General features: G+C 48.3%; 1 protein-coding gene across 1 annotated transcript; it reads left to right on the top strand.

The window, feature by feature from the left end:
* Positions 1 to 26635: 26635 nt before the first annotated feature.
* On the top strand, positions 26636 to 130591 carry LOC132583623 (trafficking kinesin-binding protein 1-like). The gene is given in 20 exon segments (XM_060255242.1): positions 26636 to 26713; positions 36989 to 37215; positions 38852 to 38877; positions 46886 to 47023; positions 60802 to 60996; positions 98049 to 98108; positions 98111 to 98124; positions 99139 to 99255; positions 101713 to 101813; positions 106806 to 106914; positions 108733 to 108811; positions 111133 to 111263; positions 114689 to 114763; positions 116022 to 116159; positions 116449 to 116519; positions 118383 to 118610; positions 120629 to 120930; positions 122372 to 122590; positions 124704 to 124806; positions 130088 to 130591. Coding segments are annotated over 20 exon segments (2898 nt in total). The 3' UTR covers positions 130575 to 130591.
* The last annotated feature ends 5345 nt before the right edge of the window (positions 130592 to 135936 follow it).

Here is a 135936-nt window from a genome sequence, read left to right as displayed (position 1 = left end):
GGGCCTGTGGGGGCACTGCCCCCTGACTTCCAGGCAGGACCCCCGAATCCCAGGGGCCCTTGGGTACAGCCTGCTTTTTTTCTTTTTGCCAAGACTGACCCAGTGAAGTGTCATCACCAGCAGCCAGGGCTGGGAGAGCTCAACAGGGCACAGGGCACTGCATTAGCAAAAGCAGCAGGCGGAGAGGAGAGGAGAGAGACAAAGGCGTGGGAGCAGAGGAGGCCATGTGGAATGGGCTGGGGAGGGGGGGTGGATGGACCTGGTGGCTGCAAAGTGCTGGGGTGTGGGAGAGGGAGGTGGAAGGAACCCGCCCACTGCTTGTATATAAGGTGCAGTCCCTTCTTGACTCCAAATTTTTAGGGTTGGCTGCCTCGACTTGGCCACTTTCAGAGCCTCCAGCTTTTTCCCCCACCCCAGAAAGCTTTTGAGAAGCGGTAAGCCCCACAGTGGAAGGGTGCCCCCTCACTTTTTAAAAAGCCCCCCCACCACCACTTTTAGAATCCTGGCTACGGCCCTGTTGTGGGAAGGGGAAGGAGATTGGGAACTGTTCTGAGTCTCCGATTGAAGAACGGGGTATAAATCCAGTTTCTTTTCCCAAAGGAAGCTTGGAAGGTCAGCACGGAAGATGGGACTGTTTTCCCCTGGCTTTGCTGCAGGATCCATTAAAGAAGAAAACAGTAGGGGCCTCAACATCTATAGAAGTGCAGAAAAAATTGAATCTCATTGTGCCCCCTCCCCTCTGCCCATTCTGTTGCCACAACTGATTTCATCCTATGGTTTGAATTGTGAATTAATGTGTGTGTGTGTGTTATAAATGACCTTGCCAGCTCTTATGACACAAAGGCCACAAGTATTTACAATATTTAGTCTCCTTTTTTTAATAGGGGGGAAATCTGCATGGAATGAAGTCTAAGGGTCTGTCCCTCCCCCCCTCCCCCAAGGCTTCATCGGGGTTTGGAGGAGAAAGAATTTTTAAAAATTAAAATATTTCTCCCTCACCTTTCCTCTTGGCAAGCGATTGCCCTTTTCCTTCAGTATTTAACGGGGGAACCCAAACTGAGGTATACGTATTGCAGACGTGTATTTTAATTGGAATCAATTGCTTGGTTTAAAAAGCAGGTTGACTGGTTCTTTCAATCAGCCAAGCCATCAGTTCGTCAGCCAGCAAAGCCCCAGAACCTGAGGTAGCAGTGATTAGCATTTTTTCCCTTGTAGTTACAACTTGTTAGCAATACTTTTGCTGGGGAAAGGACAGTAGTGCTTGATAGGGATGGGCTGGCCATTTTCACCTACAGGGATGTTTCTTGGAGGGCTGATGCCCTAGAGGGCTGGTGGTGGCAAAGAATAAGCCGAGTGGTGTCTCAGAGCCCATAGCTCAAGTTCTTCAGTGACCACGATGACCGGTGTCAGTTACTCAATTGTCCCCTCCTGCACTGTTGCCAGTGCGCATTAAGAACAAAAGAGCCCTTCTTTAAAAAAAATTATTTCAATAGAAAAACATACAATCAAACTATAAAACAATAGCCAAGAACACTCTGTTACAAACCCTGTGTTCACAGTTACCAACCATCTAGCTTTAGTTGCATTGAAGGAATTATATCCTTATTGCTCAATAACTCTAAAACTGGTTTCTATGTTTCCTCATACTCTGATAAGGGAACTACCGCACGAGAGTCCTCCCCAAAATGGATTATGCATAATCCTGCCCATCAAAAATTGTTTCTGGTACCATTGTCTAAGTAAAGAATTTGTGGGGGACTTCCAATTCCTGGCAATAACCAAGCGAGCGGAAGCAACCAACGTTGGGACAAAAGTTTTGATGGTTTTATCTATCACTGAATCAGCCCAAAGATCCAATAATAAGAGTTCCGGGGAATAAGGCAAGAAGAGCCCTTCTTGATCAGACCAACTGTCTGCCTAGTCCAGCATCCTGTCTCTCACACAGTGGCCAACCAGTTCCTCTGGACAGCCAGCAACAGGGCATAGAGGCCAAGGCTTCCCCCTGATGTTGTTTCCTGGTTCTGGGATCCAGAGGATTAGTCCCTCTGAATGTGGAGGTTCCCCTCAGTCACCATGGCTAGTAGCTGCTGATAGACTTATCCTCCATGAATCTCTAGTCCCCTTTTAAAGCTGTCTATTTCTGTAGCCATCACCACATCCTCTGGAAGCGAATTCTGCATTTGAATCACTCTTTGCATCAAGTAGTATTTCCTTTTGTCCGTCCTCAACCTGCGGCCCTTCAGCTTCATTGGAGGCCCTCAGGTTCTAATATTTGGGAAGAGGGAGAGAAATGCCCCTTTGTCAACTCTTTTCACCCCACCCCATGCATAATTTTATAAATCTCTATCATGCCCCCCCTTAGTTGTCTCTTTTCTAAAGTGCAAAGTCCCAGACTCCTTTGGCCTTCCCTCATAGGGAAGGTGCTCCAACCCCCACAATCATCTCGGTTGCTGCTCCTCCGTCAATTGTTGTGACCTGCATCGCTAGCTTTGCCACACAGTAAAGAGCTTGGCTAGCTGCAGGGCCAATTTTAACTTCCGTCAGTCCACAGGAAAGGCTGTGGCTCAGTGGTAGAGCATCTGCTTGGCATGCAGAAGGTCTCGGGTTCAATCCCCGGTATCTCCAGTTAAAATATCTGGCAGTAGGTGATGTAAAAGACCTGAGCCACTGCCAGTCTGAGTAGAGAATACTGACTTTGATGTACCAAAGGTCGGATTCAACATAAGGAAGTTACATGCGTTCACCTCTGGGGCTCTTGTTGATTCTATCTACCATGTTACAACTATTTACATAGAACAGGCATGTTAACTTTACACTCGAGCAGTGTCATAATTCTACATGAAGATAACCCTAATTGAGTGCCACAAACACAGATAACAAGTGAAAACTGGATTCTTCGGGAGTGTCTCTGTTACATAAAGTACATAGAAGAATTCAACTCTGGAAACTGCGTCATTCTGCTAGTTGTAAAAAAGAGGGAAAAGGCTACACAGGATATGGAAACCTTGTTTCTTGAGTATTCTTAATTCCCATTAGAACCCCGTGTTTTAGCTTCTGAAATATCACTAGGCAAGGCTTTTTTTGAGCAGGAATGCAGTTCCGGCTGGCTTGGTGTCAGGGGGTGTGCAAATGAGTTCCTGCTGAACTTTTTCTACAAAAAGCCGTGTGTGAAACAATGGTGACATCGGGGTGTGTGGCCTAAGATGCAAATGAGTTCCTGTTGGGCTTTTCCTACCAAAACCCTGTCACAAGGCATTGCTCACCCAAGCTAATGCGATGGATCCTATCCCTTTCCTGCCACTCCACTGAGCAAAGTCAATTGTTTATTCAAAATTTTTATCCCCCACCTTCTGGCTCACGCTTGAAGCATTCCTTCAGTCTCAGGAGGTTTTTTTCCAACTTAAGTGGCTCTCCCATTGGAGCACATGAGTTTTGTTTATCTTAGTTATTTTGTATCTAGCCCGCCTTTCTCACTGAGACTCAGGGCGGAGATTATACAGTCCCTGAGAATGTGATCAAATAGCATGAGCCACACAACAAACATTAGGGTCACAAAAAAATAGAGATAGCATCAGAAGTATGTTGTCATGCAAGGGTGTCAAACATGCGGTCCAGGGGCCAAATCAGGCCCCCAGAGGTCTCCTATCAGCCCCCCAAGGAACTGGTTGTCATCTGCTTCCTTCTCCCTATATCTTGCTTCCTTTTGCATAACTTCTTGCTTTGCAAGGTTTGCTCAATCACACAGGAGCGACAGAGCAAAACCTCTATTTTCTCCATTGGCTGAGGGAGGAGGGGGGGAAGGCAGAGCTTGTTTTTCCAGGCTCTCTCAATCACACAGCAGAGCGACTGAGCCAATTTTCTCTTCCTTCTATTGGCTGAGGCTCCTCCCCCCTAGCCCCCTGAGGAAGGAAGGAAAGAGCCAGAGCTCCCTTTGTCCAGTTCCCTAGACCCCATGGGAGAAATACAAAGAAAGCACTTTTGAGACCAACGAGTGTTAACGTTTTAAGTATGTTTTAAGTTTAAAATACATATATATTTAATTGTGTTTGTGTCCTTTACGAAGTTTATATCTCTGCTACCTAATCTTAAATAGGTACACACACGGCCCGGCCCAGCAAGGTCTCACTTATATCAGATCCGGTCTTCGTAACAAACGAGTTCAACACCCCTGTCGTAATGCAACAAATGGAACAAAGTTTGAGTCCAGGGGCACCTTGAAGATCAACGAAGTTTAATGCTGTGGAGAAGATTTCATGCGCAGGCACACTTCCTTAAAAACATCTGTGGAAGTCTGTGTGCGCAAAAAAAAAAGCTTACGCCCAGAATTAAACTTTGTCTTAATGGTGCCACCAAACTCAAACTTTGCTCTGTTGCTTCAGGCCAACATGGCTGCCCAGCTGAATCAATGCAAAAAAATGTTGTTACAGAAGTGGGGAAAGTACTACTGTTTCAAGATGATGTATAGGTGTATATGACTCCGAAAAAGCTGGCTAGGATAAGAAGATGTCGGATAGATGCTGGAAATGTAGAAAACACGAAGGTTCTTTCTTTCACGTGTGCTGGACTTGTGAAAAAGCGAAAGAGTACTGGAAGATGATACAACAAGAAATCTCCAAAATTTTGGGTTATGACTTCAAGAAAACTGCAGAGACTTTTTTTGCTTGGATTACAATTAGAAAAATTTCCAAAGGAAGACAGGACTTTAATTTGGTACTTGCTCTCAGCTGCTAGGACATTGTATGCGCAGCTGTGGAAACAGGGAAAAATACCAGAGAAATGGGACTGGATTGTGAAAGTTTTATCGTGGAGTGAGATGGACACATTAACTAAAACTTTAAAAGACTATGATTTAGATATATTCAAAAAGGAGTGGAAGAAATTTAAAAGATATATGGGAAAAGAATGGAATATAAAAAGTCATTGGACAATTTTTAGTAGTAATGAGAGAAGAAAAATATTGAACTTTTATTTATTTATTTAACTTTGATTGGTTAGCGGTACCTTTATAATTGAATTTAAATTTACAACTTCGGGGAAGTCAAATATTGCAGGGAGGGGTGTTGAAATATCATATGGGTTAGTATAGAAAAGAGACAATTAATTACTGTAACCATATGTTATTAATAAATTGTTAAAACACAGAAGTGGGGAAAGTACTGAAGGCCCATTTGGAGAATGCTTGGTATCTAGAATCGTACTTTTTAAGTAGTGCATAGTGGCTCTGTGCTTTTCACAGCAATCCAGTTTGGCACGATTACACTGTTTCACCCAGCAAACAATGTCGTGTGTGAGTGATGAGTGTGTCTTTAAGTCCTCTATGTACACACTTAGGGGAGCCACACGCACACAGGCATAGAAGGATGCAGCCTGTCACCACATTTACAATATTTGCTGTAGGAGAAAATCCCTTCCCATGCCAATTACTCACAGCAAGCATACTTCGGAAACTATGGAACTTAAGCGATGCCCACGAGAAGCACTCTCACTTTCGAGAAAATTTTGTCATCCTCTTGATGCCTCTTGGGATCCAGAACCAAAGCAGATTTATCCACAAAACGGTTCTGGGCAGGATCATCCACCAATGGTTCGTCTCAGCCCCTTCTCATAAGAACATAAGCGAAGCCATGTTGGATCAGACCAATGGCCCACCCAGTCCAACACAGTGGCAAAAAAACCCCCAAGTGCCATTGGAAGGTCCACAAGTGGGGCTAGTAGCCCTTCCACTGTGCCCCGCCCCCAACCACAAGAATACAGAGCATCGCTGCCCCAGACAGAGTTCCAACAATAAGCTGTGGCTAATAGCCACTGATGGAACCTCTGCTCTATATGCTTATCCATTCCTCTCTTGAAGCCGTCTGTGCTTGTAGCTGCCTCCACCTCCTGTGGCAATGAATTCCATGTGTTAAATCACCCTTTGGGTGAAGAAGGATTTCCTTTTATCAGTTCTAACCCAACTGCTCTCCATTTCCTGGGACGCTCAGGAGCCAAGCAAGATACAACAAGAATGTCAACACGTGAAATTTTCAGCAATTGGGTAAGGTTTTGCCGCTACTCAGATGACTTGGTGGCTTGATTCTTGGGAAGGTGGAAACAGACTTTTTATCCTGTTGGGCTCCTCTGATCTCTTATCCTCTGTATATTAACCCTTAATTCCCCAGGTCTGCTGGCACAGATTTCTTTGCAGACTGTAAGCAGCTAATCCTGGCAGCATGGCGAAAGGCTAGAGCTGGGATCAAAGGAAGGGGGGCTAAGCTGCCTTACCTTTCACAGCATCAAGGCCCCCCTCTCTGTCCTGCTGTCTTTTTGACGTAAATGGAATTCGATGGGCTAAAGCTGTTGATAATTAAACAAGAGGTGGGGGGGAGGGCTGGCACAGTGGATAATTTAAGGAGAAAGCAGGCAGGTGAGGGTTACGAGCTTCCTATTCAACAAACAAAACACTGCAGACAGCTGTGGTTATGATGCCCATCACAATTGATTGCTTCTGAAGTTATGATCCTCTAACGTGTCATGTGGTGGGAAGTGAAAGAGTGGCACAATTCTTTTAGAGTATGTAATCCAATAAAATGCAAGATTCCACTGGACTGGATTCGGAGGTTTCCTGTTGAAAAGAGCAAGTTTCCTACAGCTGTGGAGGTGTGTGGGAAATCAGATCATGCAAACCAGAGGGGCGGCTTTAAAAGGCTTCAGTGTCCCACCAAGATCCTCGTCTGAAAATCCTAAGGCATTTCTCTCCTCCTCTCCCCCTTGGTTCTTAATCTGTTCTCGATTGCAGAAAGCCAATGAGAGTCAAGCATTAGTTGCACATTAAAATACAATGAATTGGTCAGGATGTCAGCTCATTAAAACTCTGAAACTGTGCCTTTTTAAAAACTCTGGAACTTTGTACCTTTAAAAAAAAAAAGGTGGGAAAGAATTAATTCCCCTTGCAGTTTATATCCTGAGCTAACATATGTTACTTTACTTTGAACTGCACACACAATCTGTCCTTCCAGCATTAAGACCCATAATCGACTGGCTAAACTTCAGCATCAGCATAGTTTTAAAGCTTGTATATTGTGTAACACTGTGTGTTTGTGGGGAGGGGTTAATTTGTAAGTGTTTACTGGAGAGGGGAAGAATATGGAATGTATTTCACTATGGCTTCTCAAGCACCCATGGAAAAGAGCTGATGGAAGGAAGTACAAGCCATTTTCTTTGTGCCAAAACACTCCATGCTATTAACTGGAAAATGGGCAAAAGGCAATGTTACAAATGAATTAAGGGGTGGTGGTATGTGTTCACATGTTCTCACAAGTCTATATAAAATAAATGATTCAATAAATGAACTCTTGGAGTAGGGGAAGTGGCAATAATTGGGTGACTTTGGCTCAAAATAACTTTATTGGAATGAGAATGTTTTGCATTAACCCTGCTTTTTGCTATAAAATTGTTTCAAATGGTCTGTGACTAATATTAACAACTTATAATCAATGGTTCTCTTGGTCTCTTCCCCTTCTCATGCTTTCAAGCCTCTTCTTGTCAACACAATCCTTCTTCTTTTAGTACCTGTTAGAATACGGATCAACTCCCACATGTGGGCAGTAGTACAATGATGGCAGTTCAGTTTTTCAGAATTCCATCATTCGAATGCCTGAAAACTATGGTGCTTTGTGTTGGTTATGGTGTTACAATTATTGTATGGCAGTGTGTGTAGTATAGCCAGGAGATCCTAAGATTGTCTGGCAGACCGTTCTTGTTATGCACTGGAGAGCCAGTTTGGTTTAGTGGTTAAGTGTGCAGACTCTTATCTGGGAGAACCGGGTTTGATTCCCCACTCCTCCGCTTGCACCTGCTAGCATGGCCTTGGGTCAGCCATAGCTCTGGCAGAGGTTGTCCTTGAAAGGGCAGCTGCTGTGAGAGCCCTCTCCAGCCCCACCCACCTCACAGGGTGTCTGTCGTGGGGGAGGAAAATAAAGGAGATTGTGAGCCGCTCTGAGACTCTTTGGAGTGGAGGGCGGGATATAAATCCAATATCTTCTTCTTCTTCTTCTACCACTAGGTGGCGAGCTAGACCTGTTTTTAAGGCAAGAGATATTTTGGAGGTGGTTTGCCATTGCCTGCCTCCGTATTCCATGGAGGTCATCATTCAAATATCATCTGGGGTCAACCCAGCTTAGCTTCCAAGATCTGATGAGACCAAGCTAGTCTAGGCTATTCAAGCCAGGGCAATTATGGTACGAAGTATCTTCATGGTGAGGGGTGTAATGCGGCCAAACACTAGGACAAAATTATGAAGAATGGTTGCTCTATGGCAATTAAAAAAAATCCTTTATACCCCATATTTCTTCTTCGTAATGGAAACCTAAATCAGCTCTCCTGTCCTCCATTTTTGCCTTCACAACAACCCTGTGGGGTAGGTTAGGCTGTCATTATGTGACTGGCCTAAGGTCAGCCAGCAAACTTCCAAGGCAGAGTAGATTCAAATCTGGGTCTCTTCAAAGTGGAAGGTTCCTGTATTTGCAATCACTTTTGCACAGACTTCCCATTTTTCTGTGTCAGTTTGTCAAAAGTGCAAAGATCCAGCCCAAATCTGCACTTTACCGGCTTGGTAGAAAATAGCGTTTTCCTAATAACTGAGCTTTAATTTTTAAATTTTAACTGGCAAGTTTCCCGAAGCATGTCTGGTAGGAGTTCTCATGACAGAATGGTTAGAGAGAAGCGCTGGCAAAGGTGGAGCTTAGAATCCTAGAATCACAGAGTTGGAAGTGCAATAGAGACCATCTAGTCCAACCCCCTGCTCATTGCAAGATCAGCCTACAGCAAGGGTGGCCAAACTTGCTTAACATAAGAGCCACATAGAATAAATGACAGATGCTTGAGAGCCACAAGACATGAATGTCAGATGTCTGAGAGCTGCAAGACAAAAAGGCAGATAGGCAAATAGATGGGGGAGGGAGACAGAAGTAGAAAGAAAGCAACTTTAAATGCCAGCTGGTTTGGCTTGGAGAAGTGATTTAAAGAGAGAAATGCCTTCTGCAAGCTGGCTGCCAGGGTGGTGGGGGCTTCAAGACCCACACAATATGTGTGAAAGAGCCACATGTGGCTCCCGAGCCACAGTTTGGCCACCCCTGGCTTACAGCATCCCTGAAGCGTTCATCCAGCCACTGCTTAAAGACGGCCAGGGAGGGGGAGCTCACCACCTCCCTTCATCCCAAATGAAAAAAGGACCTTGCTGAACTAAGTAGCTTTCCAGAAGCTGGTAGACAAGAAAAAGAAGAGCCTGTTTTTAGTTTGTTTGGACAGGAAGAAGAATATGGAGTGTGTAGGTGTGGAGTCTATTAATTTGTGGCTTGGTGGGAGTAAACTTTCGAACTATCGGAAAATCTGAAAATAAAGAAGGGATAACAAAATGGCTTTCACAGGTGTGATATGAAGATTACTGAAATATTTGTTTACTTCATTTGCACTTCACTTTTCTCCCCAATGCAAACCCAAAGCAGCTTACGTCATTCTCTCCTACATTCTGTCTTCACAACAACTCTGTGAGGTAAGTTAGGCTGAGAGACTGTTACTGACCCAAGATCACCCAGTGAGTTTTCATGACAACAGTGGGAATTTGAACCCAGGGGTGGCCAAACTGTGGCTTGGGAGCCACATGCAGCTCTTTCACACTTGAAGCCCCCGCCCCCCTGTTGACCAGCTTGGAGAAGACATTTGTCTCTTTAAACCCTTCGCCAAGTCAAGCTAGTCTCTCTCTCTCTCTCTTTTTCCATGTCTCTCTTATTTGTTTCCAATTGAAGGAGCTAGAGAATGGCTTGCCAAAATATGTAACTTTTAAGAAAAATTAGGAAACAAACAGTTCTAGTTAACTAGTAGTTCAGTTGTTTACCATCAAAGATCAGTTAAAAATTGAAATAAATAAGATGTTGTGCCAGATTTCTGCATACTAGAGAAAAAGCAAATGACGGGGGTTTACAATTTACAAGTTAGCAACTAGCTGCTCGTATTTTCCTGTGGTCTTTCAACCCCAGCGTTCTTCCGCTACACATTGGGAGCAAAGCTGAAGCTGGAGGTCATATTTGTTTGTTTTTCATGAGAGCAGTTCTTTTAAATCCTGTTTTGTCCTGATAACCAACCAAGCTTTTCTCAAGCTGCTGAGCAACCATCCGTTGCATGTTTAACCAGGAGCGAAAACCAGAGAAGTAACTTGCTTGTGAACCCTGTGTGCTAAATTCATTTAGAACAGTGGACCCCAACCTTTTTGGCACCAGGGACCGGTTTTGTGGAAGACAATTTTTCCAGGGACCGAGAGTGGGTGGGTGGGGGATCGTTTTGGGATGATACCATTGTCCACTTTATTTCTATTAGCTTGGTGTGGTGGTTAAATGTGCAGACTCTTATCCAGGAGAACCAGGTTTGATTCCCCACTCCTCCACTTGCAGCTGCTGGAATGGCCTTGGGTCAGCCATAGCTCTGGTAGAGCTGTCCTTGAAAGGGCAGCTTCTGTCAGAGCTCTCTCACCCCCACCTACCTCACAGGGTGTCTGTTGTGGGGGAGGAAGGTAAAGGAGATTGTAAGCTGCTCTGAGACTCTGAAATTCAGAGTGGAAGGCAGGATATAAATCCAATGTTGTCCACCTCCTCTTTATTATTACTATATTGTAATATATAATGAAATAATTATACAACTCACGGCCCGGTTGCTAACAGGCCATGGACCAGTACCGGTCCACGGACCGGGGGTTGGGGACCCCTGATTTAGAATACACCCCCATGTATTGCAAAGGCTAATTTCTATGCTTGTTCAGCTCATATGTGGGACTTGCCATCCAGCTGGGTGTGTGTATGTTATGCGTGCATCTGAGGATTGGATTGGGACTGCACTGGAGTAGGGTTGCCAGACCCATGCTGGGAAATACTTGAGAGACTGGGGAGACGGGGGGTGGAGCCCGAAGGGGATGGGGTTTGGGGAGGGGAGAGACTCCAGCAGAGTATAATTAATGCCAGAGAGTCCACCATCAAAAATGACCATTTTCTCAAGGTGAACTGATCTCTGTCACTTGGAGATAAACTGTAATCCCAGGAGATCTCCAGCCACCATCTGGAGACTGGCAACACTAATTGCAGGGACAGGAGGGTGCTGAGTGCAAATCCACACAGGGCAGAGCTGGCTGCTGTTTGCCTCGTAGGAAAAACACACCCCTGACCTTTGGCTGTGAGTCAGTAATCACTTCTGAGGTTGAGATGATTTGCACGATGTTGTGGGAGAAAAGGACACCCCCCTACACACACACAGGGCTCTTATTACCGGGCCTACTGTAAACTCTTTGAGGATTGGCTACATCAGGGGTGTGTGGCCTATTATGCAAAGGAGCTCCTGCTACAAAAAAAAAAGCCCTACATTAACGTTCTTACAGTATTTCCCCGATGCTCACCCACCCACTTCCACTGCCCATTGTTCATTAGCACTGGGACAGTATATAGGGACATAATGTATGGCCTCTGCCATCTGGCAGTAAAGGTAATGACCAGTTGCTTGTGGGCTGGATAAGAACCTGGATGGGCTGGTTCTGGCCTGCAGGCCATATGTTTGACATCCATCTGCAAGGCAAGAGATATTCAGAGGTGGTTTGCCATTGCCTGCCTCTGTGTTGCAACCCAGAACTTCCTTGGTGGTTTCCCATCATAATGCCAGCCTGGGCCAGCCCTGCTTAGCTTCTGAGATGTGATGAGATCAGGCCAGCCTGGGCCATCCAGGTCAGGGAAAGCTGCTGAGGCAGGAAAGAAGTTGCATATGACTTGAACCTTCGCTAAAGTGGAAGGGTTTTAAACTTGTTGGTATTAATGGATATGCTTCTATTGAAAAGTGTTAGTCTAAAACAGCAGTGGCCAAACTTGCTTGGCGTAAGAGCTGCATAAAATAAACATCAGATGCTTGAGAGCTGCAAGATACGAACATCTGTTTGAGAGAAGGAAGGAAGGGAGGGAGGGAGGGAGGCAGGGAGGAAGGAAGGGAGGGAGGGAGGGAGGGAGGAAGGAAGGGAGGGAGGAAGGAAGGAAGGAAGGAAGGGAGGGAGGGAGGGAGGGAGGGAGGAAGAGAGGAAGGAAGGGAGGAAGGAAGGGAGGAAGGAAGGGAGGGAGGGAGGAAGGGAGGGAGGGAGGAAGGGAGGGAGGAAGGGAGGGAGGGAGGAAGGGAGGGAGGGAGGAAGGGAGGGAGGAAGGAAGGAAGGAAGGGAGGAAGGAAGGAAGGGAGGGAGGGAGGAAGGGAGGAAGGGAGGGAGGGAGGAAGGAAGGGAGGGAGGGAGGGAGGAAGGAAGGAAGGAAGGAAGGAAGGAAGGAAGGAAGGAAGGAAGGAAGGAAGGAAGGAAGGAAGGAAATAGATGGGGAGGTCGAGGTGGAAAGAAAGCAACTTTAACTTTAAATGCATTCTCCATAGGGTTGCCAAGTCTTCCTCAAGCCCCGGCGGGGGACATTCACCATAGAGTTTTCCCAGAAACGCCTAGAGCGGCCCTGTGTGCGCACCGCCATTTTGATGACATCACTTCCGGGTGACGTCATCGCGCCGGCGACGCAGGGGGTGGTTCCTCCCGCCAGCCCAATGTGGGCTGGCGGATTGGGAACCTCCGGGGCGGGGGATTCCCCTCCCTGATCGGGGGCTCAGCAGCCCTAATTCTCCAAGCTGCTGGTTGGCTTGGAAAAGTGATTTAAAGAAAGAAATGCCTTCTCCAAGTCTGCTGATGTGGCAGTGGAGGCTTAGAGAGCCACACAATATGCGTGAAAGAGCCACAGTCTAGCCACGCCTACTCTAAAATGATGCTAATGCATCTGTGGTGTGCAATCAGCCAGTTCATATACCCACATCCTCTCTTGATGTTGCTGTGACCTTAAAGACCATGCCTGCCTGAACCAGCGCAACTGAGAATTTGCACGCTGATGCATCATTTACTGCATTCTCGCGGAAGTTTTATTGGGGGGGGGGGGGGGGATGAACATTAACCTTCCTGCCACTGTCCTTGGTCCTGCAGTCGTGCAAGGTGACAGCTGTGTGCCTCCACACACGCAACCGTGCAAGGCTGTCCCTCCCTCTGCTGCTTCTGATCTGCACCGACCTGCCAGTTCATACTCTCTCTTCCACACCTGGCTGACAAGCCCTGTCAGTTTCTGTTAATCACGCTCGAGCAGCAGGGAAAGAGAGAGCTGTTCTTGGCAGGCTGAACAATACGTCTCTTGCTGGAGTCAAGGTGGTAACGGGCCTTCGGCAGAAAGATTAAAATGGCATGCATGCGCACATGTGCACCCGCCTACTCGGTAAGCCTGGAGTTCCTGGGGCCAGAAGCATCTTTGCATCCCTTTTCATGGCCACCTGAAAATGAAGTTGGTGGGAGATTGCCCGGGGCTCCAAAATATGCCTCTTCTCCCACTTGGCCAGGTGCATCTCCTGCAGATCAGGTACCACCTTCCCTCAGCAAACATAAATATTTTTTTGTAGCAGAAACTCCCTGCCTTATTAGGCCGCACACCCCTGATGTAGCCAGTCCTCCTGGAGTTTAAAGTAAGCCTTGGACTAAGAGCCCTGTAAGCTCTTGGAGGATTGGCTACATTGGGGGACTGTGGCCTAATAGGCAAAGGAGTTCCTGCTACAAAAAAAGCCCTGAATTTTTGCAATACTCCTATGCAGTGTTCCCTCTAAGCTGATTTAGTGTGAGCTAGCTCACAGTTTTTTAGCCTCCAGCTCACACATTTCTGTCTTCGCTCAGGAAAAATGGCCCCAGAACCAACTAATTTATGCAGCAGCTCACAACTTTCATGCTAGTAGTAACTCACAAAGTAGAATTTTTGCTCGCCAGGCTCCACAGCATTGCTCCCATGTTTTTCCTCTCTACTCTTGGAAAGTGGAAGAGCCTCTGCTTTGCATGTAGATGGTCCACTGCTGGCTGTTGATGTGAAATACCTCAATCTGAGACCCTGGAGAGTTGCTGCCAGTCTCAAGGGACAATACTAATGTTGATGGACCAAGGACCTGATTCAGTAAAAGGCAGCTTCATCTGTATACAAAGGAAAAGGAGCCATTGTTTCCATTTTGCATTTCAAAAAGTTTGGGCTGCTGCTCAGTTTTGGAACCTGAACTTCAGAGTCCTGTTAAACTCCCCAACCTCATTCCAGGATCAATAGAATTATGCAAATAAAGTATGTTTGCTGCAACTAGCATATTGTGAGGCAGTTTCTTGAATTCCAGGACCCTGACTTAGATTTTGACTGTCTTTTGACAGTTTAATATTCAGTTTTATGTTTTTCAAGGAAGTTAGTTTGGTTTTCATTTTTAAAAAGTTGTATCTAGAATTTCTCATTTCACAAGAAGTTATTCCAGATATAGTTAATGACCTTTCCTTGTGGTAGTGTTTACATTTTGGCTAACAAAGCAATTAGAGGTCAAAAATACAGGGATTTTCAGTACTATTTTATTTTGATTTCTTATTTCTAAATCGGATTGTATTTGCGGTTCAGTTGTCTCGTGTTATTATTTGTAAATGTTTTTGGGTAGGCTTCCCAACCCTCCCGCCCTGGCGGGGGACCCCAGGATTTCCACCCTCTTCCCCCTCTCCCCAAAAAAATGGAAGCGGGGGGGAGGGGGGAAACGGCGAGCCGCCCGATCCTGGAGCGGGCGAGGCCGCCGCGCCGCACCGCTGCCGCCCCCTCCCCGCCCACCGCAGTTGTTCCTCCAAGATGGGCCCAGGCTAAGCCCATGTCGGAGGAGCAGCCAAGAGGCGGCAGCAGCGCAGGGGAGGGCGAGGCAGGCCAGGAGCATGGCGAGCCGCAAATCTGGGCCCTTCTAGGACCCGGACTTGTGGCTCGCCACGCCCCCAGCCCGCCTCCACCCCCCGCCTCTGCTTCTACCCCAGAGGCCGAGCAGGCGAGGCAGCAGTAATGCATCATTTTTTAGGATTACTGTCTTTGGAATCTTTCCCACCAGACATTGGGACAGAACCCAGGGAAGACCTATTCTTTTATCTTTCTCCCCTCCTCTTTAGGATTGCCAGGTCCCCCCTGGCCACAGGTGGGGGATCGGTTGCCAGATCAAGGTTCAGAAACTGCAGGAGATTTGGGGGATGGGGGTGGAGCTTGGGAAGGACAGGGACCTCAGTGGGGTACAATGCCCCAAAGTCCACCCTCCAAAGCTTCCATTTTCTCCAGGGGAACTGATCTGTGTAGTCTGGAGATGAGCTGTAATGCCAAGGGATCCCCAGATTCCACCGAGAGGCTGGCATCCCTACTCCATGTGCCTTTCCAGGAAGATGATGATGAAGAGTTGGTTTTATACCCCACCCTTCACTACCTGAAGGAGGAGTGACTCACAATCACCTTCCCTTCCTCTCTCCACAACAGACACTCTGTGAGGTAATGGGGCTGAGAGAGCTCTGAGAGTACTGTGAGTGACCCAAGGTCACTCAGTTGGCTTCATGGGAAGGAGTGGGGAATCAAACCCAGTTCTCCAGATTTGAGTCCGCCACTCTTAACCACTGGCTCTCTGGAAACACAGTGCCTGACTATGAGTCCTTTTCAGACATGGCAGCCACATGTACCAGAAGATGATATTGAATTTATATCCTGCCCTATACTCTTAATCTCAGAGTGGTCACAATCTCCTTTACCTTCCCCCCACACACATACAACAGACACCCTGTGAGGTAGATGTGGCTGAGAGAGCTCTTATAGCAGCTGCCCTTTTAAGGGCAACTCCTATGAGAGCTATGGTTGACGCAAGGCCATTCCAGCAGCTACAAGTGGAGGAGTGGGGAATCAAACCCGGTTCTCCCAGATAAGAGTCTGCACACTTAACCACGACACCAAACTGGCTCTCTGTCAAGCACGCATAATGGGAATGCACTGTTATTCATTGTCCTAGTGATAAATGCAATCGCCCTTTTGCGTGTAGAGGGGTAGCATGTGTATTTTACCTCTCATCTCAGTATGCAATGTGCACCTGAAAAACCCAGTACTTCACATGTGCTAAAACTCTACCATATGTACACAGTAAATAAGTGCCTTGCCCTCTTCTCACAATTGCACTATCAGCAGTATAGGTCTGAGCATCCCTATATGAAATTCCCACCCATCCTGACCTTAAAGAATAGTACCTTTGTGAATGTGGAGAGACTTCTTTATTGAGACAACCCAAATTCTGTCCCAGGGACCTTGCTTGGGTGCTATGAAAGTGGAAACAGATTTGAGAATCCATGGTTTAAAATTTGTGGTATATAAACCACTTGCTGAAATAACTCTGGTGATAACAGTTATCACTGGCAAGCCCTTTGAAGTACAAGCAAAAACGGGATGGCATTTTCTTCCAGCGTTATGGTTGAGACTAGCTTTCTGCCGCCACACAGTGGTGTTTAAGCAGCATGGCAGTTAAGATGCAGAATCAAGGCGTCAATTCTCTGTTTGAGATTTAGGGGAAATTACAAAGGGTTCTTTCTCTCCCTCTTTCCCTTCCTCCTAGAGTTGCCTGTCAAAACAAAGGACCATGGCGTGGAGACTACAAATAGAAAATATCCTGCTCCAGGCACAAGACGAGAGAATTTAGTAATAGCCATTTAGAACAAAGTAGGAGTCCAGTAGCACCTTTAAGACCAACAAAGCTTTATTCACAATGTCAGCTTTTGTATGGAATGAGCACGGCCGGCGCTTGGGAGCAGGCAAGGTAGGCAGCTGCCTAGGGCGCCACCTTGGCTATGGGGGTGCCACCAGGTGCTCCCTCACCACTGCTCTCAGCTGCCTGGATCTACAACCCAGGAATCCGAGAGCAGCAGGACAGCATGTTGGCATGTGCTCTCCTCCAAGCCTGGCTTCTCTTGCAAAGGAAGGCAGGCTCAGAGGAGAATGCACCCCACCCAGCTGCTCTGGCCTTGAAGGCAAAAGCAGCTGGGCGGGGCAATGGCATGGCTTCTCTGAGCCCGGTTTCCCTTGCAAGAGAAGCTGGGCTCAGAAAAGAACATGCCCCACCCAGCTGCTCTCACCTTGAAGCTCAGCCTTCTCAGGTCTGCCCAAGAAAGCTGAACACAGGCTGCAAGTGAGCTGTGCCTGTGCAGTGTGCTCTCAGAGAGCGCACTGCGCAGGCGTGGCTCACCCGGAGCCCACCCAGCCCTTCCCTGCTGCACCACCACACCTGCCTTCCTCGTGTGTCGGGGTGTGGCAGTGGGGCACGATTAGGTGCGTGGGGGGGGGTGCGGGGCAGGTGCTGTCCTGTGGCACCAGATGCCCTGGCTGGGCTTGGGAATGGGGTACAGTGAGCAGAGCTACATATAGCTGTTGGGCAGTGGTTAAGAATGCAAAGTTGTACAAGTTAGAATCCAATGGCAGAATAGTGAAATTAACAAATTGAAAGAACATTTGGTCTGGATAGCATTGGTGTGGGAAACCAATGAAACAGTAGCATGTCAGAATGGGAGAATTATGGTGAGACTGTCCTAAGGCAATAAATGCTGTCTGTTAATCGCTCTATTACTTGCAAGTCTGGGTTAAACTGAGAACATGCCTTTCCCAGAGGTGTTCCTGTCCACCTAATTTACTTTTGAACATGTAACATACATCATTCTAGTTTACCATTAGAAAAAAATAATACATTAAAACATAGTGGAAGATGGGTTTAGTATATGTAATGTGATAAACAGCCAATATCCCTTATTTGAGTAGGCCAATACAAAAAACATTATTCTGATACAATATTCTAAAAGAGAAATACAATAATAATAATAATAATAATAATTTTTATTTATATCCCGCCCTCCCGCCAAGGCAGGCTCAGGGTGGCTCACAACACATAAATACAATATACAGTAAAACCATAATACACAGTAATTACAATTAGATAAAACCATCATTTAAATCGACATATTAAATTAACATTATGGTGCTATAACATTGGAATACTGTGGATATATAGCTATACTTGGTGAGAATGAGTTTAGCATATGTAGTGAGATTTAAAAAAACAATATCCCTGTTCAATCCTGGGGAGGTGTTTGTTCCAAGTTTCATAATAATTTGCAATTCAGCAATTTCCCTCAACATTTTGTTCTTGAAGTTCCTTTGCAGTAAAACAGCTAATTTGAGGTCATCCATTGAATGTTCTGGAAGGTTAAAGTGTTTTCCTACAGGTTTCTCAGTTTTGTGATTCTGATGTCAGATTTGTATCCACTTATCCTTTGGCGTATGGTTTGTCCCGTTTGCCCCTATGTAGAGAACTGAAGGGCGCTGTTGGCATTTAATGGCATATATCAGGGATGGCCAACGGTAGCTCTCCAGATGTTTTTTGCCTACAATTCCCATCAGCCCCAGTCATCAGCCATGCTAGCTGGGGCTGATGGGAGTTGTAGGCAAAAAACATCTGGAGAGCTACCGTTGGCCACCCCTGGCATATATGATGATGGAAGATGAACAAGTGAATGAGCCTGAGGTGGTATAGTTAATGCTGTTAGGTTCAGTGATTGTGTTGTCTGTGTATATGTGGCAGCAAAGTTGGCACTTGGGTTTATTGCAAGCTCTGGTACCAGTGTCCATGCACAAATGAGATGTTGTATTGTTGTGGGTGAGGAGCTGTTTGAGATTAGGTGGTTGTCTGTGCGCAAGAAAAGGTTTACCCCCCAGTACTTTTGAAAGAGAACTGTCACTGTCCAATAGAGGTTGTAAGTCGTCGATGATATGTTGAACTGTTTTCAGTAGTGCTCTGTCATTGTCTTTTTGGGGTCTGTCTTGGAACAAGTTTTCTCTGGGCATCGTTCTGGCTTTGTTAATCTGTTTCCTGACTTCATCAGGTTGGTACTTTGGTTCCAAAAAGGTTTGTTGTAGAACCCTCAAGTGAGAATCTCTGTCAGTAGGATTGGAGCAAATGCGGCTGTAGCGCAGAGCCTGGCTGTATACAATGGATTGTTTGGTAAGTTTGAGATGGTAGCTTGAGGCACGCAGGTATGGTTGTTAGTCAGTAGGTTTCCGGTATAAGGTAGCGTCTATGGGTCTATTGTATATTTTTACAGTGGTGTCTGGAAAATGTATTCTTGCATAGACTGGTTCATTGTCAGATTGATGGTAGGGTAAAAGTCATTGAATGCCTGGTGGAATGCATCGAGGGCTTTTTTACCATGTGTCCAGACAATAAAAATGTCATCTATGTAAGGCAGGTATAAGAGAGGTATGAGTGGGTGGGAGTCTAGGAAGCGTTGCTCCAGGTCAGCCATAAAGATGTTAGCATATTGTGGGGCCATGCAGGTGCCCACGGCTGTACTATTGATCTGCAGGAACAGTCCATTGCCAAATCTGAAGTAGTTATGGGTGAGAACAAAAATGGCACAGTTTGGTGGCAAAGTCAGCTGTGTTTTTGTCAGAGATTATATTACTTATGGCTTGTCAAAGCCAGTCATTTGTTTACAAATGTACAACATACAAATCCCAGATATAAAGTATGGACCATGGTGGGTCGAACCAGTACAGTTTCAAATCTTCCTCAGGTCCAGGGCTTTTCTGGTAGAGTAAATCCAGCAGGAACTCATTTGCATATCAGGTCACACCTCCTGATGTCACCAGATATATATGTCACACATAGATATATGTGTGCATGCAAAACAGGGCCGGAGGACTTGGTTGTCCCTGGGTTAAAAGAGGCTAGGCTTAATTCTACCAGAGCAAGAGCCTTCTCAGTTGTAGCCCCAGTACTTTGGAACACCCTCCCAGAAGCCATCAGGCCCCTGCAGGACTTATCACAGTTCCGCAGGGCCTGCAAGACTGAACTGTTTCGGATGGCATATGACATTTAACAGCAGAGGACTGTCACCACATCTGGATTTATCGTGCTTTAGTACTAACTGCCTAGGATCTGTATGCGTTGAGAAAGGAAAATATATGATCCGCTTGAAGTAGCACCATTGCAATTTTTTTATTGTTTTAATATTGTTTATTTTAGGCTGTAAGCCACCCTGAGTCTGCATAGAATGGGCAGGATATAAATATAACGTAAAAAAAATAAATAAACGGCGCCGAAAGAGCAGGTCACCTCTCCCTCCCTATCCCCCCTTCCTCCCGTTTTGGAAGTGCTGAAAATTTTGCAGGGCTCCCGGCACGATGCTGTTCTTAGACATTCAGGCACAAGCCATGCCCCCCTCCCCTTTCCCCTCTAGAGTTGAACAGGAGCACCTCTGGATTCTGGGCTTGAAGATAGCTGATGGAAATTCAGGCGCGTCAAGCCACGGCGCACTCCCCTCTAGACTTGGAGAGGGGCCCCTTTGGATTCCAGGAAGACCGCGGACAGTTCGGCCGTTGGCGGAGGGGCGGGGGCGTGGCCACGGGGAGGCAGGAACGCAATCAGAACTGCCAGGGGGGGGGGGGAGGCTCCTCGTCCTCTACCAAGGTAAGTCCGTTCACTGCGCAGGTACCGGGAATGCTGTTTCACTTTTGGCGGGGTTTCAAACACCCCCCCCCCTTTTAGGGTTTTTTTTTTTTTAAGTTTTCTGATTTTTTTCTGCACACCTGGAGTGTTCCCCAAATGTGCGGACAAATATGAGAAATATGAGCGTTGCTGGCTGGCAACCAGTGGCGGACTGTGTCATGGGTGCTGGGGACCCTGCAGAAGAAACTGTGCCCCTGCCACCTGCACCAGTGCCCCTGCCTCCTGCTGGAGAAGATCCAAGCCCCCCTGCCTCGCCCTCTCGGGTGGCTTGTGTGCGTGACCGCCTTCGTCAGGACCTCAGGGATCGGAGGAGGGCGGCACGCTCATGAGCAAGATGCTCCCTGAGCCCTGAGTTTTGAAAGGATTCTGGCCCTTCTAGGAGTGAGGGTGCTTGAGTCTCAGCAGGATCCTGGCCGCCCTCTGAGCCAGCAATTAGTCCAAATGGGCAACAGACAGCAGAGGGCTATATAGCTGTGGGCTTTGGGAGAAGGCTTTGTGGAAGCAACTAGTCACGTACCTGACGTTCTAGCATCCACTTCGGCCTCTGACTTTGGCTTCTGGACCCCCTGACTTTGGCTTCTGAACCTCTGACCTGCAATACCTGGACTGTGATTCGGTTTTGGCGCTTTGAACCCTCTTTGCTCACCAGCTACAGACCTTGGACTGCCCCTGGACTTCGCCTGGCCTGGCCCTAGCTCGTGACAGACTGGGTCTAAAAATATGTTGGTTGCCAGGTAGGGTTGCCAAGTCCAATTAAAGAAAAATCTGGGGACTTTGGGGGTGGAGCCAGGAGACTTTGGGGGTGGAGCCAAGAACAAGGATGTGACAAGCATAATTGAACTCCAAGGGAGTTCTGGCCATCCCATTTAAAAGAGACAGCACACCTTTTAAAATACCTTTCTTCCATAGGAAATAATTAAGGATAGGGGCACCATCTTTTGGGGCTCATAGAATTGGACCCTCTGGTCCAATCGTTTTGAAACTTGGGGGGTATTTTGGGGAGAGGCACTAGATGCTATAATAAAAATTTGGTGCCTCTACCTCAAAAAATAGCCCCCCCCAGAGCCCCCAATACCCACGGATCAATTTCCTATTATTCCGTATGGGAATCGTTCTCCATAGGGAATAATAGAGTGCCAAGTAGACATTTCCCTCCCCCCCCACGCTTTCTAAAGGGGGGGAGGGCCTCCAAACCAGGGAATCCCCTGCCCCCTCCCTCTCTCACATACACACACACTTACCAAATCTTCTTCCGGAGAACTCTTGCTGTGAAAAGGAAAGCAAAAGAAAGGGCGGGGCCGTTCTCCCAAGCCCTTCCTGCTTCCTGCCCAGCCTTAAAGGGGCAGCAGACATTTTGCAAAGGGCTCAGGAGCTCTACAACATGAAGCCTACAGGTATGTTCTCCCCCCCTCCCCCCCCACCCCCGCTTCCAGAGTTTTGAAGAGCGGGATCCCAGAACTCTCCCGCCAGAGCGGGAGGGTTGGGAAGCCTATTGCCAGGAGACATAGAGGACCCACCCACAGCTCTAAGGCTATTGTTTAATTTTTGTAAGAAATAAATGATTTATATATATATATATATATATATATATATATATATATATATATATATAAATTAAGTATGGAGCGCCAAATTAAGTATGGAGTCCATTCTATTCTATGGGCCCCTTAAGGTAGAACAGGCACATAAGGGGGCACCATTTTTTAATTTTGCCCCCCCTCAAAAAGCATATAGATCCATTCCTGCCTATAGAGCAGCTGATTTTGTTTGAGTGGGGGGCAGGATTTTGATAATCTCTTTATTCTGAAGTCTCTTCTTTCCCATTTTTCTTGGCCAAGCCTTCCATCAGTTGTAGTTTTTCATACCAAAGCAAACAAAGTTGAAAATAAGATTTCACCCTCTCTTTAGATCAAATCAAGCCTGAACTCTCCCTAAAAGCCAAAATGGCTAAACTGAGGCTATTGCATTTTGGTCATACTATGAGAAGAAGACCGTAGATTTATACCCTGCCCTTCTCTCTGAATCAGAGTCTCAGAGTGGCTTACAATCTCCTTTATCTTCTCCCCCCACAAAACACACTCTGTGAGATGGGTGGGACTGAGAGAGCTCTTACAGCAGCTGCCTTTTCAAGGACAACTCCTACAAGAGCTGTGACTGACCCAAGGCCATTCCAGCAGCTGCAAGTGGAGGAGTGGGGAATCAAACCCGGCTCTCAGATAAGAGTCTGCGCACATAACCACTGCACTGAACTGACTCTCCTTGTCTTGAGAAGACAAGAGTTACTGGAAAAGCCAATAATGTTCGGAAAAGCTGAAGGCCGAGCAAATGTGTTTCGATTCATAGCCTAAACATTTGGGGGGGGGGCGAGGAGGGGTTGATTTAAATACCCAATACCAAGAAGAATACATACTCCACTTAACTCAGAACTGTTTATATTAAATTTAAGGATCTCAATACCACCCCCACCTGCTGTTTGCTTTATATCGCTGTAGATACATTCCAGTGTTTAAGAAAGCCTGAAGAACCAGTCATGGATAGCACACATAAATTGGCCATCAGGTACTTCATTGTATGTGGCGCTGGCTGTTCCTTGTATTTGACTTGGCCCTTGGAGACCTGGGCGTATTAGAAACCTGGTGGGCTAGCAAATAACAGTTGGACACAGTTATTTCCGGATAGCAAATCAATACAAAGGTCAGAATAGGTCATAGCACAGGAAACATTCACTGCCTGCCAGAAGAAACATAGATTCTAGAAAACTGAAAATCTTAGAAAAAATTTATGTGAGAAGAAATTGCCAGGCTCCTGAGTGGAAAAACGATAATATAGTGGTAGAGAAATGATCTCATTTCCCAGTCTTGGTGTCCTGGATCTTCATCCTCCCAAGATTCTCCTCATTGCTTTCTTAAATCTCAAAATCTTACTGATCCACAGTGACAAATTAATGGTACAGCTCCGTTAACATTTGAAAATCAGGAGTTGGTAGAGAGCAGCTGCTATCGTATTGCAGGAAGGCATCTGAGTGAGCCCTAAGTGCGTCAAATAGCACAGTTCTATGAGCTTTCCTATGAGGAGTCTGGGCCTTTTTTAGTTTAGGAAAAAGGCAGCTAACAAGGGGACACGAAAGAGCTTTGTGAAACTTTATATGGGGAGGAGAAAGTAGATAAAGAGAGAGTTTTTTCCCTCCATGTTCAACAGAGCCGGATTAAAAATTAGGCCAAGTAGACACTGGCCTATGGGCCCCCACACCTTCAGGACCCTGGGCCAGCTACGCCCCCACACACCCCACCCTTCTGCTTGCAGCCCTCCCAGTCTGCACACTCAGCCAGCAACTGAGCTGCTCTTTGCCTGACTTGCCTGGTGTGGCTGCTGCTGGCATTGTTGCCAAGTTTGCCTCTCCCCTGCAGTTAAGTAAAAGGGGCTTTTCAGAAAATGCCTGCAGGCTGCAGTGGGGGGGGCATGAGCAGCAGGGCAGGTGCTCAGAATCTGAGGTAATTTGCAAGTGGGCCTCCAAGATTTTGACTGCCTAGGGGCCTCCACAGGGTTTAATCCGGCACTGCTGTTCAGGGGCACCCAAGGAAGTTGACAGGCAGTAGGTGCAAGGACTGACAAAAGTAAATGCTTTTTTTACTCAGTTTAATTGTGGGATTCACTTCCAGTGGAGCCAGTGATAGGCCACAAGCCTAAATGGCTTTGAAAGGAGGTTAGACAGCGTCATGGGTCGGTCAAGGGCTACTAATCATGGTGAGTTAAGGGAACCTCCACAGTCAGTTGCACCGAACCTCTGAAAACCCAGTGTGAGAAGGCAATACCAAATACTTCGGTTTCTATGCCCTGTTTGGTGGCCCTCCAAAGCAACTGGTTGGCTTGGCCCCTCATGAAACAGGATGCTGAACCAACCAGCTGGACCATTAATCTGATCTAGCAGGGCTCTTCTTTTTCTTAGCGAATCCCCCTAGAAACGATAGTTCCACAGATCCCAGAGTCAGCAAATTGTAGTTGTTTTTTATATTTCCTCCAGCTCTGTGAGTTAGGGAAAAGTTAGACTCCGGTAGCATCCTCGAAGTCCAACCAAGTTTTTCTCAAGATATGAGCTTTTGTGTGCGCGCACTTTCCTCAGAGCGAGTTAGGAAAGTTAAATTGAGCTGTATACAATTTAAACAGAATACCAAAAATGAAGGACAGAAAGATTTAAACAGGATTTATTTTTGTACAAACTTTAAAGTATTGCTGGAGGGACTGAGAACAGGGATGCAACTCAGAAAAGATTTCAGGGATAGATTCCAGCTAGGAAACATGAAGAACGTTGGCTCCAATCTGGACTACAATTCCCAGCATCCAATGTGGCCAGCCCTCTCTGCCTTCGCACCTGCTGGAGGGAGAGGCTTTGTTCCCCAGTGTGGGAAAAACCAGAAATGAGAAAGAAAAGTTTTCAGCAGTTCATTCTCTGTGGTAGCTGCCGGTTGGTGCTGGGAGGAGGCGGAGACCAATGCGCTGAGGCAGAAGTCACAGTAAGTTAGCTTTGTCTTTTTGGAGTTGCTTTCCATGAAAAGCCACATGTTAAAAGCAAGTAACTGGATGATCCTTTTCCAGAATTCCATAAGAAGAGGGATGCTTTCTTGTAGTAGTGAGAAATGGCATGCTTGTTTCTTGTCCACAAGGGGGGTTGCAAACATTCTGTGAAGTTTGCACAAAGTTTAGACTGGAGATGCCTGCATTTATGTTTTTGACCTTTAAAGTTCTGAAATTTCTTGTAGTGTCCATCAGAACTGAAAAAGCTGTTGCCACCATTCGCTCCACCCCTGGCAGGGACTTCCTGGGACTTCAGGAGCAGAAATTCAACAAGTGAAGTCGCACAGCACCTGTTGGATTTCTGCCTGGCTGCGAAAGGCCCTGGATGCCTACCTGAAGGAAACCATTTTCACTTATTTAATCTAGGATCTCATCTTGACCAAAAGCTTCTAGCTTGGTTAACCTTTAACTCGTGCTGATGTGCAGGCTTGAAGCCGGGGAATGCGGTTGGGTGGGGGGGGGGGGACATAGACTGTATATGCCTAGAGGTATATTTGGCTTAGCAAATGCTACATTTCCCCGATCCAAAAAGGACCTCACATTCCCTTTATCCAAAGGTGCAGCAGAGGAAACGGCAAAGCAACCAAGCCCTTGGTTATCTTTTTCCTGAAAACTAAACTGCAATTGCTCCTTTTGTTTAATCTGACTTTTTGAAAGGGAGAGAGGGGGGGAAAAGAGTGAGGTTCATTCCTCTTCTCTCTTGGTGAAAACTGATTAGCCCGGACATGGTTAATGCGTTTTCATGGTTCATTAGTAGCATTCATAATCAGGCCCTTGGTGAAATAAGAACAGACTGACTTGCTTGCGTGCCGGAGGCTGTTTCTCCAATGGCGGTCAGGGGAGGGGGAGATTTCACAGTGGATAACTTCAGTGGGCCCCTGAGTCTTGGCCAGCAAACGTTTTGAACTGCGCGCTGGGCAGTGCAGAACTCTGTACTCAGACCTCTCCGGGTATTGGGGGCTCAGCATCTGCAGTGCACCACTCAGCATCCTGAAGATCTCTGCTTCTTGATGCTATTTATCTAGGGCAGTTGTGTATCATTTCACCAGGATAAAAACTGCTCATTTAAAAGGAGAATGTGTCCCGGCTTAGACACGGCAGCAGAGCGCCAGATGCGGCCTCTGAAATCAGAGTGGGGCTAAGTAGGATTTCAAAGGGTCAGTAATGGGGCAACCAGGGATAGGGGGATAGGGTTGCCAACTTCAGGTTGGGAAAACCTCTGGAGATTTGGGGGTGGAGCTTTGAGGTACAATGGGGTATAATGCCTCCAAAGCATCCGTTTTCTCCAGGGCAACTGATCTGTGTAATCTGGAGACGAGCTGTAATTCTGGGGGATCCCCGGGTACCACCTGGAGGCTGGCATCCTTAGGATCCAAATCTAAACAATTTTTAGTTATTGCTCTCTTGCAGCACTTGCACAACTACATCAAACTGCTCTACTGGGGGGGCAGAATTATTTCCTTTTCTCTTTTTTTGCTTGCTTTCTCTCCTACTTCCTGTCTTTCAGACAACAGCTCCTGTTCAGACAACAGCCAGGCGTTTTGTTCTGGGTGTGGTCAGTTAATTGCTACCAGTTAGCAATGGTGATGTGGTTTGCCAGCAAAAAGTGCAACGCTGGCCAAGTCCTCCTATAACTGTTGTCGCCATGGCGTCGCGCCTTCTCAAGATCAGGAAAATGAAACAGGCGGCTTATATCGACCCGCTTTTGCTGACGAAGAGACAGGCAAGCTTCAGAGTAGCACAACACTCTTCAGCCAGCCAGAATAGAAAGGCAGCTCATTCTTGCCACAAGACCAGATCTTCAAATTGTTTCAGTTATGTAATTGTCAAAGGAAAAAATTGAAGACGTGTGCAAAATGGCAGAAGGTTGCAGTGGGTGAAAGTCGCTTCTCAGGTACACGATTAAAACACAGCAGCAGAAACCACTTGCCTCTCAGCCCCGGTAATCCAGCCTGTTCAGTAATCTGTCACAGAGAAGATTGCCAGCTTTGGGTTGGGACATATGTGGAGGTTTTGGGGGTGGGGCCTGAAGAGCATGGGGTTTGGGGAGGGGAGCGACTGCATCAGGGTACAATGCCCTACAGTCTGCCTTTCAAAGTGGCCATTTTCTCCGAGTTAACTGATCTCTTTTAGCCTGGAGATCAGTTGTAATCCCAGGTGATCTGCAGACACCACCTTGAGGTTGGCAGCCTTAGTCACAGACCTTAGGCAAAACCACCTACTCTCGCTTATTGGAGTTAAAGTGCTTCCTTATTGGTTTGACTGGGCCTCCTTTCCTTTGACGGGGACTTGGTGGAGGTGCACTAATTAAATTGCCTGCTGACATCCGTGAGACACCAGTTTCAGGGCTCCCTGTGACCTTGAGGGCTGAGGCAAGTTTGTTTTGCCAAAAAGCAATTGCACAAAAAGGCCTTTAAAATGCAAGAGAACATCCACAGTACAGTTTTCGTAGCATTTAATCCAGGGGTCCTCAAACTTTTTAAATAGGGGGCCAGTTCACTGTCCCTCAGACTGTTGGAGGGCCGGACTGCCGTTACTGTACAAGGCCGCGGGCCGTCAGTTCTCCGTCTTCTGCATCTCTCTCCCTTCCCCACACCACACACCCTGGCCTGGGAACTCACCTCACCTCGGTATCACCTCACACTCTGTCTCTGCCGCCTCAGCCCAGTGCCGGAAGTGTGCGTTGCTAACGCGAGTTTAGGTCGAACGTCACTTCCGGTCTGATTTTGCCATAACCCGGCGGGCCGCATAAACGTCCTCAGCGGGCCGCATCTGGCCCGCGGGCCGTAGTTTGCGGACCCCTGATTTAATCCATCCATCCTCCCCTCCCCTCCCCTCTTCCCTTCCCTTCCCTCCACCTTTCTCACAGGGACTCAAGGCAGATTACACATAGCAAGCCAGTGCAATTATGAAAATGGGATATAGATAACGCAGGGCTTTTCTGGAGCAGGAACACAGTTCTGGCTGTCTTGACATCAGGGGTGTGTGGCTTAATATGCAAATGAGTCCCTGCTGGGCTTTTTCTACCCAAAAAGCCCTGCAATAACCGATGCACTAGGACGGCAGAAGTCTGCAACCACCAGAAAGAATTGAAGAATATCATAAGGATTCGGATGACACATTAAGTGGTACATAAATTACATAAACAGGGTCCTATATGCAATAAACGACACACGCGGCAGTACAGACCGCAGTCCCTAATCCTTTCTCCAAGCAGGTTTGTAAAACAGTGCAACCCCATTGCCTGCACAGAAGAGCCCTTTCGAATAGTTCACTTTTGCATAGCTTGTGGGAAGCCAGGAGAGTGGGAGCCGTCCTGAATTCCTCGGGCAAACTGTTCCACAAGGCAGGAGCCAGAACAGAGAAAGTACACATAGAAAGCAGGGCTTTTTGGGGTTATTGGGGAGGGACGGTGGCTCAGTGGTACAGCAACTGCTTAGTAAGCAGAAGGTCCCAAGTTCAATCCCCGGCATCTCCAACTAAAAAGGGTCCAGGCAAGTAGGCATGAAAAGCCTCAGCTTGAGACCCTGGAGAGCCGCTGCCAGTCTGAGTAGACAATACTGACTTCGATGGACTGAGGGTCTGATTCAGTATAAGGCAGCTTCATATGTTCAAATGTAATGCTGATTTTAAATTTTGGGGAGGGACGGTGGCTCAGTGTTAGAGCATCTGCTTGGGAAGCAGAAGGTCCCAGGTTCAATCCCTGGCATCTCCAAAAAAGGGCCCAGGCAAATAGGTGTGAAAAAAACCTCAGCTTGAGACCCTGGAGAGCCGCTGCCAGTCTGAGAAGACAATACTGACTTTGATGGACCGAGGGTCTGATTCAGTTTAAGGCAGCTTCATATGTTCACATGTACAGGCAGTTGTTGGTTTTGCAGGTTGGCACCTGCAGGAGCCCCTGCTGACTTGAGTGAAGCTGTTGTGGCAGAGCACAGGGAAAGAGATGGTCCTGAAAAAAGAGGGGCCAAGGCCATAAAGTGCTTTACAGAGTTGCCAGCCCAAAGGGCTGGGCGGGAGATCTCCTAGTTCAGGGGATTTTCCCCGCCACAGACCAGCTGACCAGTGAAGGAAATCCTGCCTCTAACCAGGGACATCACTGCACGACATCCCCGATGTGATGATGTCACCTGAAGCAACATCATCGCATTGGGGATGTCATGCAGGGATGCTCTGGTTCTGGGCAAAACTCTATGGTTGGAGGGCAAATTTACCAAAGAATTTCACCCCAAACCCAGACCTTCATCCTCAGCATTTCCGATGTGATGACATCACTTCTGTGTGATGTCATTGCATTGCGTGATGTCGTGTGAAATCCCCGCGCTCCCCCCCCTCAAACACCTTCCCAATCCCCCCACTGGAGCGACAAGGGGATTTGCCAGTGCCTTAAACTGAGCCTAGTAACAGATGAGCAGCCAATGGAGCATCTGCAGAATGGGAGTAATATGCATGCTCCCTCTGGCTCCTGTTAAAAGCTGAGCTGCGGCATTCTGGACCACCTGGAGTTTCTGGGTTTTCCTTGTTGTCTCCGAATCTTATTTCCAAGTGAGGCGAACCCAAACTGTTTTGATTCCAGAGACACAGGGCAAAATCCATTCCCAAATTTCTCCTGCACAAACTTCATGAAAACGACCAGGTACTGCCCAAGAGGTCCTGTGCATTTCCATGAGGCTTGTGCAGGAGAACTTCCCTGGTGGACTGTTTCCTGCTACCGGTAATGGTACCCACCTTGACCTGGATAACTTAGGCTAGCTAGGTTTGTGGCTGTGGCTCAGTGGTAGAGCATCTGCGTGGAATGCAGAAGGTTGCAGGTTCAATCCTTGGCATCTCCGGTTAAAAGATCTGGCAGTAGGTGATGTGAAAGGCTTCTGCCCAAGACCTTGGAGAGCCAATGCCAGTCTGAATAGACAATACTGACTTTGATGGACGTAAGAATATAAGAGAAGCCATGTTGGATCATGCCAGTGGCCCATCCAGTCCAACACTGTGCGTCACAGAAGAACATAAGAGAAGCCATGTTGGATCAGGCCAATGGCCCCTCCAGTCCAACATTCTGTGTCACAGAAGAACATAAGAGAAGCCATGTTGGATCAGGCCAATGGCCCATCCAGTCCAACACTCTGTGTCACAGAAGAATATAAGAGAAGCCATGTTGGATCAGGCCAATGGCCCATCCAGTCCAACACTCTGTGTCACAGAAGAACATAAGAGAAGCCATGTTGGATCATGCCAATGGCCCATCCGGTCCAACACTCTGTGTCACAGAAGAACATAAGAGAAGCCATGTTGGATCAGGCCAATGGCCCATCCAGTCCAACACTCTGTGTCACAGAAGAACATAAGAGAAGCCATGTTGGATCATGCCAATGGCCCATCCAGTCCAACACTCTGTGTCACAGAAGAACATAAGAGAAGCCATGTTGGATCAGGCCAATGGTCCATCCAGTCCAACATTCTGTGTCACAGAAGAACATAAGAGAAGCCATGTTGGATCAGGCCAATGGCCCATCCAGTCCAACACTCTGTGTCACAGAAGAACATAAGAGAAGCCATTTGGATCAGGCCAATGGCCCATCCAGTCCAACACTGTCACACAGTGGCCAAAAAACCCAAGTGCCATCAGGAGGTCCACCAATGGGGCTAGAAGCCCTCCCACTGTGCCCTCCCTCCCAAGCACCGAGAACACAGAGCATCACTGCCCCAGACGGAGAGTTCCAACAATACGCTGTGCCTAATAGCCAGTGATGGACCTCTGCTCCATATGTTTATCCCAGGGTCTGATTCAGTATAAGGCAGCTTCGTGTGTTCATGCAGCTGGATCGCCTCAGATCTTGGAAGCTAAGCAGCGTTGGCCCTGGTCAGTATTTGGATTGGAGATTATCAAGGAATGCTATGCAGAGGCAGGCAATTGCAAACCACCTCTTAACATCTCTTGCCATGATTCAACTGTGGCTTGACAACAAAATAGCAACCACGGCACCAGTCGTCTGCGTCCTCACCTGACTCCATGCTAAGGCCGGCTCTGTTTCCAGGCAGAGTTTCAATATGCCAGCAAGAGCCGGGCCAACCGAAGCTGCAGAGCTGCATGACACCAGGAGCCAAAAGAAACCGCCAGCTGACTCACCAAGATGCAGCTGCGTTCCCTGAGGAGGAAGGCAGAAGACCTTGGGGGAAGCAGCGAGAGGAACACGGTTTGTGTCCTTCTTTCTTGAATGATGGAGAAGGGGGAAAGGGAGAAAGCGGAGGATGGGTGGAGGAATGAGAACGAGGGGCAGGAGAAGCAAATGCAGGGAAGAGAGAGAAGGAGCTTTTCCTCTTCCCCCCTCCCTCATTGTGCCTGGCAGCAAAAGTGACCCCACAAAGCGGCAGAGACTGCGACCCAGAGGGAAGACTGAATTGATTTGCCGGGGTGGGGGGAGGCTTTCTAATTTGGCACATCCGCTGTGGAGTTCTGGATTGTCCTGTGTGACAGTAAATAAGTGTGCCTTAGTTTGGCTGGCAAGTTGTCTACACCAAGGTTGTTCACTTGGCTCAGTTTCAAGATGGCTGCCCCGTTGCGCCTCTCCACTGCCACGGTGGAAGCACATAAATGCTGTTACCGGCTTGCTGCGTTGTGGAGGAGTTTTGTCATGGAGTGTATGGATCACGAGGTGGTTCTCTGTTCTGGAACGTCGGTGGGCAGGGATGGGTCAGAGAGCAGGTCCAGATACATAGCAGGTCGGGCTTTAGAGGTTTAGTCAGTCTGTGTTTGTGTAACTCATTGCATGCAAAACCCAGGATATAGAGCAGAATTTGGATTCATATTTCATTTTGGCATTCACTTTTTAAAAGACAAGACAAGCTTCTAGTCCTTTACGGAGGCAGGCAGATCTTGAAAAAGCGTACAGAAATAAGGCCTGAATCTTTTAGGATACAGTTTCTCATGGTCTCCTATGCCTCGTTGCCCAGACTTGTAGTCTTGTGTCTCTGTCTTTCGTTTCCCCCGTCTCCCTGCCCCTCAACTCAGCTACCAAATTAGTGCTTACAAAGATTTCCAGTTCTGCAAATAAACAAACAAATAAATAAAAAAATAACATCAAGATACTGAGGCCTTTGTAAAACATGCAAACGGAGCAGGTTCTTCTCCAGGGAAAGAAGCCATAGGTGTCAAATGTTCCAGTTTGCAAAATGTGTTTTAAGAGTGTGGAATTTCAGTTTTCTCTAGTGGAGCTTCTGTTTGTTTCACTGTTAGGCTTACACTAGAGAACTTCCCCGGAGATTTCCCTTTGGCTTACCTCCTGGCAGCCTCTCCCTTGTCCGGGCTTCAATACGGAAAGAGAGAAAAATGCCTGAAAGAAAAGTAAGCGATAGGTGTGGGAAGGGGTCTGTTTTCCTTACCTCTGTGCCCAGCTGCCCCCGTCCCCTACCGATGGCTAGGAGAGATCTGGCCACCACGGCTGGCCCAGCCACCAGGCAAACGAGGCAATTGTCTAGAGCGCCAGCCTTCTGGGGGTTTTGAATGGGGTGCCCCCATATGAATCAGGGACACTGCTCCTGTTATTATTTATTTATTTATTATTTTATTTTCGTCAATTTCTATTCCGCCCATTCCCCTTAGAGCTCGGGGCGGAGTACAACATATAATAAAACAATAAAATACAATAAAAAAAAACATTTTAAAACAGACGACTCAACAGCACTAAGAGTACCATGACGTCACATATTGCCCAGCCTAGCCATCCTAGGCTTCTCAATCCCCAGGTCCCAGCAGGAAATCGCCCGGTTTTACAGGCTTCCCCCTGCCCCCAGCCAGCTGGCCGGCGGGGGAAGCCCCTCCCGCACAGCCACCACGTACTTCTAGAGCTCCAGCAGGGGCTCTGGGGGGGGGGCTGTTTTTTGAGTTAGAGGCACCAAATTTGCAGCATAGTATCCAGTACCTCTCCCCAAAATACCCCCCAAGTTTCAAAAAGATTGGACCAGGGGGTCCAATCCTATGAACCCCAAAAGAAGGTGCCCCTATCCTTCATTATTTTTTATGGAGGGAAGGGATTTAAAAGATGTGCGGTCCTTTAAATGTGCTGGCCAGAACTCCCTTGAAGTTCAATTATGCTTGTCACACCCTTGCTCCTGGCTCGCCCCCAATGCCCCCTGGCTCCACCCCCAAAGTCTCCTGGCTCCACCCCCAAAGTCTCCTGGCTCCACCCCCAAAGTCCCCAGGTATTTCTTGAATTGGACTTGGCAACCCTATTGGGGGAGTTGAGGGGCCTCAGCGGGGTCTACTGGGCTAGTCCACCCTCTGAAGTAGCCAATTTCTCCAAGGGAGTTGATCTGGATTGTCTAGAGAGCAGTTGTAAAAGCAGGAAGTCTCCAGGCCTTGGAGTTTGGCGACTCTCCTGAAGGGACTGCCCCAGATTACAGATTTTTTTTAAAAAATCAATAAATTTTATGCCAGGTACAATAGCATTAAAGTTCAACATTGGACATATAAGGAAGGAAAATACAGACGCCGCATGAAGTACAATAGTGAGCGATACAACATAAAACAGTATGGCTGGATATAAACCAAAATAACATCGCCCCTAAAGGAAAGGAGGTACAAAATACGAGCCAGACACACACTACACGTACATAATAGTGTATATCAATAGAAAATAATATTGAGTTAAATAATCAGGAAGAGAAGAAAGTAGGAGCAGCGACCCAAAGAAATCAGTCAGTGATTGGCTGCCAAGTCCCTGGGCCGGGGAGGGGCTCTCCCGCCCTGGAGGTTCCTATGGTACAATAGGTACCATAGAGCTTTTCCCTCCCAAATCACTAGAGCGTCTGGGAAAACCTTAGAGTTTTCCTGGAAACGCCTAGAGTGGCTGGTGCGCGTGAGGTATTCCTCTTGTGGGAGAGCAGAGGTTATGGAAGAGGAACCTAGATTCCACCGTAAAAAGGGTTCCCATCTACGAAGGAGAGAGGAATCAAACCTCGACAGATTACAGATTTCAAGTACCACTAAAACTGCATTCGTACGCACTCTGGACTAGGGAATAAATAGGGTTGCCAAGTCCAATTCAAGAAATATCTGGGGACTTTGGGGGTGGAGCCAGGAGACTTTGAGGGTGGAGCCAGGAGACATTAGGGGTGGAGCCAGGAGCAAGGTTGTGACAAGCATAATTGAACTCCAAAGGGAGTTCTGGCCATCACATTTCAAGGGACCGTACATGTTTTAAATGCCTTCCTTCCATAGGAAATAATGAAGGATAGGGGCACCTTCTTTGGGGGCTCATAGAATTGGACCCCCTGGTCCAATCTTCTTGAAACTTAGAGAGTATTTTGAGGAGCACCACTGGATACTATACAGAAAATTTGGTGCCTCTACCTCAAAAAACAGGGCCCCCAGAGCCCCAGATACTCATGGATCAATTCATTATTTTCTATGGAAATAAGTCTCCATAGGGAATCATGAGTTCCCAGCAGACATTTCCCTCCCCTCCCCTCGCTTTCTGATGACCCTGAAGCCGGGGGAGGGCCTCCAAACCGGGGGATCCCCTGCCCCCACCTGGGGATTGGCAACCCTATCCCCCGACCCCACCCTCTCCAGGCCCCACTCCCCAAATCTCCAGATATTTCCCAACCAAGAGCTGGCAGCCCTACAGCCCTCATGGGTAGGCGCTGAAATAGAAAAAGCATTCTGGTCTAACAGCATCAGAAGAATCGCCTGCCCCGGTGAAGACCCCTCCTGTCTCTGAATGGCAGTCACAAGGCAGAGAGGGAAGTAGGGTGGAGTTATATTTAGACCAGAAATAAAACACAACGGGCCAGACCATTCACAGTGTCAGGTGCGCACATCTCTGTCCTTCAGGCATACGTGCTGGAGACGAGTGTATCATTAGGGCGTAGCCCCTGTTGTAAATGGCTTTTATGGCACTTTCCCAGATATGTACCAGGCACATGGGTAAAGATGAGCTCATGTGAGTTCTGAGAGAAGATGTTTCGGACCCTTTGCCTTTCCAATTGGCTGGGCAATGAATCTCCGGGCCAGAAGTGCAGGCCTTCTTGGAATTTACCTCCTTTTGCCTGGGAAGCCCACCTCCCTTAATCCCATAGAATCTCAATAGCCTTTCCAGATTATGGAAGCTCATTTCCCTGGTAGGTCCTCTCAAGGGTAGTTTTGTAGAAAAATAAGTGGCAGAGCTCATTAGCATGATGAATTAGCATATGCCCCCCCCAGCCAAAAGCAACCTAATGCAAGAAAGGAGAACCCCGGGTGAGTGAGGCCTGCTTGGGCTGCCTAGAGATCCAGCCAGGCAAGCAGGCCTCACTTGCCTGGGGCTCTCCTGGGTCGTCGTCTTCCCCTAGTCAAAAGGCCAGCAGGTCACCTGCCACCCAAAATCACGTAAGAAGTGGAGAAAGGGTGGTGCAGGCTTTTCCAGTGGTTAATGAGGGCTGCTGGGGACATGGCAAAGCCCCTAGCGGCTGGCTGGCTGCTCGCTCTCCTAATACAGGGTTTGCTAGCAAGGGTGGCCAACGGTAGCTCTCCAGATATTTTTTGCCTACAACTCTCATCAGCTCCAACCATTGGCCACGCTGGTTGGGGCTGATGGAAGTTGTAGGCAAAAACATCTGGAGAGCTACCGTTGGCCGCCCCTGCTATATAGCTGCATCTACTTACTATTCAATGGATAAGGTAGGTGGAGAGGAAGAGGGGGAACCGTCAGAAAGGTTCAGGAGCTGAGCTTCTGAGAGCTCCTGCTGAATCTGAGGCCAGGGTCCTCTCTTCATAGCAGTCTGGGGTCACACCCCATCTTCAGCAACCAGTAAAAACTGTTCTAGGATGTTTTTGTATTCTGCCTCTGCCTGGATTGCCAACCTCCAGGTGGTGGCTGGAGTTCCCCTGCTATTACTTCTGATCTCCAGACAACAGAGATCTGTTCACTTGGAGAAAATGGCCACTTAGGAAAGTGGACTCTATGGCATTTTGCCCCATGTGGAGTCTCTCTCTTCCCCAAGCCCTGCACTTCTCAAGATCCACCCCCAAATCTTTATGTATTCCCTACCTGGAGCTGGCAAAGCTAAGCTCTGTTGTTCCTCTATGCACTCAACCACTGATGATCTGCCATTTTGAGAAGTATGTCACATGTCGGGTTCTAAACTAGGCGAGACCTTTTCACTCGGGAGTTTTCCCTCACTTTGGGAAGTGATGAAGGTTGCCAATTCTGGATTAGGAAATTCCTGGAGATTTAAGGGTAGAGCCTGGGGGGAGCAGAGTTTGGGAAGGGGTGGGATCTCAGTGGGATATAATTACATAGAGCTACCCACTGAAACTTTTAAGAGCCCCAAGGCGCAGAGTGGTAGAGCTGCAGTTCTGCAGTCAGAACCTTCTGCTCACAACCTGAGTTCAATCCCAGTGGAAGCTGGTTCAGGTAGCCGGCTCCAGGTTGACTCAACCTTCCATCCTTCCGAGGTCGGTAAAATGAGTACCCAGCTTGCTGGGGGGAAAGTGTAGATGACTGGGGAAGGCAATGGCAAACCACCCCATAAAAAGTCTGCCGTGAAAACATTGTGATGCGACGTCACCCCAGAGTCAAAAACGACTGGTGCTTGCACAGGGGACTACCTTTACCTTTACCCACTGAAACAACCATTTTCTCCGGAGGAACTGATTCCTGCTGTCTGGAGATTAGTAAAGACATAAGAGAAGCCATGTTGGATCAGGCCAGGGTTATCTTTTTAGCAGGAACTCCTTTGCATATTAGGCCACACAGCCCAATGTGGCCAATCCTTCAAGAGTGTCAGGGTTCTCCCCTGTTGGACCCTGGGAGGGGCCAGGCGGCCGCTCAAGGACAAATTAAACCAGGGACCAGACATGCCTCAGACCGAGCGGAGGGGTAGGTTGACGTCACCTAGACACCCCCGTCCGCTCCTGCTCTTGTCGTTCGTTCCCCTCTTTCTCTCTGAACCGGCCGAAATGACACCACCAAGCTCTTCCTCCCTGGCGTGTATCCCTGGCTCTCTTTAAATCCCATCCCTCTAGGTCCCTGCCCCGTCCCAGCTTGTCTTCCCCACTTTTATTGAGCCCAGCGGTGTGAGGTTGGTCCTGTCGATGGCCACATCATCAGATGGCGTCCAAGAGCTTCCCGGCTGGAGGCTGAGGACCACTTCATTGCTGGAACCGGCGGCAAGCGGGGTGGAGGCCGGAGGGGCGTCTCCTGGTGGTTCCCCCGTCGACGGTGCTGGCAGGCAAGCGGACAGAGGCGGGCCGTGAGTCAAGCCCTCCCGACACAGCTTACAGTAGTTCCTGTAATAAGAGTCCTGTAAGCTCTTGGAGGATTGGCTGCATCAAGCGTGTTTGACCTAATATGCAAAGGAGCTCCTGCCAAAATGGATCAGGCCATTTTGAAATGGGATTGAAGGTGGTTTGTGAAAGCACTGTGAAACAGTGAGGAAGCCATGGATGTTATCTTTTTGATCTGTTGATTAAAAATAAAAAGATGTGAGGAGGTTTGGTGACAATAAACTGCTGTGGGGCAGCACAGAAAATGTTGTAAAACCTCCGTGTGAGAAGAACCTATAAGCCAGGGGTGTCAAACATGCAGCCTTGGGGCCGAATCAGGCCCCTGGAGAGCTCCTATCAGGACCCCAAGCAACTGGCTTCCTTCTCCCTCTTTCTTGCTTCCTTCTGCATCTCAGCTTGCTTTGCAAGGCTTACTCAATCGCACAGGAGCTACAGAGCAAAACCTTGATTTTTTTCCCCCATCAGTTGAACTTGTCTCTCTCCTGGTCCCCTGGGAAGGGAGAGAAAGAACCAGAGCTTCCTTTGCCCGGTTCCCTGGATCCCATATAGGAGAAATACAAAGAAAGCACCTTTAAGACCAACAAGTGCTAATGTTTTAAGGGGGTTTTAAAAACTATTGAATTGTGTTTGTGTTCTTTATAAAGTTTATATCTCTGCTACCTAATCTTAAATAGGTACTCACATGGCCCGGTCCAACACGGCCTGGCCTGGCCCAACAAGATCTTATTTATGTCAGATTCATCCCTGCTATAAACGGTCATGCTCCACTGTTCACTGCATTATGGGTGAGGCCTTGCTGACATTTCCTGGAGATCTGGGGTGGGTGGGGCCTGGGGGAGCCAGGGGTTGGTAGGGGCCTCAGCAGGCTATAATGCCATAGAGGCCAACTTCCAAAGCAGCCGTTTTCTCCAGAGAAACTCATCTCTGTTGGCTGGAGGCCCTTTGTAATTCTGGGATAACTCCAGCCGCTACCTGGAGATTATGCAGCAAACAAAATGGCTATACAGAAAAGTGATATTGTAACAAAAGGAAAAACTGTATAGAAGTAACAATTGTTAATACAAGGCTTGCTGGTCTATATTTTGAAGCCAACAATTTGACCTCAGTACGATTAACAAAAAAACGCTAGATGCCAGAATTTAACAACAATTGGCATAATTGCAAATAGACGGTTGATATTACAGCAACAATAGCTAGCACAGAGACATTTTGAATCTGACAAAGGGGAACCTCCCTAATGGAAGACTGTGGATCTCTGAGGCGGCAACTGCAACTATCTGCGCAGCGATTGTAAAAGCTGGAGAGTGTCCTAAACACAAATTTGAAGGAAATATTGTCTATTCAATCATTGAATTGAAGGCTTTACCTAGTGTATTACAGTCTGAGGAAGGTGAATGAAATGGATAGCTACCTAGGCAAATCCATCACTGCTGTTGCTGTAATATCAGCCTATTGTAATTCTACCAATTGTTGTTAAATTCTGGCATCTAGTGTTTTTGTTAATAGTACTGAGATCAAATTGTTTGTTTCAAAATATAGAATGACAAGCCACAACTTGTATTAACAATTGTTACTTCTGTACAGTTTTTCCTTTTGTTTCAGTACTACCTGGCGGTTGGCAACTCTAGGTATGTTTCTCAGCAGGCTTAGCAGAGGCAAGCCCAAGCGCTGGACTCATATGTTTTATTGATATTTTTAAAAATGAAAAATAGATGTATTTTTTTTTCTACCTGGATTGTTTTTGTGATATTGCCATTGGGTCACTTGCAAGCAGCAAGATCGGTTATGACCCCTCCAAAATAAACGAATAAGTACCTTCCTGCCACTATATCGAGGTGCTGTTTTATCATTTTATCTGAACTGCTTTTAATTTTTTTTTAATTATTCCTTGTGAATTGCATTATAATTTGTCTTAAAAGGCCTAACTGGGTTCTAAGGGCAGGACAGAAGCTTTTGAAATAATAATTAAATCAACCATCCACACTTACCGTTTTCACACACAGCTTACCTCGCAGTCACAATCCTGTTCCCTCCGCAGCGTCCGGTCGGATTTCCCACCATCTGCGCCGGAGTTACAGGAAGTGCCGCAGCTTCTGTGTAGCAAACGTAAACTGGGTTTTAGCGGTTTACGTTTGCTACGCAAAAGCCGCGGCACTTCCTGTAACTCCGGCACAGATGGTGGGAAATCTGACCGGACGCTGCGGAGGGAACAGGATTGTGACTGCGAGATTAGCTGTGTGCAAAAACGGTAACAATCTTTAATAACCAGGTTGGTCTGAAACAGCAGAACAAAGTTTGAGTCCAGTGGTACCTATAAGACCAACCAAGTTTGATTGGAGGTATAAGCTTTTGTGTGCATGCACATTTCTTCAGATACCTTTTTCAGGTTGGGAAACTCCTGGAGATTTGGGGGTGGACCCTCAGGGGATACGCCACAGAGCCCACCCTCCAAAGCGTCCATTTTCTCCAGGGGAACTGATCTCTGTTGCCTGGGGACGAGCTGTAATTCTGGGGGATCTCCAGCTGGCATCCCTAGCTGTAACAGACCGTATGTGTAATCTAAGTAGAGATGCTAGCTCTGTATTGGAAAATATGTGGAGATCTTGGGAAGGGCAGGGTTGCGGGAAGAGGAGGGACCTCAGCAGGCAGGGCTGGCCCTGCAACTTGACAAACTAGGCATTTGCCTAGGGTGGCGGTCTTCCTGGGGCACCAAATTGGACTCAGAGAGGTAGCTGCACAGTGGCTGCCTCTCCGAGTCCCCCTGCACCTCTCAGAGTCTATGAAAGTCACGGGTGGCTGGGGTTTTCTCCCTGATCTTCTTCGTGGTCTCTGTGCTTCACACTCATGGGATAGAGCGCCTGCGCCGATCCCCGAATCGGTATCTGAAAAGCCCGGGATTTTTCCGCGCTCGGCGCCAATGGGCATGCGCAGGCGTCCCAATACGCATGCCTTCATGAAGCACTACGCGCTGGACGTGCATGCTCAGCAGAGGACTCGGTTGGGAACTGCGGTGTTGCAAGCTGTTTCTTCCGGTTGACCGTCTTCCCGCCTCCAGGTATGTCTTGCTTGCTAATCTCCCATGAGTGTGAAGCACAGAGACCACGAAGAAGATAGACAGGTTGCTTACCTGTAACTGTAGATCTTCGAGTGGTCATCTGTGCATTCACACTACCCGCCCTCCTTCCCTACTGCTGACGGTCTCCCTTCAGTAGGGGCTTCCAGCGGTCAGGAAGGAACTGGCGGGATCCCTGCGCTGGCGCCGGTGAGCATGCGTATTGGGACGCCTGCGCATGCCCATTGGCGCCGAGTGCGGGAAAATCCTGGGCTTTTCAGATACCGATTCGGGGATCGGTGCAGGCGCTCTATCCCTGCACCTCTCAGGAGACTCCTGAGAGGCACAGGTGGGAGGGCGTTCTCCCTGCTATTGCATCCCCGGGGTGCAAATGCAAGGAGAGATCTCCCCCCTCCCCCACGTGCCTCTCAGGAGATTCCTGAGAGGCACAGGCAACAGGGTATTCTCCCTGTTTTTATACCCCTGGGGTGTAAACATAGGGAGAGGATCTCCCCTCCCCAATGCCTCTCAGAAGTCTATGGAGAGCAGAAGCAGCAGGTGTTTCGCCCTACATTTGCAATTTAAAGCCCCTTCTCTAGCGTCGCACTGCAGTGGCAGTCTGATCCCTCCATTCTGAAGGGATAGGACTGCCACTGTGGTGAGATGCTGCAGAAGGGTTTTAAACTTTAAACCCCTTCTCTGGGGTCATGCCGCAGCGGTGGCCGGATCTCTCCATTCTATCCTATGGGCCCATAAGATAGAATGGAGAGATCCAGCTGCAGCAGCCCCAGAGAAAGCGCGGGGGGTGGGGGATGACAAGTAGTTAACCTTAACTAGGGTTCTAGGGTAGTGTTTCCCAAAGTGGGCGATATTGCCCCCTGGGGGGCGCTGGAACAATCCAGGGGGGTGGTAGTAGTCTTGGGTGCAATTGAGGGATGGTGAATAAAAATAAGGGGGCGGTGGAAGCATAAAGGGAGAAGAGAAGAGGGAGGGAGGTGTCAAAACATCACATTTCTGGGAGGTATCCAGAATTTCTAATTTAGAGAAAAATTACCATTAACAAAAATAGAGGGTTCTCTTTTGACTGCTACAGTGCAAATTCACCCTATTAGACTAGTAATGAGAACCAGAACTCCTTCCACTTAAAATATAAGAAGGATGCAGTTTATTTACAAGAGAGAATAAAAAAAAAAATAGAGGTGTACAGACAAACAAGAAACACAGAAACAAAAAACCTTGCTAGCTCTCTTAGCCAATACTTGCTACAGCTAGGAGCTTCTCAAGGTTGCTTGCAGTTTCTCTCTCAGCAATACAGCTCAAGTCAGGACAGTGGAAGCACTGAGGCAATTGCACAGACTTCTCTGAAGAGTTCCAACCTGCAGCTTTCTCCTCAGAAGGTTTTCTGCAGAGCATCAGGCTTCTTACGGTCCTCTGGTTATCAGATGGTTGCTTCTGTTGATTTTAGCCAGCTGTAATGCCCCAGACACAAGAGTGTCTTCTGCAGGGGCAGCACGTGGGAGTAGGCAAGGTAGGCGACCGCCTAGGGCTCATCCTGCCAGGGGCGCTGCTGGGCAACCCCTTACCCCCCCTTCCCATATCGCATGATCTCTCCAGCCAGCAGGCAAGCCAAGAGCTCTGGACGGCGCTGCTGCACCACCACTTTTCTTCGCAGGGCAAACATTGCCTGTGCTTGTCAGAGGCTTCCAAGGAAGCCTCCAAAGAGAGCTCCATTTTACCGCTGCCTGCTGCTTTCAGGTTGAAAGCGGCTGGGCAGCAGCAACTTCCCATTGCGCTAGTCAGAGCTGATGAGTGTAATGGGAAGGTGCCACCCGCCCCAGCCGCTTTCAACCCAAAAGCAGCGGACAGCAGTAAAACGGGGCACTCTTTGGAGGCTTCCTTTGAGGCCTCTGACAAGCACAGACAACGTTTGTCCTGTGAAGAAAAGTGGCAGTGCAGCAGCATCTGTGTGCACCGCTGGGGCTCTCAGCTTGCCTGCTGGCTGGCTCAATGAAGTCATCACCGGTGTGTGAAGAATATCCCCCCTTAGGAGCGTATGGAGAGGGGCATGCCTAGGGCGACAGAACTCCTAGCGCCAGCACTGATCTTCTGCTCCTCTTCTTGAGTTTTGATATTGTACTAATCCACTTATATTCCTGACTGGCTGTCAAACCAATCACTGGTACAAAACAACCAATTTAGCTGGGCCCATCTAGATCTTCTCCTATCAAATACCTGTCAAACTAGATGGCCTCCTGTCAGTTAGAATTGACAGTTCACAGGTGTTTACTATTTTACAAGTGTTTACCATCAAGAACATGTTCTCTAGGCTTGCTTAAACTGATAACAACCCACACAAGCACCTAGAACTTGGGTATTGTCATTTTCCAGGTAATGATGCAGACACTTTCACACATGGTTGATGAAACACTCAATTTCGTGACAGGAGGCTTCTGTGACTTGTGGATGGGGCACCATGGCAGTCTAATCTGCCCTCCCAACCCTATCCTGTAGCTATGACACAGCCCTAAAAAAACTAAGCAATGCCCAACTGGCATTATATCAAAGAAGCCTTTGTCTCTCTATCTCCATAGTAGTAAAGTCTCTTCAAAGAATCTTCCTTATTCTTTCATGTCATTCCGGAAGCAGTTAAGTGTTTCCTGAATTTCCTGAAGCCAGGCGCCCACTGCTGGTTGCCTGCTTCATTCATTATTTTTCCCACGCTCTGACCTTACTTCCCACGGAGCTGACTGAGATAAATATCTGCTGCTTCAGATACTACTCTAATCTCTGCACTACTGATGGTAAGTAATGATTTCAAAATTAAAGAAATAGCAAAGGTGGCCTTTTCCCAACTATTCATGTGGGGTAGGGTTCCCAAGTCTGACTCAAGAAATATCTGGAGATTTTGGGGGTAGAGCCAGGAGCAAAGTTGTGACAAGCACAATTAAAGTCTGAAGGGAGTTCTGGCAATCACATTTAAAGTGACTGCACATTGTTTAAATGTCTTCCTTCCATTTGAAACAATGAAGGATAGAGGCTCCTTTTTTGGGGGCCTCATAGAAATGGACCCACTGGTCCAACTGTTTTGAAACTTGGTGTTTTGAGTAGTGGCACCGGATGCTATGCTGAACATTTGGTGTATCTACCTCAAAAAACAGCCCTCCCAGAGCCCCAGTACCCAGGGATCGATTCTCCATTATACCCTATTTTTATTTTAATATTATCCTTTGTTATCTTTTCAAGTTGGAGACTGCAGGGCTGCAAGTTTGTTGAAACTGAATTTATCTGAAAGAGAAGTGGATGAGCAGGACTGAGAAGTAGGACTTAACTGACCACAACATTTTGCAAGCCAGAACTAATTGGTGAATTGAACTCAGACTGCCTGTTGCTTTCCCAGTTTACTGCTACATGCATATTTTATCTTCATTGGTTTTGTTGCATTGTTCTGTATGACGGAAATGATGCATTGGACACTATATTTCAACCGCTGCTACCTGCCCTGAGCCCACTTGCAGGGAGGGTGGGATAATAATTATAAAGAAATTTCAAAAATTCTCTGTGTATGCAAACGCTACTATGATTGATTTTATAAAATAATTTTAGAATTTCAAGCTTCAAAGTGTCTTCTTTACAACATCTTTGTTTACCCTGTGTGCAAATATGTCACTGCATCTTGTAGTCCACTTCTTGAAGGTAGATTTCCGGGGGGGGGGGGGGACGCACTGAGTAATTTTTTTTCTGAAAAGGGGGCGTTAGGCCAAATACGTTTGGGAGCCTCTGGTCTAGGGCCTGTCCTGTCAGCAGAATACAATGCCTTAGAGTCCACCCTCTAAAGCAGCCATTTTCTCCAAGGGAGTAGTCTCTCTCTCGGCTTGGCTTCGCGAACGAAGATTTAAGAAGGGTGCAATAGTCCACGTCTGCTGCAGGCTCGCTGGTGGCTGACAAGACCAATGCGGGACAGGCAGGTCCGGCCACAGCGGCTGCAGGGAAAAGTCTGATTTGGGGTTGGTGCTGTAGCAGTGCGATTCTTCCTCAATCTCCTTTTGTCCTCAAGACCAGCTATGCGTGCGTTCTCAAAGGAAGGGACAGCCTGGTGGATGGTGTGCCTCCAGGCTTTGCGATCTGAGGCTAGGTCAGACCACTGGTGATGGTTGATGCGACAGGTGCCAAGGGATTTCTTCAAGGAGTCCTTGTACCTCTTCCTTGGTGCCCCTCTATTTCGATGGCCGGTGGAGAGTTCGCCATACAGGGCAATCTTGGGAAGGCGGTGGTTTTCCATCCTAGAAAGGGAGTAGTAGACCAACTGTAAAAGCAGGAGACCTCCAAGCCCCACTTGAGGTCAGGCTCCCCTCAATCTAAGTCAATCCCTTTCCTGTGCCCCCAGTCCCACTCACTGGTTTCTCTGTTTTGATTCAGATTGTGTTGAAGAATCCGCAGGAGCTTCTGTGATCCTGGGAACAAAGTCCACCACCCGCTAGCTTGGCTACCTGGGTCAAACCAGTCACTACCTGACATTTGTCACATGTCCCATCAACCTTCACCGCCAGGTGACCCCACAGCTGTGGATGCCATAAAATCCAGCACGAGACCAGTAATAAACTTTTGACGTTGTGCCAGCCCTCGTCTTTCTGCTGGGCATACCCAGTCTGGAAAAAACTGAAAGCGGTTGTTCATTTTTATTTCTAACATGAGTACAGCCGTCGGGAGCACCTGGCGGGGAGAGATACGTTACCTTTTTTGGTGATGGTGTCAGAATTTCAAGCTCCCAGTTCTGAAGCCGTACAACAAAGCAGGAGACCGGTAGCACCTTTAAGATCAACAAAGTTTTATTCAGAACGTAAGCTTTCATGTGCATGCACACTTCATCAGACAATGAAATGGGGTACGATTAGCAAAGTTACATATAGCTGGTGGGCAGCGATTAAGCATACAAAATAGCACCCAGTCAGAATCTATGCCAAAATAGTATAATTAACAAATTGAAAGAGCAACCAGTTTGGTTTAGGTACCATTGGTTGCGTTGGACAATAGCAAAGTCAATAAACATGCCAGAACTGCAGAGTGCTGGTGAGAGAATCACAGACAATAAATGAGGTCTGCTAACTGGCCACCTGGATCAGTTCTGAAGCCTAAAATAATTCAAAGCTCTCTGCCCTGATTACATAGCAGGGCACTGATCTGATCTAAGGAAAGCCAGAAGTCAGTTCCTGGGACGCTCGTTTTATTTGATTTACTGTATTTATACCCTTTGTTTCTTCCCAATAGGTGCCCAAGGTGGCTTTACATCGTTCTCCTCTCCTCCATTTAATCCTCACAACAACCCTGTGGGGTAGGATAGGCTGACAGGGTATGAGTTGCCCAACGTCCCCTAACAAGTTTCCATGGCAGGGTGGAGATTTGGACCTGGGTCTCCCAGATCCTAGTCGTTATATCACACTGGATGTGTTCTGAATTAATAATAAAGCCTCTGATTATGTGCCGAGCATATTCCTCCCACCACTGACTAAGTACTCGCTTCTCCTTGGCCCTGATAGGGTTTCCAAGCCAGAAGGTACCAATTCTAAGTGAGAGAAGGAAGGGAAACTGCCATCCAGACTCTAGGATGTAGGGTTGCCAGCTTTGTCTGTGAAATTCCTGGAGATTTTGGTGTGGCTCCTGGGGCAGGTGAAGTTTTTGGAGGAACTTCAGCAGGGTACAGTGCTTTATAGTCCACTCTCAAAAGCAGTCATTTTCTCTTTTTTTCAGTATTTTTTTGTGTGTGCATGTGTTTGTGTTCCTGGAAGTCGTGGTGACCTCTGGCAACCACTACTGGGGGCTTGAATGTTTTTCAGAGAGGTGGCCTGTATCTGCTGCCTCTGCGTCCCGGCCCTGGTATTCCTTGTAGGTCTCCCTTCTCAGTACTTGCCAGGGTCAGCCCTGGCTCGCTTCTGAAATCAGGCTTGCCTGGGCAATCCAGGTCAGGGCAAAAGCAGTCTTTTTCTCCAGAGGAACTAACTTTGGCTATCTCGAGATTAGTTGTAATTCTGGGAGATCTCTAGGCTCCACATGGAGGTTGGAAATCCAGCTTGGATCCCATATGCAGCTTACAGACATCAACACATGAAGCTGCCATATACTGAGTCAGACCACAGCTCTATCAAGGCCAGTATTGTCTACTCTGACTGGCAGCTCTCAGTCTTTCCCACCACCACCACTATTAATACTACTACTTCCTTCCTTCCTTTCTCCTCCTCCTCCTTTTTCTTCCTGACCCATTTAACTGGGGATGATAGGGACCGAATTCAGGACCTTCTGCATGCCCAGCAGATGCTCTCCTCAGCGTCATAGTTCCTGAGGGGCTTTCAGGCTGGAGCAAAGAGGCGAGGGGAAATCAAGATGACTCAGTCTCTTTCTCAATTCCTGAATAAATTTCGTAGTTCTATTGGACGGCCTGAGTTCTCACTCTGCTCCCCACCCTGATTTCTTCCTTCCTTTCTTTCCTCAGGCGCGGAGCAGAATTTGGGCCCTGGACCGACTTCCCCTCCCGAGGCCCAGTGCCGAGCTTCTTGCGTGATAGCCACATCCCCCCCTCCCCGTGACATCAGCCAAACTGGACACATCCGCATCGGAGGGGACATACCTGGGCCTTTCCAAGAACCACTCACTGCTTCTTCTCAGCCAGGAGCCAACAACTTCGGCCTCCACAGAGCGGCGAAAACACCATGATGCAGCCACCCTCACTGGTGGGTATGGCTGGGAAAGCATGCTCAAACATACCTCATGGTAACTGGGGTCAAGCCTCCAGGAAGCCCAGGGGCAAACCAGCTTTATAGTCGTTCGCTCTTTCCAGGGAAGCCTGAGAACTGTAGTTCTGGGAAGGAAGGTTATGGACCTGCACCAAAGGAGTCTGTGGGCCCTCTGCAGGGATGCCAGCCTCCAGGTGGGGCCTGGGGATCCGGTGGAATAACTCCAGTTCCCCTGGAGAAAATGGATGCTTTGGAGGGTGTCATTATGGCCCACTGAGGGCCCTGTCTTCTCCAGGCTCCACCCCCAAATCTGCAGGAGTTTCCCAACCCAGAGCTGCAACCCTACCTCCCCATCCCTTGCTGGTGTCCAGTGGGGACCCAGGACCGGCCTTAGACTGTCTGGCACCCCCCCCCCCCCCGCACTGATAAAGTCACCGAGTCACGTGGACTCTGCTGAGGTCCCTCCCCTCCCCAAACTCTGCCGTCCTCAGGCTCCCCCTGAAAAAATCTCCAGGTATTTCCCAACCTAGATCTGCCAACTCTGGTTATAAAACCCTTCTTTCCTAGTAGGCTAAGATTGAAGGAGGGCCAATTCACACATTACAAAGGCGATGAGTACTTTGGATCAGGTGCGTTCTGGGAATTTGGTGGTTCCCATGGGTGGTGGACTCAGTTCAGATTGCAATCACAGCTTGGGGCAGGGGTGGGATTCTAGTGGGAGCTCCTTTGCATATTAGGCCACACCTCCCTGATGTAGCCAATCCTCCAAGAACTTACAAAAAAGAGCCCTGTAAGCTCTTGGAGGATTGGCTACATCAGGGGTGTGTGGCCTAATATGCAAAGGAGCTCCTGCTAGAGTTCCACCTCTGGCTCGGGGTATGCGTGTTAAGCCTTCCCAACTGGTGCTTTTTCATATCCTGAAACAGCCTTGGGGTGACTCTCTATTTGCCACATTGGGGAACCGGAATTAGGGCTGCCCTTGGAATTTCACCTCCACACTACAGAGATCAGTCCCCCTGGAGAAAGTGGATGGTGGACTCCATGGCATTGTAACCCACTGAGGTCTCTGTCCTTCCCAGGCTCCACCCCCAAATATTCAGGAGTTTCCCAACCTGGATCTGTCAAACCTGCCAATGCAGGGGTGGGGGGGAGGGGAGGGAGGGAGGGACAGGCAATCCCATAAGTATCACTATTTGTAAGTTTCCCCAAAGAGGCAAATAGTGGCTCCCCAGTCATGTTTCAGGTCAAGAAAATGATGTGGGTGTCCGTTTGGTGTTGTAGTTATGTCAGCGGACTTTTATCTGGGAGAACCAGGTTTGATCCCGCACTTCTCCGCATGCACCTGCTGATGTGCCCTTGAGTCGGTCACAAGTTCTCACAGAGCTGTTCCTCTCAAGAGTAATTTCTGTCAGAGCTCTCTCAACTCTACCTACCTCACAGGGTGTCTGTTGTGGGAAGGGAAAGGAGATTGTAAGCCACCCTTTCACGTAGTAAAGGGTGGGGTATAAATCCAATCTCTTCTCTTCTTCTTAGTGGTGCCAGTTCTAGGTTGGGAAATATCTGGAGGTTTGGTGGCGGGGGGTGAAGCCTTGGGAGAATGGAGTTTTGGGAGGAGTGGGTCCTCCTCAGTGGGGTAGAATACCCTCGAATCCATCCTCTGAAGCTGTTATATTCTCCAGGGAAACTGATCTCTGTAACCTGGAGATTGGCTGTGATGCCAGGAGATTTCCAGCCATCACCTGGAGGTCAAAAATAGCTTAAAGCGTCACATTTCACGTATTCATACATGGTGCGTTAGCTGTTTTTGATATTCACTTACGCCATGGCCCTTCGGCAATGTTATTACCTGGAGGTTGGCAGCACCAGCGAAGGGAGAGGCTCAAGAACCATCTCCTAATACACCACAGCCCAATCCGAATCAAGCCTAGGCGTGGCTGAGAATTAGGTTCTGAGCACAGAACTCCCAGAAGATGTCTAATCGAAAGCCCTTGAGGCGGCTGCAAGTTCCTGGTTATATACGAACTGGCCCTTAAAAACCTGCCCCATTACCTGTCTTCGGGTTGAATCTAACTAAGTCAGTGCAATTAAAATCATGATATAAATCAAATTTGTCTGCACTAGTTTATTGCTTTGCCCCGACCTAGGTGGCCCAGGCTAGCCCGATCTTGTCACATCTCGGAAGCTCAGCAGATTTGACCCTGATTAGTGCTTGGATGAGAGACCACCGAGGAAGCCCAGGGGTGGCAGCCAATAGCAAACCACCCCTGTTCATCTGTGTATAATTGTGGTCACCACACCTTAGAAAAGATATTACAGCATTGGAAAAAGTCCAGAAAAGGGCAACTAGAATGCTTAAAGGGTTGGAACACTTTCCCTATGAAGAAAGGTTAAAACGCTTGGGGCTCTTTAGCTTGGAGAAAGGTCGACTGCTGGGTGACATGATAGAGGTTTACAAGATTATGCATGGGATGGAGAAGGCAGAGAAAGAAATACTTTTCTCCCTTTCTCACAATACGAGAACTCATGGACACTCCGTGAAATTGCTGAGCAGTCAGGTTAAAACGGATAAAAGGAAGTACTTCTTCACCCAAAGGGTAATTAACATGTGGAATTCACTGCCACAGGAGGTGGCGGCGGAGGCTACAAGCCTAGCCAGCTTCAAGAGGGGATTGGATAAGCATATGGAGCAGAGGTCCATCAGTGACTATTAGCCACAGAGTATTGTTGGAACTCTCTGTCTGGGGCAGTGATGCTCTGAGATCATGGTGCTTGGGGGATGCACAGTGGAAGGGCTTCTAGCCCCACTGGTGGACCTCCTGATGGCACCTGGTTTTTTTGGCCACTGTGTGACACAGAGTGTTGGACTGGATGGGCCATTGGCCTGATCCAACATGACTTCTCTTATGTTCTTATCTCTTGCCTTGAAACACCCCATGAGGGTGGGACTCTTGACAGCATTTCCCACCACCAGCGTATTGCTTTCGCTTGATTGAAAATTGAATGCAATCTTCAAACAAACCTCAAGGGATACACAACCTATTCCTTTATTAGTATTTTGACTGTATTCTAGAAAATGATTGCATATCTTGCAATAACTTGACGTTTGTGAGCCTAGATCTGGTCTCCCTCTTACAATCTGCAGGCACCATTGGCTTTTGTAGAGAGGTGCTGGCTGGAGAATGGAGGTTTCTAAGACAAAGAGGAAAGGGCAGACGGCAGCAGAAAAGGAATGCTGGAAAGAAACATTTCTAGTGTTGATTCCAAAATATTTGCGTCTGCAAAGGCGACACCTGATTCCCTTCTTGTTTAAACTCCTAATCTCTCATGCTCTCAGTCTTCGATGTGCTAATCCCTTTTCCTGCAGGCAGGTCTTCTATGTCCTAAATTTCTGCCTAACAAAGGGCACATTTTCATCTGCTGAAACTGCACTTCTTGTGTCGCTGTTAGAGACCCCGGCTTGCCAAAAAAGAAACGGCAGACCTGTTTGCCAGCATGGAGTCAACCAGAAAACTTACTTTCCCCTTGGGACAGCTCGAAGCCTTTATTTTACTCAATCAGTCCGAAGGGAAGCAAAGCCAGGAATTCTCTTCACAAGTGTAGGCCTGCAGTTCTCCCAGAAGCCCTAGCAGCGGTTGGCAGTTCGACTCCAATCACAGCCAAGCTGGCCAACTTTTAATCTCCGAAGCGCTTGTAGTTGGGTGGAGCTTTCAGTTTGCTGGTTCTGGCAGGTACAGGAGGCTGAGCTTGCATCTGGGAATGGTGCATGAAAGTGGACCTTAGTTCTTTCTACCTGACTGCGTTTTCCTAGCAGTTATTGGTGTCCAGCGAGTCTTTCTACTTGTAGCCACCATGCTGAATCAGAGAAAAATGGGGTTTTCTTCTTCTCCAGACTGAAGAGCTAAGGCAGCATCGTGTTACGTTTCCCATTAATCCAGGGATTCCCTGCTTTCCATATGAGGGGGAAATCCCAGGTGGAAACTGCCTCTGTTTCCCTATCTTTCAGTTTTCTGCTGCCATTTGCCTCAACAGAAGGACTATAATAAAAATAGCTTGCTGCCAAGCCACAACTATTCCTTGGCGGTTTCCCATCCAAGCCCTAACTGTGGCTTAGCTTCCAAACTCTGATGAACTCCGCATAGTCTGGGATATTTGGGTGTCAGAAAGACCACACATATGGCAATACCACGCAGCCAGTGTTCCCTCTAAGCTGAGCTAGTGTGAGCTAGCTTACAGTTTTTGAGCCTCCAGCTGACACATTTTTTGTCTTAGCTCAGGAAGATGGTTCCCAGAGCAAACTGATTAATGCAGCAGCCAAATCTCTCTCACAACATTAACGCCAGGAGCTCACAAAGTGGAATTTTTGCTCACAAGACTCCTCAGCTTAGAGGGAGTATTGCATGCAGCAGGGCTTTTTTGGTAGAGAGAGCTTGTTTGCATATTAGGCCACACCCCCTGATGCCAAGCCAGCCGGAACTGTGTTCCTGCTCAAAAGAAAAGCCCTGCCATGCGGCAGAGTGTCCGCTCAGTCCTTTAGTGCGCAGGCATGGGCTATCCAGCTCAAGAAGGGGCAGAAACTGAAAATGCCAGAGTCAACCCACAACATTCATGCTTTACTCAACACTAGTAGCTGGCTGAAAATTCAGGCAGGTCTCGGAGGTTAGAAAGCAGACTCAAGGTAGGTTTCTTTTTCTTTCCCCGCTAATCAGTGAGCAGATCCATTCATCCCTTCCAGCCCTTCTCCAAGCTTGGCAAGATCATTGTGGTGGCTCTTTAAAATTCAGCTGAGCTCTTTCCAAAAACATGTTGGGTGAGATCACAGGAGAGATTTGGCCAGACCTAGTCATGCCTCCCCTCCAGATTTAATGTGCACAATCACATGCACACTTCTGCCCACTGAGTCCTGCCTGTACTTCGTTTTAAGACTGGCTGGGACTGGATTAAATGGCTACTGGGAACTTCCTGGTAGAAGATCTCTAAAACACACGCAGGGTGCATTTCCTGGTTGTCTGAATGGCCAGTGCGTGCGATGCAACCATGCCACATGTGCAGGGGCAATCTGAATGCTCCTCTTGCGCATGCACAGCCCGTGCCTCTCCCAGCGGCAGGGTGGGGGCTATGTGATTGCTGTGGTGCACATCAAAGAGCACCAGCTTTTTCAAAGCCAGGATAATGCTACGCAGGGGTAGAATTCTAGCAGGAGCTCCTTTGCATATTAGGCCCCACTCCCCTGACGTAGCCAATCCCCCAAGAGCTTACAAGGCTCTTGGAGGATTGGCTACGTCAGGGGTGTGTGGCCTAATATGCAAAGGAGCTCCTGCTACAATTGGACCCCTGCTGCTGCACCAAATTCCCACCTGTTGAGAAGAAGGTGACATATGTAAGTGCTTGAAGCAAAAACCTTGCCTTCTGTATAACGCAGAATGTTATGTGTATATATATATACCCAAATGAATCCTTAAGACACTCCTTAAGATAGGCTAGTCATAAGACCATAAGAAGAGTCCTTGAAGGATCATACCAGTGGTCCATCTAGCCCAGCATCCTGTCTCACACAGTGACCAAGCAATTCCTCTGGAGGGCCAACAATGGCACAGAGGCCGAGGCCTTCTCTGATAAGAACGTAAGAAAAGCCCTGTTGGATCAGACCAGGGGTCCACCTAGTCCAGAATCCTGTCCCGCATAGGGGCCAACCAGTTCCTCTGGACAGCTAACATCGCTATCCAGTACGATGCTTTTTTAGGTCAAATAAAATGCCTGGCGTTCTATGCTGTTACATGTACAATTAACACATTACAAAGCCCTTCTGTTGCCCTCATGTGCCATTGGTAAGATGCGCGCTGGAAAATCCATGCTGGAGATGTAGTTTTCAGGCACAAGGGGGATCGCAGGGCAAAGGAGCTGAAACCTCCCTCACAGTACCGTTTTCCCACCTTGAAACGGCCCCTGGGGAGCTGCTGCTTGGCCCCTTGGGGAGGCTTATATGTACTGATTGATGGCTGTGCACAGGGATTCCCCAATCGGGCAAACAAAAGTTCCACAGGGGTCATTTCAGGTCAGCTGATGCTAGCCCTTCCGCTTGCAACGCTGTGGTCCTGATCTGGACCGGATCCCCATGCTCACGGGGTTTAGGTTCCGAGGCTGGAACTTCCGGACCGCATCTGTCGACAGTCCACAGGAGAGCAGCACATTGAGTTTGTAATGTGTGAATCAGATCTGGCTGGCCTCTTTCCCTCTCCCTCTCTAATTCGGAAAATCTTTGTCCTTCATTCAGCTGCCTCCCTCTGCCACAAGGGGGCAGAAGATTTCTTTTGTTGGAAGAGAGCAGGCTGGTAGAAGCATTTGGTTGTGTCTGTTTAAAAAATTGTACAGTGTCCCTCAAACACGCACAGCCCCATGCATACAGTCTCATGAGCCGTGAAAGAAAGACTCTGACCTGAATATCCACGAACTCATAGCCTCAGATCTGATGACAATCTATTTTCCTCTGCTCTACATACACACTATCCTTGGGCGCTGGGAGAGACGGCAAGACAGCTAACTAAAGATAAGGAAGAGCAGAGAAATAATGGCTTTCTTTGCAGGGTCTTTTCCAAGCCATTATACAGACCAAAGCTTCCCCCCTCCCTCCCCCCACCCCGTCTTTCACACACACAAAGTTTAATGCTTATAGAATGCTGGCAAGAGTTGGTGTGTTGATTCTATGAATAATAACGACAAGCTTAGTGAATGGTAATTAGCATTTATGTAGAAATTTATATGGTTCAAAGCACATTTCATAGATGATTCCAGTCATGCATGCCATGCATCTCACATGACAAAAAGCTGTCTGTAGTGCAAATCTTTCCAGGCGACTCAAGCAAGTCAGCCAGGTTGCGTGCTGACCCAAGGAAAGCAGTTCTCACCCCCTCACCTCTTCATTTTTATTAAAGGTCTATAAACATGGGTTTTTAGGCATTTCTCTGCACTTGTATGGTTTTTGTTTTTTAATATCACTAGAAGGTTTATGGAATGGGACAAAGCTTAAAGGAACCAGAAAGATATGGAACCCAATGCATTATAATGTTCAAGAGGCTTTGCTTTACATACCCCACCATTGCATATGTGTGAAAGAGCCACCTCTGCCATAGGATATAATGGAGAATTGATCCGCAGGAATCTGGAGCTCTGGGGGGGGGGGTGTTTTGAGGAAGAGGCACTAAATTTGCAGCATAGGCATCTGATGCATATTTTCTATCTTTCCTGCCAACCAATGAGGGTGGGGATCAAGCTGGTGTTCAAACATGAGATGAAGAATTGCATCATAAATGAGCAAACCGAGTTTTACTGAGACATTGGGTGGGATCCTGATTCCTGACCGCTTGTTTGCTCAGTTTCCTGTCTCACCATCCTGCTTTGTCCAGCATAGACTTTTCCAGTGGTCAAATGTGACCTTTCCTCCCGCTTTTCACTACTGGAACACCTTGTTTCCTTGTTTATACACTGTCTTTCTCCCCAGTGTAGCCCCAAGATAGCTTTGAAACTGTTCTTCTCTCCTCTCCTCCGTCTTACCTACACACCAACCCTATGAGGTTAGGCTGAGTATATGACCGCTTCAAGGTCACCCAGCAAGCTACCAGGGCAGTGTGTGGATTTGATCCTGGGTCTCCCTGATCTGAGTCTAACATTCTAATTAGTACTCCATGCTGAATCCAGCCTGGTACCTTGCCATGTTTCTGGGGTTGGCAACATGACCTCCATGTGAGGCTTGGAGATCTCCTGCTATTACTGATCTCTTGACTACAGAGATAAATTCCCCTGGAGAAAAATGGCCATCCTGGAGGGTGGGCGCTATGGCTTTGTACCCTGCTGAAGTCCCTCCCCTCCCCAGGCTCCAAACCCCTCCCGAGGGTTGCTAGATCAATTCAAGAAATATCTGGGGACTCTGGGGGGTGGAGCAAGGTTGTGACAAGCATCATTGAATTCCAAAGGGAGTTCTGACCATCACATTGAAAGGGACTGCACATCTCTTCAATGCCTTCTCTCCATTGGAAAGAATGAAGGATAGGGGCACCTTCTTTTGGGGCTCATTGTATTGGACCCCCTGGTTCAATCCTTTTGGAATTTGGAGAGTGTTTTGAGGAGAGGCATCGGATGCTATGCTGCAAATTTAGTGCCTCTAACTCAAAAAAACAGCCCCCCTAGAGCCCCAGATACCTGCTGATCAATTCTCCATTATATCCTATGGCAGAGGCGGCCAAACTGCGGCTCAGGAGTCATATGTGGCTTTTTCACACATATCGTGTGGCTCTTGAAGTCCCCACAGCCATGTTAGCCAGCTTGGAGAAGGCATTTGTCTCTTTAAGATTTTGAATAATCTAAATTTGAATGTGTTAATCTTAAGAGTCCTTGGCTGCTTTTAACTTGTGAGTTGCTGTAATCGCAATGGCCAGTGGCTTTACGCAATGAATTTTTACTGAACTGAACTCTTTAAATTACTTCTCCGAGGAGAGTCAGCTGGCAGCTTGGAGAATGCATTTAAAGTTGTTTTCGTTCCACCTCTCCCTCCCTCCCCATCTGTTTCCTTCCTTCTGTCCGTTTATCTCTCAAACACGGGATGTTCCTGTCTTGTGGCTCTCAAACATTGTGTTTATTCTATGTGGCTCTTACGTTAAGCAAGTTTGGCCACCCCTGTCCTTTGGCAATCAGTCTCCATAGGGAATGATGGAGTGCCCAGCAGACATTCCCCTCCCATCCGCTTTCTGATGACCCTGAAGAGAGGGAGGGAGGGCCTCCAAACCGGGAGATCCCCTGTCCTCACCTGGGGATTGGCAACCCTACCCCACCTCCATATCTGCAGGCTTTCCCCACTCTGAGCTAGTTTGGTTGGTTTTTTGGTTTTATTAAATTTATACCCCGCCATCCCCACCAAGGCAGGCTCAGGGCGGCTAGCAACCCTAAATGTGTCAGCCATTTTCTCCCCCACCATTGCCCCTGAAAATGTGTGGGCTTGAGCTAACCTTTGAACAAGATAATGCATGGGATGGAGAAAGTAGAGAAAGAAGTACTTTTCTCCCTTTCTCACAATACAAGAACTCGTGGGCATTCGATGAAATTGCTGAGCAGCCAGGTTAAAACGGATAAAAGGAAGTACTTCTTCACCCAAAGGTTGATTAACATGTGGAATTCACTGCCACAGGAGGTGGTGGCGGCCACAAGCATAGCCACCTTCAAGAGGAGTTTAGATAAAAATATGGAGCAGAGGTCCATCAGTGGCTATTAGCCACAGTGTGTGTGTATATATAAAAATTTTTGCCACTATGTGACACAGAGTGTTGGACTGGATGGGCCATTGGCCTGATCCAATATGGCTTCTCTTATGTTCTTAACATGGAATGTAGAGATCCGTCTTGCAGAGGTCCATTTTACATTCCAATATTTCAGTCTTCAAGGCAAACCTTGCCCTGTAATACATTTCCCTCCTTCTGCTGAAACAGGTGCACAAGTGGAGCCAGTATCCAAAGCCATAATGTAATGCAAGGGTGGCCAAAAGTAGCTCTCCAGATGTTTTTTGCCTACAACTCCCATCAGCCCCAGCCAGCATGGCCAATGGCTGGGGCTGATGGGAGTTGTAGGCAAAAAAAACACCTGGAGAGCTACCGTTGGCCACCCCTGATGTAATGTATCCTGGATGTGCATGCTGAATTTCATTCCAATATTTCAGTATACTGTATTCTAGAGAGAGGTTGTGTTACAAAACAAATGCCGGGCCTATTAAACCAATGACCTCATTTTGCTCAGCCGTCGAGGGTGCTAGGGCAAGGGACGTTGTCGTTTCCCACCCAGGGACAGTGGCTCAGTGGTAGAGCATCTGCTTGGGAAGCAGAAGGTCCCAGGTTCAATCCCTGGCATCTCCAGCTTAGAGGATACGAGGGAGCAGGAGATGTGAGAGACGGGACGGGGAGGGACGGTGGCTCAGTGGTAGAGCATCTGCTCGGGAAGCAGAAGGTCCCAGGTTCAATCCCCGGCATCTCCAAAAAAGGGTCCAGGCAAATAGGTGTGGAAAAACCTCAGCTTGAGACCCTGGAGAGCCGCTGCCTGTCTGAGAAGACAATACTGACTTTGATGGACCAAGGGTCTGATCCAGTATAAGGCAGCTTCATATGTTCATATGTACCCCACGAAACAGTGTGAACTGTCAGATGGGGACGCCGATTCCAGAGGGCATATCCCTTGCCTGCTTTTAAACGCTGCATCTGTGTATCACTTTAAAAATGTCAAACAGACTCCTGAGCCAAAACAAAAATGGCACCTTGAGTTTTCACGTTGTGTGTGAAAGCCGCATAAGTTGGCACTGTCGCTTTCCAGTCCTGGATTTCTGAAATTATTATTATCTACTTAATTTCATTGCGTGTAAAAACTGCCTAAGATGGCACTGATGTTTTCCGGCTCCATGTATTTCCTAGTTCTTGTCCATCTAACTTACCTGGAATTAGGTGGACAAGAACTAGAAATACATGTCCTTTAGTTTTATGTAGACTTTCAGCAACAGCAATTAACTTTAGGCAACTTTTATTGCTGTCCAGACCAAATGGCCTTCCAATTTATTACACCATCTGATCCTCACTTTGTATCAGTTTACACCCTTAACCCACCAGCTACATGTGTTTCAGCCCACTGTACCTTGTCCCCTCGTCCGAAGAAGTCTGCATGCATACGAAAGCTGACATTCTGAATGATATTTTGTTGGTCTTAAAGGTGAAACTGGACTCCTCCTTTGTTCTAATATTCCCCAATTCCGCAAGGCTTGTAAAACAATACTTTTTCGAGTGGCCTTCAACTAAAGTATAAAGCTGTTTAACATCATGGTATGGAACTTAGCACCAAAATTGTTTACAAATTGTTCAATATTCAAAGTGCAATTGTTAATTTTAATTGATCTTACTGTAATTGTTTTTAGTGTTTTATGGGGTTTTTTTGTTTGTTTTATTGTGGATATTTGATGTTGTTAGCCGCCCTGAGCCTGCTTCGGCGGGGAGGGCGGGATATAAATGCAAAAATAAATAAATAAAAAATAATAATATCTGACATAGTAGCTAACATTAGCTACCGTCCATTCGTCGGGGATGGAGACAGATTTGAGAGACAGACTGCATACATTGCATTCTCAGCCTCTTGGAGATCAAGTATAATCCCAGGAGATCTCCAGCAACCACCTGGAGGCTGTCTGACAGTCTTAACTTGAGCCACCAATAAATTTGTTCTACCACCTTGAAGTTACTGAGATCCCTTTCTCATACAAGTTTTCCAGGGAGGCTGTTCTAGAATGCTAAGCAACCCATTGCCCACACATCCCAGAATGAGAATCCCCTTTTTGAATCACATATGTGACTCACATGACTGATAGTTTTTTCTCTTTGTGGGATTGCCAGCCCTCCAGGTGGTTCCCAGAGATCTCCTGTTTTTACAACTGATCTCCAGCTGACAGAGATCAGCTCCCCTGGAGAAAATGGCTGCTTTGAGGAGTAGACTTATACCATGCTGAAGCCTCTCCCCTCCCCAAACCCCACCCTCTCCCAGATCCACCCCCAAGTCTCCAGGTATTTTCCAACACAGACCTGGCAACCCTACTCTTCTGTTATTTCTGTGCCTGACTGGCCCTTCTCTTGTGCCTCTGTGTCAGACCCAGAGGCAAGAATAAGACAAGTGGAGTTCAAGATCCTTATTCCAGCATCGTAGGCAGATACAGGCTTTGTCGGAACTGGCTTTCCCGCCAGTTCCTGGCACTTATAATCCCTCACTCTGACCGTTACAATTCAAGCCAAGCATGCTAAGCCAAAGCGGGGAATTTGCACAGGTTCGCTAGTATTCAGTCATCACCCCAGGTGCCCATTATCACCCCTTAGTTACATCTCCTCCAGCTTTTTGACCTTGGTTGCATAGCAACTAGCCAGTTCCCAGACATACTACCCTCCCTTCTGATAAGCGGCGGGGATGCTTCAAAGCTAGCATAGTACAGCATTATACAATTATACACTGAGCATATATGGTAAGAGGTTACACATTGAATATATATGACAAGAGGAACAAAATGGAAGAAGAAGAAGAAAATATTGGATTTATATCCCGCCCTCCACTCCGAAGAGTCTCAGAGCAGCTCACAATCTCCTTTACCTTCCTCCCCCGCAACAGACACCCTGTGAGGTGGGTGGGGCTGGAGAGGGCTCTCACAGCAGCGGCCCTTTCAAGGACAACCTCTGCCAGAGCTATGGCTGACCCAAGGCCATTCCAGCAGGTGCAAGTGGAAGAGTGGGGAATCAAACCCGGTTCTCCCAGATAAGAGTCCGCACACTTAACCACTACACCAAACTGGCTCTTGACACTCTGGACACATAAGGTTTTAGTAGACAGGTTATATTAACACCAAGATGAGTGGAGTGGGGGCCAGAAGCTTCACTGTCTTAATTTCTGTGTGGTTCAGGTGGGTGGCCGTGTTGGTCTGAAGCAGCAGAACAAAGTTTGAGTCCAAAGCCACCTTTAAGACCAACAAAGTTTGATTCGGGGCATAAGCTTTTACGTGCATGCATACTCCTTCAGATACTGCCAAAAAGTCACAGGAACTGCCAGTTAACCGCTAGTAGCCTTATCTAGTGCAATTCTAAGCATGTTTACTCAAAGCACGTTCTGTTTTATGAAAGGGGACTTTTGCTTTCAAGGAACAGTGCATAGGATTGCAGCTTTATGCTTTGTTTCCCCCATATCTATACCTTGACCCATACAGTTGTCAGCTTGAGGTTGGCAAATACCTGGTGATTTTGGAGGCAGAGCCTGAGGGAATAGGGTTGCCAATCCCCAGGTGGGGGCAGGGGATCCCCCGGTTTGGAGACCCTCCCCCCGCTTCAGGGTCGTCAGAAAGCGGGGGGAGGGGAGGGAAATTATTCCCTAGGGAGATTTATTCCCATAGAAAATAATGGAGAATTGATCCGCGGGTATCGGGGCTCTGGGGGGGGTGTTGTTTTTTGAGGTAGAGGCACCAAATTTTCAGTATAGCATCTAGTGCCTCTCCCCAAAATACAACCCAAGTTTCAAAAAGATTGGACCAGGGGGTCCCATTCTATGAGCCCCAAAAGAAGGTGCCCCTGTCCTTCATTATTTCCTATGGAAGGAAGGCATTGAAAAGGTGTGCTGTCCCTTTGAATGTGATGGCCAGAACTCCCTTTGGAGTTCAATGATGCTTGTCACAGCCTTGATCTTGGCTCCACCCCTAATGTCTCCTGGCTCCACCCCCAAAGTCTCCTGGCTCCACCCCCAAAGTCCCCAGATATTTCTTAAATTGGACTTGGCAACCCTATTGAGGAAGGCAAGTTTGGAAAGAGAAGGGACTTCATTGAGGTTCAGTGCCATAAATTCCACCTTCCAAAGCAGCCATTTGCTTCAGGGGAACTGATCTCTATCGCCTGGAGATCTCCAGCCACCACCTGGAAGTTGACAGCCCTAGGAGGGCAGGATTTGGGAAGGGGTTGGAACCTCAGCATGGTACAATGCCATAGAGCCCATCCTCCAAAGCGACCGTTTTCTCCTGGGGAACAGATCTTAGTCGTCTGGAGATCAATTATGACAGTGGGAGATGTCCAGGTTCCCCCCTGAATGTTGGCAACCCTATGGGTATGTTTGCTCAGGGGCTATGCAAGTACAGGGTCTGTGGCAGGATCTGGCTCCAGATCAGAGCCCCCTGACTCCCTGTCCCCTGCACTGACCCCACTTTCTTTCTTTGCTCTCCCCCAATCTTGTCCCTCAAGAGCTCTGTGCTAGCACCAACGTTCCTGAGGTGGAAATCATTAGCCTTCTCGGGGAACAGCTGCCGCTCTACCAGCTCCGGGCAGACACAGTATTTGGCTATGACCACGGGGATTGGATTCACACCCCTCTCGTGGCCCCCGATGCCGCCAGCCGCCTTACCCCGCAGCAGACTGAGGAGACCCTGGACTATTTCTGTAAGTAGCCTATGCATGGGGTAGGAGGTGGGAGGAAAGGGAATGACAAATGTTGGACGGGATAATGATAACACTTGGTATTTCTTTGTACGTTTGTTATTTCTGTAATCTTCGCAACAAATTGGCAAGGAAGGCCCATGTGATTTCTGGCACCTTGTTACAAAATGGTGGAGCACAGTCTACAGGGATTCTGGGTAAATGAGAGCCACCTAGTGGATGATCGTAGTTGAGCTTAAATTTGAAGAAGGGGCTTCCCAACTCCTAATTCCTGCTCTTGACTATTAAACACCAGTGATAACCCATGTGCAGGGCTCCCAGATAATTGTATAGTATGTTTAATTTTCTCACACATTCTCAAGTACATCTATATGGGCCAGACATTTGTTCTGAGAAGGAAGGAAGGAAGGAAGGAAGGAAGGAAGGAAGGAAGGAAGGAAGGAAGGAAGGAAGGAAGGAAGGAAGGAAGGAAGGAAGGAAGGAAGGAAAGAAGGAAAGAAGGAAGGAAGGAAGGGAGGGAGGGAGGGAGGGGGGGAGAGAGAGAAAGAAAGAAAGAAAGAAAGAAAGAAAGAAAGAAAGAAAGAAAGAAAGAAAGAAAGAAAGAAAGAAAGAAAGAAAGAAAGAAAGAAAGAAAAGAATTCTGAGGATACTGAATCTCACACATTTTCTTTTTGTGTTTTAACAATTTATTGATAACATATGGTTACAAAACTTAAGTCTAAATTTTCTATACTAACCCATATGATATTTCAATCCCCCCTCCCTCCAATGTTTGACTTCCCCGAAGTTATAAATTTAAGTTCAATACTAAAGGTACCGCTAACCAATCAAAGTTCAATATTCTTTTTTTTCCTCATTAATACTAAAAAATTGTCCAATGTCCTTTTACATTCTACTCTTTCTCCATATATCCTTTAAATTTCTTCCACTCCTTTTTGAATATATCTAAATCACAGTCTCTTAAAGTTCTAGTTAGTTTGTCCATCTCACTCCACAATAAAACTTTCACAATCCAATCCCATTTTTCTGGTATTTTTCCTTGCTTCCACAGCTGCGCAGACAATGTCCTAGCAGCTGAGAGCAAGTACCAAATTAAAGTCCTGAATCTCACACATTTTCAAACATAGTTATATGGGCCAACTTCAGCTCTAAAGAAAAACTGCTTTGAAGATGCTCAAAGTACAATGTGTTTTCCTCATGTTCACCAGACTGTCTTATCAATCACAATCCTAATGTGCCTGTCCTCCCAGGTAACTCAGGCTAGCGCAATCCCAACAGATCGTGGAAGCTAAGAAGTGTGGGCCTTGGCTGGTATTCAGATGGGTGACCTCCAAAGAATATCAGGGTCGTGACACAGAAGCAAGCAATGGCAAACCACCTCTGAAACATCTCTTGCCTTAAAAAACAAATCTAACTTGTCACTTAGCGGTGCATAACAGTAAAAGAGCTAGAACTTCCAGCTGCTGGACAATCTTAGGATCTCTTGGCTATTTGACACACAATGCCATATGATAATTAACTAATCCTCCCAAGCATTTTCTTGGGTCATTTTTGGTGCCCTGGGCCTGAAGCTCACCTGGTGCCCCCTTGTCTATGTGACATCTCCCCCCCTTCCCCGCTTGCCTGTCTGAACACACTTGCAGTCACGAGAGGGATGGAATAGAGCCTTGGGCGACGAAGCAAGGCTGCCTACTTTCCCTCCTTTGCTTCCAGGGATGGGGCAGAGGAAAGCAGGCCAGCTGAGCTGCTGTGCCCACCTTGAAGGGAGAGAGGCAGGCTGGGCCAGCCACCACACTCTCAACAAAGCAAGGAGGAAGATTTGTTCTTTCCAGTTTGGTGTAGTGGTTAAGTGTGCAGACTCTTATCTGGGAGAACCGGGTTTGATTCTCCACTCCTCCACTTGCACTGCTGGAATGGCCTTGGGTCAGCCATAGCTGTGGCAGAGATTGTCCTTGAAAGGGGAGCTGCTGTGAGAGCCCTCTCAGCCCCACCCACCTCACAGGGTGTCTGTTGTGGGGAGAGAAGATATAGGAGATTGTAAGCCACTCTGATTCAGAGAGAAGGGCGGGGTATAAATCTGCAGTCTTCTTCTTCCCCCTGGGACACTAGAGGGTAGGCCATCCCTGGCCCAAGACCAGACCACGGGGGATATTTATCTCCCTGGTCCTAGCCTCATTCTCTAAGCAGACGGAGCAAGGTGGGTAGCGGTGCGAGTCTGTCTGTAGCAGTAGAAAAGGGCAAGAGTCCAGTAAAGACTTAACAGCATTTGTCCAGGTGGGTACCCATACTGGTCTGAAGATGAAGAAGAAGATGATATTGAATTTATATCCCGCCCTCCACTCCGAAGAGTCTCAGAGCGGCTCACAATCTCCTTTACCTTCCTCCCCCACAACAGACACCCTGTGAGGTGGGTGGGGCTGGAGAGGGCTCTCACAGCAGCTGCCCTTTCAAGGACAACTCCTACCAGAGCTATGGCTGACCCAAGGCCATGCTAGCAGGTGCAAGTGGAGGAGTGGGGAATCAAACCCGGCTCTCCCAGATAAGAGTCCGCACACTTAACCACTACACCAAACTGGCTCTCCAAGGAATACAACAAAGTGTCTAGGGGCATCTCTACGATCAACACATAGATCTATATGAGGAAGCGTGCCGGCCCGCGAAAAAATACATCCCTTGAATAAAACTTGGTTGGTCTTAAAGGTGCCAGTGGACTTGAACTTTTTTCTAGCATCATTTTTGGCAGGGCATGAGCTTTCGTGAGTCACTGTTCGTTTCTTCAGATCCTAAGCAGGGTCACACACCCTTCTAAGCCCAAAGATTTCAGTGTACCTGGAAGGGTGTAACTCTGCATAATGGTGCTCTGTAATCTACTGCACCAGGGCTGCTCCTATATTGCACATGTATTGTCGGGCTCAGTTCTGTCATTCAGGAACCGACATGAAGCATCACAGAGCTCTGTTTAGAGCTCTGCTGGTGGCTCTAAACGAGCATATTCCTTTCTCCCCTGCTTCCCTTCTTCAAACCTGCTCACCAGGTTGCTGGGAGCTAATCTTGCTTTAATAAGGTTGGCCTAGGAGAGTTCCGGACTGTTCTAGAAAATCCCTGCTATTTTGAGCGTTGGAGTCGTTTGTACCCACTACTCGACCTTCCTGTTGCCAGAAAAGGTTAGGGAACAGTACAAAGGTGTGATGGCGGGGAGGCTCTCTCTGAAGGAAGGTGAACGAGCAGCATGGAAGTAGAATTGGGCCACCCGCATTTCATTTGCGTGCATTTCAAAGGGAAACAAACCGGTGTTTTTAAAGGGCCTGTATTTTTTCCCTTTTAAAATGTAAAACAGCAGATCAAAGGAACCGGCTCTAAATTGCAAAACTGAGTGGTGGTTGAAGGGTAAAATCCCATCTGTCTTCCCTGCACGACCCCTGAGGCAAATTGAGGCTGCCCAATACTACAGTTTGCATTGCACGGACAGAAAGAGATTCGCAATCTTTCTCTCACCACTTTGAACCTAGAAGTCAGTGACCAATTTCCCACTAGCCTCATGCCGCTCTCACGCTCCTCTTCTCCACGGGGCTTCCATCGGATGTCACACTACCTGCCTCGGGGCTGCAACTCGCTTTGCCTTTTTCGTGCGGCAAACAGAAACTGGTTTTTAGAGGGCCTTGCTGTGCGAAAGAGGCGGAGTGAGGTGCAGCCCCAGGGCAGATAGCGTGAAATCCGACAGAAGCCCTGCGGAGAAGAGGAGTGAGAGCGGCAAAAGGCTAGCGGGAAATCGTTCAGTGCTTCCTTTCCAGAATTTTTGTTCATACGTTACTTGCAGTGCCCATGCTAGTGGCTCAAACCCATTCTTAAGCCCACAGTTGTGCGGAGAACCACCTTGTGAATCATGAATCCGGATAGATTGCAACAAGCGCTTCTGTCTCTTTCCTCAGCTGTTGTGTTCACAAAAATCACAGCCATCTTTATGAAGCAAGGATCCACACGAGACTCTTCTTCCCATAGGACTGGCTTAAACATTATTGTTATGTACTTGTTGTAAGCAGGGAGGCAGTCCCAGAAATGTATTTTCCCAGGGCTTTTTTTGAGCAGGAACACACAGGAACGCAGTTCCGGCTGGGTTGGTGTCAGGGGGTGTGGCCTAATATGCAAATGAGTTCCTGCTGGGCTTTTTCTTAAAAAAAACCCCTGCGATGAACAATGATGACACCAGGGTGTGTGGCCTAATATGCAAATGAGTCCCTGCTGGGTTATTTCTACCAAAAAAGCCCTCTATTTTCCTCTCAAGATTGTCCTTCGCAGGTCCCCCTTTCTCACTGCTACATAAATGAATGAAAAAACAGGACAGGGAAATGGTTTTGGAAATCATTGCAAATGCAAAGTAACACACTCCAGCTGTGCCGTCTTTTGTCCCCAGCTTCTGTGGGGACATCGTGTTTCCCCTCTTAAACTTTCCCCAGGATAGCTCAGAATCCCTCCAATTCTGACAGTGACACACCAGCTTGTGCTTCCTGCTGGACTGGGCTGTCCCAGTCTGCATCAAAATGTCGGGAATAATCTAGATCGGGGTGGCCACACTTGCTTAGTGTTAGAGCCACAAGGAATAAATGGCAGATGTTTGAGAGCTGCAAGACCTGAATGCCAGATGTCTGAAAGCCACAGGACAGGAAGCCACAGGACAGGCAAATAGATAGGGGAAGGGAGGAAGGAGGGAGAGGTAGAAAGAAAGCAGCTTTAACTTCAACTGTATTCTCCACGCTGTTGGCTGACTTGGCTTGGAAAAGTGATTTAAAGAGACAAATGCCTTCTCCAAGCCGGTCAGTGGGGCAGTGGTGGCTTTGAGAGCCACGCAATATGTGTGGAAGAGCCACATGTGGCTCCTGAGCCACAGTTTGGCCACCCCTGATTTAGATTGATTCCTCACTAGCAGTTTCTCCACCGCTGGGCTTCTGCTTTCCCTGGCTCAAGCAATCAGTTCCCCACCAGTTGCTGCGCAGGTGCATTTTGATTGGCGGATCCCTACGATTTTCCTCGCGGTTTCTTGCTCTTCTTTTTCGGAGAGCAAGAAACCACAAGGGAAACTGGAGAGAGCTGCCGATGAAAATGTGCCCACACAGCAAATGGAGGGAAATTGATCGCTTGAGCAAGGGAAAGCAGAAACCCAGGGGCAGAGCAACTGCTAGTGAGGAATCGGCCCTAGATACCTCTTATGAAATATTGAGTTAGATTTTCTGGACTAGTTTTTTATGTGAAGGCAGAAGAATATAATCTTCTTCGTGGTCTCTGTGCTTCACACCGATGGGATATAGTGCACCTGCACCGGTTCCAATTGGTACTTCAAAGCTAATTCTAGAAGGATTTTCGCGCCCTCTCCAGTGGTCATGCGCACGGGTTCCACCACACATGCGCACTGTGATGGGCATGAGGATCCCGCCGGTTCCTTTCTGACCGCCGTGCAGATCGATTCCCTTTTTGTACACTCATCGGTACTCACCTCGCCTTCTTCGTTTTTCAGAGTGTTTGGTCGATTTTTCTCTCCAAGGACAGAATGAGTAGGCACATTGATGAACACGGGTTATTGAGGAAGACTCAGCATGGGTTCTGTAAGGGAAGATCTTGCCTCACTAACCTGTTACATTTCTTTGAGGGGGTAAACAAACTTGTGGACAAAGGAGACCCGATAGATGTTGTTTACCTTGACTTCCAGAAAGCTTTTGATAAAGTTCCTCATCAAAGACTCCTTAGAAAGCTTGAGAGTCATGGAGTAAAAGGACAGGTCCTCTTGTGGATCAAAAACTGGCTGAGTAATAGGAAGCAGAGAGTGAGTATAAATGGGCAGTCTTCGCAGTGGAGGACGGTAAGCAGTGGGGTGCCGCAGGGCTCGGTACTGGGTCCCATGCTCTTTAACTTGTTCATAAATGATTTAGAGTTGGGAGTGAGCAGTGAAGTGGCCAAATTTGCGGATGACACTAAATTGTTCAGGGTGGTGAGAACCAGAAAGGATTGTGAGGAACTCCAAAGGGATCTGTTGAGGCTGGGTGAGTGGGCGTCAACGTGGCAGATGCGGTTCAATGTGGCCAAGTGCAAAGTAATGCACATTGGGGCCAAGAATCCCAGCTACAAATACAAGTTGATGGGGTGTGAACTGGCAGAGACTGACCAAGAGAGAGATCTTGGGGTCGTGGTAGATAATTCACTGAAAATGTCAAGACAGTGTGCGTTTGCAATAAAAAAGGCCAATGCCATGCTGGGAATTATTAGGAAGGGAATTGAAAACAAATCAGCCAGTATCATAATGCCCCTGTATAAATCGATGGTGCGGTCTCATTTGGAGTACTGTGTGCAGTTCTGGTCGCCGCACCTCAAAAAGGATATTATAGCATTGGAGAAAGTTCAGAAAAGGGCAACTAAAATGATTAAAGGGCTGGAACACCTTCCCTATGAAGAAAGGTTGAAACGCTTAGGGCTCTTTAGCTTGGAGAAACGTCGACTGAGGAGTGACATGATAGAGGTTTACAAGATAATGCATGGGATGGAGAAAGTAGAGAAAGAAGTACTTTTCTCCCTTTCTCACAATACGAGAACTCGTGGGCATTCGATGAAATTGCTGAGCAGACAGGTTAAAACGGATAAAAGGAATAATAATAATAATAATAATAATAATAATAATAATAATAATAATAATAATAATAATAATAATTTTTTATTTCTATCCCGCCCTCCCCGCCAGAGCGGGCTCAGGGCGGCTCACAACATAAAATAAACACTACATCGGTTTTACATTATAAAACATGGTTAAAACAGTTATAAATTATTAAAATTAACATAACATAACAACATGGCGTTATAAACATTAGATTTGGTAGACTTCTAAGAATAGGACATTAAAACATTTCCAGCAGCATGCCTAGCTTTGTCATTGATTCTGTCACTAGTTGAAGGCCATCCTGAAAAGGTGGGTCTTACAGGCCCTACGAAATTGATCTAAACATCTTAGGGCCCTCACTTCCTCAGGAAGTTGGTTCCATAGTAGTGGAGCAGCGACAGAGAAGGCCCGATCCCGGGAAGTACTTCTTCACCCAAAGGGTGATTAACATGTGGAATTCACTGCCACAGGAGGTGGTGGCGGCCACAAGCATGGCCACCTTCAAGAGGGGGTTAGATAAAAATATGGAGCAGAGGTCCATCAGTGGCTATTAGCCACAGTGTGTATGTATGTGTGTGTGTGTGTGTGTGTATATATATATATATATATATATATATATATATATATATATATATATATATATATATATATATATATATATATTTGGCCGCTGTGTGACACAGAATGTTGGACTGGATGGGCCATTGGCCTGATCTAACATGGCTTCTCTTATGTTCTTATGTTCTCCTGAAAATAAGGAAAGAAACCTTCAGTGGCAGGGTAAGCACTATTACCCAGACCGCCCCCCCCCCCAATAAAGGAAACAACCCCCTACCCACCCCAGCCCCTTGGACGGCATGGTCACTTGGCACCGCATGGAAAAACCTTGAGGGTTCTTCAAAAGGTGCAAGCGGTGTGGCGGTAAAATCTCCCCTCCAGACGCTCACGAACTTTGCTTGTTGTGCCTCAAGGAAGCCCACCGACCAGACTCTTGCACACTGTGCAAAATTCTCGAAACAGACGAGAAAAAATTGGGCAGAGAGACTCAAAACAGCCCTCATGGAATCTGCACTTACCGCGCAGTCCACGACTCCGTTGCAATCCAACTGCAGGCTAGCTTCCACCTCGACTGCTATGCCCCCCGCTCAATCCAATGCTGAACGGTCGGTGACAAAATGCTCAACTCCAGCGTCCAAATCGGAAGCCTCCACTTCTGCAAAAAGATGCAGGGAGGACAAAGAGTGTAAGAAGGAGAAAAGGCGCAAGAAAGACTCTGCTAAAAGCTCGTGCCCACCTCCATCGTCACAGAGCCCGAGCCCGGCACTGGAGAAAATACCACCACTCCAACTTCTGCATTCTCCGATACACCAACTGTCGGAACAGAAGGGACAGAAGGGAGGCACTCAGGACACCAGCTTGTCTGACTTCGAAATCAATCTGACCCAGCAATCATCCAGATCTACCTTGTTGGGATCGAACAACTCTCCCACACAGCCAGTGAACCCCGCACCACAGGACACTCCCTCAACATCGAGGACACCCAGCCAAACCCGGAGCACCTGATGCCAAAACAACTGGAAGCACTGAAACCTCCACGTTGGGATCCACCACAGTGGCCCTACATGTACGGGACCTGCCCCATGCCATTTCCCTGGATGCCCCGCTTGTACCAAGAGTGGGACGCATGCTCAATGATGTCTCACCACTCCAAGCATCGAGACCGAGACAGGCCGCCACCTGAGGTGTCGGCACCGAAGAAACCCAGACGGGATTGTACCCCTCCACCACCGAAGCCGACCCTGAAGCCGAGCACTCCTCCTCGATCACCGGGGCTCTCAGAAGGCGAAGTGACATCTTCTGACTCAGAGGCTGAGCCCAATCAGTCCGAGCACCCAGAGACCAGCACGGAAACCTCATCACCTCAGCAACCTCTGGAGGAGGGCTCCATCTCCCCCTCCGAAGATCTTAGCGCCTACAGCGATTTCATCAAGCAGATGGCACAAGCCCTCTCACTTTCGGTATTGCAACCGAAACCCACAATAACAAACATGGTCTTCGACATCGTGCAAAAGGACGCTTCGACGTCGATAGCTCTTCCCATGACTTCTGTACTTCTCCAGGCTGCCAAGTCGCATTGGGGAAAAAGCAGCTTCTACACCAATCTCCTTGAGGAGGATTGATCATGTGTATAAGATTCAAGAAGCCGAAGTCAGTTTCCTCTTCAAGCACCCTAAACTAAACTCAGTGGTAGTAACATCCTCCTCCAAGAGCAAGAAGACGCACTCTTCACCCCCTGAGAAAGAAGAGAAGAAACGGAATGGGCAAGAAGTTCTACGCTGCTGGAGCGCTGGGGATAAAAAAGGCCAACTACGCGGCCTACATGAGCGGTTATCAGTACGCCCTGTGGGAGAAAGCTACACAGTTCTCCTCACTGCTGCTGGAGGACAAACGCCAAGATTTCAAACGCCTTCTGAAGGAAGGGATGTTGGTCATAAAACAACATGTCAACATGGCCAAACACTCCTTGGACATCTCTGCTAAGACGCTTATGTCTGCAGTCACCCTCCGACGGCACTCCTGGCTCCGAGCGACAGCGCTCTTGACTGACATCAGATCTCAGGTCAAAGACCTACCATTTGAAGGTGAGGGCCTCTTCAGCTCTACCACAGATACCCCCCTCCAAGAGCTCGATAAGAGCATTAAAACATCCTGAAACTTAGGAGTCTCTACATCCTCCAGACCACAGAAGCAGAAACCGTGGTCCAAACCCTGGTCTAAGAAATCGTATTCCAAACCATCTCCAGACTGGCCATGGTCCCCCCGGTCACAACATAGCAATCCAGACCGGCCTACGGAACAAAACAAAAGTTCAGCCTGACTCATCGACCGTCGAAGCACAAGGGCGCCAAGTCAACCAAACAGGGTCTTTGACTTTACCTTCCGAGACCCTCCTGCAACCCAACCAATCCGTCTCTACCCGTACTTACCTGCCTGGCAGAGGATAACCTCCAACCGGTGGGTCCTCACGATCATCCGAAAGGGATACCGCATAGAATTCCTTCCGCTTCCTACTCCCTCTGGCATCATTGTCACACCTCCAACACCTGTCCTGTTGGAGGAAGTACAAAACCTCATCACCAAAGCAGCAATAGAACCGGTCATCACACCCACCCACAACAGTGGTTTCTATTCCCGTTATTTTAGTGTTCCCAAGAAAGATGGGGGACTATGCCCCATAATGGACCTCAGAGCAATCAACACATTCATCGTCTACAAAAAGTTCTGGATGGTATCCCTGCAGAACATCTTGCCTCTTCTTTGGGAGAATGCCTGGATGGCCACCATAGACCTCAAGGATGCATATTTCCATCAATCCATTCATCCTTCATCTTGTCCTTACCTCCGTTTTGCCATTGGGGACCAACGTTTTCAATATACGGCCCTTCCCTTTGGCATCTCTACAGCTCCCGGAGTGTTCACGAAGACTATGGTGGTCATCGCAGCACACCTACATCTGCAAGGAATACTAATATTTTCTGTACATCGATGACGGGCTGGTGGTCGCGAAATCCCCTCAGCAACTCCAGGACCATCTACAATTCACTATGACACTACTACAGGACTTGGGGCTCCAAGTCAATCGGAAAAAGTCACACCTCACGCCTTCCAATCGGGTGCAATTCATAGGGGTGATCCTGGACTCATCTCTCTGCAGAGCGTTCCTACCCTCCGACAGGATCCTTGCGATACAAACCCTCATCCACACCATCCGTCTACACACAGTCGCCACAGTGCTCCAGATCCAACGACTTCTTGGACTCATGGCATTCATGACCTCGGCCCTGCTGCATGCATGGCTGTGCCTGAGACCGCTTCAGGTGTGGTTCATCCGTGTGTTCAACCCGTCCAGACACCTCCAGTCTCGCAAACTCACCATACCACCATGCGTGCTGCACTCCCTGACATGGTGGGAGTCAAACCACAACCTGGGACGGGGAGCTCCCTTCGAGCTTCGGACTCCCTCCAAGGCCATCACGACAGATGCTTCCCTCTGGGGATGGGGAGCCCACCTAGCAGGGATCTGCATAGGGGGCCCTTGGGAGCCACACCTCTTACACTGCCACATAAACTTTCTAGAGCTACTGGCTATCCGGTACGCTCGCCTCTCCTTCCAGCATCTGATTCAGGCCCAGGTGATTTCCGTACTGATGGACAACACCACAACCCTCTACTACATCAACCAGCAAGGAGATATAGTCTCCCTCCAGTTGTGCAAATTGGCCATGGACATATGGGACGACTGTCTGGCGTGTCAGGTTCACCCGATTGCCTCTTATCTCCCAGGCATACAGAATGTAACAGCGGACTCCCTCAGCAGAGGAGGAGTGTCCTTTCACGAATCAGAGCTAAACTGGCTATACCTGAAACCTCTCTTTCAGAAATGGGGATACCATTTCTGAAAGAGAAGTCGCTCCCGTTTTCGCCACCAGGGAGAACAGAAAATGTCCAGCGTTCTGCTGCAGAGGGGGTGCGGACCCTCTAGCGCTGGGGGATGGGCTCCTCTACCCTTGGCGCCACAGACATCTTTACATGTTCCCTCCAATACCTCTAATGACCAAAGTCCTGCACAAGATAATGGAGGAACGGCCAATGGGCATTCTGATTACCCTGTGATGGCCGAGGCAACATTGGTTCCCAGCTCTGCTTCGCCTCTCCAACCAATCGTGGCACCAGTTCCCTCCAGTGCCAGACCTCCTGCTGGTACACGGTGGTACTGCACCACAACGTGCCTCAGCTGAAGCTGACTGTATGACAACTGCCCTGACTCAGCTGTCAGATGGGATACAGCATGTCCTGCTCAATAGTCATCAGCCATCCACCAGGAAGTCCTGTGCAGCAAAGTGGGAGGCCTTTGTCCGTTATTGTACACGCTGGGGAGTTCATGCACCCCAGGCGGACCTTACACTAGTTTTTGGTTTCCTGCTCTCCCTCACAGACGGAGGTCTGAGTCACTCATCCCTCCGAGTGTATCTGGCAGCCATTTCAGCAGCACATGCAGAGCTGGACGGTTTCTCGGTTTTTATGCACCCGTCCACTAAATGGTTCCTAAAAGGGCTGACTCGCCATTTTCCTCCGTCTCGCAAACTGTCGCCAGCATGGGATTTACCCCTCATGTTATCCAAGCTGACAGCAAGGCCTTTTGAACCCATGGCTACGTGCTCACACCAACTCTTGGCATGGAAGACAGCCTTCCTAATAGCAATCACGTCCCCACGTCGCGTGGGGAAATTTCAGATGCTACGTTGTGACCCATCTTATCTCACCTTCACCCCAGATGGGGTGAGCCTGGTCCCTGACCTGAACTTCCTACCAGAGGTCATTTCAGAGTTCCACTTACCAGCAGACATTGTTCTGCCTACCTTTTTTCCTGCACTCTCTTCTCACGAGGAGAGGAGATTGCATACTTTGGACGTTAGGCAAGCCCTGTCCTTCTACCTCCACAGGACACAAGAGTTTCGCCATTCTCCCTCTCTCTTTGTTTTGTACGCAACCCAGACCAGAGGGACTAGGATTTCTGCTCAGCAGCTATCTAAATGAATTGTGGAAACCATTAAGCTATGTTACCTATTGGCAAAGAAGCCGCTCCCACAGTTTGTTCATGCGCATTCCACGAGGGTACTGGCTGCTTCCACGGTCTTCCTCCGAGGGGTTCTCCTGGTGGAAATCTGCAGAGTTGCCACCTGGGCCACGCTGCACACGTTCATGAAACATTATGCCCTAGACGTCCGTCGCTCTCAAGGAGCTCCAGTGGACCAGGCAGTCTTGGAGGCAGTTCACTTATGAGAACCTCCAGCACCCTCCTTTCAGGTAAGATGGATACTACTTGCTATTCTCCCATCGGTATGAAGCACAGAGACCACGAAGAAGATAAACAGGTTGCTTACCTATAACTGATGATCTTCGAGTGGTCATCTGTGCAGTCACACCACCCGCCCTCCTTCCCCACTGCTGTTGGTCCTTCAAGGGTCACGGCGGTCAGAAGGAAATGGCGGGATCCTCGCGCCTGTCCCAGTGGGCGTGCGTGGTGGAGCCCGTGCGCATGACCACTGGAGAGGGCGCGAAAACCCTTCTAGAATTAGCTTTGAAGTTCCGATCGGAACTGCCGCAGGCGCACTATATCCCATCGGTGTGAATGCACAGATGACCACTCGAAGATCATCAGTTACAGGTAAGCAACCTGTTCTTGCGTTTGGCCCAGAACTGGTTGAAGAGTTGGTGGGGAGAGGCTGTGGCTCTGTAGGTTGAGCGTCTCCTTTGCATGCAAAAGGGCCGGGTTTCATTTGTTGTGTATCCTGATAAAAGGATCAGATTACAGTTTATAAGGCCTTTACCTGAGACCCTAGAGAGCCACTGCCAGACAGATTAGATTATCCTGACCTTGACAGACCAAGGGTCTAACTCAGTTTAAGGCCGCTTTAAGTGAGTGATGCTAGCTCGGCTGTGCTTCTCTGTAACAGTATTCCGTATTTTTCAGAATCATATTAGTTTAGCTGCTGTGTTTGCAACCTCACTAAATTTTAAAAACTGCCTCTAAGGGGAGAAAGATATAAACAGTTTAGCCTACTGAACAAAGCGTGAGTCCAGGGGCACTTTTAAGAAAAAAAAAATTATTCAGGGTATGAGCTTTTGTATGCAAGCACACTTCCTCTGATACAATGAAATGGAAATACATATAGGTAGAAGGTAGAGCAGGAAATTACCGTACATCATAATAAAGGTGTTTAACACCTTCAAGAGGGGTTTAGAACACCTTCAATAGCCACCTTCGAGAGGGGTTTAGATAAAAATATGGAGCAGAGGTCCATCAGTGGCTATTAGCCACAGTGTGTGTGTGTATAAATTTTTTTGCCACTGTGTGACACAGAGTGTTGGACTGAATGGGCCATTGGCCTGATCCAACATGGCTTCTCTTATGTTCTTATGTTCTTAACAGATGTCCAAATTGGAATAACAAGCTTAGTCTATATGGTCATCATTTTTTTGAGTTTAATTCTGGGGGAAACATCGTGAGGCAAATAAGTATGTCAAAATTGGACAGACACCTTTTACCAATATGTACCACCCTGTAATATGAACATATGAAGCTGCCTTCTACTGAATCAGACCCTTGGTCCATCAAAGTCAGTATTGTCTTCTCAGACTGGCAGCAGCTCTCCAGGGTCTCAAGCTGAGGTTTTTCACACCTATTTGCCTGGACCCTTTTTTGGAGATGCCAGGGATTGAACTGGGACCTTCTGCTTCCCAAGCAGATGCTCTACCACTGAGCCACCGTCCCTCCCCTGCTCTCCAGGGTCTCAAGCTGAGGTTTTTCACACCTATTTGCCTGGACCCTTTTTTGGAGATGCCAGGGATTGAACTTGGGACCTTCTGCTTCCCAAGCAGATGTTCTGCCACTGAGCCACCGTCCCTCCCCAGCTCTCCAGGGTCTCAAGCTGAGGTTTTTTCACACCTATTTGCCTGGACCCTTTTTTGGAGATGCCAGGGATTGAACCTGGGACCTCTACCACTGAGCCACCGTCCCTCCCCAAACTCAGAGTTTTCCTTCCCCGCCCCCGCAGCCGCCACACCATATAATGCAGCTTTCCCTCACTAATGTATGAACTGGTAGTGTGCATGTACATGAAAGGTTATATCGTGAATCTAACTATGTTGGTCTTAAAGGTGCCACTGGACTCAAACTTTCTTCTGGTGCTTCAACACGGCTACCCACCTGGCTCAGTCTAAAGGTAAAGGCAGTCTCCTGTGCAAGCACCAGTCGTTTCTGACTCTGGGGTGACGTCGCATCACGATGTTTTCATGGCAGACTTTTTACGGGGTGGTTTGCCATTGCCTTCCCCAGTCATCTGCACTTTCCCCCCAGCAAGCTGGGTGCTTATTTTACCTACCTCAGAAGGATGGAAGGCGAGAGAAACCTTGAGCGGCTACCTGAACCCAGCTTCCGCTGAATTGAACTCAGGTCATGAGCGGAGAGCTTCAGCTGCAGTACTGCAGCTTTACCGCTCTGGGCCGCTCAGTCTAGTTTACTGTTAAACAACCTAATGAAATACACTGGAAGTTTCTAACTGAATAACTATGCACTATATTCATTGTATCTTTTGGTCCTGCCCCCCCTCAGTTTTGGGCAGCCCGTTCCTCTTCTTTCAGTTGCTCCTCACCATGCTGTCCCCCATTCTCTACTCTTGGGGGACATTTTTTGGCTTAGCAGGGAGTGGGAAGTACTGTGCAAGGCTTGCTGTGTGTCATGACAATCAAGTCGAATCTTCTGGCTAATCTGACAGACTTAATCAGATTGCATTGGCTCACGTGGCCCAGGCAGGAGGGCTAATTCTGGGTTGAGGATTACGCGAGTGCGTGCCACGCTGGAGAAAGGGCTGCAGCTCAGTGGTAGAGCCATCTTCCTGGCATGCAGAAGGTCCTGGATTCATTCCCTGGAAACTCCAGTTTAAAAAAGGGTCGGGTCATAGCTGACATGCAAGATCTCTGCCTGAGACCCTGGAGGACTGCTGCCAGCCAGAGCAGGCAATACTGACTTTGCTCGAAAAAGGACCTGATTCAGTTTAAGGTAGCTTCATGTTTAGCCGTGGATATCCCTGTGTTCCGCTGATGGAAAGGTGCAACCAATGTTTGGTCACCTGTCAGTATATCATTTGGGGGGTCTTTACCCCAAAGAGGGCTGTACTGCAAGGACAAAGTGAAGCACCCGGCTCAGGTGATGGATTTGGATTGTCGTGGCACAACAGAGTGGGAGACAAACAATTCTGATCCGTGAGGGCCCAATCCCCTGGAAAGTTTTTCTGTGAAAGCCCCACTGAAAACTGAAATTAAGGGCTCTGCAGAAGAGCTCGGTAGTGTTCAGGCCATTTTTTGTAGCAGGAACTCCTTTGCCTATTAGGCCATACACCTGATGGAGCCAACCCTCCAAGAGCGTACAGTAGGCCCTGTAAGAAGAGGGGTGTATGCAAAGGAGTTCCTGATACAAAAGCCCTAGTAGTGCTCATTCGTGTAGTACAGGGGTTGCCAGCCTGGTGCCCACGGACATCTTTCTTGGTGCCCACCAGTGTTTTGAGAAAACATTGGATTTATATGCTGCTCTCCACTCTGAATCTCAGAGTGGCTCACAGTCTCCTTTATCATCCTCCCCAACAGCAGACACCCTGTGAGGTGGGTGGGGCTGAGAGGGCTCTCACAGCAGCTGCCCTTTCAAGGACAGCTCTGCAAGAGCTATGGCTGACCCAAGGCCTTTCCAGCAGCTGCAAGTGGAGGAATGAGAAATCAAATCTAGTTCTCCCAGATAAGAGTCTACACACTTAACCACCACACCAAAATAAAGTGCACAATTGTATCATCCCAAAACCATCACCTCCCACTCCCCCAGTCCATGGAAAAATTGTCTTCCACAAAACCGGTCCCTGGTGCCAAAAAGGTTGGGGACTCTATGGTATATCACAGAGCCTATGAGCAAGTCCTAAAGTGATGTCATCAACCTGCTGAGCCCCACCAACACCACCCTCAAATCTCCAGGAATTTTCCCAAGTTGGAGTTTGCAACCGTACCAATTTTCTGCTTGTGAGGTTTAACAGCACCTCCAAATTTGGTCTTCACATTCATGGCTCCCTCAAAATGCAGGTCACTCTCTGGCTGTTGTCTTTCCTGCTGCCCTGAAATTGTTCAGCATCCTTGCCAAAATGTATTCAATTATTAAAGCCCCAGTCTAAATTATGCATGGCTCCCTTTCCACGTTGATGGAAATGCTGGGTCTTCTGTTGCTGTGGGGATGCCCAGAATCCTAAGTGATATACGGGCCCCACGTGGACAGCAGGATTAGCTAAAATCTGGATTTTTGTTGTTGTTCAGTTGCACAGTTGAGTCTGACTCTTTGCGACCCTAATGGACAAAGTCACGCCCGGCCCTCCTTTCTTCCACAATCCTTCAAAGTCTGCTCAAATTCATGTTTGTTACATCAGTAACGCTGTCCAGCCATCTCATCTTTTGCCGTTTCCTTATTCTTTTACCGTCTGTCTTTCCCAGCATCAGAAACTTCTCCAGGGAGTGCTCCCTTCTCATTCGGTGGCCAAAGTATTTGAGCTTCAGCTTCAGCATCTGACTTTCCAGGGAACGGTCTGGGTTGATTTCCCTTAGGACTGAGTGATTTGATCTTCTTGCAGTCCAAGGGCCACTCAAGAGTCTTCTCCAGCACCACAGCTCAAAAGCATCTATTCTTCTGCGCTCGGCCTTCCTTATGGTCCAGCTCTCACAGCCATACATTACTACTGGGAATACCATCGCTTTGACTATACGGACTTTTGTTGGCAGGCTGATGTCTCTACTTTTTATTATACTGCCCAGGTTCGCCATAGCTGTCCTCCCAAGGAGCAAACGTCTTTTAACTTCATGGCTACAGTCGCCATCTGCAGTGATCTTGGATCCCAGAAATGTGAAGTCTGTCACTACTTCCACATCTTCCTCTTCTGTTTGCCAAGGTGTGATTGGGGCCAGATGCCATGATCTTAGTTTTTTTGATGTTGAGTTTCAAGCCTACTTTTGTGCTCTCCTCTTTCACCCTCAACAAGAGGTTCTTTAGGTCCTTCTCACTTTCTGCCATTAGAGTGGTGTCATCTGCATATCTGAGGTTGTTGATGTTTTTTTCTGGCAATCTTAATTCTGGCTTGTGCTTCATCCAGGCCAGCATTCCTCATGATGTACTCTGCATATAAATTAAATAAGTAGGGTGACAATATACATCCTTGTCGAACTCCTTTTCCTATTCTAAACCAATCAGTTGTTCCATATCCTGTTCTGACAGTGGCTTCTTGACCCTTGTACAGGTTTCTCAGGAGACATGTGAGGTGGTTTGGTACTCCCATCTCTTTAAGGACTTGCTACAGTTTGTTGTGATCCACACAATCAAAGGCTTTAGTGTAGTCAATAAAACAGAAATAGATGTTTTTCTGATACTCCCGTGCTTTCTCCATAATCCAACGAATGTTGGCAATCTGATCTCTAGTTAGAAGTCTGTATAAACTGAAAACATGGTTCTACCAATTGCCTGGAAGAAGCAGCTTCTGAGTTAGCTTTTTTGTAAAAAGAGGTAATCTAACCCAGCTTCTGCTGGGATCAAACGCAGGTCGTGAGTTCTCTGCTCACAACCTGAGTTCGATCCCAGGGGAAGCTGGATTCAGGTAGCCAGCTCGAGGTTGACTCAGCCTTCCATCCTTCCGAGGTCAGTAAAATGAGTACCCAGCTTGCTGGGGGGAAAGTGTAGATGACTGGGAAAGGCAATGGCAAACCACCCTGTAAAGAGTCTACCATGAAAACATTGTGATGCTATGTCACCCTAGAGTCGGAAACGACTGGTGCTTGCACAGGGGACTACCTTTACCCTTTTAAAGCCCTAGCTAAGCAAAGAATGATTACAGGTTTGGTTATGAAACCAGACTGATTACAGGTTTGGAACACTTTCCCTATGAAGAAAGGTTAAAACGCTTGGGGCTCTTTAGCTTGGAGAAACGTCGACTGTGGGGTGACATGATAGAGGTTTACAAGATTATGCATGGGATGGAGAAGGTAGAGAAAGAAGTACTTTTCTCCCTATATATATATATATATATATAAAAAATTTTTTTTGGCCACTGTTTGATACAGAGTGTTGGACTGGATGGGCCATTGGCCTGATCCAACATGGCTTCTCTTATGTTCTTGAAGAGAGTCTGCCCAGGTTTTGCACAGTTGACTGCAGTAGCATAGTTGTTTCAGGCTTCAGGATTTTGGTAATAACCTGTGCTCCCCAATGACCCTAGCCCATTGATCATTTGATTTTTAACCCAATCTCTTTGGAATCAATTGCAGTCAGGTATAATTAGCCCTACAGTATACTATTGGAAAGGGAGAGGGCATGATAGAGGTTTATAAAATTATGCATGGGGTGGAGAGAGTTAACAAAGATAACTTTTTCTCCCTCTCCCAAAAGGTTAAAATTTGTGATCATACAATGAAACGGGTGGTAGGTTCTAGACGGACAAAAGGAAATACGACTTTACACAGAGAGTGATTAAAATGTGGAATTTGCTGCCAGAGGATGTAGTGCTGGCTACAGGAATAAAAAGCTTTAAAAGGGGATTGGATTGATACATGGAGGATAAGTCCATCAGTGGCTACTAGCCAGGGTGACTGAAGGGAACCTCCACATTCAAAGGCACCAAGTGTCTGAATCCCAGAGCCAGGAGGCAGGGTCAGGGGGAAGGCCTCTATGCCCTGTTGTTGGTCGTCCAGAGAAGAAGAAAACTGCAGATTTATACCTCGCCCTTTTCTCTGAATCAAAAATTCAGAGTGGCTTACAATCTCCTATATCTCCCCCCCCCCCGCAACAGACACCCTGTGAAGTGGGTGGGGCTGAGAGGGCTCTCACAGCAGCTGCCCTTTCAAGGACAACCTCTGAAAGAGCTATTCCAAGGCTATTCCAACAGGTACAAGTGGAGGAGTGGGGAATCAAACCCGGTTCTCCCAGATAAGAGTCGCACACTTAACCACTGCACCAGACTGGTGTAGGAACTGTGTGGCCACTATGAGACAGGATGCTGGACTAGATGGACCATTGCTCTGATCCAGCAGGGCTCTTCTTATGTTCTTATTGGGGAAGGCCTCAGCCTCTTTGCCCTGTTGTTGGCCTTCCAGAGGAACTGGCGGGCCACTGGGTGAGACAGGATGCTGGACTAGGTGGACCATTGCTCTGATCCAGGAGGGCCCTTCTAATATTTTTAAATGCTCATTGGTGGTGCAGTGAATTAGTCCATTCCCCACAAATCATCAAGGGAAACCTGATCTTTCTCTTTTTAGATATCCCACCTGCTGACATGTAGATCACAAGCCATCTGATGAGATGAGGCTTTTCTGCCTCGCTCATTTCACACATGCAGCAGCTATAGGATTACCAAGTTGTTGGGTTTTTTTTAATACTATGTCTTTATCTTGGGTTTTTAATAGCAATTTGATCTGCAGACATTAACAGATGGAGATGCTTGTTTCCATGTTGCCTCCTGATTTTTTGCAGGACCTTAGGTAATCCTAACCAGCTCCCCAAAGCCAGCAGGACTAGATGAAAAACCAGGTGTAGATTACTTAAAATAAGATGCGATGGTCATATTCCCTCGACACATTTTTAACATCTTTGGCAAACGTGGGGTATTAAAACGCAGTTTTAAAATGTGCAGTTTGCTATTTGTATGATCAATGGAGAGGAAGTGCTAAGCCAGGGAGCAGGTCTACACAGGTCTACTCAGAAGTAAGTTCCATTTTATTCCATAGGGCTTACTCTCAGGAAAGTGTCTTCAAGATTGCAGCCCCAGCGGGATAAAACCAGAGCCGTGGTACTTATTCTGGATCAATGACTCCAGAGACAGAAACAGCACACATACGTGAAATCCCTATGGAAAGCCAACCCACCCATCCTTCCCATTCAAAAAGACTGCATAAAGATGGAGCTGGGAGACTCCATTCTGCGATAAAACAACAGGGGGGGGGGAGTTCGCTCTCTTGCTCCTCCCTCCCCCCTCTTTGCTGTCTCTCTTACCCCATGCAAGCCTTTTAGTCTCCCTTCCTGACTTGCTTTCATTCCTCAGCTATTTACTTTGAGGTGATGCTCTGAAGGGCTCTGTTGCATTTCTTTTCCTCTAGACCACCCCCCTCCTTCACAGCTGCAAAGTGGCCCGTTCCTAGCAGGTGCTCTGCAGACTCTATAAATAAGGGTGGGTGGGAAGGAGCTACAGGCTGCATTGCAAGAGAACTGGCAGGTGGACCTGTTATTCTGATGCTCAGGCTCTGCCTCGGGGTGCACCTCTTCTTTTTGCTCCTCCTCTTGGCAAGGGTGCAAGTGAAGTGGGTGTTAGGTGGCAGGGTACAGCATCTTCCGGCTCCATGTTGCCCACCGAGGTAGAGGACTTGCTGGATTCCCCCGGCATGGAGTTCTGGACCAGCCCTGCTTCTTACGACGAAGTCAACGGGAATACGGAGCTGGATGATAACACTCATCTGATTTCTCCGGAGCTGGAGGAGGGTAAGGCGAAAGCGGGGTAAATGCAAGGTGGGGTCAGAGTCAAACTGGAGGGGGGTGGAGAGAAGGGGGGGGGGTGTCTCTTTCCCTGACCTTCAGCTGCCTTTTCTCCTCCTCCTGAGGAGTCCCATAAGTTTGCCTAGGTATTGGTTATGTGGAGTGGTGGGGCCAGCTCCGTTCCCCAGACATTGCGTCATAGTAGTAAACGTGGGAAATTGGGGTGGGTTTCCTCCCCTATTTTCCTTGCCCCGGTTACCATATATTGTAAAGCAAATAAAAAGACCTATTTCTCGACTGGCAGCTTCAAACAAGTGATCCCCTATGATAGATCTTCTCGGTGCTCCTATTTTAAAGCTGTGATAGTCGTTCCTCACCGGGAATATTCCTAACCTTCCCATCTCAAAAGATGATATTTTCATCAGGTTGTTTTTTTTTAACCCAAAAGAGGACAGACACTAAAAACAAGAAGACATGTCCTTTGAAAAGAGCGTGTGTGGTCACCCAAGCTGCTTGCTTTCTTGAAATGCCAATTGAAGTAGGTGGAAGGTCAGTTTGAATTAAAATAATAAAGTGTCTGGAGGAAGCTGTAGGCAGACTGAGGGCGGGGGGGGGGGGGGGGGTCTGTTTGTCTGAGCAACCTCCCTTTCCCCCAGGAGGAAAGTGTGTGTGGGGGGGCTGCTTTGCCCTGGTTTTCTAAATGTTATTTTTGCTGCTTTCGCCCCCCCCCCCCCCGCCGCCTTTTTGTCTGTGGAGTCAGCAGCTGCTTGATACTTGGAAATCCTCATTTCCCTATCACCTTAATTTCTGTGCCTTTACCTGTTTTATTTCTGCCTGTTAGCTGTTAAATCTCAGACCCTTGTTAAAAGCAGCTTTGACTTGTAAGAGTGCAGTCTAATCATTAGGGACCACTCCCTCCCTGCGAAGCCTCCCGGGTGGTGTGGTTACTTGAATCTGAGAAGACGAAGAAGACTAGGTTCTTACACCTTGCTTTTCTTGCTTCTAGAATATTTGTCCTATTTTTTAATATTTGAGGAACTGGGAGAATCCATTCTCAATAACAGAGTGCTCTGAAATAAAGCGGCCTTCCTAGCAGATGTCATGCCCTTACAAAAGAAAAAAAGAAGAGTAGGGTTTTTTTTATACCCTGGTTTTTTTCTACCTTAAGTAGCTTACAATCTCCTTCTCCCTATAACAAGTACCTTGTGCAGCAGGTGAGGCTGAGAGAGTTCAGAGAGAACTGTGACTGGCCCAAGGCCACCCAGCAGGCTTCATGCGGAGAAGGGGGGGAGGATCAAACCCAGTCCTTCAGATTAGAGTCCACCACTCTTAACCATTACACCATGCTGGCTCCTGGGTTCAAATCCCCACTCCGCTCTGGATGCTTGCTGGGTGACCTTGGGCCACTCTCAGCCTAGCCCACCTCACAGGGTTGTTGTGGCGTTAAAAATGGAGGAAGAGGAGAATGATAAGAGCCAGTTTGGGTCACTCTTGGGGAGAAGAAAAGTGAGTTATAAATAAAGTGAATAAAGGCTGTGGAGGGAACCAAGGAGGAGTTTGTTGTTGGAGCTGGGAGAATTTGGTGGTGGCAGGTTTGGAAGGCGTGGATTGCCCTACAAAGCTATTAAGCCAATAAGTATGTGGGTTAGATTAGGGGACCTTTGCGGTTTATTCCAGCTTCCTGATTTTGTGACCCCATTTATGTCTTGCTCAAGTCCCAGAGCTCCAGAAAGACCATTTACTCCCCCTTTGTTCACTCTCTTTTCCTAACTTCCAGAAAAAAACAAAACTAGAAATTAGTTTCTGGATCCTGAACTCATATGCAGATATGTTTATTTTTTAATTGGGGGGGGTAGCTGTCTGAGTGCTTAGAGAGGAATAGGTTAAAACCTGAGAATCCAGGGTGTGCACTGTTTTTGGAGGGACTAAAGCCCCTCTTTGGGGACAGTAAAATCGCTGTTTCATAGAGGATCGACTCTCTGCCCCAAAATCACTGAGAAGCGTTACCAGCAACTACATTTAGATAATTAGGGGCAATCAATACTGGACAGGGCTAAAAGAGAAGCTGGCTCCTTTTTTGTGATTAAAGATCAAGGAATGGTTGGGACTGAAAATGTATTGAGTTGTCCAACAGCCAATAAAGAAAAATACTTGAAATAAAGTGTTATTCCAAGTATTGCTGGTTTAATATGATTATAACAATGGGCATTCCTGTAAAGCATATCAACCCTTTAAATGCGGGAAGGGCAATTCATCTGGAAAGAAATTTTAATTTTGCGATTTGTGACTTAAAGTACATGTTTTCTTTTTATCTCACTGTTCCTCTGTGGAGGTCAGGGTGCTGTATGTAGTTCATTTGTCTTATCCTCAGAACAACCCCGTGAGGTTGGTTTGCTGGAGAGAGAGTGACCAGCCAAAGGTATCCAGTAAGCTTAATGCAAACTGGGGATTTGAACCTGTGGCTCTGGGGTTTTGAACCTGTGGAGAGCCAGTTTGGTGTAGTGGTTAAGTGTGCGGACTCTTATCTGGGAGAACCGGGTTTGATTCCCCACTCCTCCACTTGCAGCTGCTGGAATGGCCTTGGGTCAGCCATAGCCCTGGCAGAGGTTGTCCTTGAAAGGGCAGCTGCTGTGAGAGCCCTCTCCAGCCCCACCCACCTCACAGGGTGTCTGTTGTGGGGGAGGAAGGTAAAGGAGATTGTGAGCCGCTCTGAGACTCTTTGGAGTGGAGGGCGGGATATAAATCCAATATCTTCATCTACCTCACAGGGTGTCTGTTGTGGGGGAGGAAGGGAAAGGACATTGTGAGCCGCTCTGAGACTCTTTGGAGTGGAGGGCGGGATATAAATCCAATATCTTCATCTACCTCACAGGGTGTCTGTTGTGGGGGAGGAAGGGAAAGGACATTGTGAGCTGCTCTGAGACTCTTTGGAGTGGAGGGCGGGATATAAATCCAATATCTTCATCTACGTCACAGGGGGTCTGTTGTGGGGGAGGAAGGTAAAGGAGATTGGGAGCCGCTCTGAGACTCTTCGGAGTGGAGGGCGGGATATAAATCCAATATCTTCATCTACCTCACAGGGTGTCTGTTGTGGGGGAGGAAGGGAAAGGAGATTGGGAGCCGCTCTGAGACTCTTCGGAGTGGAGGGTGGGATATAAATCCAATATCATCTTCTTCTTTATATTGTGTGGCTCTTGAAGCCCCATTGGCTGGCTTGGGGAAGGCATTTCTCTCTATCACTTCTTCCAGCCAAGCCAGCTGGTGGCTTTGAGAATTAAAGTTTAAGTTGCTTTCTTTCCACCTCTCCCTCCCCATCTATTTGCCTCCCTCCCTCTGAAGTTCAAGACTTGTGGCTTTCAAACTTCTGACATTTATTCTTTGTGGTTCTTTTGTTAAGCAGGTTTGGCCACCTCTGCCCTAATCTCTGCACCAGGCTGCACTGACTATTAAGGATACATCTCTGTGGGAATGTGACATATGCTGGTTTGAACCTGTGTGCCTTATACAGATCAGTTATTAGAGAAACTGGACTGGCCTCAGCTTCCTATCACTGGTTGGTTTGAGCAGAATGCTGTGCAGTGCCCATCCGTGCCGTGGGTTCAGAGGGCTGAATTCACTGATCTTGTTTTGTTGACTTACCACTCCCCTAAATGTAGGGTTGCCAACCCCCTCAGCCATTGGGAGGGGGATGAGGGGGTAGGGTTGGGTAACTCCTGGAGATTTGGAGAAGGAGCCTGGAGAAGACAGGGACCTCATTAGGGTGCAGTGCCACAGAGTCCCCCCTCCGAAGCATCCATTTTCTCCAGAGAATCGGTCTCTGTAGTCTGGAGATGAATTGTAATTTCCAGGTCCCGCCTGGAGGTTGGCATTCCCACCTGAATGTGTGAATTGCCTCCATGTGGCAATCTTGCCTTTAATGCAATGCAAAACTCTGCTAGTAGAGTCTGAACTGTGGTCGTTCATTCAGGAATCTGATGCCATCGCTTGAGGCTTTAGCCACCAAGTGAGGAATGCGCGTGTCTGAAACTCGCCTCTAGAACATTTGTTCCATAGGGTTTTGAGGAACTGGGGGCATCTATTCTCGGTAACAAGAGTGCTCCAAAATAAAGCGAGCTTCCTAGCAGATTTGATGTCCCTGCAAAAGGCAGCGGGGTGATAGGAGAAGAAGAGGAGTAGGCTTTTATACCCTGCTTTTCTCTACCCTGAGGAGTCTCAAAGCAGCTTACAATTTCCTTTCCTTTCTCCTCCCCACAACAGGTAGGTGGGGCTGAGAGAGCTCTGAGAGAATTGTGACTGGCCCAAGGTCAGCCAGCAGGATTCATGTGGAGAAGTGGCGAATCAGGCCCCGTTCTCTAGATTAAAGTCCACTATTAACCACTGTACCGCACTAGCGGGGCCTGCAGATAAACTCAAAAGTGACAACCGTCCCCTATTTCTATACCATGTATCTTGGTTAGGAGACTCTGGCGTAAAATTGAAAAATCTGCTTCTATAAAACATGCTGACCTAATCATCTCAAAGCCAGTTTCTGCTGTCCACAGGTGACCAGGTAAATGACTGTGTACAAGTCTCAAAGTAATTGGAGATGTCTGAAGGATTTTCTCTGTTGGTGAGACCCCCTTCCCTCCAGTGTTTCTTAATAGCCAAGGTATGGAACCCAGCACAGATGGCTAAATTGCTCCTGTGTTAATGGCCTACTCACCTTTGGACTACTAGGTTATCATCATTCTTGGGTTTTATTGTTCATGTCGATTTATTTGGCACCCAGGTTTGTTGCTCTGGTTTTCTGCCAGTTGCCTTGGGCATCCCTCTAGAAAAGCAAGATGTGGTTGGATAAATCGCTTGTCGACAGCAGTTTCAAGCTTCATTTATCTAGCCGTGTGGCGCTTGCAGGTTTCAAAGGTATCCCTCACAGTGCACGTCGGTCTCCAATTATATTTCTGTCTTCCCTGCCTGTTTTTCTCTTGCTTCAAGCTTTTGTGTCTGAGTGGGCTACTTAAATAGGCTCAGGAGGGGAGAGAGTGTCTGATGGGGGGATCAGGGATTCTGTACCTGCCTGCCATCTGTCCCCACAGTTGGTGTTTTATTTTCCAGATAACATCTACTTATTTTGTTTATCAAGAGCTTGCAATAAGAGCCTGGATCTGTTGGTGGTTCCTTCCTTCCTCCTTCTGAGCCATTGAGGGATTGTTGGAATGGAATTAAATTTCCTCTTGGCAAGACTGGGGAGGGGCCGTGGCTCAGTGGTAGTGTATCTGCTTGGCAAGCAGAAGGTTCAAGGTTCAATCCCCAGCATGTCCACTAAAAAATGATCAGGTGGTAGGTGGCGTAAAAGATCTTGACCTGAGGCTCTGGAGAGCCAATGTCAGTCTGAGCATTTTGTGTGAACATAAGAACATAAGAGAAGCCATGTTGGATCAGGCCAATGGCCCATCCTGTCCAACACTCTGTATCACACAGTGGCCAAAAAATTATATATATACACACTATGGCTAATAGCCACTGATGGACCTCTGCTCCATATTTTTATCTAACCCCCCCTCTTGAAGCTGGCTATGCCTGTAGCCACCACCACCTCCTGTGGCAGTGAATTCCACATGTTAATCACCCCTTGGGTGAAGAAGTATCTCCTTTTATCCGTTCTAACCCGACTGCTCATTTCATTGAATGCCCATGAGTTCTTGTATTGTGAGAAAGGGAGAAAAGTACTTCTTTCTCTACCTTCTCCATCCCATGCATAATCTTGTAAACCACTCTCTTGTCACCCCGCAGTTGACGTTACTCCAAGCTAAAGAGCCCCAAACGTTTTAACCTTTCTTCATAGGGAAAGTGTTCCAAACCTGTAATCATTCTAGTTGCCCTTTTCTGCACTTTTTCCAATGCTATAATATCCTTTTTGAGGTGGGGTGACCAGAATTGCACACAGTATTCCAAATGAGACCGCACCATCGATTTATACAGGGGCATTATGATACTGGCTGATTTGTTTTCAATTCGCTTCCTAATAATACCCAGGATCTAAGTGGCTTGGGATCAGGGGATGTGAAGGCTTGCTTCCTCCCATATTGTCCAGCCTGCCAGCCATGATCCTCTTCATGGACCATCCTCTCTGTGCCCCTTGCCTTTCAAGTTTTGCGGCAGGCCGGCCTTTTCAGTGGTGGCTTCTTACCTGTGAGAATGCCCTTCTCCTTCAAGCTTGCCTGGTGGCTGCAGTATTTTCTTTCAGGTGCCAGGCAGAAACATTTGTTTGCCCAAGCTTTTAACTAAGGGGTTATTTTATTTTATTTTGTATAGTCTTTTCTTAGCCTGAGAAATGTTTGGCCCGTTTTAAGCAGTTAACACATTCTGTACTCTGGCTGTGTTCTTGTATACTGGGTTTCAGTCCTTTTTATTATAATAGATTTTTAAGGTGTTTTAACATTGCAAGTCGCCATGCCAGTTTCCCTGGCGGGGTGGCATGAAAATGTTGCAAATAATTAAAAACATCACAGTATATATTGGCTTAAAAAATTGATAAGCAGTTTGTACAGAAAACTGTTTGAGGTAATTTGCAAGTTTTTTTTTTAAGTGAAGCAAAGCTATAAAAACAGCAGATGTAAATGGTTAATATTAAAACAAGCCAGAAAATGACCCTTAAGCTAGTAGCAGGCCATAAAAATAGCTGATAATGATGGAACTGTTCAGTTAAAAGCCCGGGTAGAAAGAAATGTTTTTGGCCTGGCACATCAGAGGCAGGAAAGTCGGTGTCAGGCGAGCCTCAGTCAGGAGGGCTTTCCAAAAATCAGGTGCCACCACTGAAAAGGCCCTGTCTCCGGTCTCCACATGCTTCATTTCTTGAGGTGGGGACAGAGAAAGCAATTCTGGGGAGGAAATTCTGAACTGGTGGACTGAGCATGGCAGGAATGGGTGTTTCTTCACATACCCCAATCCTCCATTTTTTGGGGGGAGGGGGGAGTGGGTTTCTGTTTTTGATATTCTTGATTTTATTGTTTTTCTTGGTGTGTTGGTTTGCAAATCTCGTTTGCCTGAAAATGTGTGGTGTTATCTATTCTGCTGTAGCATGGGTTATTTGGAGTTGTCTGACTGGTGGGCATGTTTGAGAGAAATGCACAGAAGATTCTGCCTTGAGACATGTAGTTCTAGTAGGATTCTCAGTGCTGGGTTGGGAAACTTGGAGATTCATGAGGGTAGAACCTGGGGAGGGGAGGGCAGGGTTTGAGGAGGGGAGAGACCTCAGCAGGGCATAATGCTACAGAATCCATCCTCCAAAGGAGCCAAATTAGGGTTGCCAACCTCCAGGTGGCACCTGGAGATCTCCCACTATTACAGTTGATGACAAAAATCAGTTTCTCTGGAGAAAATGACTGCTTTGGAGGATGGATTCTATGGCACTGTATCCTACTGAAGGCCCCTCCCCAAACCCCACCTTCCCCAAGCTCCACCCCCAGAATAGCCAGGTATTTCCCAACCCAGAGCTGGCATCCCTAATTTTCTCCAGGGGAGCTGAACTTGGTCATCTGGAGATCAATCATAATAGCAGGCAGTCTTCTGGTGCCACCTGAATTTCTCAAAGAGTAAAGCTGACACTCTGAACCTGGAAACGTCAGTGTTTTTAATGTAGGGTTAAAACAATCAATCAGCGGCTATTGACGTTTGCCATGTTTTAAGCTTAGGAAACGCCTGTTGATGGTCTTGAACATCTTCTCAGGATCCTTGTTCCCTCAGCATCCTTGTTAAGGTTTTGTTCCCGTTTGACAGATGGTGGATTTCCTTAAAAAAACCCCCAACCCATCCCTGTTTCCAGTCTTGCTTCATTTGCATCAGCAATTATTCCCCTTTCCCCATCCCAGCAGCAGAGGTGATGCTGGTCTTGCACTGGCCTGATAACTGTGGAAATGTAATGGCCCTGTGTGCAGGGTGGAGTCTGAAGGGTAGAATGAAACTTCCCCTTCCTGTACAAATTGGCAGAGTGATGAAATTGATTAGCCCACATAGGAGTTCCGACACAGCATGGTGGGTGTAGCCATAAAATGGCTGCTTCAGGAGGTGGAGTCAGCTACAAAATGGTTGCCCCAGCTTACCTTTCAGTTACTGAGGATCTTTGTGCTGTGGTGGCGGCCATGACCAAAGCAACATTTAAAAAAATCTGAGCAGCCAATCCAGAAGCATTGCTTTGTCACACTCACACTTGGCCCCACCAGCTTTCCAAAAACACTTGGTGGGTGCTAGTGAAGGTGTTGGCGAGCACCATGCTGTGGATGCCTGGTCTACACAATTTCATTCCTTGAGGGAAATACATAGAAGGAGGTTAGCATAGGAGAGAGGGCTAGGTTGCCAGATCTGACTCAGGAACTCTTTGGGGACTTTGGGGGTGGAGCCAGGAGACTTTGGAAATGGAGCCAGGACAAGCACAACTAAACTCTAAAGGGAGTTCTGGTCATCATATTCCTTTTAAATGTCTTCTTTCCATTAGGAATAATGGAGGATGAAGGCACCTTCTTTTGGGGTTCACAGAATTGCCCCCCCTGGTCCAGACTTTTTGAAACTTGGGGGGAGGGGTTTGAGGAGAGGCGCCAGATGCTATGCTGAAAATTTGGTGCCTCTACCTAAAAAAAACCAGACCCCCCCCCAGATACCTACAGATCGATTCACCATTATACCTTATGGGAACTGGTCTTCATAGGGTATAACGGAGTGCCCAACGGACATTTCCTCCCTCCCCTTTTCTGATAACCCTGAAATGGGGGGAGGGCCTCCAAATCAGGGGATCCCCTACCCCCAACTGAGGATTGGCAACTCTGAGGGCTTTCTCCACAGTTCCTTGTCATTTATGCTCCTTAATATCTCCTTAGTCTTTCTTGGCAAGGAAGCCATATTTCTACAGCAAGCCAGCTGTGTGATTTGCCTGCTGAGTAAGACCAGTATATATCTTAAAATGTAGCTCGTTTGCATATTTTTAAAAAAAGGCTTGCTCGCAGTGATACAGTGAAACCTGCTGTGTGTAGCAAACTGCGTGTCACATGCTAAGAGCGGATACCTGGAGAAAGTTTAACCTTCAAACTGTCCTTTGAAAAAGCTTACATAGGTTGCCTTTGGGGTATATTTCCACGCTAAACAAAATTCTCCAGGTATCTTGGGAGTAAAAATGTCCCACAAAAATCTTTATGTGAGTATTGTGAAAGGGGGTATCTTTCTGAAGCACTTAAAAAACTCCAGTTCTCTGGACCACTGTTTTTTTTTTTAATAAATGCAGAGGCTAGAAAGATACACCAGTTGTAAAATATAGATTATTTGTGGTTTATTTTCTACTCGCTTTTGTTGTTGTTGTTGCTTTTGCTTTCCAGAAATTACTGTAGTGGCTATACTCTGGAGACATTGGCTACTGTTAACAATGTTGTTAAGGGGAGATCATTCTAGAACCACTTTCCTCTGACTTCTATTTTAAAAAGCTTATCTGGAGTAGCTAATTTATTCCAATATTGTATTTTTTTTATTTTACTTCATTTATACCCCACCTTTCTCCCTCTATGGGGGACCCAAAGCAGCTTACATCTTTCTCCTCTCTTCCTCCACTTTATCTTCAGAACAATGCTGTGAGGTAGGTCAGGCTGAGAGTGTGTGACTGACCCAAAGTCAACAGCAGGCTTCCATGGCAGTGTGGGGATTCAAACTTGGGTCTCCCAGATCCTGATTTGATGTATCTAACCACTACATCAAACTGCAAACAATAGGGTTTGGGGGTAAAATTGGTCTCTCTGTTGACAGTAAGAGACAAACTACCCTCTCCAATATGACTTATAAAATGGAAGGGAGGACAAAGGGTGCCACGTAGATAATCTTTCCCTAAATATTGCTTTTATTTTGTAAATGCTATTGAACTTTGACTGGAGAAGGCAACGGCAACCACCACATAAAAAGTCTGCCATAAAAATGCTGTGATGTGACGTCATCCCAGAGTCGGAAATGACTGGTGCTTGCACAGGGGACTAAAGTAAAGGTCAAGGTAGTCCCCTGTGCAAGCACCAGTCGTTTCTAACTCTGGGGTGACGTTGCTTTCACAATGTTTTCACAGCAGACTTTTTTTACTGGGTGGTTTGCCATTGCCTTCCCCAGTCATGTACTCTTTTCCCCTAGCAAGCTGGGTACTCATTTTACCGACCTCGGAAGGATGGAAGTTTCAGTGAACCTTGAGCCAGCTACCTGAAGCCAGCTTCCACTGGGATCGAACTCAGGTCATGAGCAGAGCTTAGGACTGCAGTACTGCAGCTTTACCACTCTGTGCCACAGGGCTCTACCTTTACCTTTATTGAACAGTGCAAAATAACAGTAGTGTGTTTCCTGAGCTCTTAGAGATGGGCTTCCTGTGCTCCTTATTTTCAAAGCTGTGTCAATCTGTTGCAGCAGCAACAAAGTAGAGACTATTGTGCCCCCTTTGGAAGACATAATACAATTTTATTTCAGCGTAAGAGATAGTAGACTAGAGAGCCTTATGAGCTTGAAGCCCTCCAAAGCTGATGCTGCCATAAAATGTTCCACTGTCCTTACAACACCCCTGCAACGTAGAGCCAAATTACTGACTTTCTGGGCATTGCTTTAAGAACAGATGTTATCTCTTGTGTTGAAGGATGCATCTTTTTTCCCCTGCTTTTCTCTCCCCGCACACCAAGGCTGGATGTGTGAATTTTTTGTCTTGCCCTCAAGCACTAAACTTCCAAAGGAGATTATGTTGGGTTTTTTTGAACTTCTGGGGTACAGGGTAGAGGGAATGATACAGGAGGCTGGCCCTCTCTAGACACTGGCTGTGCACAGAACAGCTATGTAAACAACCCCTCCCCTGGCTGGCTGCATCTTGGTGATTTATCCCCGCTGTGTTGGAATTCATGCTCTAATTATTTCTAATTATGGTTCAGTTGGATGATGAGGTGCCGGAGGGGTTCCCTGTGGAGACAGGGTGGGTGGAAAAGAGGGCAAGCCGACCAGAGGACCGTCATGGCGTCTGTCCGCAGTATAGACGTGCCAGTCAGCACGGAGGCCAGAAAGGAGGCGGGGTGCACTGGTTTGTCAGTGTGGCCACTGGAAAAGAGGAGGACAGCATGTTCTCTTGGCTGGCAGAAGCTGAGATTGTAATTCTGCTTTGGCATGGCCTGACTTCGGTATGGTCTGATTGCATAACGTCTGCGCCCAAGAATAATGTTAAGGGGTTTTGACGTCTTCTCGGATGCTGTCGTGCTAACCTGCGTTTTGCACATGGCAGAACACCTGGGAGTAGGTAGATTTATCCTGGGAGGGTATGAACGATGCCTGCTCTCTGGACAGCAGGCACTGGCCTTGATCTCTAGAGAGAGGATGAGAAGTGGAGGCGAGCGGAAGCTCTCACCTGGGGATTCTGCCTCGGAATAGAATCCAGGTGTCTTAACTCCACAGTGTCCTCGGTGAACCTTGCTTCCTTGTTCGCAAAGGTTTCAAGTGACCAGTGAGGTAAAATTTGTCAGTCTGCGTGGGACAGTTGCAGGACCAATGTCCAACTGGGATTCTAAACAAAGCTGTTCGTTGAATATTCTCTCATTTTGGCCCAGTGGAAATGGAAATACTGTTTTTTTTCTTGACATAGAACCATAGGATCACAGAGTTGGAAGGGGCCATAGAGGTCATCTAATCCAATTCCCAGCTCAATGCAGGATCAGCCTAGAGCAAGGATCCCCAACCCCCAGACTGTGGACCGGTACTGGTCCATGGCCTGTTAGCAACCGGGCTTTAGTTGCATAATTATTTCATTATATATTACAATGTAGTAGTAATAACAATAAGACATTGGATTTATATCTTGCCCGCTTTGAATTTCAGAGTGGCTCGCAATCTCCCTCCCCCACAACAGACATCCTGTGAGGTAGGTGGGGCTGAGAGAGCTCTCCCAGAAGCTGCCCTTTCAAGGTTAACCTCTGCCAGAGTTATGGCTGACCCAAGACCATTCCAGTAGGTGTAAGTGGAGGAGTGGGGAATCAAACCCGGTTCTCCCAGATAAGTTTTACCACACTTAACCACCACACCAAACTAATATAAAGTGCACAATTGTATCATCCTGAAATTGTATCATCCCCCCCCCCCAATCTGTGGTAAAATTGCCTTCCACAAAATCGGTCCCTGATGCCAAAAAGGTTGGGGATCACTGGCCTATAGCATCCCTGATGTGTTTGTCAAGCCACTGCTTCAAGACTGCCAGTGAGGGGGAGCTCATTACCTCCCTAGGTAGCTGATTCCACTGGTGAACAACTCTTACTGTAAAAATGTTTCCCCTAATATCCAGCTAGTTCCTTCCCGCCCTTCATTTAAACCCATTATTGTGAGTCTTGTCCTCTGCTGCCAATGGGAACAGCTGTTCTGCTCGAACAGAGTGGAAAATAAGATCTTTTAAATACCTGCTTCAATGGTCCACATAATTTGGTCTAGAAGTAACTGTACCAATCTACCTAACTCCCAATCTATCTGACTCCCCATCTACCTAACGCCCAACTACTTTGCATGTGACTGTAGGCATTTAAAATTTATATTTCTCTGCTTTGTGCCTACCTCAAATGTACAGGTTAAGATTACAACTCAGTATGTCTTTAGAGCCCCGACCCGGATAGCCCAGGCTCACCTGATGTTGTCGCTGTCAGATCATAGAAGCGCTAAGCAGGGTCGGCCCGGGTCAGTATTTGTGTGGGTGAGACCTCCATGAAAGTCAAGAGTCCTGCCACAGAGGCAAGCAATGGCAAACCACCTCTGAAAGTCTCTTGCCTTGAAAACCCAAGCGGTTGGGCCATTCATCAACTGTAATTTGACAGCAAAAAAAACCAAAAACCAAGAACAAAAAATACCAACTTTAGAAATCTTTGTAAAATGGGTTGAACTGGGTAGGTTGTTATAATATAGTGGGCTCCATGCAATGATGAGGCGAGGTGGTAGTGATCGTAGCTCTTTTACTAGATACAGCGTAGTCGACTGCGGGGTGACATGATAGAGGTTTACAAGATTATGCATGGGATGGAGAAGGTAGAGAAAGAAGTACTTTTCTCCCTTTCTCACAATACAAGAACTCGTGGGCATTCAATGAAATTGCTGAGCAGTCGGGTTAGAACGGATTAAAGGAGGTACTTCTTCACCCAAAGGGTGATTAACATGTGGAATTCACTGCCACAGGAGGTGGTGGCGGCTACAAGCAGAGCCAGCTTCAAGAGAGGGTTAGATAAAAATACGGAGCAGAGGTCCATCAGTGGCTATTAGCCACAGTGTGTGTGTGTGTGTGTATATATATATACACACACACCTTTTTGGCCACTGTGTGATACCGAGTGTTGGACTGGATGGGCCATTGGCCTGATCCAACATGGCTTCTCTTATGTTCTTATGCACTCTAAGACTGAAGACTGGGCCAATGGGGCCAACTATATATACACTCAAGGTGCCCGCGCTAGCATGCTATTGGACCATTCAAACCAGCAGGGGTGTCGTGATTGGAGCAGGGCAGCAGGGATTTGGATCCTGCCGCCTATTGTTCCCGAGTCCCCAAGCTCAGTTCTCCAGGCTCCAATGAGCCAGGCAAGAACTCCATATATTAGTCACAATTCCAATCGCATATACAACAGTTGTAACGGACATTGTAGCATTCACAAAACTGGTGTGATGCACCAGAATCTATGGCAGGGAGGAATATCAGTTTCTTGTGGCTATGACATAAGTAGGAAAGAGTTGTGTGAACTGCTCCTGTACCTTGTTAAATGTCATTGCTTTCCTTTGTTCACAAACCATGAGCCAACCTCTTCCTTTGTTAAGTAGTTATTGGGGGGGGGGGGGGGGGAGTGGCAAGTGGCAGCTGTGACTGGAACTGACAGTAGCCTGGGAGATGCCCTAAATAGGACAAGGCCAAAGGCACGAAATGGCTTGTTTAGGAACCTGAAATGTGCGTTTAAAACCTGCCTTGGCCATAATGTTCTTTTTCCTTTTCTTCCTTTTCTTGTACAAGATGCACCATCTCTCCCTCGGATGGGGGATCTTTCAGGTACATTACCCGCAGCAGGAGGCAAATTTTAGTTTTGTACCGCTTTCAGGTTGGTCCAGGAGTGTGAGAACATTTTCGTACATAATAACACTTCATACATAATAGTAACACACACATACCGACTTGGAACCTTTTTGGGCGGTCTTTCTGGCTGATAAAGGCTTCAGGATGGCGAGTGGAGGTCTTTGCATCCAGTAAGAGATGAAGAATCAGGGATTCCCCTTACCGTTCTCTTTCATTGTGAGGTCATCAGTACGAAGATGCTTAGCATAGTTAGTTGGAGAATGTGTCACTGAATGAGTCCTTGTACATTTTTTTTCCATTCCCGTAATTGATACCAATAGTTTATAAAAGCGCAGAGATTTTAGGCAGTCAGTTCAGTTGGTGTGGGCTTTTATAGGCACCCAAGAACTAGAGATTCCTGAACTTGGCTCAGGTGATATCCTGATACACCGGAGGGTTAGAGCAGGTTTTTTGTATGTAGTTGGTGAATTGCTTGATACGATTTATTTATTTTATTTATTTATTCCGGGATTTATATCCCGCCCTTCCCACGAGTGGCTCAGGGCGGCTTACAACAAACAGTAAAACAATAAAATTGGAACAAAGTAATTACATTTAAAATCAAGCATTTAAAAACCTTAAAAAAATTTTAGCATTAAAACTATACAGTAATCACAGAAATCTAGAAAGCTACATTTATCCAGTCAGGCGTAGGCTAACCGGAAGAGGGTCGTCTTACAGGCCCTGCGGAACTGAGTAAGATCCCACAGGGCCCTCACCTCTTCCGGTAGCTGGTTCCACCACATAGGGGCCATTGTAGAAAAGGTCCTGTCTCTAGTTGTCTTGAGACACACTTCCTTGGGCCCGGGGATGTTGAGAAGATTTTGAGTCCCACGATGCACATGAAACATTTGGGGAGTTCTCACCCTAGCACAGAGGCAAGGGAGATCACGGCCCAAAAGACACATCCTGCCCATGGGAACTTTTCAGTCAGTCCTCAGGGCTTGTTGGAACCATTGGCTAGTAGACTGAGGCTTCCAGAAATTTGTTGAGATGGCTCAATAGTAATGTACCATTAAAAGTGGGGGGAGAGGATCCCAAGTTTGGTCTCTACCTGCTCCTGGGGCTTCCAAGTTGGAAGAGTGGCTGTTCCCATTTCTAGAAGGGGGGAGAGCTGCTATCCAACTCGGAGCCTTCAAAAGCAAGCAGAGGTCCAAGAGAGATCCTCAGGTGAATAAAATGTAGCCACTGTCACACCATCTCAGAATCTGTCGGTTGAAGAGGATCATTGAATATTAAGTTGTCTCATATCTGGGTGTATTCTCTTATTCCCAAGAAAGCTTCAGAATTGGTATCGGCTACAAATTTCAGCACTGTGGTAATCTCAGCATTGTTTAGAAAAGGATGCAAGCTTGTCGCCCAGGGGTCCCCAGCATGATGTCCCCCACACCTCTCCTGGTGCCCACCAAATGATTTAAAAAGTGGAGGGGCGGGGTCAGGTCAGGCACTTGCTGAGCAAGACTTCTGATTGGCCACTGGAGATCCAATTGGCTGCGCAGATTAAAATAATGTTTCCGTGGCAGCTGTCACAGCACTGGTTGTATTCTCTTTCCTCTTCCCCAATGGATTTTTTTTTTTTTGAACTTCCCCTTTTCTCTCCAGCACTTGGGCTTCCTTTGGGACTGTGGCAGCCATTTTGTGACTCGCTCCACTTTCTGCGGCAGCCGTTGTGTGGTTGCGCCCACCACGCTGGGGGGAAATTCCAGAAATGCCCACAGGCCCAAAGAGTCTGGAGAACCTCCGTTGTAGCCCATAATGACTACAAGCATATGCTTTAAGCTGTATGATCTGTGCCTGTTGAGATCTCTGAAGCTTCTGTGTGCTTCTGTGCACTCTGTAGAGTTTTCTTCACACGCACCACATGCATTAATTGAAGTAGTATAAATTAAGCAATGTCTGCAACTGCATAATTTGCATAGTGTATATAGCTCTCAGAAGTCTTTTTTGTTTCTTTCGTTTTCTGTTTGTTCCAGGATTTTGGTTCCCTTTCGTTTTCAGAAAAAGGAAGCTTTTAAAAAAATACAGGGTTCCCAGCTCTGTATCATTCTTTACCGTTTTTTTTTTTTTGTAGGAAAAGTTTATTTGCATACCCCTGCCACCAAGTCAGCCAGAGCTGCATTCCTGTGCATTCCTGCTAAAAAAAAGCCCCAATTCTTTACTTCCTTTAGTGAAGTTTATTAATGGTACCAACTCTCTCTGTTTTCCCACAGTGCTTTGCTCTGAGCGGGTTGGCAGGATCACCAAGACCTACCAGGATATAGATGCAGTCACCACCTGCTGGAAGAGGTATGCAGCATCTAAACGGTTTACAGGAAATTGTTAAATAAAATGCATTCAGTGCTACCGTTTGCAGTATATTGAGATCAAACTGTATGTCGGGGGGCTCTCCAAAGCACAGAAGCGATAACAATTCCTGGATTCTCAGTCAGCTGAACAAGAGATTCTTGAGGCTATTGGCTATTCATTGAGCAGGAGAAATCCATGGCGAGGGATCTCGGTTTGGATTGGAAAAGGGCAGCAAGGGGGTAAATGAGAATGCAGGCCATGGCTCAGAGGTGGAGCATCTGCTTGGCATGCAGAAGGTCCCAGGTCCAATCCCTGACATCTCCAGGGCTTTTTTTTTTGTAGCAGGAACTCCTTTGCTTATTAGGCTACATCCCCCAATGTAGCCAATCTTTCGAGAGCTATACAGGGCCTGCTGTAACCTCTTGAATGATTAGCTACATGAGCAAAGGAGTTCCTGCTACAAAAAAGGCTTTGGGCATCTCAAATTCAAGGAGCAGGTAGCAATTGATGGGAAAGACCTTTGCCTGTGGAGAGCCTCTGCCAGTCTGAATAGATGCTACTGACTTTGATGCTGATGATACTGGATTTATATCCTGCCCTATATTCTGAATCTCAGAGTCTCAGAGCTGTCACAATCTCCTCTATCTCCCCCCCCCCCCAAGAGACACCCTATGAGGTGGGTGAGGCTGAGTGGGTTCTCTCAGAAAGTGCCCTTTCAAGGACAACTCTGCCAGAGCTATGGCTGACCCAAGGCCATTCCAGCAGCTGCAAGTGGAGGAGTGGGGAATCAAACCCGGTTCTCCCAGATAAGAGTCTGCGCACTTAACCAACCTGGGTCTCAGAAAACTTTGATGGACCGATGGTGTGATTCAGTGTAAGGCAGTGTGAGTGTGTGCGTGTAAGAGTGTGTTCAGTTGTGCAGGTGATGGGGGAATGAAGTCAGGAGAAGAGTTATGGAGAAGGGGGCGCAAACTAATCTCAGGGCCGCCCCTCTGTTTCTCTCTGTGCCCACAGAAGGAGCATGATCTGGAGTTAGCAGCCCGCATTGGGCAGTCATTGTTGAAGCAGAATCGGAGCCTGTCGGAACGCAATGAACTCTTGGAAGAGCAACTTGAATTAGCCAAGGAAGAGGTGAGGGGGGGGGTGCATCTTGGTGGCAAACATGATCTAGAGCTCATGGAAAATGTTCTCAAGGAAGTGAGGGATCCACATTAGGAAGAGGATGAGCAGAAACAGATTTTAGAAATTGGAAAGATTTTTGGACACTGAAGGTAGTCCTGGAGTGGTACAGACCTTATAATCGGGGGCTTCTGAGAGAAGGGTCACTAAAGAGGTTGGAACAAGAAAAAGATTAAAATATAACTCTGTGAACATAGTACAAATGTACAGAACACTGGTACTTGATTTAATAATGCAAATAGAAATGCTACAATATGAATTAAAAGAACAGTTATGTGGTTCAGTGGAACAAAGTAGGAGTCGAGTGCACCTTTAAGACCAACAAAGTTTTATTCAGAACATAAGCTTTCGTGTGCTCCAAGCACACTTCATCAGACGAGGAAACAGGTACAATGAGCAGAGTTACATTTAGCTGGTTGGCAGTGGTTTAGAATGCAAAATGGTACAAATTTAAGATCCAATGACAGAATAGTAAAATTAACAAATCGAGCAAACCTTTGATCTGGGTAGCATGACTATGAGAAAGCAATAAAACAGTAATATGTCAAAATGTGAGAATGTCTGTTAATCACTCTATTGTATAAGCCTGGGCCAAAAAGAGGGCATTTCTTTTTCAGAATTTTTTCCTATCCAACTAATTTACCTTTTAACATGTAACATACATATAGTTTGCCATTGAAGGAAAAATGCATTAAAATGTAGTGGAAGATAGGTTTAGTATACGTAATGAGATAAAAAGCTGGTATCCCTACTTGAGTATGTCAATACAGCTAAAAGAGAAATACATCGGATAGTGATGTTTGTGTCCATGTGTTTCAATGTATAAGTACCTAATTCCAGTCTCAAGACAAATACTAGTTTACAAAAATACAGGTTTAAAAGCACATGTTGTCCAGATATGCGGGAACCAATACCATAAGCATTTTGGCATGAGACCTACCTCAGTGGTATAAATCAAACTGAGCACTCCCTTAAATTAACAATTGAATACAGAAAAACTGACCATACAAAGAATGGACCTTGCTCACACTAAGATGTTCACTCGTGTAGCGAGTGGCATTGAATTTTCTTGTTGTTCAGTGTGGGCACCTTGTCAAGATACAGAATGTTTCCTTTGCCCATTGATCTTTTTAGGGCCGATCAGAAGTGCTCAAAACTCCAGTGGAGTGCTCAGGAAAAGGAAGAGAAGACCAGATGAGCTGTTAGCTGACTGGTTATTTTAGGCCCGTGGTGCAGAGTGGTAATAATAATAATAATAAAATTTTATTTATATCCCGCCCTCCCTGCCTAGGCAGGCTCAGGGCGGCTAACAACATTTATAAACATACAGAACAATAAATATAGAACTTTAAAATTAACATTATTAAAAACCAGTCAATATATAATTAAAATTTTAACTTAATCTGACAGTGGTGGTGATATTTCCGACACTAATTTCTGTCAGTTTACATAGTTTACGTAGTAGCATAGGTCCTTAAACAGGACCATATTGGCGGCTCCCTTTATAACAACCATAATTCAGCAGTCCGTGTATGCTAGCTTAAAGAGGGTGGTCTTGCAGGCCCTGCGGAACTGATCAAGGCTCCGCAGGGCCCGCACCTCCTCCGGGAGCTGGTTCCATACGGAAGGGGCCGCGATTGAAAAGGCCCGTGCACGGGTGTTCTGAAGTTTAGCTTCTTTCGGCCCAGAGGTAGTCAGTTTATTTTTCCCAGCTGACCTCAGTACTGCAGTCCTAAGCTTTGCTCACAACCTGAGTTCAATCCTGGTGGAAGCTGGGTTCAGGTAGCTGGCTCAAGGTTGACTCAGCCTTCCATCCTTCCGAGGTCGGTAAAATGAGTACCAGCTTGCCTGGGGGAAAGTGTAGATGACTGGGGAAGGCAATGGCAAACGATCCTGTAAAAAAGTCTGTCGTGAAAATGTGAAAGCAACGTCACCCCAGAGTCGGAAACAACTGGTGCTTGCACAGGGGGACTACCTTTACCTTTAATAATTTCAGAAGGGGATGCAGTGTTAGTCTGTTGCTGTGAAACAAAATAGATATTCAGTGGCATTTAAAAACAAAAACAAAATTCCAGATGTTATTTCAGTGCTGATGGGAGCTGTGACTCATGAAGGCTTAAGCTGGAACAACATTTTGTTAGTCTTTTAAAAAGCCTCCGGACTCCTGTTTTATTTGGCTGGTTTGATTCAGAAGACAGCTGCATGGTTTTTTAATCTTCTTCTTTTTCAAAGATGTCCGGTAGTTGAAGTGTGTGCTTTAATAAAGGTATCGAGTAGAATTTCTGCTGTCCACCCCATTCAGTTCTAGACCCTTTCCCCCCACCCCATCCTGACCCGCTTTTCCCACATCCAGCCCCACATCTTGCTCTCCAAACTTTTTGTCTCTTCTTTTGCCCCTCCTCCCCCAAGATAGCACAGCTGCGCCATGAAATATCCATGCGGGATGACCTTCTGCACCTTTACACCAACAGCACGGAAGAGAGCGAGCCAACCACGGCCACCTCTACCCCGTGAGTATCTAGGGGAGGCAGGAGGGAGCTTTCCCCACGAGTCGGCAATGTGATATGGATAGACTTGGCCACCTTGCGGAGAACTTCCCCCTCGACACCTAGAACTGGTAGAACGCGCCTGCCCAGTTTCTTCTTTGGAGACTTTGCAGTTGGAAATGAGGAGCTGTCATGTTGCTCTTGATCACTGCGTAGCGTTGCGTTCTCACCCTTGTGACGGGAGAACCAGAGGACTTCTTGACTGGGGTGGCTGCTGCAAGGTGCAGCTGTGAACCACAGTGCCAGCATGACAACAAGCTGCGTTCATGCCCCCCACAGGGGGAAGAGGCTTGTGGTGGTGTCTGAATGTGGGTTTTGGTGAAACAAAAATCCGAGTAGGCAGCAAATTGATGCTACAGGGCCAGCTCCAAGTTTTTATGGGCCCTTGGGCAAGGTGTTGAGGCTCTCCATGTGCAGGGCCGCTCGCCCACTAGGCAAACTAGGCGGTTTGCCTAGGGCGCTGTGAGGCGAGGGGCGCCTAATGAGCTCCCTCCACTTCATTGCCCAAGACAACTGCCTAGCTTGCCTAGTGGGTTGCCGAGGCCACCACCACCCAGCCCTCCAGCCCCGCACCCCCCCCCCCACGAAGCTCACTGTGACTAAAACAGAGCCCTACTGGCTTCTCCCAGCCTGCGCCTGCGTGTTTTGTTAAAAGACGGATGGAGGAAGCTTCACTCCCCCCCTCACTTCGCATTCCAAAAGCCTGCTGATGTGACCTTGAGTCAGTCACAAATTCTTGCAGAGCTGTTTCTCTCAAGAGCAGTTTCTGGTAGAAGAAGAAGAAGATGATGATGATATTGGATTTATATCCCGCCCTCCACTCCGAAGAGTCTCAGAGCGGCTCACAATCTCCTTTACCTTCCTCCCCACAACAGTCACCCTGTGAGGTGGGTGGGGCTGGAGAGGGCTCTCACAGCAGCTGCCCTTTCAAGGACAACCTCTGCCAGAGCTATGGCTGACCTAAGGCCATGCTAGCAGGTGCAAGTGGAGGAGTGGGAATCAAACCCGGTTCTCCCAGATAAGAGTCCGCACACTTAACCACTACACCAAACTGGCTCTCTCAGTTTGGTAGAGCTCTTTCAGCCCCACCTACCTCACACAGGAAGGCATCTGTTGTGGGGAGGGGAAGGAAATGGAGATTGTAAGCTGCTCTGAGATTCCTTCAGGTAGTGAAGGGGGTGGGGTATAAATCCAATCTCCTCTCTTCCCCTCCTCCTCCTCCAGCAGGGCCCATTACAGCAAAGGCCATGGAACCAGTGCCTTGGGGCCCGGGCAGCAGCCAAGCCACAGTGGCCACCTTTTCCCTGTTCTGCCAGCTGGGAGTGTCGGTGTTAGGGTTGCCGTTCCCCTGCTGGGGGTGGGAGATCCCCAGCGTTTTGGGCTTCAGCTGGCCAGTGGGAGGAAATCCCACCCCCAAACAGCGACATCATCGGAAATAAAACATGATGCGATGCCATCACGCCGGAAGTGACGTCAGCACATTGAGGATGTGGCACGGCGATGGCTTTTTGGGCAGAACTCTCTTATAGGAGACTGATTGTACCACAGAGTTTTGGCCCCAAACCAGACAGTCTCCAAAGCGCTGACATCTCTTCTGCGTGAAGTCAGCATGTGACGGTGCTCCACCCCGCTCCTGAATGTTCCTCCCAGTCCCCACCCCTCACCGGAGTGGCATCTGGACCCGGAAACCCTTGTTGGTGCTCTTGGACTTTGGCAACAAGCTGGCCTTTTGGGGGAGGGGGGGTGGAGCTCCTTTAGTTTGGGTGCTGCCTAGCCTTCTCTGCCCTGATGTTATTTGGATGGGAGACTGCCAAGGAAGTCCAAGGTAACTACGCAGAGCAGGCAATGGCAAGCCACCTCTGTTCTGCTCTTGCCTTGAATATCCTAACGGGGTCTCCATAAGGTGGCTGAGACCTGGTGATGCTTTCCACTACCGGCCTCCTCTCATCGCTCTGGACTGCATCACCACGATAACCGTTAGATTACGGAGCACGGTTTGCTCGGTGACTCTCAGATGAGTCAGGACCAGCATGCTGCTGAGTCAGTTCCTGGGTGCGGGTGAGTTTTCGTCCTTCACAGCTTGGCAGCTTGATTCTGCACCACGTTCCCTTAGGAGCAGTTCCCAGTGGCTTCGTGCAAGCTGCACTCCTGTTGCAGCCCTGCTCGGGCATGCCTGCAGCGTTGCGTTGGGCAGCTACTTTGGAGCAAGCCTCACGGCGGGACTTGCTGACTTAAGCTTCCGAATGGAGCAGGATACAGCAGATGGGTTGCTTGCTTTGCAAGGTCGTGCTGCTTTTTGTACCCCTGGGAGCCATGCGTGCAAGACTGAACACGTATTTGGAAGGCATTTCTTCACTGCCCGAAACAGCTTACCCAAAAAAATTGCAACCCAATAAATGTTCTAAGCCAGGGGTGGCCAAACTTGATTAACGTAAGAGCCACATAGAGAAAATGTCAGATGTTTGAGAGCTGCAAGGAAGGAAGGAAGGAAGGAAGGCAAATAGATGGAAAGGGGGAGGAACAGAGAGATGAAAAGAAAGCAACTTTAACTTTAAATGTATTTTCCAAGCAGCCAGCTCTCTTGGCTTGGAGAAGCAATTTAAAGAGAGGAATGCCTTCTCCAAGCTGGCCAACAGGGTGGTAGGGGCTCTGAGAGCCACACAATATGTGTGAAAGAGCCACACGTGGCTCCCCAGCCACAGTTTGGCCACCCCTGGTCTAAGCAATACCATTTATTTATTTATTTATTCATTCATTCATTCATTCAATCAATCAATCAATCCAGATTCCGTCTGTCCGTCCCTCCCCTGCTTGAAGCAGGCTCAGGGTGGGTTGCAACATATGGATTTCTACAACCATGTTTCAGACTCTCATATACAAGAGTTTAAAACACAGTGGCAATATTAAGATGGCATTATAAAAAGCGTGTTGCCCTGGGTTTATTTCAGACGCTGACAGATCTGGTCTGATCCGAGGGTTCCCCAGATAGCAAAACTGACAACCTTGCCAGGGGAATTTGAGGAGGAGGGGCCAGCCCATGTCAGAAATCTGCCGCCTCAACTAAAACCCTGGTGGAAGAACTCGGTTTTACAGGCTCTGTGGAGCTATAGTACATCCTACAGGGCCCTGATCTCTGTGTGGAGCTCATTCCACCAGGTTGGGGCCAGGGCTGAAAAAGGCGCTAGCCAAGGCTAGATGGACAACTACTATTTAAATAACAAACAAGAAAACAGTACACAAGCCACTAATACTGGGTTGGTCCTGGGTCCACCAGGCCGGCTGTTCCAAAGCTGCAAGGCAGAGTTCAGGAGGTTCACTCCTTTGGTCACCCAGGCTTTAAGGCAAGTGGAGTCAAAACCATCTCAGCCCAGATGCTATGCAGCTGCTGTAGATGTTATGCAGCAGGATGTAACCATCTTCGCACAACTGAATACAGTCAGGGCCGGCTCGCCCACTAGGCAAACTAGGCGGTTGCCTAGGGTGCCGGTAGGGGAGGGCACCGAATTGGCTCCTCCCCTCCCGGTGCTCATAGCAAATGCCTAGCTTACCTGCTTCCCCCCCACTGCTGCCCGCCCCCTCCCACCCCTTCCCTTGCGCTTTGCCCACCCCCTTCCCCCCCCCCCAGTGCAATCAGAGGAGTGCGCCGAGGCTGGGCCTTACCGTCTTCGATGCGGCTGGTGCGGTATCTAATCCTTTGAAGAGCCCGCTTGAAGAGACTTCGCTCCCCCCTCGCTTCCGGTTCCAGGAAGGAGGGGCAAGAAGCCTCTTTCTGCGGGCTCTTAAAAGGATTAGATGCCGCACCAGCCGCATCGAAGCCGGTAAGGCCCAGCCTCGGCGCGGTGGAGCACGGCACTGCCTTGCAGCACCACGAAGGGAGGGAGGGTGGTGGGCCAGTGCTGAATACAGTGGCAGTTTCAGGACGCGGGCCAGCCACATGCCCTTGCAGGTACCAGATGCAATAAGACCTATGGTCCATACATTACAATAAAATCTGCAGTCAAGCAGACAGCTGATCCAATCGAAGCTGTCTATTGCCAGGACTTTTTTTTTTTAAGCCGGAACACAGGAACGCAGTTCCGGCTGGCTTGGTGCCAAGGGGTGTGGCCTAATATGAAGAAGAAGATGATATTGGATTTATATCCCGCCCTCCACTCCGAAGAGTCTCAGAGCGGCTCACAATCTCCTTTACCTTCCTCCCCCACAACAGACACCCTGTGAGGTAGATGAAGATATTGGATTTATATCCCACCCTCCACTCCGAAGAGTCTCAGAGCGGCTCACAATCTCCTTTCCCTTCCTCCCCCACAACAGACATCATGTGAGGTAGATGAAGATATTGGATTTATATCCCGCCCTCCACTCTGAAGAGTCTCAGAGCGGCTCACAATCTCCTTTCCCTTCCTCCCCCACAACAGACATCATGTGAGGTAGATGAAGATATTGGATTTATATACCCGCCCTCCACTCTGAAGAGTCTCAGAGCGGCTCACAATCTCCTTTACCTCCCCCCACCCACAACAGACATCCTGTGAGGTGGGCGGGGCTGGAGAGGGCTCTCACAGCAGCTGCCCTTTCAAGGACAACCTCTGCCAGAGCTATGGCTGAGCCAAGGCCATTCCAGCAGGTGCAAGTGGAGGAGTGGGGAATCAAACCCGGTTCTCCCAGATAAGAGTCCGCACACTTAACCACTACACCAAATGGCTCTCAACTCATATGCAAATGAGTTCCCGCTGGGCTTTTCCTACAAAGTAAAAGTCCTGCTTAGTGCAGTGTATAGTTTGTCCCTGGGAGTTCCTCTGAGCGTTAGCAAAGGTCGGAGATTGTGACTTGCTGGTGAAATTTAAGACTGATAACCTTTGCCTGTTGCTAATGAAGCTCTAATTCTGAGGTGCCCAGAGTGAAATGAGATTGCATCTTCCGCTGCTGCTCCCCTCTTGACTTCTCTTCCCTCCGTAGGCTGCGAAGGAATGAATCCACCCTCTGCCTGCAGCAGTGTTTCCAGTACGATGCTCTGCAGCAGAAGTTGAAAGGGCTGGAGGAGGAGAACCAGCAACTGCGCACAGAGGTGAGCCTTGCGCAGGCCTCGCTCGCTTGACACGGTTGCCCTAGCCCAGGGATGTCGAACTCATTTGTTAGGAGGGCCGGATCTGACATCAATGAGACCTTGTTGGGCCGGGCCATGTTGGGTTGGGCCAAGCTATGCCAGGCCATATGTGTACCTATGGTAGCAGAGATATAAACTGATAAAGGACACAGACAAACGCAAAATATATATTTTAAAAAACTTAAAACATTAGCAATTATTGGTTTTAAGTATGCTTTCTTTATCTTTCTCCCATGGGATCCAGGGAACTGGGCAAAGGAAGCTCTGGCTCTTTCCTTCCTTCCCCAGGGGACCAGGAGGGGAGGAACCTCAGCCAATAGAAGGAAGAGGCTTGGCTCAGTAGCTCTGCTGTGCAATTGAGAGAGCCTGGCAAAGCCGGCTTTTCCTCCCCCTTCCTCCCAAAGGGAGGAGCCTCAGCCAATGGGGAAAATAGAGGTTTTGCTCTGTAGCTCCTGTACAATTGGGCAAGCCTTGCAACGCAAGCTGTAATGCAGAAGGAAGCAAGGAAGCCTGTTCCACTGAGGGATCGCTCTAACTTCCTGACCGTTAGAGAGATTCCTCAGTGGAACAGGCTTCCTAGGGAGGTGGTGGGCTCTCCTTCCTTGGAGGTTTTTAAACAGAGGCTAGATGGCCATCTGACAGCGATGAAGATCCTGTGAATTTGGGGTAGGTATTTGTGGGTTTCCTGGATTGTGCCCCCAGGGGGTTGGACTAGATGACCCTGGATGTCCCTTCCAACTCTATGAGCGTTTTCGCACTTACCTTAAGCCGGAGCGACGTCCCTCTTCACCGCGCAGCGTCTGCACGGTTTTCGCACTAATTGCTCCGCAGCACCTGGAAGAGCCGCAAAGTCCCGCGGCTTTTGCGTCGCAAATGTAAAACGCCAAAACCCAGTTTACATTTGCGACGCAAAAGCCGCGGGACTTTGCGGCTCTTCCAGGTGCTGCGTTGCAATTAGTGCGAAAACCGTGCAGACGCTGCGCGGTGAAGAGGGACGTCGCTCCGGCTTAAGGTAAGTGCGAAAACGCCCTATGATTCTAAGAGAGAGGGAGAAGGAAGTCGATGACAGCCAGTTGCTCAGGGGTCTGATAGGAACCCTCCGGGGGCCTGATTTGACCCCCGAACTGCATGTTTGACACCCCTGCCCTAGCCCTTCATCGGAGAAGTTTTTAAAATATATATATTAGTAATTGACACACTGCTGTAGCTGAACCAGGCAGTGGTGCATCAATTACCAGTTTAAATAAAGCCCTCTGGTGGCAGGGGGACGAATGGCAGCTGCAGGGAACCAGGCAAAGGTTAGGCAAGGAAAATGCAGGGCAAAACTGCCACGTGGACTCTCTGGCGAAAATGCCTGTGCATTTATAGTGGAAGGAAAATCATTGCCGTGCAGAGTGCAGTCCTAGTGTGACACTCTGACCAGTACTCACTCCTTCCTTCCTTCCCACTGATAAGATCTTCTTTTTTTTTTTTAAAGTATAGATGCCAAACATGCCCCACCTTCAGCTATACATCTCTCTTTGGCCATGGTCTGTACAGGCGCACTATAATTGTCAGCATGTTGTAAAACCGTACATCAGCTTTGTTGGAGAGGCCTCATGGGGTTAATTTGTTTAACAAAATACAGTTTTTTGGCTCTCTAGCTGCTTTCTGGAGGTGAAGCTACCAGGACTTGGCCCAGAAGCCTGGCTTTTTATTATACCCAGAGCACCCCTGTCTTTTTAAAAACTTATCAGATGCACAAATAACGTTCTAAAGGGTTGTGCCTGTCTGTCCCAGGTCACTAACATCTCCTCTGAAACATGCCAGTACGAAGAACAGGAGCAGAAGCTGATGATCGATTGCGTGGAGCAGTTTTGTGAGTATCTCCGGCAGAGGTGACGGTGGGAGGGAGGATTTGGGAATCTCACAACCGCCAGTTTCTAAAACAAATCTCAGACACCGTATGTGATAAAAACACTTTGTCGCTAATCGCAGGATGGAAGGTGTGATGTAGTCAGCCTTTTGTTCCACTCTCTCCTTCCAGAGATCAGGCTTGATCGCAGCACTGTCGAACGAAAGCGATATTTGTGTTCTGCTTAACCAGGCTTGGCAATTCATCCCTGTTCATAAGACTTGGGGGCAGAAGAAAGGGGCTCAAAATTCTGTCACTACAATGCAGAGTTAAGAGTCTCCATTTCATCCTGTGGCCTTAAGAGTCTTGTCTTTCACGGCTAGCTTGATCTTGGAAGCTAAGCAGGGTCAGCCTTGGCTGGGATTTGGATGGGAGACCTGCAAGACATACCAGGGCCATGATAAGAACATAAGAGAAGCCCTGTTGGATCAGGCCAATGGCCCATCCAGTCCAACACTCTGTGTCACATAAGAACATAAGAGAAGCCATGTTGGATCAGGCCAAAGGCCATCCAGTCCAACACCCTGTGTCACAGAAGAACATAAGAGAGGCCCTGTTGGATCAGGCCAATGGCCCATCCAGTCCAACACTCTGTGTCACAGAAGAAGATGAAGAAGATGATATTGGATTTATATCCCGCCCTCCACTCCGAAGAGTCTCAGAGCGGCTCACAATCTCCTTTACCTTCCTCCCCCACAACAAACACCCTGTGAGGTGGGTGGGGCTGGAGAGGACTCTCACAGCAGCTGCCCTTTCAAGGACAACCTCTGCCAGAGCTATGGCTGACCCAAGGCCATGCTAGCAGGTGCAAGTGGAGGAGTGGGGAATCAAACCCGGTTCTCCCAGATAAGAGTCCGCACACTTAACCACTACACCAAACTGGCTTAACCACTACACCAAACAGAAGAACATAAGAGAAGCCATGTTGGTTCAGGCCAGTGGCCCCTCCAGTCCAACACTCTGTGTCACATAAGAACATAAGAGAAGCCCTGTTGGATCAGGCCAATGGCCCATCCAGGCCAACACTCTGTGTCACACAGTGGCCAAAAAAACCAGGTGCCATCAGGAGGTCCACCAGTGGGGCTAGGACACTAGAAGCCCTCCCACTGTTGCCCCCCTCAAACACCAAGGATACAGAGCATCACTGCCCCAGACAGAGAGTTCCAACAATGCTGTGGCTGATAGTCACTGATGGACCTCCGCTCCATATGTTTATCCAGTCCCCTCCTGAAGCTGGCTATGCTTGTAGCCGTCGCCACCTCCTGCGGCAGTGAATTCCATGTGTTAAGCACCCTTTGGGTGAAGAAGGACTTCATTTTATCAGTTCTGACTCGACTGCTCAGCAGCGATGCAGAGGCAGGCGATGGCACACCACCTCTGAAAGTTTCTTGTCTTAAAAACAAGTCTAGCTCGCCACCTGGTGGTGCATAACGCTAAAAGAGCTAGAACTTCTGGCTGCCGGGCAATCCTAGGCTCTCTCGGCTATACTACACACATACAATAATTATTACTAGTCACCGCTTAGGCATGTTCATAGGAAGCTGCCTTATACTGAGTCAGACTTAGTCGATCATGGTCAGTCTTGCCCCCTCTGACTAGCAGCAACTCTCCAGGATCTCCGGCAGAGATCTTTCAGGTCACCTCCTAGCTGATCTTGGTAGCTGGAAGACTGGGGTCCTTCTGCATGCAAATCAGATACTTAACTACTGAGCCTCAGTGCCCCCCCTCCCCTGTGGCACACTGGCAGGTAATCCTCTACCCTCAATTAGCTCTCGTGTTTTGGGCCTTGTGTCTCTGTGCAATCTGATTGGCTAATCAAATTAGATAGAAGCTTGAACTTGGTTGAAGCGCGACAGGAGGTCTCTGGGGTCTTCCGGAAGAGAGACCTGAATCTCAGTGTGCTTTACCTGTGATCCTTGAATGGAAGGTGCTTAGACTTGAACTTGGGACCTTCTGCAAGCAAAGCGTTTGCTTTTTATGCCTGAGCCAAGTCCCCTTCAGAGCTTGCTTCCCCCTGCAGCTGCCTCTTCACCGAGTCCGTCAAGCTCAGTCATCCCCCTTCTGACTAGCAGTCGCTCTACTGGATGTTTGGCAGAGGTCTTTCACGTCACCTCTTGCCTGATCCAGCTGGAGACAGCAGAGATTGAACCCGGGACCTTCTGCGTTCAAAACCAGTGAGTGCTCTACCGCTGAGCCGCAGGCTCCTACGGCGTGACGGATGCTGGTGTGTTCCTCAAAGCTGTCTGCTCCAGACGGTAACCGTCTGATGTCTTCCTTTCCCGTAGCCGAAGCAAGCCGGGAGGTTGTGCTGCTCTCCGAAGAGCTGGCCCGCAAGGCGGAGGATACGGCCCGTCAGCAGGAGGAGATCAGCCAGCTGCTGGCCCAGGTGGTGGATCTGCAGCACAAATGCCGCACGGTGAGCAACAAGGGATGGGCTGAATCGGCTCGGCACCACACTGCAGTTGGTTACCTGCCTCAAAAAACACAGGTTTCTTCAGCCTCGGTTGTGTGTGTGGCCTCAAGTTTTGGGGGGCAGTGAGGGGATGTTCACAGCACATCCGATGGGCCACAGACTAGGGCAGGGGTCCTCAAACTACGGCCCGCGGGCCAGATGCGGCCCGCTGAGGACGTTTATGCGGCCCGCTGGGTTATGGCAAAATCAGACCAGAAGTGACGTTCGACCTAAACTCGCGTTAGCAACGCACACTTCCGGCACTGGGCTGAGGCGGCGGAGACAGAGTGTGAGGTGATACCGAGGTGAGGTGAATTCCCAGGCCGGGGTGTGTGGTGTGGGGAAGGGAGAGAGATGCAGAAGACGGAGAACTGATGGCCCGCGGCCTTGTACAGTAACGGCAGCCACCACAACAGACAGTTTTTGTTTTTACTATAGTCCGGCCCTCCAACAGTCTGAGGGACAGTGAACTGGCCCCCTATTTTAAAAGTTTGAGGACCCCTGGACTAGGGTTTCCTGCACCCCAGGCCAAACCCTGCTCCTCTGCCCCCCCCGAGTGTATTTGTGCGTGTGAAGTGCACACCCCGATGATGTCATGTCACGCCCCCCCCCCCCCCCGACTTCACCGAGGTCTCCCTAGCCGAAGTCCAGAAGGCAATGCATACGCTCAGAGCCTGGCTCCGAGCATGCGTGCTGCCATGCCCCCCCGACTTCGCCAAGGTCTCCTGGGCCTCAGGAGGCCTCGGCGAAGTCTGGAAGGCAGTGGGCGTGGGAGAGGCAGGTGGTGCCCTAGGCGGCCACCTACGTTACCTGCTCCCACGTGCCAGCCTGGGCCACAGAAATACCCTCTTGTGCCCTGACCTGGATATCCCAGGCAAGCCCAGTCTCATCAGATCTCACAAGCTAAGCAGAGCCGACCCTGGCAAGGACTTGGATGGGAGACCTCCACCGAATACCAGCAGTTAGGAGGGCAAGGGCAGGCTTTATTCAGCCTTCTCTCTGAATATCCTCCAGGCCCCCAGTAGGGGTCAGTCATTAGAGATCACCATGACTTCCAAGGGCACACGTGCACACACACAATACAGAAATACCAAACTCCCCCTCCGCTCCCCCCCCAAGAAAACCCCTCTTTCATACCTATCTGGAGAGACCCATTTACATTATGGGGGAGATGGGGAAGTAGGGGGTGCCCCTCCGAGTTTGCATTTTCTTATAAACCTTTCTGGGAGCTGGTTTTCCTGACAACATTGCCCCTGAGAATGCAGGCCGGTTCTACTCCCAGGAGGAAGAGGGAGGCTTTGGCCATCAGCTGGCAGATGGTGGGGGGCTTATGAAGTCGCCCAGCTTAATGAAGCTGAGGAACCCTTATGAAGTAACCCTTGTGGGTAGCCGTGATGGTTTGCAGTAGAACAGTGGTGGCCAATGGTAGCTCTCCAGATATTTTTTGTCTACAACTCCCATCAGCCCCAGCCATTGGCCGTGCTGGCTGGGACTGATGGGAGTTGTAGAAGAAGAAGAAGATATTGGATTTATATCCTGCCCTCCACTCCGAAGGGTCTCAAAGCGGCTCACAATCTCCTTTACCTTTCTCCCCCACAACAGTCACCCTGTGAGGTGGGTGGGGCTGGAGAGGGCTCTCACAGCAGCTGCCCTTTCAAGGACACCCTCTGCTAGAGCTATGGCTGACCCAAGGCCATGCTAAGAGGTGCAAGTGGAGGAGTGGGGAATCAAACCCGGTTCTCCCAGATAAGAGTCCGCACACTTAACCACTACACCAAACCGGCTCTCCACAAAAAACATCTGGAGAGCTACCGTAGGGAAAAAACATCTGGAGAGCTACCATAGGCAAAAACATCTGGAGAGCTACCGTTGGCCACCCCTGCAGTAGAACAGTTAAGACTGGAGTCCAGTAGATTTGAGACCTTGAAATTCCTGTTGGTTTCTAAGGTGCTTCTGGGCTCCATTTGAACTTAGGAAGGCTGTAAGCTCTCATGTACATATGAAGCTGCCTTATACTGAATCAGACCCTCGGTCCATCAAAGTCAGTATTGTCTACTCAGACTGGCAGTGGCTCTCCAGGGTCTCAAGCTGAGGTTTTTCACCCTGGACCCTTTTTCATTAGAGATGGCAGGGACTGAACCTGGGACCGTATGATCACCAAGCAGATGCTGTACCACTGAGCCACCGTCCCTTCCCTGTAAAGTGGGAAGGGAACTCTTTAGATGTTCGGCCTCATGTCCAGAAATCACTTGGCAGAAGAGAGACAAAAAACACTTATTTATACATGTTCCTATGAAGTTTCCAAATGTGTTTGGAACTTCCTGAATGATCTTTTGACCTCCAACGAGGAAAACAAGGGCATGCAAAAAGACGGGGGGTGGGGAGAGCACGTTTTTCACTGGGTGGTGAATCTTGGAACAGAAGTTGTGGCTAGATATCCAGGTGGGCAGCCGTGTTGGCCTGAAGCAGCTGAACAAGGTTTGCGTCCAGGGCACCTTGAAGACCAATGAAGGTTTATTCAAGGTATGAGTTTTGTGTGCCTGCCCACTTCTTCAGATACATAGAAATGGAAATAGAAATAACAGTCATATGCATAGAGGGCGGGCAGTAGAAGAAGAAGACCGTAGATTTATACCCCGCCCTTCTCTCTGAATCAGAGTGGTTTACAATCTCCTTTATTTTCTTCCCCCACAACAGACACCCTGTGAGGTGAGTGGGGCAGAGAGGGCTCTCACAGCAGCTGCCCTTTCAAGGACAACTCTTACGAGAGCTATGGCTGACCCAAGGCCATAATAGCAGTTGCAAGTGGAGGAGTGGGGAATCAAACCCGGTTCTCCCAGATAAGAGCCCACACACTTAACCACTACCCCAAACTGGCTCTCTTGGAAGAAAATAGAATATAGGGAATAATGAAGATGTTTTTAACAGAATAAAACAATAATGAGCTTAGGTTATATGGCTGTCATCTGTTTGGGTTCAACTGGGAGGAGAAACATAGCAAGGAAATAAATGTCCGTATTGGAGATAGATGTATCCTTAATGGCGAGAGTCTGACCTTTGATTCCATCCAAGAATTCACAGAGAAATAAGCAGGAGAAATTCTGAGCAGTGGATGATCTCTTCATTGACTTTTTGAATAGGTTCCCTGGTGGGGAAGGGTATCTGTGTTGCACACTGGGAGGGGAGGTTGCGAATGAGGCCTTTTGGAGGCCAATCTCTCTTGAGCCTGCCTTGAACAGAAAACCCATTGAGACGGTCGTTATAAACGGCAGACTGACAAATTGCATGCTATCCCGGGGGAACTGGAGCATCGTTGACTGTACACGAAAGGTGCTCCCGAACCTTGCACGGGCTGCGCTGGGTGACGGTGGCCTTTCTTTCTTCTCCAGTATGGCTCGGAAGTGGAGGAACTGCAGCAACACCTCGCCGCGTCCAAGGAGGCCCAACAGCAGCTGCGGACAGAGGTCAGTCCCCTTGAAAAGCCACAGGAGGGAGAAGAGAGCTGCCGTGTCTCTCCGTCACTGTCAGGAGACCAGACGAGAACTTTTGGCTTACCGGCACATGACCTACAGCCGTAGGGTACTAGTTGAACTGTCGTGGCTTCCTGCCAAGGATCTCGGGAAGGAGTAGTTTGTTTGAGGGTGGCGAGAATCCTCTGTTGGAGATGGTCCCACCTCACAGGACTGTGGTTCCCAAATTGGGGCTCTCGAGAGCTGCCTTCCACGCAGGCCTTTTGCTCCACTTGGGGCCCCCAGCCGCAGCAGGTTATATCTGAGCTTCCCCGCAGCATCGTTTTCCATCTCTTCTCTTCCCATGTTTCCTGCAATCACTTTTGATCTACTGTTGTTGCTGCCCTGCAGATGCATCGTGTTTGCCTTCCTGCGGAAAGTGTGCAGCACTTCGAAAGGTGGTGCCGCTTTCCTTGCTGTGTTACTGCACAGCTGCGGTCCCCCTCCCCCAATCACTGGGGCCTTTTTACTTAAAAAAAAATGGCAACAGCTGCATTACTGTAGCCTTGTGGCATTACAGGTATGTATTTGTTAGGTCCTCTGAACTCGCAGCTTTCAAATCTTCTGGATGCAGAGGTCCATCTTTCCCCTTCTATCTCCTCAACAAAAAGGGCTAGAGATTTAGTTTTTAAAAAAATGAAAGCTGGGAATTCAGAGGAGCTAATAACATAGATTGTTTGCCCTCACATCCCTCTCCTAAGGTTCTTAGTCCCCCTCCCCCAATCACTGGGGCCCTTTTACTTTAAAAAAAAATGGCAACAGCTGCATTACCGTAGCCTTGTGGCATTACTTGTATGTATCTGTTAGGTCCTCTGAACTCCCAGCTTTCAAATCTTCTGGATGCAGAGGTCCATCTTTCCCCTTCTATCTCCTCAACAAAAAGGGCTAGAGATTTAGTTTTTTAAAAAATGAAAGCTGGGAATTCAGAGGAGCTAATAACATAGATTGTTTGCCCTCACATCCCTCTCCTAAGGTTCTTAGGGCATGACTGTTTAAGCGTGAGGTGTAGGTATGCGGGGGAAGGGGAAAAGTGATCACACCTGAAAGAGATGAATGGGCTCAAACTAGTTTTGAGTTTATCAAAAGTTACAGATGGCAGTTTGACTCCCACGAGAATTCCATAGGTTCGGTTAATATCTTCTGATTGTTCAGCTTGGCAGCTTACAAGGGGATGTTTCTAACCTTTCTTTCCCGTCACGTGATGTTGCTTCAGCTCCAGGACCTGCAGGAGAAATATGCGGAGTGTGGGGCCATGTTGCATGAAGCCCAGGAGGAAATCAAGACTCTCCGGAGCCGGAGTCTCCCCAACAGCGCCATTAATCGCCATAGCTCCCCCACCTTCCTGCCCCTGGTAAGGGCAAATAAATGTTCCTGAGAAGCTTTGGGGCCCCTGGTCTTTTGCTGTGAGGACCCCCCACCCCTTTCACGGCCTGCTTCTTTCACTTGAATCCTGCCTGTCTTCCAAGGAGATCTGAGTGGCTTATTTAGTTCTCTCCTCCATTGTATCCTCCCCCAAACCCTGCGAGGTTGGCCGAAGCCAAGAGAAAGCAACCAACCAAAGGTTGCCTATTTGATCTTGCTGGGTCTCCCAAGGCCGAGTCCAGCGCTAACCCTGGTTCCACATTTTCCTTCCATTAAAGGATTCCCTGGCTGCAGAGATCAAGGGTACCATGAGAAAGGGGACCGAGAGTTCCGGTTCTTCGGAGTACAAGTGAGTCATGAGCAAGTCATGGGGGGTTGGCTTTGGGGGGCGGGGCCAGAAGAAGCCGCATCAGTGGAACCTCCATGTTCAGAGGCAGTGATCCTCTGAGTACCAGTGTTTTTGGGGGCAGGGCTAGAGCAGATTGAGGCTACTGTTGAGGCTTTCTTGTAGGCCTTCCGGGGGCATCTGTTGGTCCACCAGGTGGAGAAGCATACTGGATTTAGATGTAGGGTTGCCAGCCTCCTGCTATTACAACTCATCTTCAGACGACCCAGATCAGTTCTGGAGAAAATGGCTGCTTTGGAAGGTGGACTCTCTGGCATTACACCCTGCTGAGGTCCCTCCCCCAAAACCCACCCTCCCCAGGCTCCACCCCCCCCCCCCCCCCAATCTCCAGGAATTTCCCAGACCAGAGCTGGCAGTTGCTTTGATCCATCATAGGCCCTCATAGAGCCCAGGAAGCTCCCCCCCAAAGGATGCTTTGATAGAGGTCCCAAGAACTCTGAGATTGGGTGGCAAACTAGGAAGCGGGCGGTGGGGGGGGGGGCTCGGCACACAGAGGTGGAATTCAGATGCAGACGAAGCTAGAGTGTATAAATCGATGGTGCGGTCTCATTTGGAATACTGTGTGCAATTCTGGTCACCGCACCTCAAAAAGGATATTATAGCATTGGAAAAAGTGCAGAGAAGGGCAACTAGAATGATTACAGGTATGGAACACTTTCTCTATGAAGAAAGGTTAAAACGCTTGGGGCTCTTTAGCTTGGAGAAACGTCGACTGCGGGGTGACATGAGAGAGGTTTACAAGATTATGCATGGGATGGAGAAGGTAGAGAAAGAAGTACTTTTCTCCCTTTCTCACAATACAAGAACTCGTGGGCATTCGATGAAATTGCTGAGCAGTCGGGTTAGAACAGATAAAAGGAGGTACTTCTTCACCCAAAGGGTGATTAACATGTGGAATTCACTGCCACAGGAGGTGGTGGCGGCTACAGGCATAGCCAGCTTCAAGAGGGGGTTAGATAAAATATGGAGTAGAGGTCCATCAGTGGCTATTAGCCACAGTGTGTGTGTATATATATATTTGTGTGTGTGTGTGTGTATAAATTATTGGCCACTGTGTGATACAGAGTGTTGTACTGGATGGGCCGTTGGCCTGATCCAACATGGCTTCTCTTATGTTCTTCTGTGACACAGAGTGTTGGACTGGATGGGCCGTTGGCCTGATCCAACATGGCTTCTCTTATGTTCTTAGAGTGGGAAGGGGTTTCCCAAGTAGGGTTGCCATGTCCTTGGCTCTCGCCAGCGGGGGGTGGGAGGCAACTCCCTGGAAGTGGGAGGCAGGGTGATGTTGCTGCGTACAAATCCTAGCATGACATCGTTACCCCAAAGACATTGCACAGGAATGCTCTGGTATTTTGGATATCATAGAGTTTTGCCTGAAATACAAGAGCGTTGCCGTGTGACGTCCCCAGCATGATGATGTCACTTGTGTGTGATGTCATCATTGGGGGATGTCATACTGGGTCCTGGCTGCTGGGGGCGGGGCTTCCCCTTGCTAGCTGGTGGCAGCAGGATCTCCCGAAATAGGGGGATCTCCCGCTCCCACCTGGGGGCTAGCAACCCTGGTCCGAAGAGGGGTGGGGTTTCATGGCTGAGGGCAGAGTTTACAGATTTTGGCTTCCTCGTAGGTTGGGAGAAGTGGTGATGGTGGGGTTGGTTTGAAGGCAATTTGGTTGCCTCTCTATGTGGATGGAGTTTCTCTGCTCTCTGTACCTTCTGACGGGGGCGGGGGGAGGTCGGGAATTGTCCAGCCCTGCCTCCTTTGCCGCCAGTGACTTCTGTCTCCCCGTCTGCGTTTCTTATTCTCAGGAGCTACCGGAGGGTCTTTGAGACCGTGAAGGCCGTGAACCAGGCGGTGAAAGCCAGATCCCGGGCAGAGTCGCCCCTGAGTTTTCCGTGGAGTTCTCCGAAAGCTTCTTCGCTGGGTTGCAGCCGCTTGAGCACCCCCCGCACCAGCTACTATGGGTCAGACAGCCCGGTTGCGGGAACGATGGAGGGGCAAGATGGACAGGCTCTCGGAGGTCCTCCTGGTGCCCGGTGAGTGCCGCTGGGGGGCTGCATCAGGCTCTGGGTCCTACAGCATGGTCTGTGAACAGTAGGAGCCGTGCCGAAGATGCCGGCTTGGATCCTTGAGGTCTCCAGTTTAGAAGGTCGAAAGGCTGGCAGATCATCTGTCAGGAGAGAGGCTGCATGGCTGCGGTTTGGAACCTCATGGCTGAACTTGAACAACTTACAGCCCACCAGAAGCCGAAGAAACATTTTCTGTTTGGGGGAAGAGAGGGGGTCTTTTTGTATTTACATGCATGCGTGTGTGCACCTGGATGCCAAGGTAACCTCTGGCGACTGACCCCTACTGGGGGCCTGGAGGATATTCAGAGAGGTGGCTGAATAAAGGATGACCCTGCCCTCCCAACTTCTGGTATTCCAAGGAGGTCTCCCATTCCAGTACTTGCCAGGGTTGGCCCTTCTTAGCTTCCAAGATCTGATGAGATCAGGCTTTCCTGGAATATCCAGGTCAGGGCAAGGAACATTCCATTTGCCATTGCCATTGCAATTCCATCTTCTTTTCCCATAAGGTCGGTGGGGCTTTTAAGCACCTGAGAAGCTGCAAAATATAGCTAGGGGGTGACAGATTTAACCAGCAAGTCACACGTCAGGTAGACCTTTCGTAGCCCAAAGCATTGCTGCGGAAGATAGGAGCTGAGAGCATGGGATCGGAGAAGTTCTGCCACGTGATGAGGCAGATAATGGTTACCAAATCATCTGCCCACCTGTATTTTCCATTTCTGACTCTTTTGTACCCCAATGTATTTTGGTGGGCCTCTGTGCTGGAACCACTTGCTTTTTCAACAAGAAACAAAAAAGAGGAAGCCGTGCCCCTGACGCATTGCGTGCCTGTTAAGTGCCGTCAAATCACTTCCGACTTACGGAGACGCTGGGAACAAATGCCCTCCAAACGTCCTGTCATCACAGCCTTGTTCAGCCCCTTCCCTGAGTCCATCCACCTCATGTTGGCACTTCTTCTTTTCCTGCTGCCACGAACTTTTCCTAGCGTTACCGTAGTTTCTAGGTAGCCTTGCCTTCCCATAATGTGACCAAAGTACAAAATGCATTATTCAACGGATATGGCCAGTGTTGTTTTTGCTATATTTTTGCATGTATGTTTGTGTGTGTGTATCTATAGAACAGGGCGCTTTTTTTGGTAGAAAAAGCCCAGCAGGAACTCATTTGCATATTAGGCCACACCTCCTGATGTCGCCATTGTTTCACACAGGGCATTTTCCATTTTTCCAATGAACGGTGGAGTCTTTTTCTAAGAACATAAGAACATAAGAGAAGCCATGTTGGATCAGGCCAATGGCCCATCCAGTCCAACACTCTGTGTCACACAGTGGCCAAAAAATTTATACATACACACACACTGTGGCTAATAGCCACTGATGGACCTCTGCTCCATATTTTTATCTAATCCCCTCTTGAAGGTGGCTATGCTTGTGGCCGCCACCACCTCCTGTGGCAGTGAATTCCATATGTTAATCACCCTTTGGGTGAAGAAGTACTTCCTTTTATCCGTTTTAACCTGGCTGCTCAGCAATTTCATCGAATGCCCACGAGTTCTTGTATTGTGAGAAAGGGAGAAAAGTACTTCTTTCTCTACTTTCTCCATCCCATGCATTATCTTGTAAACCTCTATCATGTCACCCCGCAGTCGACGTTTCTCCAAGCTGAAGAGTCCCAAGTTCTGGTGCAAAGCAGCCTTTCTTTGATGGAAGAGATTGTGGCGGAAGGCGCCTCTTGCATGAGTGGGAATGTAGAAAAAGCCCAGCAAGAACTCATTTGCATATCAGGCTACACCTCTGACATTAAGCCAGCCGGAACTGCGTTCCTGTGTGTTCCTGCTCAAAAAAAGCCCTGGATAGATACATTTGTGTGTGTTTTGTTTACTTTATATTCTGTTTTTGTTTCTAGCCTTCCTGTACCACAGGTGTTCGTTTTAATGCTACTAATAAAGGGTGGATCCTACCGAGTGATAAATTCTTTCTGCTTTGCTTCAGCCGAGATGGGCTTGGGGCCTCCTTGGGCACCCCCGGCCGGCATGACCTGGAAGCTGCCCTCCGGTGCCTGTCCGCCCGCCAGGAGAGCCACAGCACGGAGCGCTCATTCTTTGAGGTGGAGCGCGAGAGCAAGCTCAAGCGCCTGGCCCGGGACATGGAGGACTCCAGTGGCTTCCTCACCCCCAACGAGAGCGTGGCATCGACCGGCACCAACTATTCGGGCAGCTCCGGAGGCTCTGGCTTCTCCCTGGGTTCCTTCTCCTACTTCCCCGATAAGCTTCAGATCATTAAGCCTCTGGAAGGTGAGGAGGAGGGGACCCGGAACAGTGTTGGGGGGGCTCCCTTAACGGGGCTGCTCTTTGGGTCGACCCCAGCTTATTTTTGCATCCTGTGTTCTGATTGGCTGAGTTGTTTCGTTGCAGGATGTTTGGTTTTCAGGTAGATATAAAGGGTGGGATCTGAAGTTTCCAATGAACAGTGGAGTCTTTTTCTGGTGCAAGCAGCCTTGCTTTGATGGAAGAGATCATGGTGAAAGGCGCTTCTTGCATTAGTGGGAATGAAAATTCTGACTCCAAACCAAAGAGATTATGGGCGTTTCTACATTCTCTTTTTCATCAATTTGTCTCAGTTTGACCCAGAGAGAGCTCCAGTTTTCTAGGTTACATCTCTGAGGATGCCAGTCACAGTTGCTGGTAAAACATCAGTTCTCACAATAGAAAGATTCTGGCCGCACAGCCCGGATAATCTACAACAACCAATGGACTCCAGCTGTGAAAGCCTTGGATGACGTATTCTCTTTTTCGTCACTTGTGTGTTCTTCTTGCTGGGGGGGGTGGCTATTCTGCACATGTTTTTGCTCCCTCTGGTGGTCAATTAGATATTACGTTGGTTTACGTTTGGCATAAAAACCTGCCGTGTGAATCTTCAGGGAGATATGCCAGACGTAAAGTGATATAATTGCATTTTTGTTTTTGCACTGGTGACACTGCCATTTGCCTCTTCTCTAATTCCCATTTCAAGTTAATACCAGAAGGGAACGAATGCAAAAGGCGCCTTCCGCCATGATCTCTTCCATCTTTTAAACTCTCCCCATCATTTTAATTTTTTAAAAATCCAGCAGTTCTAGTCTAGCCATAGTCTTATATCGCTAGACTCATGCCGCTTGTAAAAAAAAATTAGAACAATGAAGGGAAAAGTAATCAATGGAGCTTGTACACCGATTAAGGAGGGAGGATGTGGAAGGTACAAAATGGGAAGAACAACCTTGATGTGGGTGGGAGAATTGAGGGGTGGCAAAAGTCCAGTGGGTAGGATTCGGAGGGAATCTGTAAGCTGTTGAATTATCTTTGGCTTGGAAGCAAAACAAGGGAAAAAATCAGCATAAAAGCACTCCCGGAAAACCCAGAGAAACAGTAACCAGAAAGCAAATTGAGCACTGAAGGGAGGAAAATCAATGCAGAACAAAAAATAAAACCTGTCAGACATACATGATGAAAGTGAGGGAAAACACCCTTGCAAAATAGGCCCACGACTTGGGAGATCCTGTTTCAAACCCTCCCTTAGTCCTGAACTTCATGGCGTGACCTTGGGCCCGGTCGTACTTTCATCCTAATCTACCTCACACAAGATGTAGCTATGGTAAAATGGAGAAGAAGGGGGACAATAATGATGTAAACTGCTTTGGGATCTCCATTGGTGGTGGGGGGGATAAAAAAAATTACCCTCCTCCTCCTCTGCTCTTAGGCTCCATGACCCTCCACCACTGGCAGCAACTGGCTCAGCCCAATTTGGCCGGAGTCCTGGACCCTCGGCCCGGCGTGCTTACCAAAGACTTCCGGCAGCTTGACGTTGATCTGGAGGAGGTCTACAACCTGAACGACTTGGAGGAAGATGACGTGGACATGAGCTCCTTCCCGGCCCTTGCTACCTCGACTCCTGCCAAAGCCAAGGAAAGACCCAGTGGTAAGTGGGGCCACCTGATTCTCTGATGACTGATTGGTACAGGAAGTCCTAGACGCCGCTGAGAAATGTGTCCCCTGGTTTGGGGCAAAGCACAAGACCACCTCCTTGAGTTGCCTTGGCCCAAAGTCTTGGGGCATCCATTTTGTGAACCAGCTCCACATGGATGTTACGTGTTTTGTCCATTTCTCCTTGTCAACTCCTTCAGCGAGTTGGTAGATGTGTGTGCCCATGCCTCTTTCCTTGCCAGCTAGATAATGAGATTGGTCTGGTGACCCAAGTCTCTGCCCGCTAATCCCATCCGCCGCAGCCTAGGTTGGGTTCAAGAATCAAAACTTTGGGGGTGAGCGCAATTATCTTGTCAGCATGAGGTGCATAACTTGGTCTTAATAGTCCTTTGCAATGAATTCTGGGAACTGCAGCTGAAGCAGTTCTGGAATCTCTCATTAAGAATCCTATAGGAATCCTGAAGGGAAGACATAGTTTATGAGTAACTAAGGAAATAGCCGGTGTGCTATTGGCAAAAAAAAAGCAATTTTAGCCATGTTCCTTTGAGTCTGTGAAGTCCCTAGTTGCCTGAGCATCTGAAGTTTTGGAACTGTGTCATTCCTGAGGCAACTGAAGCTGTCTGTAGCTGGGTTGGATTTCTCCCAGTTCGCCCCTGACGTTCTTGAGCTGCAGCTTCCCGAGGCTGACCTTTCTGAGAGGGGCGGGAATGACGGAGGGGGAGACAGCCCAAGTTTGTCAAGGGTCCCGAAGGCATTCCATTCATGAATATAGTCCAAGGTTAAATTGTCAAAAACATCAGGGTCTGGACACACACAGCTGACTGCAATAATGGCTATGAATGCAGAACAAACTTCTGTGCATAGCTGTCGTGGCTAATGGCTTTTGAAAATAGGTCAAGATGAGGTAGCTGGGTTATTCTGTCTGTAGCCAAGGCTAGCCCTAGACTCTGGCACCCTAGGCAAGGCTAGCTTCTGGCTCTTCCCCCTGCGCTGATAACATCACTGAGTCACATAGGGAGCGCCCTAGGCAATCACCTAGTTTGCCCAGTGGCACGGCCAGCATAGGAAACAGCAAGAGTCCTGTAGCGAGTAAGAAAAGTGCAAATGAGAAGGCTGCCCATTCGTGGGAAGGGGGGGGGGGGCTAAAAAACCCTGAATGAATCAAATCATTGCCTTAAAGGCTAACAATTTGCGGCAGAAGAGGAGCTTTCTTGAGTCACTGCTCATTTCTTTAGATAATATCTGAAGAAGTGTGCAGTGACTCACAAAAGCTCCTATCCCGTCACAAAATTTTATTAGCTTTTAAGGTGCCACTGGACTCTTTTTTTCCTACAGCTTTTGAAAAGATTTTTCCTTCCCAGACCCCTTGTGTTTCAAGCCCTTGCCATTCTAAAAGCCTTCTTTTTAATGTTCGAAGGGGCGTATGTTTTGATAGGCTCCAACTCTCGACCCACTAACCCCACATGGGACTCCTCTCTCTAAATCCAAAATTTAGAAGAAGAAAGACGTTGGATTTATATCCCACCCTATACTCTGAATCTCAGAGCGGCTTACAGTCTCCTTTACCTTCCTCTCCCAGAAGAGATGCCTTGTGAGGTAGTTGGGGTTGAGAGAGCTCTCCCAGAAGCTGCCCTTTCAAGGACAGCTCTGCAAGAGCAGTGGCTGACCCAAGGCCATTCCAGCAGCTGCAAGTGGAGGAGTGGGGAATCAAACCCGGTTCTCCCAGATAAGAGTCTGCCCTTTCAAGGACAACCTCTGCCAGAGCTCTGGCTGACCCGAGGCCATTCCAGCAGCTGCAAGTGGAGGAGTGGGGAATCAAACCTGGTTCTCCCAGATAAGATTCTACACACTGGCTCTCTGTAGCTGGAGTCTGTCTGGAATAGGCTTGCAAGACGATGGGTCCTAGAGGGTAGCATTCTAGAAACAAAGTTCTCCCCGAGCATCCCCTTGAGAAGAATCGAGGTTGTCAAGGATGGGAGAAAAGAGGCTTCCGTTCCCATCCTGCCCTTCTCCGTAGACATCCAGGCATTTGTCTGCCCGTCCTTCCGTCTGTCTCTCCCCGAACCCCCCCCCCACTCATTAACCCTTCGTTTTCGTGTCCGTTTCAGTCTTCCACTCTGTTAACAATCTGCCCCAGACCCCGCCTACTTTCACCATCACCACCTGTTGCATCTTGCACCCTAGCAAGGAGGTCACCATGGTGACGCCCAGGTAAGCACCCCCCCCGGTGGTCTCTTCGGCTTGCTTTCCATCCTCGCTTCTCCCACCCATCGGCCCCGTGGGAGGATTTCCCTTCTGTGTGTGTGAGAAGAGAGAGTTCTGGTGTTTTTAACCTGTCTCCTTGAATCTCCCCCCTCCCTCGCCCTTCCCCCCAATTTTGGATCCAGAGTTCTAGGCACCGCTGCTCCAGGTATGGGCCTGCTCCGCCGCTCTTGGCGTACTGATGGGGGCTCAGAAGTAAGAAACCCCTTCCTCTCTCTTCTCTGCGTCCCACGCGGGAAGAGCTGGGCAGGATAACATCGCTTCCTCCTCCGGTTCACTCTGTCCAGGGCAATGCTGGCTTGTGGGGAAGAGGCTCTCATGGCAGCCATGTGGTGGTGGGAGGGAGGAAATGGGGTCTCATCTGAGGAAATGGGAATTGCAGAAGTTCAAAACCAGTAACTTCAAGGAAAAGCAACCCCGGCCTCATTCAAGCAGTGGAAAGCGTCAGCTGCCCGATCTTGCCAGCTTCTAATCCACAGCTGTGAAGGCTGTTTAGTCTTCAAAGAAAGGACTTGGCACGTGCTCGGAGGCGCTCTTCTCGCTTCACATGTTCAGCAGCTAAGCTCTGGAGTCTGAACAGTAGCTGGGCCAAGACTGGTTCAAACTAAACTCAAAACTATGCCATGGAAGTTGCGGGAAGGACGGAGAAGGCTCCGCCCACGGAGAACAGGCTCCTCCCAAATGATGTGGCTCCGCCTTAAATGGCATGCTGGGTAAATGGAGTCCCATAAACCCCTTAAGTGGGCCTGTCTTCTCTTCCTCCTGCTCTCTGTCCACAAGCCAGCATACTCTTTTGGGGAATGGTGGGAAAACGGCTGGGGGTCAAGAATCAGAGGCTGAATGAGCTGTTCTTCCCCCCCCACCACCACCATGAATTTGTTGCCTGCCATTTCCTGTTTCTTTTCCACATGAGATGCAAAAGTATCGACTGCCTTGAGCATTCAGATTGGCAAACTGGGATTTTTAAGGTCTGTAGGTCGAGCTCTCCTCTTTAAAGAACTCTTCATATGAGAAGAAGGGGAACCGTTCCTTAGCCCGACTCACAAGAGAGCTTAATTCACACGTTATATTGTCCCCAGATTCCCACATATCACGCCAACAGACACAAGTCTGGGAGTTTTGTGTTCAGAATTTAATTCCTGGGCTTGTGTGGCTCAGTTTGGATCAGGGTAAAGGGGCTTATGTTTCTGCCTCACATTGTGTCCTCATCCTGAGATCGCCCCGGAGACCCACTGTTTGCCTCACAGAAGTTGGATTGTACTGAAGGACTCCTCAGGGTTGCTTCAGATTGGGAAAAGGCATGAAAGAGGAGGTTTAAGCCTCTTTGGTCTCAATCTGAATCAGGTCCACATGTATGTGAACTGGAACTTGTAAATTTAAAATATTGTCCAGAAGGTTTTTTTTATTGGGGGGGGAATAATAATAATAATAATAATAATAATAAATTTATTTTTGTATCCTGCCCTCCCCCGCCAAAGGCAGGCTCAGGGCGGCTAACACGACACGGTATATACCGTGATTACAGTAAAATACAATATTACAACAAACAATTAAGCAATTAAAACAGAAAATTACATTCATAAGTTAAGTTAAAATTAAATAGACAGTTAAACCATTGTGAATTATAAATTTCAGTGCTACAGTTCAACTATATATAAGAAGGCTAAATCTGTCAATGTACCCAGTTTTACTCTGCCCCGTATGAGGTACATCAGTACGGCTGACTCAATACCAGCAGGTGCATTCTGTGAGTTACAGCTTTCTGATATTTTAATATTAACCCTGGTGAAGCTGAAGAAGGCTTTTACGATTGACTCAACCACCCTGGCTGTTTTTTAAGCACATGGCAATTTCGAGCTGGAGCTATTTTTCTAGAAGAAGATATTGGATTTCTAATCCTTCCCTGTACTCTGAATCTCATAGTCTCAGAGCAGCTTAGAATCTCTTTTACCTTTCTCCCCCCACAACAGACACCCTGTGAGGTAGGTGGGGCTGAGAGGGCTCTCACAGCAGCTGCCCTTTCAAGGACAACCTCTGCCAGAGCTGTGGCTGACCCAAGGCCATTCCAGCAGCTGCAAGTGGAGGAGTGGGGAATCAAACCCGGTTCTCCCGGATAAGAGTCCGCACACTTAACCACTACAGGGGAAGAAGGTCTATGAGAGCTATGGCTGACCCAAGGCCGTTCCAGCAAGTGCAAGTCGAGTGGGGAATCAAAACCCAGTTCTTCCAGATAAGAGTCCATGCACTTAACCACTACATCAAACTGGTTCTGGATTTGCTAGCCTCCCCAGCACATAGGGCCTGGAGGAGCAGCTACACACAGCCTCTGGGGATCCCCGGATCTAACCCACTAACCTCTTCCGAAACCAGACCTTACTGCTAACCCATTTGCTTTTTCCACAGCTAACCAGTACTAACATGGTGGCGTTTGGCTAATAAAAGCGTTCTGGGGCTTTTGGTCCCTTGAGGACTCGGTGTCTCCTCTCTTCACTCCTTTGAGCTCATGGGGTGGGGTGAGGGGCACAACTGTGAAATCACAACTGCTGTATTAAGGATGTTTGGCTAGAGACGGGATCTAGCCGAGGGGTGGGGTGGTGGGGAGATCCTGGGGCATTGCTGAAGTTTGCAGGTGAGCAGGTCTCTGCCCAGCGGCTCATTTTCACACAGTGTTGTGCGGTGGTGTTGCAGTCAGTTCCTCGGCTTGGTGGTGTTCACTGTGAGGGCCAAACCAAAATGGCTCTGGGAGTTCCATATCTCTGGAGCTTTCTGTTATTTCAAAAACAAAGGTTGCAGAGATCTCCAGGGGTGAACTTCCCAGTGCCTTCCTGGTTTGACCCTGAGCACATATTCAAACACTGAGAAAATGGGAGCTGGTGTTCATTTCCCTTAAGGCCAAAGACGAGGCTGATTCTCCTAATAATATTTTGTTTTGTGCAAAATAGTCAGCTGATGTGTCCCTCTTGCTAATTAATGGCAGGACACAATTTATGAAGAAAGACTGAAGAAGAAGAGACTGGATTTATACCCTGCCCTTCGCTACCCAAAGGAGTCTCAGAGCGGCTTACCATCTTCCTTTCCCTTCCCTGGCCCACAACAGACAGCCTGTGAGGCGGGTGGGGCAGAACAGTCTTGAGAGAACTTGTGACTGACCCAAGGTCACATCAGCAGCTGCAAGTGGAGGAGTGGGGATTCAAACCCGGTTCTCCCAGACAAGAGTCTGCTCACTTAACCATTACACCACACTGGTTCTGGGTTGCAGCAAGTGAGGGGAACAGCACCCAAGCCTGCTTGCGAGTCCTCATTGACACTTTTTGGCATTAAACAGAACCTTTTGCCCCTCTTGCTTGCTGCTATAAGGCAAGACAGGAGATGCTGGCCATTTGCAGCCCCTGCTGCCTCCCAGTGGCAAAACCCAAATTTACTACAAAATTCAACATCGTGAATCATAGTGATGATGCCGTGGGAATGAAAACAGGCTGTGGACAGATCACAAATCCACCCATGACAAGGATCTACTCCAGGGGCTCCCAACATGACGCCCATTTTTCCTGGTGCTCATCAAGAGATTTTAGAAAGTGGATGGGATTAGGTGGGACCTTTTTCCAGCAGGGCTTCTGATGAGCTGTGCAGCTTAAAAGGTCTGCTGTTGAACAGAACTTCTGCCTCAACTGTTGAACAGCTTATATATAAACTTGCCTCCTGGCATTTGGGGGGTGGGCTCCACCTCCTGCGGCAGCCATTTTGTGACTGGCTCCGCCTCCTGCAGCAGCCATTTTGAGATTGGGCCCACTTCCCTGTGCCAGAATTCCAGTGCTTATAGGCTCAAAAAGGTGGGGGACCCTGATCTACTCTCTGGCTTCACCCCATACTGTGTGTGTTGAGAAGTGTGACTGCTGCTGCGTGGCACTGTGTGTGTTGCCACTGTGTGTTGAGAAGTGTGACCCAGCCCACTTGGATGCTGGCAAAACCTACTTGGTAGGGTTTCCTCCCTTGCATTGACAGTAATCCGAGATGAGTTTCCTTCTGTTCTTCTTGTCTTGATCCAGGCAGTCAAGAGTCTCAGTGGAGTTATTTGTGAGTCAGCAGTTAGGGTTTGCACATGAATGGCTCAGGTGGGGTGGGAGCAGTAGAATGGCTACCTCATGGGCTTGGGGATGTTCACCTCAGAATCCTAGAGTTGGAAGGGACCTCCAGGCTCACCAAGTCCAACCTCCTGCACAATGCAGGAAATACACAAATACTTCCCACCCCCACACATGCATCCCCAGTGATCCCTGCTCCATACCCAGAAGATGGCAATCAGTATTTCCCTGGGTGTGTAAGAAAAGGCCATGCAGGGCCAGCCCCAGACTCTCTGAGGTCTTAGGCAAGGCTAACTTCTGGTGCCCCTCCCCCACTGTACTGGTAACATTACTGAGTCATTGGGGGGGGACACCTAATTTGGGGCACCCAGAAGGCCAGCGCTCTAGGCAATCTCCTAGTTTGCATAGTGGTAGGGCCGGTCCTGGGGCCACGAGACTGAAGCACTGATGTAACCCTCCCTGCCCTCTCTCTCATGCTTGAGTTTTTGCTTCTTTTCATACTGTGAATGGAAAACGAAGCTCAGTGAATGTAACACACACACACACGCCCCCCCCCCCGCCTTCTTAGGCTCGTGTTATTGCGGGCAAACCTACTGTTTAAAGCAGCTGATGCTCACGGTTCCCTGAACTGGGTTTTGCAACGAATTGTAGTATCCGTTTTCTGAATCCCACAGCCTTGAAGTGACGGCTGCACCACCAAACTCTGTCTTTGTGAAAGATCAGCCCGAGAGACACTGAGATACTTGCGCGCGTTGCCCAGGACTCATTCTGTTGTGAGCAGTTCAGCACCTGCACCAGTGACACTCCCTTAGTGGCTTGGGAGCCATATGTTCTCCAATGCGGCACCTCTCATGCTTTGGAGACACAGGCAAGGCTCTTGCCCAGTGGGGCTTGCGGTCAGGAGGCAGTTCCCAACTCAGAACAGCCGCTGTGGAAGGAACGGGTAAGCTGGGAGGCTCCCTTAGCCTCCCGTCAAGGCTGGAAGCAAAAGGGGCTCTTTCGGGGGGTTGGAGGTTGCAAATGTGTCTCCCCGCAAGCCAAAAAGTGAGTCTCACTGACCTGTGCAATTCAGTACCTGTGGAAATGTGGCTAATTTGTGCCTTTTAATTGAATTTTGTGGTGTTTTTTTTCTTCCCTGCCTTTCTCAGTCTTTATAATACAGTTGTGTCCTCTTGTGGGCCCGGTGCGGGGCTGAGCCCCCCTCCCCAGCTCCCCCCACAGCAGCAGCAGCCCAGCCACAAACTGCCGCAGGACTCTCCTCTTGGACTGGCGACTCTGCTGGCAGAGCGAGGCATCTCAGCCCAGAGCAGAGCTGGGACGGTGGCGGCCTCGCCCAACTTTGCAGAAGCCTCCAGCTCCCTGTGTTGGCTGTCTCCTCCTTTGGCTCCGCTGCGGCGCTGCCGCTGGGACGGCCTGGCCGAGCGGGCCTTGGGTTCCGGTTTGCTGCAGCGGAGGGAAGCCAGGAGGAGTCAAAACAGCATCTTCAGCATGAACCTGGTGGAGAAGCTGCAGCAGCTGGGGCTGGACAAGGTGGTGGCCAGAGGAGAAGCCTCGTACGCAACCTCCAGCCTGCAGGGGGCGCCACCGGAAGGAGAGGGGCCGGCCACGACTCGCAGTGACGACGTCTTCCACTAGGTGGGGCCAAAAGCCAACAGGAAGAGGATGCGCTTGAACTGGCTCGTGACCCGTCAGATGATTTGTGGTTGGAGGCTTGGGCGTGAGCGTTTGGGGGGGAGACCTTGGAGGGCTCCAAGGGAGGGGCGAGCTCAATAGCCTCTCCCCATGCCCCGCCTTCCTGTGGATCAGGAAGGTGTGTGGGGGAGGGTCTTTCTTCACTTGGATGTTCTGCATGCCCACCCAACCGACTGACTGCACGGCTTCCTTCCACCCTCACTCCTGGAACCTTGAGAGAGCTGCTCAGCAGGACGAGAGGATACAGACTGCCCTCGCAGAACAACCATCCCCAGCTTTGCAGAAAGAGACTTGGGCGCGGAGAGCCGTTGAAAACTGCTTTTAAACCGACTGGATAGCATTTAGAGGTCTCTCCCAAGTGTCTGTCTTTGTGCAGTTCTCTTATTTCCTTCTATGTATCCACGCAGGGTGCAGATCCACGGCTTTTTTTTTGTAGCAGGAGCTCCTTTGCCTATTAGGCCACACCTCCCTGATGTAGCCAATCCTCCTGGAGCTTGCAGTAGGCCCTGTAAGCTCTGGAGGATTGGCTACATCAGGGAGGTGTGGCCTAATATGCAAAGGAGTTTCTGCTGCAAAAAAAAAGCCCTAGGCAAATCCATTGGGGCAGGGGGCTGCGAAGGAAGGAGCTGCACCTGGGGCAGTTAGTAGAGTCCTGGGGCTTCCGAGTCCTTTCTGGAAGGGAGGTGGGTGGGCGTATGAAGGAGTGCACTGCTTTTTTTTTTTTAAGGCCACACAAACTTGTAGTCTCCCCCTTTTCGGATGAATTACCTGCATTTGTTAATTCCCACAAGGGGCGCACATTGTTTGCCCGAAGTCCCTTTTCATGGACGCCTCTCAAACATCAAGACAATTAGGAGAACGAAGCAGGGGTGTGGGCGGGAGGGACGGGTGGGTCTGTTGGTTGCTCTGCCACCAGCTTTGATGTTCTTGGATTTCCGTGCATGCTGTTCCCCACTGTGTAGCTGCGTCTTGCTCAGGTGCGCCGGGATGTTTTCTCGTCTCCCCCGTTCTCATTCTGGAAGATTCAATCCTCTGTTTTCTTGAAGAAAGCGGGTGAAGAGCGCTGACCAGGCTTCAGTGGAGCCCATAATCTATTCTTCTGCCCCACCCCACCCCCAAGTTCTTCAGGCCTCTTTCATGTTGCTTTTCTTGTCGCTCACAAACACAATCCAAAGCAAGAGTTAACCTTCTCAGTCCATTACAGTAAATCTGTTTGGGTCTGTACTGGGAGTTACAGAGAGCTGGTTGCATCTTGAGATCTCGACCGATTTCGCATTCACCTTATGCCGTGCTCAAAGGTCGTCTTCCCAGCGCGGCTTCCTTCCAATTTCCCGCTATCTGCCCAAGGCTGCAGCAAGGTTTGGCGTTTTCGCCCAGCAAACAGAAACTGGGTTTTAGCGGTTTCTGTTTGCTGAGCGAAAACGCTGATCCTTGCTGCAGCCCCGGGGCAGATAGTGGGAAAACGGAAGGAAGCTGCGCTGAGAAGACGAACGTGAAAGTGGCGTGAGTGGCCTCTTTTGTCTTCTGTACTCCCAAACCGCTGAGAAATTTTTGACAGTGGCTGTCCTCTGCACCTGTTGAAACTGCGGGTGTGTCATGTTTTTGCTGACTCTGGGATTAGATCGTGTCTCTCATCTCCCGTTGGCTTTGGAGCTCTTGGGCAAATGCATTGATCGGTGCAACTGTTCTTTTTTTAAAAGAAAAGGATTCCAGTATCTTCCCATTTACCAATGCTCATTTGATGCAGACCTCTTCCTGGGCAGGGCCAGCGGAAATCCCCACACCTTTCACGCTCCTGTGTGTGTTTTGCACAATCACTCTTTGCACACCTCTCCCAAAGCCGAGACCCCTTTCTCCCCCGCCGCTTGAGTCGGCACCCCTGTGCCGACATGCCCGCATTACCTGTTCTTTCTCTGTGTCTCTCTTGGTGAAATAAACACTGTTGTTGCTGCGGCCCTAGCCTCCATCTCCTGCGCTCTTATTTGGCCTCTTCGTGCTGTCGCTTTGCTGTTTAACCTCCTTGGCGCCTCCTGCTTTCCTGTTCCAAACTGGGCCGGTTCTTGCTATAGAGGGAGTTGCTTGGTGAGACTGTACCATGTTGGTGGACTGCACCATGACAGGTCACGGGATAAATGGTACCGTGGCAGGGGGAGCTTCTAGCTTGACCGAAACCATAGCAAGAGTTCCGATAAGTACGTACAGCAACCCGATACAAAGAACGTGACAACACCAATCCGAGGCATGCAGAGCCTTCCTCTTACATGTTAGCTGTGCTTAAAGCAGACGGTTTCTCCAGCTTCATAACGGTCGTTTGAAAGAAGTTGTCAAGCAGCTGGGCCTAGTACTGGCTGCCACCACTCTGGTAAGGGTCTGTATGGAGGGCCCAACCACCCTTGTCTTCCTCATTAAGAAATACCTCTTAAATGTGACCAAGGAGACGCGAGGACCCAAAGAATATAACAACAGTTTATTTACAATGCTCAAATAATAAGTGGGTAAAACAGTGAAATATATATACAGTAAAGGTTGGTGCAAATAAAAAGCCCTGACGTGTTTATCTATACAGTCCCTACTCTAATAACATTTTACCCCCCTTGGGTAAGGGATCTTTCTGCTACTGCAAACTCTCCAGACAACATAGGCTTTCCAACCCTCCCGCCCTGGCGGGGGACCCCAGGATTTCCAGCCTCTTCCCCCGCTCCCCAAAAAAACGGAAGCGGGGGGAGGGGGGAAACGGCGCCAAGGAGCATGGTGAGCCGCCCCATCCCGGAGCGGGTGAAGCCGCCGCACCGCTGCCGCCCGCTCACCGCAGCTGCTGCTCCGAGATGGGCCCAGGCTGAGCCCATCTCGGAGGAGCAGCTGCGGTGGGGCGGGGGGGGGGCAGCAGCTGCGCAGCGGCGTCCGCTCTGAGACGGGGCGGCTCGCCACGCTCCCCGGCGCCGTTTCCCCCCACCCTAGCTCCACCCCTAAAGTCCCCAGATATTTCTGGGATTGGACTTGGCAACCCTAAGACAACAGCCTACCTCCAGCGTAGCCTTCCAGGAAAAGAACACCCCCTGCCTGGGCTTGGCCCTTTTATCCTCTCCTCCCAGGTCCCACCCCTCTCTGGGCCAGTTTCCCTCCAAATCCTTGCCACCCAGTCAGAGGGACAGAAGGGATCCTGGGAAATGTAGGCTCTTTTGTAACTCCTAGGCAGGCTTCTCTGGGCTTGCAGGCCTCATTAGGCCCAGGATCATGACACAAGTATAAAAGTATGGGTTGGCACTGGCAGGTACGAAAACAGGATTGCAAATTAACTACTAACTAGAGCAAAAGGTTAAAAGAAAAACACAAGCCATTGGCTTTCAAAAGATGTTCTTGGCTTTCTTAAGTCCAAAAGTTTAAAAAATTGCAAATGGTGGAAGAGCCAGTTCCTCCTTTTCTTATGCACAGCTAGGAATGCAACTTTTCAAACCCTGCCTGTTGAGAGAATTGCGTGCTCCCGAAAAGAGACAAGTGCTTTTTTCTCTTCCCCCCCCCCCCAACTTGCAGAGCCGCTTTTCAGGTTCTCACTGAAGCAGGGAGAAAGGTGCTTCCACTTGCAAGCAGAGGAAAGGGCGGGGGGGGGGGGGTTGCCAAAAGCGTTCCCTCTAAGCCGAGTTAGTGTAAATCAGCTCACAGGTTTTTAGCCTCTAGCTCACACATTTGTTTCTTAGCTCAGGAAGGATGGTGCCGGAGCAAACTAATTCATGCAGTGGCCAAATTGCTCGCTCACAATTTGAAGGCTGGTATCTCACAAGTAGAATTTCTGCTCACAAGACTCCACAGCTTACAGGGAGTGTTGGTTGCCAGACAGTTCTCCTTTGCAATTACCAGTCCTTTGCGCAATGCGAAGCGAGGAGATGGTGCAAGACCATTCTCGCAAAGGGGAGAGGCTTGGGGTAGAGTGTTGAGAACAGCTTCTGAAAGAGGCGGCTCCAACACCCCCTCTCGTGCAGGGGCCAACATCTGCAGAGCCCTGCTGCTTCCAACCAGCTTCCACACAGCAGCCACACAGTTGTCAAGGAAAGGGGCTGAAAAGCAGGGCAACAATGCCACCTCTCAGCACTATCGAAGAGGTTTGCTGCCTCTGTATCCAGAGTTGCCCCTTTACTCATTGTGACAAGTAGCCGCTGAGACCCTCTCCTTCATGAAACTTATCCCCCCCCCCCCTTAAAACCATTCATGCTCATGGTCAGGGGTGGCCCAAGGCTGTCTGGTACCCTAAGCGAGGCTAGCTTCTGGTGCTTCCCTACACTGATGATGTCACTTCAGTTCAGACTTTTATTGGCATAAAAGCAATAATGATTCACAATCAAAGTAGATACAAAGGCCTGAAGTATAGTAAGGACAATACATAAAACAATCAATTAAAATTGATTAAAACATTTAAAAAGCAGCCAATGATACTAATCAAGAGTAGATACCCAGCAATTAAAATACAGTGGTATGCCTAAGAACATAAGAGAAGCCATGTTAGATCAGGCCAATGGCCCATCCAGTCCAACACTCTGTCACAGAAGAACATAAGAGAAGCCATGTTGGATCAGGCCAATGGCCCATCCAGTCCAACACTCTGTGTCACATAAGAACATAAGAGAAGCCCTGTTGGATCAGGCCAATGGCCCATCCAGTCCAACACTCTGTGTCACAGAAGAACATAAGAGAAGCCATGTTGGATCAGGCCAATGGCCCATCCAGTCCAACACTCTGTGTCACAGAAGAACATAAGAGAAGCCATGTTGGATCAGGCTAATCGCCCATCCAGTCTAACACTCTGGGTGTTTTCGCACTTACGTTTTACTGGCGCGACGACCCTCCTCACGCTGGCGGATCTGCAGTGATTTCGCACTAGAAGCGCCGGCGCAGCCCATTGCACCGGCTACTTCCGTCGCTAAGCCAGCGCAAACGTTTTCCTGCTTCTTGGCGGTTTCCGTTTGCGCTAGCTTAGCGACGGAAGTAGCCGGCGCAATGGGCTGCGCCGGCGCTTCTAGTGCGAAATCACTGCAGATCCGCCGGCGTGAGGAGGGTCGTCGCGCCAGTAAAAGGTAAGTGCGAAAACACCCTCTGTGTCACAGAAGAACATAAGAGAAGCCATGTTGGATCAGGCCAATGGCCCCTCCAGTCCAACACTCTGTGTCACAAAAGAACATAAGAGAAGCCTTGTTGGATCAGGCCAATGGCCCATCCAGTCCAACACTCTGTGTCACACAGTGGCCAAAAAAAAATTATATATATATACACACACACACATATACACACTGTGTCTAATAGCCACTGATGGACC

This window comes from Heteronotia binoei, chromosome 15, assembly GCF_032191835.1.
Source record: "Heteronotia binoei isolate CCM8104 ecotype False Entrance Well chromosome 15, APGP_CSIRO_Hbin_v1, whole genome shotgun sequence".
NCBI classification, from domain to species: domain Eukaryota; kingdom Metazoa; phylum Chordata; class Lepidosauria; order Squamata; family Gekkonidae; genus Heteronotia; species Heteronotia binoei.
The sequence above is the reverse complement of the archived record's forward strand: the minus strand, read 5'-3'. Positions and strand labels throughout refer to the sequence as shown.